The sequence below is a fragment of the Neolamprologus multifasciatus genome, chromosome 5 (genome assembly GCF_963576455.1).
Source record: "Neolamprologus multifasciatus chromosome 5, fNeoMul1.2, whole genome shotgun sequence".
In the NCBI taxonomy this organism is placed as follows: Eukaryota; Metazoa; Chordata; class Actinopteri; order Cichliformes; family Cichlidae; genus Neolamprologus; species Neolamprologus multifasciatus.
In genome coordinates, this window is record NC_140443.1 from 32467553 (window position 1) to 32601789 (window position 134237).

Consider the following 134237-nt stretch of genomic DNA (forward strand, 5'->3'; position numbering starts at 1 on the left):
AAAATTCCCTTTTAACAGGAAACTTCCAGCTAAAGACACGCTGTAGAAAAGAGCCAGAGACTGATAATAACTAATAATAATATGCAGAGTCGTGTATAAAAACCACTGAAAGGTGGAGGGTCCGCCTCCCATCCTACTTTTAAATACCATAGGAACCACAATAATCTGACAGCAACGTGCTCTATTGGGGTGATACGGTACTGATTAATCAAGACCTGCAATGGAAACTTATTATAAATGTGCAAATGCCAGCTGGTGATATAAATCTAAATTAAAGCTGGTAAAAAAAAATCAAGGGGGTGAATTAAGACATAAGTGGATTTCTGTAGCAGCAGTGACAGACTCTGGTATGGGAAAAGCCAGAGCGAAATAAATAAATAAATGATAAAACTGGGACACAGCCATAGTTATCTACCCATCATGGGCAATTAGAAAAAAACAATCTGTGCAATGAGACTGTATGTGGGGAAAAGAAAAAAGAAGAATTTTGACTTAATTGGCTTTCCGTACCAGCAAAGGCGAAACTATTGTGACTTGTAAACAATGTGAAGACATCCTGCAGGTGTTTTGCAGACTAATATAAGGTGATTGTATTCTGTGTGAAGTACCAAGTGATTTTTGAAGTTCAGTGAAAATGTTGAGCATGCTTCTTTGGTTTCAGAAATCCACTAGGTGGCACTAAGAGCACCCAGAAACCCACTGCAGCCCACTTTTACTGCATGTACCGAATGTGGTCACAAGATGGCAATACAGACCAAGGCTGTTTCCATCATATTCACTCCAGCAAGAATCCTTCACTACTCTGGTGTTACAAAAGAAGCCCTTTATTTCACAAGCTGAATTGTAAATGTATGGAAATATTCAAGTAACAGAAGGGGAAAAACAAACCAAACATTTCCTCAAGTTCAAAAAGAAATCCCTCTCCCTTCATTACAGAATCAGAGACAGTGTTTGAATCATACTGAGACATTTATTTATGCATGTATGTTTTTTTTTTCCATTTAGACTGAATGCAAATACAGCAAATACACACCACCAAGCACTAGGGGGATGTAGAGCAAAAGGCAGTGGAGACTTGGAGGTGGAGGTTTTACAGCAGAGCAGTTTGATGGTCTTCACAGAGGGAAAAAACCTCACATCCGTGATCCATACTGTGCTGGTTTTCTAAAGTTAATGGGGCCAAAAACGTTCGGCATCTCGTTGAGGACCAACATTTCATATTCAGAGAGACTCCTTTTCTCGCTGCCTTCAAAGTCATCTTCTTTACAAGACAGTAATTCGCTTTCGAGACAGCTCCTCTTCACCTTGGGTGGAGAGGAGAGGTCGTTCCTCCATCTGCCTCGTGGTGATTAAGAGCACTTTCAGGCGCGCACTGATAATTGCTCCCGCGGCTCTTAACATAAGGCACCCATTCGTGTGACATTTCTATTGCACCGCTGTCCTTCGGGTTCTACTTACTGCCTCGTCCCTCACCTAAAAACACATCTCTGCTCCTGTCAGTTTCTACAAAGTGTACAGGCTAATACACAGAAGTACAGATATTTATATATAAATACAGGTCCTCCATCCTCCAACTCGCCACCTCATTACACAGCTTCTCTCCCGATGCCTACAGTTGTTCATTTCCATCAGTAGTGTGTCCAAACCTACAGCAAAGACAGGCTTTCCCCCCCAGCAGGTTACAGTACATGTGCTGAAAATCATTGCAAGCAAGTGCCTTCTCAACAGTCCAGTGTCATATGACCAGGTAAAATAAAACAGAGCAAAACAGAATATACAAATCATCAGTTTTCTCCTGTTTTCCGCAGACACCACCAACAGCAGGTCAACAGGTTCAAATCAGGGCAAAGGGAGGATTAGATGAAGAGGGCAACAAAGCCATGGTCACAAATGTTGGAAAGATTCCTTCGAATGTCATTTTACAACTCCGTGTTGTTGGTTTTGGTTACGCTTTGATACACACGACAGTTCACAGTTTTCTCCCTTTAGAGGACACAGAATAAGAAGAATGTCTGCTTATTGCAAATCTCACAAGCAGTGCGCGTCACTGCTTCAGGTAACAGTAGCACAAAAAGTTAACAGTGACAGCGGGGACACAGGCTAACACGGGTCGGGCTCCGTTAGAGGGATTTGTATGTTTGATAGCTGATGCATAGTATAGTATTAAAGGTCACCCAGAATCGACGGATATACAATATGAGACAACCAGCACGCTGTGTGGGTGGAGGCCACTTAACGCATGACATACTATACGCTTTGTCTGTGATGCGAAACAGGGAGGAGCTCACTTTGACCACTCCTATAAATACAAACTCATAAACCACAACGTCAAAAAGTTAACCTGAAAACAAAAGAAAAAAATGAGAGAGAAAAAGTACCCTTGTTAATCTTGTGTCTTGAACTCTTCAGGCTGTGTCTGCAAACATGCGCACAATCCAAGAACCAGTCGCTATTTAAAGAGCTGCTATGATCAGTGGTTTTACATAACAAGCTAATCAAAAGAAAAAACTGACTCTGTAGTTTCCTTAGCATGTTAGCCCCTTTCAGCTCACTGTTTTGGTTCACTCTTACACCTTTTTACAGCATAGTTTATGCCGCTTTTAATAAAACCTCCTGCTGCTACCGTCTAAACATGAGCCTGCAGGTAGGCTAGCAAAGTTAGCATAGTGACGAATTTTACAGCAAAACAAAATCCCTGAAGAAAAAAAAGAAAGAAACAAATCATACCAGCACTATAAGAGTGCCGACAGCGATTAAATAATGGAATTGAATTATTAGCTTGGTAGAAAAAGCGCTACAAATAAATGCTAATTCGTGCTAATCTGGCTGTTTGCTTAAATGCTAACAAGTTCATTATCACAGATGTCTAAACATGAAACTAGACAGATAAGACTGTCGTCATGTCGCCATATCATAATTATCAGGGTAAAAAAAATCTTGATAGCAATATTATCTCAATAAGTTAAAAAAAAAGTTTTTGACGATTTAATGATGATAGCAATAATGCTAGTGTTTAAATTTTACCATAGCTGTTAGGTCAGAGTAGTGATTTCTTTTTTTTTGCAAAAAAGAAAGTCAAAGTACAAAGTACGGAGATGACAAAAGTCTAACTATGACTGTACAAATACACAAAAAAGAGCAATTACATGAATATTTATGCTGTTATAATATGTGCATCGCTAACGCTATTAATATTTTTTAAATATCCCAGCTACCGGTTATGCACAGTTATTACGATACTGCTAACGTTGATTTTGTAGTTTGGCCTTGTTATGCTCTTTAAACGTGGCCAACATTAGTAAATCACAGCTGGTGGCTGTGATGTCAACATTGGCATTTTGCAGCCCAACTTTACAATCTGGAAAACCAGCTCTTAGTTTGGAGCCAGTTGATTACAGCTCTGTCAGGGAGAATTTACAGCATGTTCACACATAAAGGCTGAAATGTCCAAAAACACAAGAGTGTCAAACAAACTCTGTTTCCCAATGGAAGTCAGTAAAGCAAGTAAGGAAAAAAGAAGTAAATATATATCACAAATAGAATATTATTTATATTTAAAATTTCCTCTGAAAACCCTAAAACTGTGACCAGCATCTCTTTGTGTTGATGGTGAGCCGACAGCAAAACAATAACAGTGAAGCTGGACGAGGACAGTGATGCTTGTGTGTTGAAGACTGGGACCAGTTCCAGCTGTCCTCTGAACAGTTAGTACAGTCTGTCCACCATTCATTGGCCTCATGTATTTTACACTTTCTCAACGGTCCTCGTTCCCACTTCTCCGGGCTTCCAAAGGCGGACATATTCATGTGTGTATTTTTGTTTTGTTTTCATTCCCCCTGCTATTTTAATTGAATCATGCAGATTATAATCTTCTGATATTATACATATTTCATAAACAAGCAAACACTGAACATAAATTAGATCCTCTATAGATAAAAATGTAAAAAGCTAATAAGACAGCAGTTGATTATACTGAAGGTGGCATGGCTAGGAGATGGCCAACAAGCAAAAAAGGCTGGCTCTTGCCACTTGGCACCTCCCCATCCCTACCCATGCTACCAGCATTTGTCCCCATACTTTCTCCCACCCCTCCTTTTCTCTAATAATAACAGCAGCACGGGGTAGACGTGTGACCCTTAAACACAAACTGTGAGAGGTGACACCTCACTGGTTCAAACGAGCCAAAACATGTTACATTAAATAATATGGAAGAAACGTGTGAAATCTCCCAATCGAAGATTTATCCTCTTTCCACTAGAGGGTGGAAGGCTGGGATCGGCCGGGACGGGACGGGAGGCCGGGTCAGATCAGAGGCCAGTCACAGTTGGTACGTCTAAAGGGAAAGGAGTGGAGGTCTACTGCTTCGTGGAACGCAGTCTGTTGTCGTGTTGGTGTGTACACAGTGGGGTAGAAAGTCCTCTTATCGGGTTGGTGGCATACTGCAGGGCGGGGCCGGAGACACACAGCTGGAGGATCCTCTCCTGTCCCCCGTCTCAGGAGCCACCATGTTCAATCAGGACTGCAACCACATGACAACACATACATAAAAAGATGTTTCGTGCTCGTGAGCATGTATAAATCTGTTTTTCTTCTCTTTCTGCTCATTTTTCTTGTCTTTTTAGTCATTTTGGGGTCTGGCTGCCACTGAGTTGCATTGCTTTGAAGTAATTCTGCACCTTTGCGGCCATTTCTCTTTGTACTCATTTTGCATCCCTCGTTTTATGTCTACACATATTAATTTTACATTTATAGTCATTTTTCTCATTTGTGGTCATTTAGGACCTTGTTGTAGTTGTTTTGCATTTTTTGTGCCATATGTAGTCACTCTACATTAATACACTAATTTTGCATCTTTGTAGGATTCGTCTCTCCTTTTTGTTCATTTAAGATGTCTTTATAATGGTTTTGTATCTTACTACATCCCACAGAGAGCTGAGCCCTTTTTCCACAGAGAACATTTTACAAACTGACTTTTTTGGTTCCAGAACAGCCGATTAGTGTTACTTCAATCAGCTCTGAGTTCAATCACCCTCAGTTCATGTGAGTAGAGAAAGAACACCATTATCAATGGCGCTACAATACCAGGATTCACCATAGCATTTATTAAGTATTTTTATCCAGTCATGGCAGAAATAATCTATGAGTTTGACAGAAAATAATCTACTTTAATGTTCCCCAGCATAACTATTTACAACTTCATCTAATATCAGCCTTCACTGATAGATGATGCCTCCCATCTGTATAGCACAGCCATAAATACCATGAGTTAAATAATAGTATCAAATTTAACAAAACAAAACAAAAAAACAAAAAAAAAACAGGACAGGCAATATTTTAGTAGTTTTCGGAGGATGGGCCATTTTCCATAAGGAATACAGATCATGCTGGAACCGAATAACCCACTATGAAGAGATCCAAACAGACCCAGACAGGATGAACTGGCAAATAACAGCCCAACTGGATGTGGAGCTGATCTGGTTTGAATCTCTAATCCTTATCTGTTTTAGGACTCAGTACTCTGACCTGTTTGCTGAGCCAGAAAAGCTGAGATTCCATCATCTGAGGGTTAACATACTCAGAGGTGATAACAGTGATTCCTAGAAGAGGCAGGAGGTACATTTTCATCTCATTTTAGCTATTTTGCTTTCTTTTTATATCTATTCTAGTTCCATTGGTTTGATAATGTTCTGCATCTTTTGTAGGCATCGGGTTTATTACTCTTTTCTTCTCAATTAATATTTATTGTATAGTTAGATGTTTTGTATCTGTATGTAACATCTTTCTTTCTGTTGGTTGACATTTTGCATCCCTATGTTACTCATGGTTATTATGCACGTCATTTAGCAGTCAATTTATGTCTTTGTATATCTTTTTGTGCATATTTTGCATCCCTTTGTAGTACTTTTGCATTTTTTGGTAGATTTTTCTGCAACAGTAGACGAGCTTTGTCGTCGGCCTGTCTCATTATAGCCATTTTCACTCTTTTTTGTCATTTTGAATCACTTCATATCACTTTATGTGTCTTTCTGTCATCTTTGCATCTTACATTTCTAACTTCCTGCCTCCATTTGTAGTGTTTTGGCGTCTCTTTTTAGTTATTTTAACAGTGCTTTGAATTTTATTCTCTATAGTAATTTGGAACAGTTTTGCATCATTTTGTTTTCATTTCTCCTTTGTAATGTGTGTGCATCTTTGGCAAGTCTAAACCACTTTGTATCTTCTTCATTTGGTCTGAATCTGTAGTTGCATTATTATGTAGGTACTTGGCATTTCTTTAAGGTAATTTTTCATCCTCCTATAGTCCCGTTACATCTTTACAATAATTTTTTAATATATAGTTATTGTCATTTGGCATCCCTCTGTAATCATCTGTTATCTCCTTTGTAGTTATTTTGTATCTCATTTTGATGTCTAGTTGCTTTATTTTCTCTCGGCAGTCATTTCCCAACTGTTTATAATTGTTTTGCATTTCTTTGGATTAGCTTTGCACCTTAGTGGCCCTCTGTACTTGTTCTGTGTTTTGTAATCATTTGGTTATCTTTCCAACAAAAAACCTTGAGTCTAAGCATAGGCTCTGTGCCTGCCAAGTGCTTGAAGTAATCCTTAAAAAGTACAGAGTTCTTGTAACAACAGATATTTACCTCTGCTTTCTGTTGTAGCTCCTCAGTGGGCGACTCTGTTTCCCTGATAACCACTGCTTTTGTCACCAGCATGTCAGGATGCTGCTGCTTTGCCTCTTGGATAGCCATGGCAAGTGCCTGGGGACATAAAAACAATCAACGCGCGTGTCGTAACCCTCTCGTCCGAACGTTGCTTTGCGAGGGTTTCTGTGAACAGTGTCTCTCACCTGATGTTGGTCCACATCATCATCTCCTGTGATTATAATCCTCTTCTCGATCCTGGTCTCCGAGTAGCCTCCTTTCACAGTCTGTTGAATAAAGAAAGAATGAAATTTAATGACACACAAGAAAAAGCAGCAGTGTGTTGTTATTGTAGTCTATTTTATCCATGTCCTCCTTCCAAAAATCTCTCTCCAATTTACACAGATCCATTCAGTTTATTTAGTGTGAGACTTTTTTAACTGTTAAGTGATATGAAACTGGCGTCCTGTTAAAATAAATGTGTCTTTATGCACTAAAAGTCTTGATAACGTGAATCATGTTGTCTAACAGTAATTCAGTCCTAATAGAGCTGCAGGGAATAATGATTTGTATTATTAGTATTCATGTAGAGCCTATCAGAGTCGATCACCTTATCAAAATATATTGTTAACATATTAATTACAGTTTCCTGTTATTAATTAAGAAGTTAAGAAAATAAAATATTTGATCTTCCACTCCAATGCATCTATAAGGACGGGTAACACAGACAAAGATGTGATGGCGCTGATCTAATGCTTCGGCCATCAAACTGTAACCATAGGAACTCATGAAGTGGTACCTTGGTAACTTGTGTCGTGGTTGCTGAGGTAACGTTCTCAGCAGTGATGGTCAGCGGGGACACAACAGACTCTCTCCCCTGGGTGCTGGCTTTTACCTGCAGCACAGTCATTAGAGAGCAGTTATACACAAATAGACGGAGCCAACGGCAAAAACATCCTCGGACACAACGTGTACCCTCTGCCAGCCTTGGGGGATCTCGGCCTCCTGGGATCTAAATCAAAGATCTGAAATCTGTTAACCGTTATCAGAGTGTCTGTGCACCAGATGCCCTGGTCAACAAAACTCTCTTTATCAGCTGTTGATAATAATACAAGCCACTGAAAATGCTGATGTGTGCAGCAACAGTTTGCTTTCTCTGCATTATAAAAAAAAAAACCTTCACTAACAGCTGTTCTTGTAATGATTTCCCATAGAAGTACATTCTTTGTAGCTTTGCGCCTAATAAACCAGCGAGTCTCATCATAGTGGACTGTGCATAACAACAAAAATCAGCTCCACTGTCTTGAATGACAGTTGGCAACAGCAGTCCTTGTTCTGCTCTGCAACGCCGCTGCACCTGCTGCAGGTACTCCAGCAATTAGATTTCCAGAGCAGAACTTAAAGTTGCTAGCTGTAGCCACACCGGTAAGAAAGCACGAGATGGGATGTGTCAGTGGTAACCGATTAGCAACAACTGAACTTTCAAAATAAGAGCCAGAAAATTCGTCACTAGTACACTGATCACATTTTTCACGCCAATGAACAAAAAGATTGCACAATATACTTGCGTGGCTTGTAAAGACAAGGGGACGATGAACACAATATTAGTTCTACTAATGAACTCTAATGTTTTTAGCCAGCTACGGGTATTTCAGTGTCATGTGGTATTTCAGTCAGTTTCTGTCTCAGCTGGACGATGACCACACAGAGTACACACAGCCAGGATGGTGTTAACAAACCAGGGGAGTGGAGGGCACCCCGATTTGAAATATATCTGTGTATGTGTCACGTACTGTCTGTCTCTCTTCATTTACACCTACTATAGAACTTAGCCATCTTTGAAATGTCTGTTTAAACAATTTAGCATGAAGCTTAAACGTAATAATCATAACGTTCGTTTCATGCTGATTGGTCATACAGCCTTGAGTAGTTGTTTTAGTACTTGGTCACATATTTAAAACATCAAGCAAAACTCTAAGTGTCATGGTCCTGGGTTGGTGACCCAGCGCTTTAAGTTTATTATCATTTTTCTAGTTTATTCTGATTTTGTATTTGTTCTTAGGGTTTGAGTTGTGTGTTCCTATCATCCCTACCTGTGCCTCCCTTCTGTGTTCTGTTCGTGTCCCCAGTTGGTTGTGTAAAACAGTCTGTGAGTTTCCTGTTTTACTTTGTAGGTTTGTGTCTCGTTATGTCCATTAGTTCCAGCTGTGTCCCCGCCTGTCTGCCATTTCCTAATTACCTGGTGTGTGTATTTATACTGCGTGCTCCTCGTTGCGTCGCCTGTGTTCATTCTCTGTGTTACCCTGCATACTCCGCATTACTCTGTGAATCCCCTGCGTGCTCTCCCTGCTGTCCTCCCTTCATGTTCAGGTTTGCTACTCTTTGGTTTAGTTTCTCCCAGTTTAGTTCATCCGTAGTTCTGTTTTGCCATCCCCACTTTATGTTTGGTATTCTTAATAAATCACCCTCACATCTGAATAAGTGCTGCATTTGAGTCCTCCTTCCACACATCACACGGCTGCTGCCCCAGTCGTGACACTAAGTCCAGCATTTTCAGGACTTTGACTTGGACAGAAATATAATGAGCATCAAGAAAAAACAGCCGTCACTGCTGGTAGAACGTAAATGTTGGAATCAACAGACTATGTTACAAAAAAAACACGTGAAGATATCTGAATGTGGTCCTGCAAACAGCTGCCTCGTGCAACATTATTCATTTCTACAGTCGTTCAGCAGGATATGAAAGTTCAACGCAAGAAGAGAGGAAATCAGTGGACAAATCGCTAGGGTTTCTCACTGTGAACACACATGCACACACGCACACACACTGTCCCTTTGCTCCTCATCAAAGATACTTACAGGAGAGCCATTTTCTTTGACGGCAGCAGCAGCCTCCTGTGGGCTGACGACTCCATAGTTCTGAAAAAGAGGAAATGGCTCTTATTAACAGTCTTTAATGAGCTTTTTAAATACAATCTGTGCTCGCACAAAGAAGAATTAGTGCATATTTAAAATAGAATAGTGTGGTTTTGTTCTCTGCTAATTGTAGTGGATTTAACATTGCACTTTGAGGAGTTTGATTTTACTTCCTTTTTCATGGAGTTTACATTTCAATTTTTCACATTTAGAACATGAAATTCAGATTTTTCTGATTATCAGTTTGATGTCTCACATGGGTGCAACTTATTTTGGTTGTTTTTAATCACATCGTGAGTCTTCAAAAAAATTTTCAAAAAATTCATGTAAAACACATTCGTACAAAGGTCTGGAGTACTCTTGCTGCAACAACATCTTAATGAAGCATCCAGGATACTTCATTAAGATGTTGTGTTGAAACCCTACTGCCAGTCGAACAACAAATCTTTTTAGTATATAATAGAGCAGTTGTGGGCGACTCCAGGCCTCGAGGGCCGGTGTCTTGCAGGTTTTAGATCTCACCCTGGGTCAACGCACCTGAATCAAATGATTAGTTCATTATGAGGCCTCTGGAGAACTGCAGGACATGTTGAGGAGCTAATTTAGCCATTTAAATCAGCTGTGTTGGTACAAGGACACATCTAAAACCTGCAGGACACTGGCCCTCGAGGCCTGGAGTTGCCCACCCCTGTTATAGAGACAACATATATATGATGAAATGAGGCCGTTCACACAGCGAACATTCTGACACACTACAGCAGGAACATAATGGTCATATTCAAAAACCTGAATTAAGGCTCCTCAGTTAATGACAATGCCAGGGCTGGACCTCCACAACAGACATGTTGGCATGTCAAACAGGACAAGTGGCTATAAACAACATAATGAGCACCGTCACTGAGCTGCTTCATGGTGTCACTGCTGTTTGGACAATTTATTCTAATTAGTTTCATCTGTTTTTCCTGTCGAGTCAAAAAGACCTGCTGTTAATGCTGCCTTACTGTCTTTATTTATTTAAGTCATTAGATACAGTGAAAGCGATCTAAAGCACATCACACGTGTCTGCTGGTGAAGTTCTGCTGTTTATCTCTGCGACGCACTGACTCGTTAAAAAGTCTCACTTTAAAGAAAGTGATGAGGGCTGATTTACTGCTCCATCAAATCCAAGTCAACATGTTTTATCTTTAACCAACAGTGTTTGTGCTGACAGCATCCATTTCATCATGGATATATAAGGTAATATATATAGAAATAAGAACACCAACCCCTGTACTCAAACAGCACATATGGATACAGTAAAGGTAATATAAAAATAGATTTAAGTACAGCAGTGTGCTCAGAAACAAGTATTGCTTTGGCATTTTAGCAAGAATAACTATTTTGTGCAGGACTTTTGTATAAAAGGTGAAGTTTTTCACTTTTCTATGCAAAATCAGATATTTGACGGATTTTATTAAATGTATTAAATGTACACAGTTCACTGGGACTTCAAAGTGAGCTTTTCACGAGCTTTCCCATATGGAAAAGAAATAGTAAAAACATATATGACTTACTCATGAAAGTGGCCACTTTCTCATTACTTTCATATATTTCTTTAGTAAGTATACAAAACATACAAGTTTCATTATATAATTTTTCAAGGGATGTTATATGTGTTTTCACTCTTGTATGCTTTTCATACAAGTTTCATACAAGACAGATAAAAACTTTATAAGATTTATATATATCTTTTCCATATGGGTTAATTCTTCATTCGAGAGCATCTCTTGGTAGAATTGCTAGTGTGTTCAAGATTATTGTCTCACTGAAAGGTCTCGTTCCTTTTTAAGGTCAGCTCAGGTAAATTACAACGTCTTCCAGCAGACATGAATCAGCTAGCAGCTAAATGCTAGCTGCTCAGTCCTTGATGTCACCAAAGTGACAATATTTTCCATCACCATATTTGGATGGCATGAGAAGCAAGCGGTTAAATAAAAACCGAAATTTGATTCATTTATCTAGCAGATTGTTCAAAAAGAACAGCAAACACATTTTTCCCGGGAACCTCCCAGTCGCGTCGAATAATTCTTTGTGCCGCAGAAAGTGCTAGTAACATTCCTCAGAGATTTACACGACAGCATCATCCAGTAGCTGCATGTCCTTGACTTCCTGTTCCGCCACATCGCAAAGGTGTTCCACGGGATTGAGATCATGTGACTGTGGAGGCCATTTGAGTACAACAGACTCATGATGAAGTCATGTTGGTGTGCATGGTGCACTATCCTGCTGGAAGCAGCCATCAGAAGATGTGGACGTGGCCAGCAAAAATACTCTGGTAGCCATCACACCACCAGCAGCAACTATTCATACCAGGCAGGTTGTATCCATGCTTTCGTGTGGTTTACACTCAATTATGACCCTGCCATGCAAATGTTGTAGACCTGCAGACCAGCAACACTCTTTTAGTGTCCAGTTTTAGTGAGCCTTTGGAAAATGTAGTTTCCTGTTCTTAGCCGATTAGCGTGGCGCTTGGTGTGATCTTCTGCTGCTGTAGCCCATCTCCTTCAAGGTTTGATGTGTTGTGCATTCAGAGACACTCTCCTGCATACCTTGCTTTGAAGGATTTTGTGTAGAGAACTGCTGTTTATTGGATAGTTACTCTGTTTTGGACCTTTCCCTGTAAACCCAAAGGATGGTGGTGTAGGAAAATCTAAGCAGATCAATAGTTTCTGAAATACTCAACAACCATGCCACATTCAGAGTCACTTAAATTACTAGACAGTCAAGATGCTAACCTTGTCATATTTGTAGTTGCTGCTACGTGATTGGCTGATTATTTTTATTATTATGCATCAGCAAGCAGTGGAAGAGGTGTACCTATTAAAGTGTGAGTGTATATACACCCTGTTTGTAACAGCAGACTCATAAACCAAGAGTTTACTCAGAAAACAGTCTCCTCTTTGGTGTAATTTACTGGAATGGAAGTATAACCCACCAGCAGGAGGTTTTTTTACGCTTAAATAATTCATTTATATATATTTTAAATCTTTTTATATCCCTAATGAGACTCATGGGCACCCACAATTAACCAATTTCTCTAGATTTTGTCATTATGGCACTTCAGTAGCAGAGAGAACGTCAGATTAGATAAGCTTAGTCACATCAAGGTTTAATAATTGGTACTAAACTGGAATGTGAGATTTACCTTTTGATGGTGTCCTAACTATAGCTTTATATCCAACGTTTTGCATTTGACTGATTTGTTTTTATTCCTTTAAAATGTGAAAAATGACAAGTTTGTTTTTGTGTGTCACTCATTTCCATTATTGTTCTGCTTTAACACTAGGTTTACTAACCTGCGCAAATTTGCAAATTTACAAGTGTGCTCCAAAGCTTCCTTTGCCTGTTAGACGTGGGAATGCTGCAGACCATCAGAGACTGTACGGTACATCAAGCCCGCAGAACAGAGCCGGACTGGAATTTGTCAGTTCATGAACTGATGGCATTCATTTCAATCCTGTTTGTAAGAGCAATCATGTGTCCTGTTGGTGCCATTGTGGATTGCTGGTCAGGAGGATTTCTGGTGTCAGTAATCAAAGAGACAATGCCCCGAGATAGATTCATTTCAATTATGCACCTTCGATTTGATGACAGGGACACGCGGGCAGAACGGGTGAAAACAGACAAATTTGCGGCGATCTCAGACATCTGGACACGCTTCAACGAGAACTGTGCTAAGAGTTTCACTCCAGGAGAACACATGACCATAGATGAACAGCTGTTCCCTACCAAGGTTTGTTGTCCATTCACACAGTATATCGCAACCAAGCCAGACAAATTTGGGATCAAGTTCTGGATGACCACGGATTTGGACACCAAATATGTCTGCAGTGCATCTCCTTACTTGGGAAAGGACCCCAGTCATCAGAAGGGAGAGAGGCTGGCAGAGAACGTGGTCATGAAACTGATGGAGCCGTTTTTGGATGATGGGAGAAACGTCACAACGGACAATTTCTTTACTTCACTGTCACTGTCGCACAGACTGCTGCAGCGCAAAACAACGTTACTGGGCACGGTGAATAAAGTCCGGCGTGAACTTCCTCAACTTGCAAAAGATACTGCAAAGCGAGAGGTATTCTCCACTTCAGTGCTTAGAAGTGGCGGTGTCTCCTTGACAATTTATGCACCTAAAAAAACAAGACTGTGTGTGTTCTAAGTTCCATGCACCAAGACGTGACGATCAGTGACGACAGAAAGAGGAAATCCAACACGATAGCAGACTATAACCACATGAAGGTATGTGAATGTGTGTACAATTTTAAACCAGTGTTTCTGATGTGTGCTATACAGGCCTATAGAAAAAAACATATACTCATGACTCTCTCTCTGCTTTTACAGTGTGGTGTAGACGTGTTGGACCAAATGGCACGGATGTATTCCGTAAGAGCAGCAACATGCAGGTGGCCAGTAGCGGCTTTCTACAATATGCTGGACCTGGCGGCGGTGAATGCCTACATTTTGTACAAGGCATGTACAGGGTGGACAGGCAAAAGAAGATTGTTTCTGAGTCTTCTAGCTCAGCAACTTCGTTGCTGATTCATGCAGCTCAAGGAAATATTAGCACAGAGGCAGGCTGCTGAAGCTGCTGCAGCTGCTGTGCCAGGGACTGTAAAGACAACGCAGTGCCAGGTGCAAGAGAGCTGCAACAGGAATCGCAGCAGGTTTACCTGTGCAACATGTCAGAAATTCACTTGTGCCAAATGCAGGGATGATGGACACTGGGTCTGCAAACGCTGTAAAGTCGGAAATACTTTGAAATAAAAAAGACTTGTGTACCCATATATTGTGAATGTGTGTCTTTTCTATGTAGGTTGTAACACAGAGGTTTTGCCTGCCTTGGATCTGAGTAAACAAATGCCAATGTTGCACAAACACACACACACACACACACACACACACACACACACACACACACAGCAAATCTGCATTTATTTGTCCCACAAGTGGAAAATCTGCATTGTCATTGCAAAAAAGTGGACAGTGCAAGACAAAAGCAGCTAAATAAAAACTGTACAAAGAGCACGGTATAGAAAGTGCACTATACAAACAATCTGGAAACATAAATATGGATACGTGTATATCTATATCTCTAATATATATGTATATATATACATATATATATACATATATATATCTATATATATACACATATATATATATATATATACATATATATATCTATATATATACACATATATATATATATATATACATATATATATCTATATATATACACATATATATATATATATATACATATATATATCTATATATATACACATATATATATCTATATATATACACACATATATATATATACACATATATATATATATATATATATATATATATATATATATATATATATATATATATATATATATATATATATATATACATTTATACATACATACATATATATATATCTATATATATATATATATATATATATATACATATATATACATATATACATATATATATATATATTAGAGATATATAGATATATAGATATATATAGATATATATAGATATAGATGTGTGTGTGTGTGTGTGTATAACTAGACTTTATGCATAATATGTAAGGTGTGGCTATATAAATATATGTACAACTCTGTGTATATGTGTTTATGGGCAGGCATGCAATGTAGTGACAAGGATTGACAAGAACTACCATGGTGTATTGTACGCTGCAAGTAAGGAAGGAAAGTAGCCTTGCAGGGAAGGAAAGACCTGAATCTCTCATGGTTGGGGGTTGGGGGAGGGTGTCTTTGCACAACAAAAGCAGGAGAACAATGGAGCTGAAGACCTGTGAAAATCTCAGCGGGGTGCCAAGAGGTGTTAGGGGCGGGGGGGGAATTTACGCAAATCTGCGCAGGCTAGTAAATCTAGTAGTAGGGACTGCAGCAGGGAAAAAAAGGCTCAGTAATTCTAGTTAAAGAGGCTGCTGGTGTATTTTCATGACTATATGTGATTAATTGTTTGTGAAAGCAAGATAAATTGTCCTACAGTGTGCTGTCGGTGCTTTGCAGAGAGCTGGAACGGAGCAGCTGCTGAGCCTTTGTGCTTTTGTTTAGACCCCAAGCTCAACAAACAAAGCACGTCTCCCTCTGCTGGCTGTGCAGTGTCACTGCTGAGGATCTGTGTCTGCCCAAGAATGACGTCAGTGTGCCTGAGACGCATACATGCACACTCTGTACGGTGGCTTTCTCTGGCATCTTTGAAAATGTGACTCAACGCTGATGTGGCACTTCAAAGGCACCCGCTCTACATCATCGCCTGAGTTCATCCACACTATTAGCTGAATGGCTAAAGAGCCCAGCGATGATTACATTTTAATAAGGCTCCTGTGGGACAGCCAGCCGGCACTCAAATCTCTGCCTCCGGAGATGAATGGGATTCGCACCTGCTTTCATCATCCTCATTAATACACTGTCAATACTTTAATCACTTCATAATGATGCTATTATTCCATCCGTGTCTGGGGAATATGGCCATCATGTCACTGCAGCTCAAAGAAGACGCTTCTTCCTCTAATCAAGCTCTGTACAAATAAGAAATTCTTAATCGCGAGTCACTTTGATGGCGACTGTTGGAGCTGATCCTCATTTCCTCTTTCTGCCAGTCCCGTAGCCCTAATTCTTTAGCACTCACCTATAAGTATTTAAAGTGCTCATCATATTCAACCCAACATTTCCTAAAGAAGTTTAAAAAAAAGTAAATACTTTGTCAATTTGGGAAAACAGATCTTCATCTTGTTGATGAGTTAGAGGAATAGATAGCAAGCCAAGCTCAGTCTAGAGCTTTCAGGCACATCCAAAGCCCAGTATCTAACATGTTGTAGGTTAAAGCTGTGCAAATAAATATGTGTAAAGCCAACAGCACCTTCCGTGCTGACTGGCATGGAGGTTCTTGTAAAAAAAAACAAAAAAAAAAAAACCCTAAAATTGTACATTTTGAAGCAAAGATTTTTACACTTTAGAGGTGCAGGTCGGTGGATTATGCTGCTTTGTACACAGTCAGGACTAACCGTGAGCTAACAGTCTATTGGCTGTGGCTTTGGTGTTGTTTTAGGCCAAAGTCACACTGGCATAATGACTGGCTGGCGATCAATCACAGGGCGCTAGAAATAAGTAAACAGCTGCTGAAATTCACTGTTTAATCGACTTCTGAAGCCCAGTCACATACGCCTAGTGGCTCTCACTGAACCCCAGTAACTTTTATAAAATGAACACCATGTTGTATTAAATAAGGCTTGAAACATTAAACTTACAGGTAGGTTTTCCTGTATACTTACACACACACACACACACAGCATTTTAACACCCATAGAAAATTACCAGTCCAAGTTCTTACTAAGAGGTATAAGAAATTTAATGGTATTGGGTGCAGTTTGCTGAACTCAAAAAGACTTCAGTGTTGACAGATAATCTGGTCCACAAAGAGCGCACAATAATCAAGAATACAAATTTTGATCAAATTGTTTGATCATGTTTAAGTTTTTTAGAATTATACATGACACCTCACACAGACTATAGTGCTGTTGTTTCTAGAGATGGACCGATCCGATATTACGTATCGGTATTGGTCCGATACTGACGTAAATTACTGGATCGGATATCAGAGAGAAATAAAAAAAAATGTAATCCGATCCATTAAATATAAAAAAAGCACCTCACAAAACTTGCGACACGGAGTAACTCGGCTCATAACCGTAGCACTCGGAGCAGTGTACTCACGTGATAGAGCGGCTGTGTGTATTTGTAGCCTCGCTAGCAATCCAGCATTTCATCTCTGAGGAAGTTATCCCAGAGAGAAGTAAAGCAAGTGTGTAAGTTCATCTCTGAATGTTTGTAAAGCATTCCCACGTTAAGCTTAACAACCGATATCTGGAGCGACTGCCTCTTCTTGCTGCTACTTCAATCGTGAAACTGCTTAATGATCAGCTGATCGGCTTTTCTGTCGACTCAGTCTCTTTTGTTTGTTTTTGGCCCACTTCACACCAGAAAGAGGAAACCAGCGGCTGAACAACAGCAGCACGTTTAACCTTGATAAGCTGTTGTTAGAATTTATTTAATATTACTTTCTACACCAGGATCTTTTTCTAAGTAGCTGACGGCTGGTAACTGTGCAGGGGCGGATCTAGCAAAGTTTAGCCAGGGGGGCCGATAGGGCATGAACAGGGAAAAGGGGGCACAAAGACATACTTTTCTTTCTTATTCTCATTTAAAATGTCTAGCTTTTAATAAATAATTATCTGAATCTTACACCCAAAGTTTTAATCTTATGTAAAATATATAGAATATTACTGTATACAGTAACTGTTAAGTCTAATATACCCTAGTAAGCTATACTACGTTTTCCTTTCGGAAGGTACCATCTGTGCAGTCTGCAATTCTGTTGAAGGAAGATGTTGAATCTATTTAATTATTCTTGAAAAATAATTTATTTCTGTGTATTTTTTTTCACACTGCATCAAATTAAAGTTGATTACGTCGATTAAGCATCATGAGGTGGAGGGTGGGGGGTGGTTCCCTATTTATTTTTTGCTGGGAGTTTGCAACCCTATTAGTTAGGTTGCTTAATATTTCGGCTAAGTACTCTTTAAAATACCAGAATAGGGAGGATGGAGCAGGTTTACGTTTATTAGATTGATCAGTATGAACTATGAAATATTTTGGGTGCAGTGTATTTTTTTTATTTTTTTATTTTTTTACATACAGGTATAACAGAATAGCTTTAGTGTTATTGTTTATTTAAACTTGAGTATGAACTTATACAAAATGCAGCAAGATATTAAAAAAACAGTTTTATTGATTAAAAAACACTATATCAGATTCATATCGGTATCGGCAGATATCCAAATTTATGATATCGGTAGCAGACATAAAAAAGTGGTATCGCGCCATCTCTAGTTGTTTCTACTGCTTTTGCGTTCGGTTTACCTGTGGAGAGACATTAACGACGTTGGCGTGGGCTTCTGATCCATTTGTGTGCGTCTCCGTCTTGCTGTCGGCTCTTTTCAGCTTGTGGGCCACGCTCACCGCGCTGGGGTCTTTCCTTGCCACGGGAGGCTGCATCAAACACAAACAGGACAATACAGTCAAAGAGCAGCAAGTGATTTGCTCACAGCAAGTCGCCTGAAGACTTCAGACCCATTCTTGTAAGCAGCATATTAAACAAAAGAAAGCAACCGAGCGATGTTAACTTACAGGAACAAACTGTGAAATGTATTTTTATTAGTCTGGATGACAACTTGCAAGAGGTGCAATAAATTCAAAGAAACACCAACAAAAATAAAATGGGTGAATTACAATTAATACATAAAAATGAGTAGAACAAAACTGAACACAATAAGGAATCAACAAAATTGAAGGAACACATCATGGTCCAAAAATGAATAAAAAATACAGCAGGGGGCTACTGAAGTCCAGCCAGGCAGGGTGAAGCCAGTGGGTGATGATGGCGATGAATACGTATAAATGCGTTCATCTGTCTACCTCATGATGCATTCCCTCCTCAGGAAGCCTCTCCTCTATGGGAGACTTGTCCCGGGAGCCCATTAGACGGGCAGAGTAGAACCTGGAGGTCTCCTCAAAGTCCTCCCGGCCCACCTCTGGCTGTCGCTCCCTCTCTCCCAGTTCGGGCACACCCTTAGAAAAGTCCTCGAGGCCCGAGTGGAGGTCAGTGATGACAGTGAAGTCGACCTCGGCCTCCAGGCTGGACGTGGAGCTGACCGTCATGCTGGAACACTTGCGTTCGATGCCCAGGTGGGTTTCCTTCATGCATGCCACGGTGTCTCGTTCCTGCTCCTCCTCCGAGGCTATGCTCGGCTGAGGCCTCCTCTCCCCAAACTCCTTCTGGTGCAGGTACAGACACAGGATCAAAACTCTGGCATCGCACAGCTACAGTGTTTTGAATGGAGATGGCAAGAAATGGGAATCATCGATGTTATGGAAGCAACTTGCTACTCAAGCTAGCCATTATCCATTAGTTTGCATTCCTGTTGAAGACCCTGAGAGGAAATGTTTTTTTTGCCATTGCATCCTTGACGTTTTGACAATGAATGTAATGAGAGCTGGATCTAACTCCAAAAAAACCAAACCGGCTTCAGACATAGTGGTGTGCATATTCCATCTAGCTACAACTACCAAGCTACCTAATAAACTAGCTACAATAAACAGCTAGCTTACTAACAATAGCAATGCAACAGCTAGTCTTCTGCTAATATAAACACGCAACTTTTCTTGTATCCAAAGCTCTGACAGTCCACTTACAGGCTCACTCTCGTTTTGGTAAAAGTAGCAACTTGCTACTCAAGCTAGCCATTATCCATTAGTTTGCAAAGTCCTGTTGAAGACCCTGAGAGGAAATGTTTTTTTTGCCATTGCATCCTTGACGTTTTGACAATGAATGTGATGAGAGCTGGATCTAACTCCAAAAAAACCAAACCGGCTTCAGACATAGTGGTGTGCATATTCCATCTAGCTACAACTACCTAGCTACCTAATAAACTAGCTACAATAAACAGCTAGCTTACTAACAATAGCAATGCAACAGCTAGTCTTCTGCTAATATAAACACACGACTTTTCTTGTATCCAAAGCTCTGACAGTCCACTTACAGACTCACTCTTGTTTTGGTAAAACTAGCAACTTGAACGTCACATACATTGATAACAGGTAGTAAAAGCTGCAGTCAGGTATGAGACATGCATCGAGGGAGGAAAAGAGAAAAATGGACAGAGACATATGAAGGGTGGGTTCAAATACAAATGAATAACCTTGAAGTCAGCAAATGGCTCTTCATATATAGCAGGAGTAGAGACAGGCTCCTGCAGAGGGAAGCAGAGGAAAGAGCAGAGAGAGGATCTCAGGGTTAGCACAAGCTGGAGTGGAGTGTGGACTGACTGACACAGCAGTGATTGACTGGGGTCTGAAGATATGAGCCCAGTGGGGTTCTGTGCACAAAATATTGCAGCGTAAACCTAAACTGGGATCCTGAAGGGTCCAAATGTAAATACAAAACACAAACACACTAGTAAGTTTGTGCTATTAACTCAAACCCAAGTTTAGGTGAGAAATTCAGCCAGACCCAATTCAAGCCCGCTGGTTCTGACCAGTCAGATCCAGTCAGGTTCAGAATGGATACCAGCACAAATTTCAAGGACTGCTCTACGGTGACAAAAGCAAACAGCAGTAGAAGTTTAGAGGACAGAAAAGCAACAACGATATCTACAGCCATTTGTTGTAGTTAGCAGAGGCAGGGCAAGAAAATCATGCACTTTGTATAACGAGCAGGTTTCTGGTAGTAAGAGCAGCCACTCATCCACTAACTGAGAAAGTGTTGCAATGGTTCACCGTGAATTTGAACACAAATACAGTCAAATGATGTTGTTACATTTCTGATTAAAAAAATTTAAGAAAAAAGGTGCCGTGATGCATTTCAAAACCTGTCAAAATGACTGGGAGAGTGGGTCCACGTGTTTGGAGGAGCACCGTAATATTTTCCCAGGCCCCCCCTCTCCCACTTCAATCAGATCTTAATGTGATTGTCACTCGCCAGTGAGGTCTGTTCGCACACTGAGAGCTACGCAACACCTCTCTCCTCATGTCTGTTTAATCCAATATATGCAAGAGCTTGACTCAGATGAAAAGGTGGGGAATGATGAAAGCTGTCATGTCTATTCACTCCAAATTCCTTTCATTCCGGTGCCAAACACGTGCAAGCTCCCAATGATACCAACAGTGAAATGAAAGCAGCAAATCTGACTGTGTCAGGCACTGAGCTGTGGTGTCTGTCTGCTTGCTGCCTGCTGGGCTTTCACAGTTGGAGGAACTGGTGTGTTTAGAACACCGCTGGGCTTTCAATCCAGGTGAGGGTAAATGGAAATAATGCAACGCATGATTTCTGATTTATTACCACCCATGCGACGGATCCAGCGACAGTTTGTAAATTCTGAGTAGTTTTCTTTTTTTAAGGGTTATCAGTTTGATGTGCTTCCTCAATCTTTTGCGCACAAACCAATTCTATACTCCATTTATCTCTAATTTTGGAAGATATTAGCTCTCTAACAAAGTAATGGATGACAGTACACCCCCACCCTCTCCTTTCACAAATGAGTGATTTAATTTCTAACGTTCCAATGCAATAAATCGCTTATTTTGTATTTCCAGCTTGGAAATGACATGGAGATGAGGATAAGTCATCGGAGCGGCGGTAATATGTGAGTCTGCCGCCCTCTGACAGAGAACAATGTGAGCTGGGAGGAAATTTCAGGTTCAGCAGCTGAAAAAGATGAACCAAAACACCGAAACATGACTTTCTTTTTGCGTGTGTGTGTGTTTAAACTTTCACAGCCAGTGTTGAGCTGTACAGATTTGCCAGACAGTGTGGTGCATGTCAAAAGGCAATGGGAGGGGGGGATAAACTGGACTGCCTTATGGGAAAATGTCCACACTTTTTGACTGCCACAAGACAGAGCAGAGGTACGGCTCCGCCTGCTCTTCATGCAGGCACGAACAAGGCAAGATGGATGAGTGTTTCAAGTCATTGAAAACGGAGAAAAAAGAATAATGGCGTGCTCATGCTGAAGTCTGTCTGAAGCTCATGCTTTGTTTCCAATGACTGAATAGCAGATGCCAAGAGGAGTTACCGAGTGTCTCTTTTTGGCCGCGTCCAGGCTCGGCTCCCTGCTGGCGTTTCTGCTGTTCCGGAGTATTAGCACGGACTCTCTCGCCTTCTGTGTTTTCACCGGCGGCGCTGGAGGGGCCATTTTGGGAAGCCCTGAAACCTTTGAGCTGAACGACTGGCTCTCCGCGAACACTCTACCACACTGAAAGCTGTCGTCTGGATGCTCGATTTTAGCAACGCCCTCCAGATCTGACGCGAACGCTGGATGAAAGTTGGGACCGTCAGTCCAGCTGAGGTCTGAGGATCCCTCCGGAGAGCCAACCGACCACCGGTATTCTCTTCTGATCCCCCGTCTTGGATCGTCCTGTCCCGTACGGTCCCTTTCGTCCTTGGACGTGACGCTCTTCGAACGCTCCGGCTTGAGAGGAACAATCCTGGTTATTTCCGACTGGTAGCTGCTGCCTGACAGTCGGTGGAGAGACGTCCTCTGACCTCTGTCGCCCAAGAAACCCTCAACATCCTCTCCTCCAGAGCTACTGACCTTCCGTTCATGTGTCCTGACCTGTCGTAGTTTAACCTCTGCTAACTCTTTGTTGTCAATGAAGCCTTTCCCTCGCATCTTCAGCACACACTCTCCTTTAGACCCTGAGAATGAGCTCTCATGCTCTATTTTTCCAGGTCCATTCACTGAGCCTAAATCGACATCTGCTGTCCCAACAAGGCTCACCTTTTTCTTTACCTGCTCTGCTCCTTGGGTGGAGACCTCCCTGCTTTCTCCAACTAATTTACCCTCTTGTTTGCCGTCTTTATAGACCCTGATCAGCTGATCCTTTTCTAAACCCTGATCATCTTTCATCGTTGCCACTGGGGGCGACTCGCAATGATTTCCTCTCTTCGGTGCTGTTTCTGAGTTGTTGTCTGAGTCCGAGCCCTCGTCTTCGTCTTCGGTGGAATCACTTCCTCCTTTCCTGTAGACGAGCTCTGTGGGCATTCCCAGGTTTAAGCTCTGGGGTCTCCTCTTTTTTCTCGGTTTAGAAGCCGTGCGCTCCTTCATGTGCCGCGAGCCCGGGGCTGCATCGCTGTTCGCCTCAGGGTCTGAGGCTCGAGCTGGTTTACTTTGAGATTCGTCTTGAAACGAGTCGGCATTCTCAGATAATTGGATCACAAAACGCCGAGGCTCAGAGCATACATCTGCCTCTCTGGACGATTTTGTTGATGGAAACTCATCAATATGGCTTTTCATTTCTTTTCTGTCATACCCTGCTACCTCCTTATGCATCATCTTGCTAACGTCTATCTCTTTTTCCAGACCCTTTTTCTCCCATGAGGAATCAGGTGTGAGAGATTTGTTCTTTTCTTCTGCCTTCCAGTCATGGTCTTGTTGATAAGGTTCTTGTTTTTCAATCAATACCCACTCCTCAGAGCCCTACATGTTGGTATAGATTAAACACAGTTAGACAAGCACAGCTACTGCAAACAATCAAATCTAGACAAGGACTTCAATCCAACAAAAGGGCCCAAAATGTACATATTGAAGTTCTGGTGAACATTGGTATTACCTATTCAATATGCATTTCTTTAAAACGGTAAACAAATCACCACCCGAGCACCATGGGCAGACCTTTGTGCTGAATCGGGTCAGCCGGTCTTGACATTTATTTAACCCAAAAACAGTCATTGAAATTGCGCTGAGTTTAATTTGATTTAGTCTAAATTTAGTCCAAAATGGATCTCCCATTGGGATCACATGTAACCCTGATAGACTCACATCAGACACTGCAAAAACTTGTTGGAAAGATGTAAAGTAATAACAATAATGTTCATTTAAAAAGACAAACTTATCAGATGTTGCAACAAATTGTCTTTCAGGCTGTTGAAAAGCCTCATCTTTTGATATACTCCCACTAAATCTACAAAACATCACATTTATTAGCTGAACAAACGAGTTTAGTCGATTTTTTTATGTTGAACAACAGATTCTGGGCAAATGTAGACTTTTTTTCAAAGGAGTAAAAAAATGGCTGACTGAAGGACTTTGGAGGAATTTAACATAAACAAGGTCGTTTTTAGAAATGTGGCAATAATTTAAAAAATAACTTTATGAAACACAAAACTCTAGTGAGTGTAGCATAAAACACCCGCACCATAGCTTGGGTACAATAGCTTCTAAAGGCTCAGAGCCTTTGCTAAGTCTAAGTCAGACTAGGATAGTTGAATAGGGCAAACAAAGTATCCTCACTGCTTTATATGGCCAGTGAGTCATTACAGACTCTAACAACTCACCATGATAGCATTGGTACTCCACAAAACAAAAGCCCTTCTTTCCTTTTTGAGTGCCACTAGTCAGAGCAGGTGTTGCTGATTGTTACCAGGGCAACATCAGTAAGGGGCTCGAGTCCGACGGGGTTGTTTTTTGTGGCTGTAAATGACTCGGCCTTTATTTTTCTGAAACAGTCAAACTTACAATAGACTAACTGTGAGTAAAATGAAGACACGTCTAACTCTACAGACCAGTCTAATGTTTCTTTGTGGACTGCTCCTCAGTCCTGCTCTGTGTTTTAGGGCACAATGTTTAGGCGCTATTACAGTCCAGACAATATAAAGGACAGATGTAGCAACCGTGATGTCGGTTGGCAAAGTCCAGTTAGGAAGAATGGGGCAGAGCTGACTGCGAAACCGCACGCTCGTTGCCTGTTGACTTGGGCTTGACAGCTAGTTATGCAATGAGCATGCAGTCTCATACTACAGGTACTTTTTTATTTCTAAAGGACCGCAAGTCTTTCTGCAGCTACAACTATCATAATCCAGCAGCCTTCAGATAGAATCCAGCTTTAAGGTGCTCCTGCTTTGGCTTTATGCATATCAATTGTAACAGACATTATTATTGAAAACTACTTTTTTTGTCACACATCATAGCAAAGTCATCTTTTCAGCAAGTTTTTGCTGGGTGGGGAAAGACAGCAGTACATAATAGGAATTGCACTGCACCATGCCAATGCTACAAACAGTAAACTGCTTAGCGAAAGAGAAAGAGTGAGAGATGTGCAACCTCGGGTGAAGTCACCAGAGTCTTCTGGACGAAACCCTCAACAGACAGGCTGTTAACAGGTTCCTTTCCCATTGCCCGGCCCACCGACTGACCGAGACGAGGCAGAACGGAGGGTTTAAAAGAGAGAAGGAAGAACAGCCATTAGAGCAATTCTGTGAGACACAAGTTCAAGCAAAAGGCAGAAAGAATCAGTGTTAACAGGACACAAGTGAGTTGTTCTAGCAGAAACTTTTTAATAAACTTCAAACTAAAATCATGCAGCTCCATGTACCTGACAGCCACCAAATCCACATAAGCAAATGTGGCATTTGCAATGCAAAAAGTTGTTTTTTTTTTATTCTGCAACAACATCAAAGAGCTGAGTTTCACTAAATCTCTTGGAAACAGTAAAGAGCAGCAAGACTTTCCCAGCTTTCGAATGTCACTCAAACAGAAACAACCCCGACCTCTGGAATGAAGCACACAGCAGATTACATTTTCTGCCACAGACAACATTTGACATTCTGTGGCTATAATCTGATTGTGGCAGACAGCAGATGAGAGATTGTCTGAAGGCAACTTGGGCACCAGCAAACACTATCCTATCTGAAGAGGCCAATCTCATCTTTAAAAGCCCTATTACCACAATACCATCAAAGCTTGAGAGATTTTGTGATCTAGCATAAAGAAAACGATCTAACTGTTAGGCAATCAGGGGAGGAAAAAATGGCTGATGATTAGTTCTCGAGTGCCTCGCATTGAGAAAATCTCAAAAACATCTCGGATCTAATCTCATCAAGATGTTTCCTTGTGTGCTACTTGTCAGTCATTTTCAAGCACCTCTGAGATATTTAGAGAATTATCCTGGTATTCCAGAGAAAAGGTAGAAAGCAATTCATTACACGGCTGTCCTAAAATAAACAGGGGATTTGTATGTTTAATACGCCATAATATTGGAGAGGCCTGTTTGAAATGCCTGCAGGGAAAACAAAATCTATCTTCAATAATCACGCTCAATCACTATGTTTTTTTAAGTCATATGACCGTGCAGTATCTCTTTAGGCTAATGAAGCAGTTAAAAACCTGCATAACAAGCACGAGAGCAAGAAGTGGAAAGAGGACACTGGCACACGGGAATATCGATGGCCTTTAATGGAATGTCAAGTTTTAGAGGTCGCTAGATTTGAGATATTGACCATAATGGACCTGAAAGCCCTCCACAGCTCCCCTACCCTCATCCCCCACTCACAGCCTTCTTCTCTGGTGTGCCGGTTGGGGAGGTCGCTGACAGACGCTTCTCGCGGTTCATCAGCTTGCTGTTGGGCTCCCTCAAGGCTCTCTTTAGCTCATTGATGCTGGCCTGGTGCTTCAGCAAGACGTCCTGCGACTTATCCAGAAACTAGAGAAGAGCAGAAGATAGCAGTCCATCAGTCTGTCGTGAACACCGGAGACTTGTATGGCATGTATGAAAACGTTGTGAGGTAATGCTTCATGTACACAGGAGAGGAGGCCACGGGAACTGCTCGCATTTATGCCAGTTAGAGATCACGCTAACATTTTGGTCCTTTGTGCTGGTGTTCACTGACATTTAAGATGCTTATTGAAGCTACAGGCTTCAATAAGTTACGACAGAATTAGCTTTCAAAACACGAATGAGCACAACAATCAAGGCACGCACTGCAAAGAGGATGCAAGACAAAATGAATATGAATAATCAATTAATGCCGTTCGCTAATCAAAACTCAGAAAGCTCTCTTTTTGGAAGATTGGACAGCAGCTATTACAGGAAACAAAACCCATATTCCTTCACCCGCATAAACAATATTCTGCAGTTCACCTGAAGAAACGGCTGTTCAGAGCAGCAACTTATACCGTTTCTAGTGCAGCTTTTTAGTTCCACTAACAGTATAACAGGTAAATATTTATCTGAGAAATGCCCCCTACAGATATAACTGCACCAATCATAACATTATAAACTGTGACAGGTGAAGTGGATAACACTGATTATCTTTTAATCCTGTCACCTGTTAATGGGTGGGATATTTTAGGGAGCAAATTAGCATTTTATCCTTAAAGTTGGTGCTTTAGAAGCAAGAAAAACAGGCAAGGGTCAGGATCTGAGCGAGTTTGATGACGTTTAAACTGTGATGGATACACCACTGCGTGAGAGGATGTCCAAAAGCAGCTATAGTAGGCTGTTCCTGGCCTGCAGAGCTCAGTATCTATCAAAAGTGATGGCGAAACAACAAAGGCGATGGGCGGCTAAGGCTCATCGATGCACGTGGGGTCAAAGGCTGTCAACAGACGAGCTGCTATAGCTCATACTGCTGAAAACGTCCATGCTGGTTCTGATAGGTGTCAGAATACAGCAGCATTTTACAATATGATGTGTTGTTGATGTTTTCAGTGGATGTTACTGCGCTTAAAGTAGAGCTTTGAATGAAGGACTTGGAATACAACCTAAAAATGGAGAACTTGTACCAGCACGTTCACCTCAGCCGAGCATCTGAGTGCTTTTCCCAGAGAAGAATGCACCGATGATGCATTACAGGCACTTAAGGACGGGGAGAAGCTCACGTCTATCTCTGAAAGCAGCGCCAGAGATTTGTTGCTGGATGTTTCAAATACCTTTTAAAATATATAAATAAATCAAATATAAACTGACTGAAAAGATGCGGGCAAACCTCGGTCTATTAAAGGCACACATGACAAGAAGCACAAGAGCCAAAATCCAAGAACCTGTACCTCCTGTTTGTGCCGAGGAGTAGTCTCCTGGTCCAACTGAGAGAGCTGAGGTGGTTGCAGGACAATGGGCGAGCGAGAGAGGGGGGTCAAAGGTGAAGAGTGCGGGGTAAGAGAGTGCAGGAACAAGGTCAGATGCAGACACAAGGCGGTAAGTCGGTGAGAGGACAAGCAGGCAGACAGAAAGCAAAGATTTAGCTATCAGATACACGTGTCATGCCGAGACAGATTCTGAAATGAGAAAATAAAGCCATCCCAGTAAATTTTGAACATTTAATAAAACTATAAGCATTACAGCCATATCTAAATCTTAAGCGAACCTTTACACCTAATTCTGACAATCAGTGTCTTTCAAATGTTTGCTGGGATGCCTAACCGTTCCTTAAAGGCCACCACAGCCTTTGGATCACTTGTTAATGTGGTGCAATGCAGTATAGCTTTTTTTTGTTTGTCAGTGATGACAGCCACAGGTACAGAGACGAAACCCGGTGGGAGATATGCAGAGAGGGCGAGGAACAATTAAACAGACACAGTATTTATAATAAAGACAGCATACAGACAGACAGAGACCAAATCACCAGACACCAAATACCTCCTGTTTACTGTCAACTGGTGACCCGGCCTCCTCCTTCTCGCCAGCAGGAGTTTAAAAATAGAAAAAGCATGTTAGTAAACAGAGGCACGGCTCGGGTCTGCATTTGTCAGCATAATGAGAAAGGGTTAAAAACTGTAAAGCCGTTAGCAGGATTTATGAGCGGTGCAGAGTAAGCATGTAAGCCTGAGTGAAAGGAGAAGAGTTAGTGAATGCTAAATCCAGCAAAGCTGCCACAGCGTTATGCCCCTGCTGGATAAACCTCAGCTGGACTCAGACGCTTGCACTGCACCTCTTTACATCATCGCCTCCCTGCACTTAAGCCAGAGTTGTGGGCAAGGTGACTAAAAGTGTGCGTTTAGCCCTTCTGTCATTGGAAACTCATTAAAGCTCCATCGGGAGGTCTTTATTACCATGATCTCTTTTTTTCTGCTCGGAGTCACGTTGCCGTCGTGGTCTTTGTCCTGCTCCGCCTCCCGGCCCTGCTCGTGCTCCTTCTCCTCTTCGTCCTGTTCCAAACTTGGCTCCAGCTCTGTTTCCTGCTCGTCCCCGGAGGGGCTGTGCAGACGTCGGTGTTCACTGATGCTGCGGTGAGAAAGGCCGTCGTGGTTCTCGCACATGGCTGATACCGGCCGTGAGAACTCTGTTGGTCAGACAGATGAGAAGCGTTGGATATTCTGGGAAGAACACTTAATTTACTTTCTTCCACAGATGATGAGAAAACGCTGTCTTTGGCTTGACTTAGTTTAGCTTCACATGCTGTTCAAAGGTAAAAACAGTGTGATTTACAACACTACTCTTTGAGCAAAATGAAGCTAGCTGTTTCTCCCTGAGAAGCCTTCATGCTGCAGCGCTCACCTCCATCCAAGCTCCGGGAAAGCAGATACCTCTTACTGGTCGACCGCTCGAAGTGAGGAGCAGGCCTGTCTATGAGAGCACTGGCCTGCCTGGTTTGAGCCTGCGTCCTTCCACTGTATCGAAACTTTGAACCCATCACCAAGAATCCCTTAGGAGGAGGCTCAGGAGATACCAGCCTGTGAAACAGACTGTGATTAGCAAGCAATCTGGAGCTCTCAAAGGCAAAATACAGAGATATGTGGATTACTAATAGCTGAATAAATTATTTCAAGTCCAACTTAAATAAATGTGCATCATGTTTTCAGCTTCAAATTCACAGATTCAAGCTTCCCATGGATTTAAATGGTTCCATTTATTTGTTCACAGAAAGATTTATTCACACTTTTCATAAACTCCATCGTTGATCCATATTTGTTGATCTATATTTACCTGTTCTAATGAAACCATTACAATACAACAGGCAGAGTTCTACTATTTTCTTTCCTCTCTCCTCCCAACCGGCCACAGCAGATGGCTGCCAGAGATGTTCTCCTGTTAAAAAGCAGTTCTTTCTTCCCACAGACACCAAGTGTTTGCTTAACTGTTGAATTTTGGAGGTTTTCCCTTTAATATCTCAGGGCCTTACCTTACAATATAAAGTGTCTTGTGGTGACTGTTACTGTAAACTAGCTTGACCTTTAGGGTAAAGCTGACTTCTCCTTTATCACTCTATAATACGTACATGTAGAGCTGGGCGATAGAACGATAACCATATGTATTGCGAAATAACTTTTTCTTGATAGAAAAGTTAAACTATTGCGATAAGCCTCATCTCTCTTGGCCTCTTAAAAAAAAAAGAAGAACAGCCAATCCAAATTAAGTAGCGCAGAGCCGAACCAATCACAGCCGCAGCGTCGCGTCACGTGACTTGTTACGTACAGCACAAGTGCCAAGCTGCACATGTGTATTTGTTTGGGAAGCAGCCAGCCGCCGTGCCGCCCGGGTAACGGAGGAAATGAGTGTGCCGACTAGAGAAAAATCAACCGAGACCGAAGGTTACCGAAGAGAAAACCGATGATGGTTCCAATGCCAGAGAGATTGTCGAACGGAAGAGCCACAGAAGTTCTGTAGTGTGAAGGTATTTCGGCTATTTCAAGTCTGACAAAAAACAGAGTAGCGCGCACTGTAAATTGTGCCGAACGCAAGTCTGGAACTTTGTAACTCTGTAATTGTAACTGCGTGCTATCACATAGAGAGCTGTATCATGCAGTTCATGCATGTGTGACCTCTGTAATGCTAAATCAGTATATTAAGTTTACTAGCAAAGCGACGGTGACCATGGCAGTAGCCCGAGCGACTGTGCCTAATGAAGCTGTAAACGGGGAAGTGTTCGGTTTGTTTTGATGGCCATCGAATGAAAAACCCTCCAACCATGAGAGCGGATCGATTCTTACCGGAAGAAGGTGTGATGCTCGATGCAGACCTTCCACAGCCTCTTGGCAGCTCTGTGGTTGGGGAGCTTAAAACCAATTGTACTTTCAAACTGTTCATACTAGAGGGGAGAGAAAATATGGAGAGACAGAGAAGGTGAGAGCTGAGAACACCGCCAGGTATGTTTACTCTGTTTTGCTGAAGGGCGCATCAATTTGTTGGACGAACATTTAGAGAGGTCCAACATCTCATATCTGAATGATCACTGGAGCCATCAATAAAAACAGTCTTTGCTTTGTGCTTGCAAAAAACTGCTGGCACCAAACGTATGTCAATATATAAGCTACCTTATTATTTACATATATTCTGCAGACTGGACTAGGGCTGCTCGATTATGGCAAAAATGATAATCACGATTATTTTCACTGAAATTGAGATCTCGATTATTAGACGATATTTATTAAACAATAACAATGTTGAATAATGGCTTTAAAGATTGTCAAAAAATTATATAAAATAGTGTGCAAATACTGATAACAGTGCAAATGTTTGCAATATAAAAAATAAATGAAAAATGTAAACATCTATGTTTAGTGAACTTTGCAGTGTTGCTCTGTGGTGCAGCTACGACACCATAGCAAAGTTTACACACTATGTCTACTTGATCCACGTCTGACTCCGCGAACCCATAATGTTTCCACACCACTGAAGGGGTGTTTTTGTACCTCTCTTTTCAACCAACGGCAGTCACTCTCCTCTCCAAATAACTTCCGCTTAGCTTTCCGAGCTTCCCTCTTGTGGTGACGCATGTTCGAAATGCAGAGAGGTGCGCTTGATTTGCCACACAGAGCAGCGCGAGAGTAAAGCACGAGGGAGGGGCTAATAATCGGCTCAGTCATTTTTAATGATCGTTGAAAGCCCAGATCGATTAAAATTCGATTAATTGAGCAGCCCTAGACTGGACAGAAGGCAGCAGGTCAGAGTGAGGAAGGATAGCATGCAGTGTTCAGAGGCTGGGAGCAAATGAGAGGAAAACAACTTCATGGCTCTATATTTACACTCTTTATCCCTCTGTTCTGACTGTGGCTGCAGCTGCAGCAGCTCTGTTAAAAGACTTCTTTCTTTGGCTCTATCACAGGCTCACTGTGCAGCTCTGTCACTTGACTGGGTCTCGCCCAGACAGCCTGACACTTTGAGGCTCAGCATGGAGGATAAGCTGCAGCACAATGGCGAGGGCCAAAATAGAGACCCTTATAATAGAGGCATAAGGCTGTGTTTAGTGTGTGTGTGTTCAGGCTGGTTATTGTTTCCTTTATGACTCCTTCATATATATATATATATATATATATATATATATAGCCTGATTTTAAATATCTTACATGCTGTATATAAAATATGGGCATAACTTAGGTCATATAAGATCATAGTCCATAAACGTGGTCATAACTACGTTTATGGGCTTGGGTTTATGGGCTTGATCTGTAGTTGTCAGCATGTAGATTTGAATAATTCTGGTCATCATTAAAGCTGTATGGAAGTACTAGGGTAGCAGCTGCTACCATCTGAGCATGCCGTGTCAGCCAGATCACCTCCTCGCTCATTAAAACACCAAGATAGTGACACCCAATGGGACTTTACTGACAAATGTGTGCTGCCATTGTGGCCAGGCACGTCCATCTACTAACACCTCAAAAGCTCTCGAATTTAAGTGCTTTATTTCATGCACAACCGCCCTGTAGTGGCCTTATGGGGCGGGTCAGGCAACCAGTAGAGACTATGGAAATGTACAAAACTATACTTCCAGTCCTTGTGTTACTTAAAGCTAGCACAATGGTGGCTGTAGCAAGGAAATTCTTAAAATTGAGGCTCACGTCTCCCTTTGGTTATGCACACATTTGTATGAAGATGTATTGGTCTAAGAGTGCACCAAGATCCTAAAGAACAAGAGCCCCATTTCCTTTGATTGTGATATAAAGAGACTAGTTCAGGCATGTCATACTTATTTTAGATTGTGGGCCACATACAGCCTACTTTGATCTTAAGTGGGCCAAAGAAGTGAATTTCCCTTTTTGTTAGTTTAAAGACATTTTTCATTTGAAAAAGCTGCAAAACTTTGGAAAAAGTTTTTCCAAAGCCCTGGAAAGGGCCTGATTGGAGTCTTTCACCGGGCCAATTCTGGCCCCCGGGCTTTATGTTTGACCCCCTGGTCCTTAACCATAATGCGTACTTCTCCAGGTCTTATCTTGATGTAGAAGTTGCTCCTCTTGTATGAAATCTTAAGGATCTTTGGCCAGGCAAAGCGGTTGATCCTCAGCCTGTCACGGTAAATCAGCAGGCCATTGGCACAGACACCCAGCATTATTTCAATCCCCTCAGAATCCTGCAGCAAACACAGACAGAAATTATTCAGGAGTGCATTCATGACACCTGAAAATCAAAACACGCCAGAATAGCCAACCTTAGCATGATGGAGGTCGACTCCATACATGGACAATTTCTTTGCGTTCTCCAAGAAGTTCATTTCAGCCTCTGCTGGAGTCATCCCCCTGGAATAAGAGCAGAATAATAACAATACTGTTGCAGACTTTCTTAAATAATAGATCCAGGATGGTGTACAGGGGGAGCTGTGTTTGAACATGCTCGATATATTCTCTTCTAAGTTCCTCCCATCAAGTACTTCATTTGGGAGGATGCCAAAAAGCAATGCCACACAATACCTCTCAATGTGAATTGAGAGGTATTGTCACACTGGCAAGATTCACACTGTGTACATTTCGGTGACAGACGGCATCTATCAGCATCTATCACGATGAAGTATTTTTGATGCAACTGAAAACTCATCAGACCCTAAGACACTTGTGGATACACAAAGGTCTGATTTAAACAACAGCGTGTCATGTACTTGTAGTTTCGATGGAGCTCCATCACCCTCTCCTCCAGCTCGCGCGTCTGATTGGGAGCAAAGCGGAAATCGCTGACGTAGTCGGCGCCGTGGTCATCCTGGTCGTAGTCTCCCAGCTCGGCCTGAACGGTGTAGGAGCCCAGGAGGGCGTGAGTGACGAACGAGCACGGCAGCCGACCTGACAGCATGTCATCCCTCAGCTGCAGACACAGGTAGTATCTGTCAGATGAGACGAAAAAGGGGAGGAGAGGAAGGAGTGTTGGCAGTCAAACAAGCCCGAGCCAATGCAAGCTCCAACAAGTATTCAGCCTAGTTAATCCATGGCAGTTAGTAGCATTCCAGGGCTAATCCTTCAAAAGAAGAGAGGGATTTGGGCTGCTCTGACACTGGGGCAAATATGCCATGAGAATTGTTACAATGTGTTTATGTAAACATCCATCAGTGGGAATATATAAAAAAGGAAATTATCTGTACTGCTGACATGTGTTAGCGATTTATCCTTTGAATAATTCTGACGAGCACCTGACAGCACAGCCAGAGGAATTATGACTGGGGGTGTGTGTCAGCACACTACCTGGTAATATCTTCCATGAGCTGGGAGGGGTCAGGAGGGTAGAACTTGACAGCGAAGGCAAAGTGCCACGGAGAGTCTGGTGAGAGATTGTATTGAGAGCAGGAAGCTTAAACACATCCAGTATAACGGGAAAAAGTGTTCATTAGAAGGCAGTTTTGGAGCTCTTCTTAGCAATTTAGCTGACAACTCCAAGTACAATGAGCAACAAAGCTAGTTTTATGTCTCTGCTAATTGAATTTTAAAATATTAATCCACTACAGCTACTTGGAAAAGACACTTACTGCGCATCTGCTTCTTGATCTCCTTGGAGGGGTCCAACCAATTCTGAAAGACAGAAGGCAGAAATCACACAGAGTAGACTGGAAACATGGCTAATGCACACCCCGGTGTCACATTTTACTCTAATTGCCGCATGTGTTCCTTATGAAAGCCTCTCCATATGGTAAACAAAGAGACTGAGCCCTCCCCTGCTGAGGCATTCAGACCCGCACACAGCAGTCGTGTTTTATCACTGCGCCACAAACTCACTGTCAGCCAGTTACCTATGTGATCTCATAACATCAGATTGTTCAGTGAACCAGTTCACCAACAGGGGCACCATTTCAGATTTGGTTGCTGGAGCATTTCATTAGCTGAAGAGTTTGTGTGAATTCACTTGTTACAGCAGCTGTAAATCATGCTGTTTAGACAGATGTCAGCGGGAAGACAGTAACAGTATTTCCCACAAGTACTCTTAGTGTGAAAAAACGATGTATACTGCTGTGAAAAAGTATTTGCTCCTTAGTTCTTGTTTTGGCATATTTGTCACAACGAAATATTTCAATACGTGAAACAAATTTGAACATTAGACAATAATAATGCCAAAATTGCTCCAAGAGTTCATTGGTGACTCATCTTGGAGGTCATAAATGAACAAAAAACAACATCTAAACAACTGCAGGTCACACTCGCCTTGAGGTCAGAGTTCATGATTCAACACTGTGCAAAAATGGGACTGCTGAGTAAACAGAACACAACTGGACAACATCTCACTGATTGTTGGGAAAGTATTCTGTGAACTGCCGAGTAAAAAGGTAAACTTTTGGAAGGTTTGAGTCCCATTACATCTGGCATAACACCAAGAACACCATGCCAGCAGGCAAGCATGGTGATGCTCATGATCTGGGGCTGATTTGCTTCAGGACCTTGTTGAAAACACAAATCCTACTCTCTACTAGACAATCAGGGAGGCGATTATCTGGCCATCAGTTCATGCCCTGAAGCTCAAGAGCAGGACAATGATCCAAAACAGACTCGCAAGACCACCTCTGAATGAGTAAAAAAGCCAAAATTCTTCAATCTGATTGTGATGCTTTGATAAGATCGCAAGAGTGTGGACATAATGTCCTCAAAAGTGGTGTGAAAGACTCACTATCAGTTATTCCAAACACTTGGTTGCATTTGCATGATGAAGATTTTGTTTCCATTTGGGGGTTTGCAATGTTTTCTGAGTTCAATGTCATGTTTTCTTATTTTTTTTCTCAAGGCTTCTGATGACGTCTTTTTCTGACCTTATATCCAGTTACTGCTGTAATTTATGCATTGTTTCCATTATTTAATTCAACCAAAACAACCTCATAGTTGTAATTTTAATACATGATACATACTCTAATCAGAAAAGTCTGAAAAATGTATATTTTTTAAATTTAAAATAAGCAGCTTCTCTCTTTAAGCCAGCTTATCTTCTGACTGGCTGCCCCTGACTTCAGCAGGGTTTGTGCTTCTGTGTGGGGGATCACAGAGGCACAAACCATTTGTCACCTTGTGGTGCACAGGCCTCGGAGTCAAGCGGAAATTTGACTTTAGAGTAAGAGTAGTATTGCTGCTAGCCAGTAAAATTGCTTGTGCAGTTTGTTTGGCCTTGAAATGAAGAAGTTCATCCTTGCGGTGAGAAACCACTTTGTCATTTATAAATAAAGTTTGTAAAAGGTGCCCGGCTTGGCTCAACTTCTAAACTAAGCTCCCCTGACTTCCCTTATTGGGTACATTACTTGTTTGTACCAGTCTCGTCCCCAAATGTCAGGCACGCCCACCTGGCTTAGAGCAGTATGAAGCCTGAGTTTTGTCTCCAAGACAGTCCCACTTAAACATACACTGACCTCCTTATTTGGAACCCTGTCTATGTGCATCCACTGTTGTATAAATGACGTAAAATAAGCTAACACATAGTGTGTCCTTTGTAAACATGAATTTATTGGTTCCTGGTTTATATACTACGATGTCAACAGATCAAAATTGCAGCAACACTTTTATTATAAAGAACAACTGCATTGTTCTTAAGCTAATTTAAGGTTTTTATGCCATAATATACTGAATTTCATATCAACAGCAGATTATTTAACAGCACAAACAGTTAAAGGAATGCAAAATAATCTGAAACGGCTATTTCTGCCAAACATGCAAAAGTGAACCACACCGAGTCTATAGGCATGTTTGCTGGTCGGTAACTTCGTCACAGCCTGCTAGCACACTCCCACTGTCAATGCTCATAAATGCCGCGTCCAAATTCATAGGCTGCATCCTCCTGAGGTCCTCCGAAGGCCGGGTAGACTGGAAGTAAAGTGAAATTGGACAGTCTAGCCTTCAGTTTTGCGTCACCGCTGTCTCGGTGGCGTTTAATAAACTCGGCCGTCTGTTCTAAAATATAACAGGACACTGGCGTAAATTCTCGATCATCTCACACTTCTGTTTAATCCGTTTTCCGTTTGACATTTATTCAGCTGTAATCTCAAATGATGAAAACGATGTGCCGGAGGTTCACTGTTCTCACCGGCTCTGGAGAGCCTTGAACCCCCGGCTAGCTATCAAGCTGATGGGTGTCTCCGAAAACATCGGAGCACTTTTGCAAATATGCGATGTCTTGATAAACCGAGCAGATATTTGACGTTTACACAGCTACATTCTCACCTGAAAATATCTTAAAAAGTTAATTTTGTGACCCAGAAAGATTAATAAGAGTAATATTAAAGCTAAGTAGCTGCTGCTATTGTTGGAAACTGGAATTGGCTGGGCCGCGCTATGAATTCTGGGATATGGCCACGAAGGACACACCCGACTCATCCTTCAAATCTTGGGAAAAGGAGGACGCATTTGTCGGCCGCATTTGTCGGCCGCATTCGGAGGAGTCTACGAATTTGGAAAAAGTTTGTAGACTCAAAGTTTATATTCAGCACATATAACAAGTCTGTCTACAGTGGATGTTGTGGAAGCAAAGTTAAGATGCTGCTCAAGTCATTCATAAGAATCATCTAAACTTAAACCAATCAGCAGTTACCAAGAAGTTTCAGGAGAAATCAAAACTGTGATGCTGACAGCGGAGCTAGAGGAAAGGTCAGTGGACTAGCAAAAATCTAATTAAAGAAAATGAGTTGCAATGGGTGTCTATTGTTATGTAAATTCCACCCTCATGCTTACAGACATAAAAACGGGCGTTTGAGCAATCCACGATGCAGAGAGCTGACAGTGATCTGCACTAACCTGAAAACCACACAGCAGCTGTTTCCTAATGCTGACCGTCGTCTTGACAGCTGGTACTACACGAATCAGAGTGAAACCATGAAGGGTTGTTACACTACACTGCAACTCCGTGGCGTCAACGGGGACAAACTGCAAACTGTATCTCTGACAGTTTGCCTCCTGTGTTACTCCTCTGGTGTTTAATCGTACTGCTAAAGACTAAAGAGCCGCAGCCATTCGATTGTCACCACGAATCCACCTTCGATCAGCTAAGGGTAAAGAGAACTAGTCAGGTGCTGAAAAGCAGGAAAAACTTTTCATCACTGATTCATTATTTCACACTTTGTTTTTCAACTTTACTTTCTAAAGAAATCACATAGAATAAATGTTCTCTTGGAGAGCGGAGATTGAGTTCTTGTTCCCCCAACTGAGACAGGGAAAGGGCATCTGAAATGACATTTAAATTCTCAAGCTTGTTTGGTCGACCAATCAGCACTGACCCCAGACACTAAGCTCACGCTGTGCCCTGATAATGCCGTCTTTGATGAGACCGTCATATTGTGAGGTCCAAGATCATCCCGTGCACCTCGAGTCACAGCATGTGAGCTGACAAACTGTGTACAAGCTAATGACTGGGCCAGAGGATAGATGTTAAAAGGGGCTTGGTCTTGTCCTATCTTTAAAAGACTGGAGGCTCCTCTGTAGCCTGTTGTGCAATCCCATACCTACCCTCTGGGAAGACATCAATGAAAACCCCAGACCCACATCAAACACAGCACTCTCATGTGAGTTGACAGCCAGGACCCATCAGGTCCGTGTTAATTATACGATTATATGATAAGTCTGGTCCGCACACCTTATAACAAAGCAACAACAATCTGTGACTAACATATTCAGACCTTCGTTTCAAAATGTCAAAAAGGTTGGTGTGCTGACTGGAGATTAATGTTCGAGCACATTTATCAGGAAATAATTAAACCTCAGATGATGGAAAAAAGAGTGAAAGAACAAAGTGATTCTGACAAAGTCAAACGAAAGTCAAGTTACACAAAAACAAGTGAGATAATGCCACGAATCTCTCTATGTGAGGCTGTTTCAGCTGTAATAATCAATATTTTTCTAATAACTTGTGAGTTCATGAATAATTTGAAAAGTCCCCTAAGGTACCAAATGATGGACAAGTTAGTAACTATCTAGTGAACATGTCATCCAATTAAACGCTAATTTTGTGTCTGATCTATGCATGTCTTGCTATTTTAAAAGAAAAGCACTGCCTTATTTAGCCAGTGCTCTTTGTTATGGCTACACCACTACAACACATCCAGTCAACATTATTAATACATGTGGTTTCTGATTACTCTTTCCTTTGGGCAACAGAGTCACTCTATTGTCTATGTATGTATGTATTAATAGACCTCTCTGCATTGAATCATATCTGTTATTAACCTCTGTCTCTCTTCCACAGCATGTCTTTATCCTGTCTTCCTTCTCTCACCCCAACCGGTCGCAGCAGATGGCCCCGCCCCTCCCTGAGCCTGGCTCTCCCGGAGGTTTCTTCCTGTTAAAAGGGAGTTTTTCCTTCCCACTGTCGCCAAAGTGCTTGCTCATAGGGGGTCATATGATTGTTGGGTTTTTCTCTGTATCTATGAAGCGCCTTGAGGCGACTTTTGTTGTGATTTGGCGCTATATAAATAAAATTGAATTGAATTGAATTGAATTGAACTCTATGCCAGGGGTGGGCAATTCCAGGCCCCGAGGGCCGGTGTCCTGCAGGTTTTAGATCTCACCTTCGGTCAGCACACCTGAATCACATGATTAGTTCGTTAGCAGGCCTCTGGAGAACTTCAAGACATGTTGAGGAGCTAATTTAGCCATTTAAATCAGCTGTGTTGGTTCAAGGACACATCTAAAACCTGCAGGGACACCGGCCCCCGAGGCCTGGAGTTGCCCACCCCTGCTCTATGCTAACCATCAGTGAAACTTTCTTGCTAGGTGATATGGGTTGCAAAGATGTGGTGCTCTATCTCATACCCTCCATGTGATTGTGTTTGTTACTAGCAGCGTTCATCTGTAGTTTGTATGGAAGGGCCTGTCTCGTCTGCAAACACTCACTAAGTGGTAGTGAAACTGTCAGGAAACAAACCGTGGACGACCACATCAATCTGCTAGCGACCAGAGCAATCACAAGGAGCTTTGTCGTTTAGCACTCACCAATTTCACCCAGTGACACCCAGCAAAAACTAGCCAACTGGTCTGGAATATACATTCTTTCCTTACTGGAGTTACTGATGTTGCCATGAGGTAGCTGATCAGTCTCTAGGCCTGTGTAAATGAATCCTTATATTCATGGTCTTAGTTCGCACTGAACTAATGTACATATTTACTGCTCTAACTCACATTTCGTTTATGTTACATGATCACTAAACGCAGCAATCAGCTACTTGTATCTTTAGCAGCACCACGTGGCAACATCAACGCTTGAAATTCAGCACATCTAGAAATGATTTAATGCCCTTAGACTCCTATGTTAATTGCTAACTATATTTTATAACCCATCCATCTGGATAAAAGGCAACGGCTGCTGTGATTGACAGGTGTTGAGACACCTGCAGCGGTAGCGGTCTGCCATACTTTACCTCTGCTAATTAAACTGACTGAACTGGACCTCTAGACCCTCTTTGTGATGTTCGTGTCTTTTGTTGCATTTTTAACAGAAATATCTCACAGAAAAATGGTCCCGCGTGGTACAGCCTGTCAAGAAGGTTGTGCTTCAGTTCAGCATTTATTAATCTGCTGCTTAGCATTATTTAGCAGATATGTGTGCAGTTTATGAGTGCAGTCTGCTAATCGTTATTTTTAACTGATTACTGCGTACCTAATACATTTCTAAAAACCTAGTCAAACAAATCCATGCATGGTTAGACGACCAACACTCAGAACCTTTCTCCTTTATCTAATTTCAAATAAAAAAAATACTCAATAAGGTAATTTTATTAGCTAATTAGCTTGTGCGACCTAAAAGTTAAAACTTGCCTTTAGCTATTGGCTGAGAAAAAGCAGAAAGTCATCCTGATTACTCTTCACCTTGCCATAGTCATAAATGAAAGAAACAGCAAAGTCACTGAAGTCATTTTGATCTAACTTTTCTTTTTAGCTCTTCAATTTTTTCTCAACTGTGCTCTTAGCTGGGGCCCGTGGAGATTTAACTCAACCCATGAAATTATTCTACCTCCGGAGCAGCTCTACCTCTGAGAAATATTTCTATCACTAAATTTCATATATGCATCTTGCAAAGAGTAGATGAGGCATTTTCATTTCTTCTTCAACTGTACAACTTATTCAAATGTCTTTTGTCCAGGCCCCGACTTTAGCACGGACATTTCCATTTTCCATTCTTCTCTGAATGATGGACAGCGCACCCCAGAGAGTGCCAGCAAAAAACTGGGAGGAATACAGATTGTTTAGCGAGCATTGTTTATGCACTGAGAGGTTACTGTGGTACACAACTCACTGACCTTCTGGCTGTCTGTGTCGGCAAAGGTCAGACCAAAGTAGTCTTTCTCCAGCAAGTTGAGGTGTTCACACACCATGTCCATCAGGGTCTGTCCTTTGGAGTGTTTCTGTAAAGACAAACATACATGACATAAAAGTGTGGAAAAAGGTCGAGAGAGAGAGAGAAACAGCTATATTTTTGACTATCGTACGTGCATACTCTAAGTGCCTTTTACTGTAATAGTTAGCTTTTAATCAGGAAAGAACCGGGTTACTAATACACTATCAGACTTTATTAGGCAGCAGGGCTTTTTAAGGTTCTCTAGACCTAAACACAATTTTAAAACTCATTTGGTGCAGTTATACAGTCAATGCGACATGCTGCAGAATACTAGACTTTGCACTACAGGCAGAGATTTGATACTTACTATTGACAGAACAGTGAATCTTAGTAATATTTCCTGTCACATTAAATAAACACGCTTCTGTGTGCGTGTGTCCACAAACACACAGAAGAAAATATTTTCTGTCACACTACTGAAGGCACAGTCAGCCATATTTGGTAGAGATCTATTTATTCTGGTGTATGCAAACTGCAAGCATGGAGTTCAATAAAAATAAATCTGCAGGAGAAATGTAGAAGATTCTGGATCAAAAACTGCAAAAAAGAATCTTTTATTTTATTTTACATTTATGTTAGTTTATCCCATTAATTCGAACCTCTAAAATGAAGCACTATGTATAAAAATGACATTTTACACAAACATTCTGTAAATCCTTTGAATTATAGTTGAAAGTCTGGACTTCAATCACACGTCTGACTTACAGCTCACTGTGGTGATGCACGGAGGCAAAACTACAAAACATCAAAGACTGTAGGGTGCTGTATACTCTTGCCGAATTTTGTCCATCATAACGATTTTGACATTTTCCTTTGAAATCCACACCACTGCATTCCTAAAATAGTGGAACATCTGACGCAAATCCAAAAATGAAAACCTCAAAACCTCATAAATCAAAAAAAATCAGGAGGTCAGTTAGCAGGATGCAAAGGAATGATGTTGAATGACTGCCAAAAAAAATGCAGACAGTCATGGCGAATTTGCATATAACTGTGTACAAATATCTTTAAACAAGCAGCGCATATTTCACTGGCCCGGGCTGCATATATGGATTATAAAGGGAATATAATATTAGGAGTACAATTTGTGCATGGGCTTATACTCCATAGTAAATATAGAACAAGAAAAACACTTTATAAGTATGCATACACAGTCTTATCCTTTCACAAGGCCTACTTTAAGAAGTGACAAGATTGAGCGAGGAGTTGCCAGGGAAACTGAAGCAGTTTTTTCCTTGTGCTGTCTGTTTCCTTAATATCTCAAGGGTAGAGCTTGAAAAAGTATTTTTCCTTTTCGTCACAATGAGTGAAGGGAGGTTGGTGGAGGAACACTTGGGAAGTGCTTCTAAGCTCTCATCTTGTCAGTCAGCGAGTCCCCGACAGCAGCGCTGTTTATGTACAACGAGAGCGCGCTGCCATCGGAGGCGGCACAAAGAATGAAATAAACAAATTATTGGAGTCTTAATAAGCCGTGACTGAAGTGATCCCGTCTATTTGCGCTCTGCTACGGTGCAATTAAACAGTAAAATTTAAAAAAAAAAAAAAAGACTTCCGTGTTGACACCTCAATAGACGGGGAAATCTTGGATGTCAACTAACCAGCCATTCCACCCAAAATGGCCTCATTCAACACATCAGCATGACCAAGCATGAAGGAAGGGGCTGGGTGAGAGAAGTGTGGTGTGTCCTTCCCTGTTCGAAGGCCGCAGGGAGGCTCGGAGAATTAATTAACTCGTGAGTACCATCTCCTCCAGTGAGAGCGCTCCCAAGGTGCATCCTGCCTCCTCACAGGTTCCTCATGATTACTCCTGGAAGTATGAGGAAGGTTCAAAAACTTCTATCCTAGCAGGAACAAGCCTGTAGCCCGAGACCGTCGGCAAACTAGACTTTTACAAAACGTGTGTAGGTAGACAAATATCCAGAAGTGCACTTACAATACCAAAGCTTTCATGAGCTTCTGTTGAGGTGTGGATAAAACCCCGATGTTTTCACAGTGCTCGGAGAGGTTGGCACCAGAACACCAATGCTGATGGTCTTACTTCACACACTCTTGTAAATGAACAGCCCCCCTCCTCCGTCATCACACCACATACACAACGTTTCACGCACTTGTGCGTTAGTGTCCTGAGGGTTGCTTCACAATAATATTGTTCTTCTATTTTCTCCTTGACTGCACCGGGTCTCCGATCATGTAATAGGTATATAGATTTCTTTACACCCAGTTAGTAGCCTGTGCTGGGGGCTTTTTATTAAAAAATGCAATGAAATCAGATTTTATTGACACCTTTGGGAATTACTCAGTATAACTGGGTAGCCTCATACTATAATTTTGGTCAATATTGTAACCAAATTATTTAATATGATCATGTAACCATGTGATTCTTGAACTTATAGACGCTTTTACAGGAGAGTTCAATATATCAGTGCCAGGTGGCTATAAAGAGAGTTTCAGGCTTTATAATAGTTAATATACATGAAAGTTATTTAAACTCAGTAAACAACAAAATGCGCCTGCCTGTTCTGCAGTTTACTATTTTCATTTGCCTTCAGCATACTACTGGACTGAGCTTAAAGGGACATGCTAACCACTGGCAACCTGAAAATAATTTGTAAACTAAAAACAGTCATAAAAAATTCAGTTTCTGTTCAAAAACACTGCCTGTAAGCATCACTGCCATGTAACCATAAGGTGAACGTTGTCACGGTTCTGGGTCAGTTTGACCCAGTATTTTGAGTTATGTTTTGGTGTTTTTTGCATTTTGGATTCTTTTCTTATTATGATGATAATGATGATTATGACTCTGTTTCAGTTATTCTTGTTTAGGGATTAGTTCGTAGGTTTTGTTCTCATGTTTATTGCAGGTTTAGTTCAGTGTCTAGTCTGTCTCTCAGTGTCGTGTCTGCGTCTTTGTTTAGTGGTGTCTTGTTTCGTGTTTTACTCTGAAGGTTCGTGTTCCTGTCTTATGTCAGTGTTTCTAGCTTTGTTCCCCCTGTCTCATTAGGTCTTATTCCTCCCAGCTGTGTTCCCCTTCTGTCTCTAATTCCTTGATGACTTCCTCAGTGTATTTAAGCCCAGTGTGTCTTTGTGTCAGTGTCGCGTTGTCTGTTAACATTCCTGTCATTCTAGCTACACGTCATAGTTTTTCAGTCTCTGTTCTGGTCATGTTCTCATAGCCTTTCATGTACCAGTCCAGAAGACTGTCCTTTGCTTTTTCATGTCGTGTGCATAGCTCTTAGTTACAGTCTAAATCAGAGTCTTAGTTTTTCTTAGTCTTTAGTTGTTTCCCAGTTTAGGCCCTTTGTTTAGGTCATTGCCATAGTTTATGTTTGGTTCTTTTTGCTTTACTGTTTACCGGCCCTAATAAAGGCTCACTTTAAGTTCAGTAAACATTTTTGCCTCCTTCGTCTGTGTCCGCACCTGGGTCCTCCAAACACCCTCCTCTGCCCTCGCAGACCGTGACAAACGTAAAGAGAACAAATAGGATCTGCTATATCGAGCAATTACTAATGTAAACAAAGAACACGTTCACAGAAACGTCTTTCCACCGTCCTCTTTGCAAAATAAGGAGCGTAAGAATACAGAATTGTAACAAAGGACAGTTTTCTTTGAAATGCGGTGTCTAGATACTTTCTTTGGATCGCATTACAGTAACACTGTGAGGAATCCTGGAGTTATTTCTGAGCAGGGAATGTCCTTAAATATGAAACAAATACATGGTTTTCTTAAATTTGCACAATATTTCTAGTTCGAAACATCCTGTCTAAGAGTGATGGTGAAAAACTAGCTGAAGGCTCGACTACTATAATTCATAATTATCAGATGAGTCTAAAATCTCCCTGAAAAGTCTTCAGTTGATCCAGATAAAACTGAATGGAACTGAACTGAATTAGACTCTTGGTCGCGAGCGCAGTTATTCCTTCTGTGTCCATGTGCTGTGTTGCCGGTGGTTGCTAGGGTTCGGGGGAAGCAGAAAAGTGATGCGATGTGGTGCAACACTTGTGTCTTTGCAGCAATATCTGCTGTAATGCTATTTAGAATCGCTAAAGGGGCAAAAACTGATCTATTGTCGGTTTCCAAAGCATGTTTACAAGATGTTGCAAAAATCTGTTTTACCCCACCCTAGTATATTCTTCACAGTTCAGATTTAAGGTTTTTCCATTAGAAAACAATGGCTGTACAATGGATGGTTATTTTTATTACAGAGATTGTTTTGAATTTCTAGGATTTCATTAGTTTGTTGCTAATGAACAGTTTCTGGATGGAGTTTGCTAATCGAGTGTGTCATCCAAATATAGTCGGTCTTAGCTCCAAAATACATCAAATGAAACTCCAGAAACCAATGGCTACATCCATCTGTTGTAACACTGTGCCCGCTAAGCTTTTGTACACACACGATGGCTCCAGACAGGCTCTTCACTTCCTGATTTTTGATGTACATCCACACAGATTTCTTTTGAGTGGGATAAAAAGTTAAAACGTCACATAGCTTGAAATATTGCTGCCCAGTAATATCTCCACAGTCAAGTAACTGAATATAACGACATCCTTCACATCCTGAAAAGATATTTTAGCCAAAAAAAGATAGGCCTACTCTGCCTTAGGTGCATGCTGCTGCTAGTCATAAAACTCCGTTCAAGTCGACGCCTTGTATTTATCTAAGGAAATAGACTTACATCTATCGCTTCTGTCCTCACTTATGCATGCATTCAGTTTCCCTTCTCAGGAAGCGGCAAATGCCCTGTTTTACTCTGCAGTGTAATGACGACACATCTCTTGTGTGGAATGAAGACTTTAAACTGCATTATTTTTTTTTGTCTCTGTGTGTATTACAGAAATGTGTAACATTTCTTTGAATTCACCCTCTGGCGAGTTCTCAGCATGCCACCCTCGCTTTTATTCTTTTTGCCCCTTTTATCCGCTTTGTGCAACACTAGACAACACACACAACGGCCCACAGAGGGAACCAACAACAAAGGGAAAAACATAATGTTCCCTTTTTCCAACTGTTTGCTCGAAGCACGATAAGCCTAATTCCAGAAAACGTGTAAATGCAAATTGTTTTCCGTCTGGCGTACCTCAGTTTCTCCTTCGAACTCGGAGGAATCCAGCAGGGTCACTTTAAAGGGGGCTGTTTTAAGCCGTTTGGAGCCTTTCTGGGGAGATTTGAGGTTCTTGTTGGGAGACGTCTTTTCAGACATGTCATCGGTTTCTCTGTGTCCATCCATGTGCTTGTTCTGGTCCTTTACATGTAAAAAAAAATACAGAAAATGAAACGACAGATTTAAAAGTCTCAAAAACAGAACAGACACTTGAATCTGTTCAAATGTTTTCACACTTTAAAATGGCAGTTTCACACATACTGCTAGACTAAGTCCAATAATGACAAATACATTATAATATATCTATCTATCTATATATATATATATATATATATATATATATATATATATATATATAGATAGATAGATATCTGCTGTAAATGGGCCTGAGTTTCAGTCATTAAAGTAATCGCTAAACAACAATCTGAAATGAAATACAACCACTTTGCTCAACAAGAAATAAAGTTATGGCAACATGAAAGAATCTTGTGCTGAAATATGACAAAATAAGTGTATGAAAGCTCTGTCCTGAGAAGACAGTCGGGACAAAAACTATTTTTTAAGTGTGAGAGTTGTATTTTGCAAAAATCTGTGTGAGTTATGAGCTTCAGTGCCAAACTGTCAGAAAACACAAATATATTCAATAAAACAACAAAAACAAAAAATCCATAAACACAAATCATTTTTGCAGACACACAAACATAAAACAGCTGAGTTATATTTAGATACATTTCAACATCAGTAGTCAGACCTGCATTATACAGTGGTGGCTATAAAAAGGCCTGTGAGCTGGTGACATTTTCTCACCACACCCACTAAATAGCAACTGCTGCTAGCTAACAAAACCGACAGCCAAAACTTTTCTTCTTCTTTCTTACACTTCTAAGTAGTATATGGCTCGACACGTCATAATGTGTAGTAATGATGTTCACTGGAAAGACTTTAAATCTCGTATACCCCAAATTGCAATATGTCATGTTGGGGTGGCTGTAGCTCAGGTGGTAGAGCAGGTCATCTACTGATCGGAAGGTTGGTGGTTCGATCCCTGGCTTCCCCAGTCTGCATGCCAAATATCCTTGGGCAAGATACTAACCCCAAATTGCTCTCCGATGCATCCATCGGAGTGTGAATGTGTGTGTGAATGTTACTTAGAAAGATGTGCTTGTGCGAATGGGTGTGAATGGGTTAATGTACAAGTTGTGTACAGCGCTTTGAGTGCTCAGAAAGAGTAGAAAAGCGCTATATAAGAACCAGTCCATGAACATTTGTTAAGTTAGCATGACTGCCTGAATAGTTTAATTCATATAAATACATTTATTTCTTGTCCACCATTTTGGACATGTGACAATCTTGGTGACAATCTAGGATTAAGTGAATAAGCCCGACCACACAGGCCTAGAGATGGGTATGAAGTGGCTGGAGGAGGTTGATGGCAGTTCCCGGGAAAATGATTACTGCAGCTCCAGTTACACGGGCCTACAGACTTTCAGTCACCTATTGCAACTGTACAGCAGTCGCTTTGCTCACTAGCACATTGCAACAGTTTGCTTTTTTTTTTTTTTTTTTTTTAACAGCACATTGTGTTTTGTGTCCTGATTGGCTGTAGACCTCCTGTACAGTACAGAATGCGTTCAGCTTGTCAAATTTACATAAATCTTCGTTCGCTAGCAGTGTGACTCTATAGTGCTGTACTGTATGTTTGTCAGTTTTCTCCCCAACAAACACAACAATGTCGATGAAACGTTTTGCACCACCATCTATAATACTGGACTTATTTTTCTACAAAGGTGTTTAAACAAGAGAGAAAAATGTGAAAATGTTCATGCCTGTCTGAGAAAAGTGTATAAAGTGTAGTGAGGGGTTTTACAGCCTTAAAACATCTATAATAATTGTAAAAAAGTTGTCTACTTCGCAGATTTCACCTATCGCAGGTTATTTTCAGAATGTAAGTCCGGCGATAAACGAGGGACCACTGTACTTCCATTCAAACACAGAAATGAGCTAGCAAGCAAAACAATCACGCTGAGATTTTTGGTGCTTCACTTTCTTTATAGTTTCACGCAGCAAGAGCCAGCAACCTCCAGGAACCACTTTCAACCAGTGGAGGAACACACATTTTTCCAAAGCAACTGGTGATTATACGCTATCCAGTATGTGTGTACGGCATTACAAGATACAGGAATAGTCTGGCACAGATTAGTCAAGAAGATTAGATGATGGAGTAGACGTAAACAGTTTAATGAAGAATAAAGACTTTGGTTGTGTAGACAATTATTTTTCAGTTTAGCTTTTACTTAGAACAGCTCCAAACTTACTATATAAAAGCTATTATATCTTGATTTTACTGTGTTTCCACCAACTAGATTTCTGTAGCATTAACAGTAGCCTAGTAGCACTATGAGATCCATGCTCACCTGTTTCGCTATTTTACTGTCAGAGGCTGAGTCCTGCATGTCTGCTGCTTCCCCCTGCTGTCCGGGAGGACTCCTTGTTTGCGTTCTTCACCTCTGACTCGAGGCCTTCCTCTGTCACTTCAGCAAAGTAACACCAACCTGAGAAGAGACAGGAGCATTGCAAATATATAATATCAAGTTTATAATGAAAAATAACGGCGTGCAGGGCTACAATGCTATATCGACGTCATCAATCGTTCCCCTCTTTAAAAAAGAAAAAGAAAAATTTTAGAAAGTGTATAAAGTGTATGTATTCCCAAACCATAATGGCGCCTTCATTATAAATTCTAAAAGCTATGCTTTCTTTGTAAAACACCACTTGCAAAGACATAATTCATGCTGCCGTCAAGGGCATTTACTTTAATTATAAAATCCCTCACTGAGCCAGATAGTGATCATCTGTTTAAGCAAGGCAAGTTCTGACACTCAGGCGACGAATACCAGAAAAAAGTAAATCAGGTTGTGAGCGCTATAGTCAGTATTTGCTTCACATACCAGCTGTTAAAGAGAAAAAAAGGTAACAGTAGGAGATTACTTATGCATCAGCAGCTACGCCTGTAATTCTTCAGTCTGTCTGATTTGAGTGCATATGTGCGCAGAAGTTATTAAACCTAATAGTCCATTGTTCGTCACATAAAGAAAATATTCTACCTAATAAATCTAAAAACGCATAGAGAGCAGCAGATGCTTTGTTTCAGTTATGTAGGTTTATTATGTATCATCAGCGATTGAAGTCAAGTGTTAATTTTCCTGGATATTCGTTGGAGCTTGCTGTCTTTAGTTGCAGGGTATAGGTGTGGGTGGATAGAACAATAACCGCAACTGCAGTCACACAGCAGAGCAGCCAGTTATATCGGTTTGCAGAGGTGTGTACTGTTAGCACGTCTAAACAGAGGCCCAGAAGATAAACACTTAAGACACTTAAGACACTCTCACAGACATCTCTGCACTAGTTAGAAACCACAGAAATGTTGCAGCAGATGCATTGTTGCATTACTATTCTACCAACTTAATGCAACAAGTAAAGGTTCAGTTTATTTAATTGGTTCAGGAATCAGAGCAGTAAGCATCCATTGCAAAACTGGTAGGTTAGCATTTGCATGGATGCATATTTTTGTGTCAGTTTTATTTAACTAGTGACTAAACAAGGTTGTTTTTTTTTAAGTAAAAATCACAATATTTCCTTCTAAACTGTAGTGGAGTAAAGACATAAAAGTGAAACTAAATTAAAATACAACTACATAAAAACTGTAGTCTTATATATCTTATCTTAGATTAGTTTAGCCTGTTTTAGCTTAGATTAGCTTAGCTTGTCTTAGATTATTTTAGGATGTGTTAGTTTATCTACATCAGTGGAGAAGTCTGCGTTAAAGGCTTACTTTACACCTACTTTACAACACACAATACTCGCAAATTAAATGTATACAAAAACAGAAGTAGGTGCAAATTTAGGCTGGAGTTTTCCAGGGTTTATGTGGCATTTCGCCTTGCTTTAGCAACATTTCTGGAGTGGTAATTAGTGAGCTTTAGCCTGTTTCTCTCTTTTTCTAGTCTTTGTGCTCAGTTCAGGAAGAAGCTTTCCAGGCAGATATGAAAGAGGTTTTCCCCTAAAATGCCTGCGTGTTCAGGTTATTGTGTAACAGTCACAATATGTGCGGTAAATAGCCAGTGCTATATGTGGTATGGCACAAACATGCATCAACAAAACAGGCTGTCTCGTATAAAATGACTAATGGAGAGGATACATCAAGGACTTCTGTTTCTGTTTTTCTGAAGAAAACAGACTTCTGTTTTCTGTTTCTGTTCTCTTCTGAAAAGTCTTGTTTCAGCGCTGAGGCTTCATGTTTAATGTCTCGGAAGCCCACGTGGGTTAGATACATTTACGTGCGAGATGCAAAAATAAAAACGACACTGTGTGCACTGCCTAGTCGTCTGTTAAAAGGGAACAGGCAGCTCTGCCTGCCAACAATGGATTTCTCACTGTATGATTGCTGAACATTAGCGGAGAGCAGCGATTTAAGTATGAAGCTTCTGAAGCCGTGAAACATTTTAGTGCAAATGGCCCAGATACACACTAGTTAAAACTTCCTGCTCCTGCTTTTATTTTTGCAATTTACTGAACAATGAAGAAGCTGCTCGTTATTTTTTCAGTCTAGGGGCGAATTAAAACAAAACAAGATGACCCAGGAACACGTTCTTCCTTAACCTTTAATCAAAAGAAGGCAGTGTACATATTGTGTAAGCACAGCAGGAAAAATGCTTGCGTTTTACTGAAGTCCCCTGAGGGCCTGTGCTGTATATAATCCATACTGTATATGACCCTGGAGGTCTCTATGCCCCACAAGCAGCAAATCACATTAAAATAATGCACCTGAGGATTGTAGGCAATCACAGCCAGCATGGGCAGCACAACCGGTTCACACTGGTTCAGAGGAAAAGACAGTCCCCTCCCGACTCCCAACCAGAGGTCTTGACATACACGCACGTGTTTAAAGGAGTGTGAACCCCTCCTCTCACTCCTCCTCCTCCTCCTGGTCTGCAGCTCTATCACAACTGCCCCATTACTTACAATCACAGCAAATTGACAGAAATGAATTCTCCTCCTTGGGGACAAAAGTGAAGCGTGGACTGGTATGTCTGCTCAGGGCCTCATTTCCTCCTCGCTGTCTGATCCAGCTGAGTACTGAGCTATGAGGTGCCAAATCAATTTTCTGTCACTGGCTGGATCGTGGGCATGACTGCCAAGTAAACTTCCCCGAGTGAAGAGGTAAAGCTCAGGTATCGCATTCTGACGGAGGAGGAAGCACAACACCGGCGTCCTCCCCCGGTCCAATTCAGTCAAGCCGAAAATACCGAGCCTCTCCCCTGCGTGCTTTTTCTCATTCTGTCCAAGAGAAACAGAAGCTGACGTGCCTCCCCCACCACCATCACCGTTTAAGATCCATCTGGGCTACATGACACGGTGCATTCATCTACAGCCGTTTCTGTGAATATATCGGTCTCAGTTGTGCTGTGTTCACAGCAACAAATTACCTGAGAGCAGCTCCGCTCTAACAGTGTCTGTTCACGGCTGTGGACGTTTTTCACTCTCACTTCAAACACGTTAGCAAGCCCACAGCCGAGCGTGACACATTTTATAACCGTACTCAGATCGATAGCTGCTGTTGCTTTTGAAGGGATATCTTCGATTCACGCCAGCCGATAATGAGAAAGCCTGTCGAGGACGCGCGTTCAAGCAGGTAACACGTAAGAGGGAATACAAATCACACGATCCGGAGCGGGCTCGGCGCTCGATGGGGTCTCTTATTGAGACATCTCTTGAAATCAGATTAATTACCAAATTAATGCAGATTGATGTCACAGAGCGAGGCAGTCAAGCTCTGCAACGGCATTAATTTCCTGCAACAGACTATTACCCACAACGGCCTCGATCACCGCTCTCACCGAGACCTCTGCGGAGGAGAAGAAAGAATCAGAGAGTGCAGAATGTGCTGCATGCTTCCTTTGTTGTACGCTGGGTGCAGTTTACTGACAAGGTCTGCCTTTGATATCTGCCATCAGTAATAATAATTCATTACAGGGAGCGGCGTATTGTTTCCTCAGAGGGTTATGACACGCTACTTTTCCCTAACAAGTGCAGCCTTTCCCTCGTGTTTCTTCTGCCTCTTTCTCTTCACTCTCATCAGAGCTGAGCTTTCATCTAAGCTAGCCGAGTGGAGGGAAAACGAGGGAGGGAGCACGCACGTCTGTGGAAGACTACTGGCTCGGCTCCGAGATGCAGTTGCCATGGTAACGGCATAGAGCGCCTCTTTTTTTTCTTTCTTTCTTTCTTTCTTTCACGCCCGCTCTCCTCTGTTTCTCCAAAGAGGAGTGACAGAGAAACCGCAAGACCAAGCGAACGAGGAGGGAAAGATGAGAGGCCAAGAGATGAGGCGGCTAGGAAGACGGGCGGATGGGGGTGGAGAGGTTGGGATCGAGGATAAACGGAAAAGAAAAGAAAATTACAAGCTGATGTGGCACCGCAACTCAGAGGAAATGTCAAGCAGCCTTTCCTCTGATTTTGCGTCGGACGAGCTGCGCACAGGGACTGACATTGAGGCTGCAGGCCACCTCCTGCTAACCTCCTTCTCCTACATGCTGAGCAATGAGAACCCTTTGCTCACCACTCTTTGCTAATCCCATTGTACAATCCACCACTCTGGATTGTACAATAGGTGATCTTAATCTCATTTACCATTAGCAATGCTTCAGAGTAATCAAAGAGCACCGGAGAGTAAAAAAAGTGAACAGAATAGCTGCTGCAAAGGGCTATATGCTAGATGTAGGATAAATGCAGCCAAAGTGAAAGAGTCCAAAGAGTCCTACTGTTTGATGATGAAGCAACAGCAGTGATATGTGGTATAAAATGTAGATAAAAGAGATATCTTGGGCTCCTGGTACACGGCGCCTTCGCTCAGCCCTGCTTCAGGGCTGATGTTCAAGTACAGTAAAAACAAGTCGAAGAAGCGACTGCGAAACATTCCAGCAGCAACAGTTCTCTCAATATTTTGCATATCAAAGTTATGCGACTCATATTCATATTCACAATGGGCATCGGCAACACTGCATTGTGGGATTGTTTGCAGTAGCAATGCACACACCCTACACAAGGCATTTAAGTGTGAGTGTTAGAATACAATATGTTGCCAGTGATAATAGCGGGAGTCACTATAAAGTAATTTCTGTGATGTTATACACATTGGAAACAGTCATCTACAATACAGCACAATATCTGTGCACCCGAAGATGAAAAAACTATCAATAAGAGTGCTGCAGAGCATGAATTATATATTTATTCCCCACACTGTGCTGTCGGTGTCTGTGTACTATCACACCAGTTTTACCTGAACGCTGTTTCAAATCAGTTATTTAGCTCTCTGATTTGATTTTTACTCGCGAGTTCATTCATTTCTATTTTCATTTATGAAGTAGCCACTCTAAGTGCAATTAGATGGGAGAGCTGTTTAGAGGCGATCCACGTTTTCGTGAAATTATCAAAATTTGCAGCTAATGTGTTGATAAATTTATACAAATTGAGCCTGGTTCTTCCAGTGTGTAACTCACCCATTTGGATTTTGGTAACTGACAAATGTGGCGACACAGGCAGTTGCTCATAATTGTCTGCTAGGCCACACTCAGCCAATACAAATGTGAACTGTACAACATTGTTATGGTAAAGTCAAGAGACCCAAACTGAAAAAGGCTGTGAAATCCTGCATCTTTCCCCTAGTATGAAACTTTTTAATACTCGCCACACGTTAAACTTTTTTTTTGCAGAGTTGAACGATAAAATGTGGTCCATGCATTTTCTATCCTCACTCTAAGGTCACTGGGCATCTGCTACTGTGCCGGGCAATAGGCTACCTCATCAAGTTGTCAGCAACTCTGGCTCTTCCTCCCAAAAAGCAGGAGTGCTGCTGCTAGCATGTCTCGGCCCCACTGATCTGAGGCGCACAGCTACGTGTCAGAGGCAGTTCATAAAGTCGATCCGACCGAGAAGGAAGAGAGACTCAAGGACGCTGCCCTCACTCGCTCTAATGATATTCTCTTCCTAAACAGCGATGTCGTCGGGGCACCTCTTGTAGCTGGAGTGCCCTCTCATTACTCTGTGAAGTAATCGTGGGTGATCATCAACCGAAGTACAATAACAAGATGAGTCTTCGCCAGACAGACAGCACAACAACAACAATAACAACAGCAGCATGAAGCTCCACATTCCTACAGAGGAAGACAGGCTGTTTTCCTTAGTGCAGCCCTAGCCGGAGTGTCGCTCTCCAGACTAAATATGTGGATCAAGATACGAGCTCACCGAGAGATAAGTATCAGCACACAAAGTTGCAGATAGAGAGCAGAGTTATGGAGAGGGCCAGAAGTTGAGGTCAGTATAAATTGCTGCAGAGACATCCTTCTGTCACAGCGTATCTAATGGGAGATGACCTTTCTGATGCTGGGCCGGAGACTACTGGAGCATGCACGAGGACCTTACCTCTGATGGATCAGTCTCTGTGGGTGACCAGAAGATGCTCGCAGCGGTGGCTACAAATGCAGCGTTTTTTTCCCCCTCCCTTGCACTTCTTCCCTTGTTCTCCACGCTCACAGCTGATATTGTGATAAACAAGCGAACGCAATGCAACTAAAGTGAAACCTAGCAGGCTGAGAGCATGCTAATGAGAGTGTAAAACAGGGAAATGAGGACATGGGCGTGGGAACACATGGGCGGTCGAAGAGGCATCATCACGAACCTCGAGGGCAGGAAGACACATGGTGGCAAGACGAAGCTTGTCGGCTCGTCGGTGTGCTGTCAAAGCTGTGCAAAATCCTAACTCACTGATCGGTGCTTCTTAAAGGGCAGAGGCCTTTAATGCTGCGTCTTTTTTAGATATTTCCTTGGGTCTCCTGAGAGTGTCAGACAATAATAGCCAAAGTCGCTTCCAAAAGAAGTCCTCCAGCAATGTTTGTTTCTTCACACTGCCCACTTTGTGTGTGAATATCTGTTATTTCCCGGCTAAAGCTCATAAATGTAAATAACTTAAATTTATCAGGTAATAGCAAAAGAGAAAAAGTGCAGTTTGTTCCACTTTTGTCCCAACAGATGCATAAAACATGTACAAGCGGCAATTAAATGCAGCCATTTTAGATGTGAGGCTATGTGCTTCTGTTGTTGTGTGAAAAAGAAAAGGCGCTGTCACATTGTCAAAGGCCATATGTGTAATTGTCTCCACAGGAAGCCTCCAATGTGCTACAGTTAATGAGAGACTGTCACAATGGTTGCACTTCCCAAACCAGATTCTCAACCACTGTAATCTCTGAACAGGAAAATTATTTCCTATTGCTTAGAATCACAATTGCAGCTGTTGGGTTTGTTTGGCTCTTGGAGAAGTGCTGATGACAGCAAACAGCAAACAAGTCCGTGCAGTTCAGAGAGTCACTTTGAAGGAATCTATGCTCACTAGCATTTTTACTGTTTAATGTTGCAGGGTTAAAGGAAACTAGGGCACAAACGAGGGTAAACATTGTTAAGATGCTGACAGCATTAACACATCACTTGTTAGCTTTGTAGTTTACACTGGCATGCGTCAGTTTTTAAGTTCAAGCCTGTAACACAAGGTACCTGCGCAACCTTCTCACTCGAAACTCAAACAAGCTGCTGTTTGTGCTCCGCGGTTTCGCGATCACGCTGTCAACAAATCCACGTCTCTGCTAACAATTTCAAACTGCTCTCGTTTGATGACCCAAACGGCTTCAAATTTTGCCTCCACACAGCACACAAACTTGGTCGATCTTTTTGCTTTTCCCTTTGAAGAAATGCACAAACACACGTCCTCCCACACGCCGGCGTTCTCTCACTTTCTCTTTGATTTGCCCTTTCTGTGTTAAATCTGCTAATTTATTTTTCTACGTATGTATTCAACTCATGTTTATATGGCTTTTCATTCCTTTTTACATGCTTACAGTTATTCTTGCCTCTGCATCTTTTACAGTAACTTGCCATAATATATTTGTATGTAGAAAATCGATTTTTTTTGTGTGTGTGCAATCAGCCTGACAGGAGACGATGACTGCAGAAGCATTTGTTGACAACACTGGCCTCAATTTAAAGCCCTTTCAGAGATCCACCTAGATGTGATGAGAATTTCATGTTGGGTTCGTGTCTGAATAACGACTGATTTATTTCTTTTTAAAAAAAAGCAATCTTAAAAGTCACAGAAACCTTTAAATGAGAAAAAAGAATTCAGTAAAATTTCAATAGCAGTTGTGGCAATGCACAAATAATGCTGATTCACTGAGTGACCGAACTCTCCATGTGTCTGGTGCTGCTGTAGCTTTATAGAAATTGTTTTTTTAGCCAATTAGGGCAGCAAACAAGCTGTCAACAAGATACTAAAGGTGCTCTAAAGGTGATGTGGGTAGCTGCTTCCATGTCAACATGCGGTTCAGTATGTCATCCTGTATGTTGGTTCAGTTGATGTTAAAGGTGTGCCTAGGTTCAGTATGTCATCCTTTTACCTCTGTTTTGTTCTACCACTTCGGTGGCTAACTTCTCCATTTTGCTAACTAGCAAGCAGCTTGTTAACTTGTAAAATTACAACATTACTGACTTTATTTAAAAATTTCCTACAGAGAAAAGTAACAACTTGGTACTCAAAAACAAACAACTGCAGTTAGCATGTTCATGTTGCTAATATTATCTTATATAACCCTATGGGCAGATTTTTTTCAGGCCTGAAATACTTTAAAATTCTTCATTCATTCAACATGACTGCACACCAGTGAACAAAGCAAGGTCCATAAAGACATGGATTGAGTAGTTTGGTGTAGAAGAACTTGACTGGCCTGCACAGACTCCTGACTTAAACCCAACAGAACGCATTTTGGATGAATTAGAGCGGAGACTGTGAGCCAGGCCTTCTCGTCCAACATAAATGCTTGACCTCACAAATGCACCTCTGGAATAAATGCATTCCTAAACCTTGTGGAAAACCTTGCCGGAAGAGTTGAAGCTGTTATAGCTGGAAACCCTATGGATTAAGAATAGGATGTAAGCCCTATTTATATGTGTGCGAAGGCAATTCAGTTCAATTTTTTATGCAGCGCCAAATCACAACAATAGTTGTCTCAAGGCGCTTTATATAGTAAGGTAGACCCTACAATGATACATACAGAGAAAAACCCAACAATCATATGACCCCCTATGAGCAGCACTTGGCGACAGTGGGAAGGAAAAACTCCCTTCGAACCGGTGGAAACCTCCGGCAGAACCAGGCTCAGGGAGGGGCGGGGCCATCTGCTGTGACCGGTTGGAGAGAGAGAAGGAAGACAGGATAAAGACATGCTGTGGAAGGCATGGCAGAGAAAATAGTGTATATACAAAGTAAACTTTTTAGTGCAAAGAAAATCTGTGTTTATCTAGGAAAACACCAGGTCAAGGCATGAAGGTTTTATTGTTTGTGGTGTGTAAAATGTTACAGATAAATTACCAAATGTTTCAACTAAGACGTACTGGTGTCAAGTTGAAGATACTGGCATTGGTTCTCTACCATTGTCTGTTTTGGTAAGATAAGTGGTATTTGTTGACTTTAACGATGCTTTTTCTCACAGAAAACAGCCGTTTATGGAGGCTGGAAATGAATGAGGACTGGTTAGTTAACCAGTGAAGTAGAGCATTACAAGGTCAAACCAGAATAGCGAAAAATGAATATTTCAGCAGGGTTTGCCACTATACTTTAACATTAGTGTCATTTGGGAAACGGTTGCCAAAGTGCAGCTTAATTTAATGCCACAGCATTCAGTTCAGACTTGGTATCATTATTTCCTGAAACATGTTTTTCAGTTTATCTCAAACTCATGCCATTTCTCTGAGAGTAATGTTTTAATAAAGCCATTTATTTAATGGACAAGAACTGAGCGTCTGGAAGATAACGGCAGAAAAATGAAACCAGTAATTCTACATATTCTTTATCTGAAAAGGGCTAAAGGAAAATGTTTCAGTTCTATCTGTCCTCGATAAAGAGAATCCACATAACAATGATGATTTTTTAATTTAAAGTATTAGTGAGACGTTACAAAAAGCTCTCCTTAGATATTTCAGCCTATAACAGTGAGATAAATAAGTCTGTTGTGAAATCCATCCCTTCCAACCAGGAAGTTGTGAGTCGTGCCTCATGATCCTGTTATAAGCACCGATACAATACCCGCCTTTGTTTCCTGTAGTGTTAGCCCGACTGGCACAAGGCTCAGATTAGTTTTCTTTTTTAATGGAAAACTGATCTGCAGACAGGGTTTCTTTAAAACCCGAGCACCCAGTGAAGAGGAGTGTGTCTCAGCACAGTCCGTTTTTAATGTAAAAAAAAGGGCGCGCTTTCATCTTTTGTGGCCCTTTCTTCATGAATTTTTGATGTATCCAAAGTCAATCCGAGTCCCCGCTTATTCTCAATCAAAAATACGACTTACACGTTCAGGAGGATTTCAGCGCTATGCCACACAAACGTGACAACGAAGCCTTGTGTCAGCTGGCATATATTATGCTAATGGTCACGCTCAAGTGCATATTGCAAATGCATGTCCTTGTAAGAGAGTTCATCGGAAAGAGCAGCACTCTGTTGGAATAACTCCAGAGAACACAACACAGCCAAGACTCGGTTATCTGGATACTAAGGACACAACTAGCTGCCTCCTAACACTGAGCTGCCATTTACACACAGCAGTGCCCTCCAAGATGATTTTTCCAATTTCCTTTCACCCTTACAAGTCATAGCAAATGCCATAAATCAACAGGAAACGCCGGGTGTCAGGAACCCTTAACAGCATGACTCATCTCTTCACAGGTCGCCTTGAGTTATAGTCCCAATCTTTTTTTTTTACTGTATCTGAACTGTACTCAGGGGATCAACATGGATCAGCCAGCAGCACACAGGAGGAATTGTTGGGATTCCCCTTTGGGAGGATGCCTGGAGCTAATTTTTTTTACAATCTCATTACATTTGTGATCAGAATTCCTGGAATTTGCAGGGACTACTCCACATGCAAGGACACTAAACTGCTGAATTCGCTTCATGCCGACCTTTCTAAAATGAATGAAATACTACAAGACGCAGTGATTCACAGCATCGAGGAAACTATTTCACCTTTGTTGCATTAAAGAGAAAGATTAAAGCTGCTATTTTCATCTCCAGAACACTTCTACGTAGAACGTCCATGAATGTTAATGGAAACGTAAAAACCTCATCAGAACAACACTGCACTGTGGTCCACCGGGAACAATTCAGAAGACTTAAGAGGTTTGCTGGCCTCTGTGCTATTTTGGCACAAATGGACCCTCCTCCTAGCCCTCAGTGGCACCGCTCTCTGCCAGCTGAATGCATCCTCCTGCTGCCGCTGCTGCTGCCCGGCTAGCTCCGGCAGCCCTCAGTTACTGCTGGCTAATGGACTGCTTACAGTGCGAGGGGGAGAGGGGGCAGAGCGGCTGTGGGGCATTGGATCAACATGGTGCAGGTGCAGACCATCACCACACAAAGAAGGCTGTAGTGCACGACTTGTGCACGTTTGTGAGTGTTTGTTTGTTTGCCTTCATCCCCAGTCCTTCTATGCACACACACACACACGCTGGGCATGAGCTTTTCCATCATTCGAGATGAGTGGCACACACTCCAAAATGTTTTGGATACAGGCCAATTCACATTTTCCATGCCAGGGAAAATGTGAATTGGCAGAGGTCGTAGCTGTCTCAAGCTCCTCCACATGGATGCAAAATGCCGCAGGAGAGGACACACGGGGAGAGAGGGGGAGCAAGACGACGTGTGCAGCACACATGTAGCCAATCGCTTAAGCCAGTGGTGTAAAGGTGACCGTGCTTGTGCCTGCTTTTGCAATGAAGGCCCCTCAGGTTTGTTACGACCTCCCCGAGACGCTGAGAAACAAAGAACTGTTATTTTTTTTAAATGTTCTCGCTTATTTTTCCATCATTTCTTTCTTCTTTTTGTTCTTTCATTGGCATTTTTTAATTATACTCACAATGTGTGCATTTTTTGTCTGTTTAATCTCGGTCTTTCTATTCGTGGTCTAACGTTCTGCTATTGCTCTGCTGTCATTAAAGAGGCTATATAAATCAGTTATTATTATCCCCAACAGTTTCACAAAACACTATGGCAACAGAGACTGCAGCATCACCCACCGTCCCCATCATGGCCCATTTCAAGCTTGGTCCCTAGCGCCCGACGGAGAAGGTGGCCCCATGCCACACCATATGTTATTCTATGTGGCGGCGTGCAGCACTCTGCGGGAGAGCTGAGCTGTTAAAGCAAGAATCCTGTCCACTGGACTAATTAACGTCTCTGTGATCTGGGAGGTTTAACACAAGACACCCTTCACCCAGCATTACCTTTGCCAGGGCCTTTCAGCCGAGCAATACGCAACTATCTTTACACGTAGAGCAGATGGCGGCTCATGATCTTGACTGTAGATGAAGGAGGCATGTTAGAGTAACATTTTATCACTCTGTCTCTCTCTCTGTCTCTCGTTCTGGCTCTCCCCGGTGCCCTTTGTGATCTGATAGGCCTGGAATAATAAGCAGTTAGCGCGTTATCCGCTAGCAGCTCCGTTGCAGCGTGGAGATAAAGCCGCACAGATCTCAGCAGGTGTGACCCCGCAGCACAGCCTGGTAATAACAGTGGAAGCTTTCACAGTGACACGTAATTATCATAAGAGAGGAGCTTTTAAAAAAAAGAATCATCAAAAGAAATTAGCTTCAGCGTGTTTAATGTTGACATTAAGGTGGTGCTGATAAAGCGCTCACTGTGTTACCAAAACACACATAGATACAGTAAAGGATATGAATTTTAGTTCACATGGCTTCTATTATGAATTAAGCCAAGACAAAAATCTGTTCGGCGGAAAGCAGAGCGCACAATCTTTTTCTTTTCCTTTTTTATGTCGTTATTACAGGTGAAAATTAAATGAATCAATCTGTTAGACTTGATTATTAATCTGAATTTAAACGGCAACATTTGGACAACAAACTCTGCAGATGGGCCAGATGTACATAAGAGCCTTTTGCACATCTTCCAGGTACAGATGTGACACATTTGATGAGGTGATTTTTCACAGAAATCAAAATGTCAGCACACAAAAGATACGACCGGAGAGTCACGCTCAATCAGTCGAGTAAAAATACGGATTAAGAAACAATGTACCAAAAACAATATCAAAACAGTTTATAAAAGCAAGCAAACAGGAGACGGGGAGTTGCGGCAGGTGTTGATTAAAACGAAGCTTGAGCACGATGCTCAGCGAACTGTGAGGCTATGACTGCACTCTGAAGATAAGAACTTTGCAGCGTGCACTGAGCTACATTTAGTCAAGCATCAGTCGGATCAACAGCATCTCCACCCTCCACCTGCTCGACTGGGTTCCCAGCTGTGGTGGTTCTTATGCTGATATCCTCTCGTCTGAAAATATTTTTACATTATTTATTACCAGCCTTTTTCTCCAATAGCCATTGATTGTATCTGCAAGTAGCAATTTCCTCTTTAGAAATGTATTATTGTTGGGCATGGATGGAAAATGAGTCAACAATTACCGATTTGATGGTAATAGTAAAAATAAAAAAATAACAATAATAAACTTTATATTTTAAGCTATACATGAATCAACCTTTAACAGGACTACATAAACTACATAAAGATACATGCTAGCAATCAAATCCATCAAATTTATGAGAGAACATTCAGTTTTACTTACTAAACCTAAAAATCAGAATGTGAATGAAGAAGGACTTTTGTGTTTCAAGTAAACAAAACCACGTCATGGTTTTGTTGGAAAGAGGGATCAAATGCCAGACGCAGAGATAAGCAAAGTAAACAATAAAAAGTGAGACTTTATCCAAGAGCAAACAAAAAAACAACAACCACAAAGTCCAATGGTTGAAAGCAAGGCAAAAAAGGAGCATGAGGAGGACAAGGGAGACAAACAGACTGTCTGATAGGGAAAGGTACCAACCGCCACACAGGTGGAAACAGAAGCAAAACGTAAAACCATAAGAAGACACATGAGAACACTAACCTCTGAAATAAAACAGAAAGTAAACTGCTGTCTGAACTATCTGTGCTATTCTTACTGATGTTTTCACACCCACAGTTTTATCTGTGTGGGCCTTATGCTGACCACCCAAGCTAGCTAGCTTAACAGTGGAGCAGCTAGCTCAACAGCTGCAAGCTAATTTATGTTAAACGCTTAATTCCTACATATTAACATTAAGTTATTAAACAAATTAGTTTTACAGACTAAATGTAACAAAAAAACAGACAATTGTTAAGCCTTAACTTCTTCACACTTCCAGGTCACCAGTTTGCCATACTGACTTAAGGTCACAGTCACAGCGGTCGTGTCCAAATTCATGGGCTGCATCCTCCTGAGGACCCGGCCTTCGCGGTCTATGTGGGCCGGGTCCTCAGAAGGTCGGGTAGGCCGGAAGTAAACGGCTGGGGAAATTGGACGGTCTAGCCTTCTGATTTGCGTCACCGCTATCTCGGTGGAGTTTAATAAACTCAGCCATCTGCTCCTTGCTATCTAAAATATAACAGGACACTGGCCTAAATTCTCGACCGTCTCATACTTCTGTTTAATCAGTTTTCTGTTTGATGTTTATTCAGCTGTGTGAAAATCCCAGAGGAACCCACCTGGGGGATTAATAAAGTTTTATTTGATCTAATCTAATCTAAAAAACTCTGTCTCTCTTCCACAGCATGTCTTTTGTCCTGTCTTCCTTCTCTCACCCCAACCGGTCGCAGCAGATGGCCCCGCCCCTCCCTGAGCCTGGTTCTGCTGGAGGTTTCTTCCTGTTAAAAGGGAGTTTTTCCTTCCCACTGTTGCCAAAGTGCTTGCTCATAGGGGGTCATATGATTGTTTGGTTTTTCTCTGTGTCTATGAAGCGCCTTGAGGCGACTTTTGTTGTGATTTGGCGCTATATAAATAAAATTGAACTGAATTGAATTGACTTTAATCTCAGCCAAACCGATTGACTCACGAACAAATAAAACACTGAAAAAAGCCCAACAATAACATTTTTAGGTTGTCTAAGTGACTTATATATTACGTTTAACCTGAGTAGCGAAAGTCCCGGTGAAAATGATGTACCGGGAGTTGTGCCGTGCTCGGCGGCTTCAGTGACCCTCGAGCTCCCAACTAGCTATCGAGCTGGTGGGTAGCAGACGTCTCCGAAAACGTCGAAGCACTTTTGCAAATATGCAATATCTTGATAAACAGAGCAGATATTTGATGTTTACACAGCTACTTTCTATATGCTAAAAGTTTATTTTGTGACCCAGAAAGATTAGTAAGAGTAATTTTAAAACGTAGTAGCGGCCGCCATTGTTGGAAACTGGAGTTTGGCTGGGCCACGCTATGAATTCTGGGATATGGTGGGCCACGAAGGACACACCCGACCCATCCTTCAAATTCGGGGAAAAGGAGGACGCATTTGTCGGCTAGTCTACGAATGTGGACAGCCTCCGGCGCGTCGCTGTGACGTAATCGGTCTACAAATGCGGCCTCAGGAGGATGCAGCCCATGAATTTGGACACGACCAGTGTTTTAGCCACATGCTAAACAGACACATTTTCTGAAATTAGAAGGTGTTACATTTCAGTCTCTTACATTTTGGCGTTAATTTTGCTCTCTGGCTCTCTTCATGCTTTAAGTGGGAGATGAACTCCCCCATCTCTCTGTATCACCCACTGTGTCTACACAGAAGTAGCAAGAGCTACACCTACACACTCCGCATGTGCCTTCCGTTTGCCTTATAGTCTGCAGCGCTGCATTAATTGAATGCAAATGCAAGAGCACTAAACTGCCCCCCAGCAGGCTGGATGTAACCCTCTGCAACATACTGCTGCTTCTTAATATTAAAAGTGCTCATGCAGTTGAAACAAGGGTGTGAAGTAGCCACAGGAAATGTAAGGCCATCCACCCTTGCTCATACAAAGTGGGGGGTGTGGTGATTTGGACCCACAAGGACCAGTCCAACACAAAAAGACTGCCTACCATACAAGCTCACACCCACTCCTATGGCCAATTCCCAACATTTAGAATAATGGGGGTTGTTTTTGGCCCGTGGGAGGAAACTGCCTGTGAGACGACAGTACCTTCATCTGGATCACTTGTAAGTTGCAATGACTATTAGCTGACGTTGTCATTTTAAAACCATGCGGAGGTTGGTTGCACTGTATGCAGACACACCAGTTTCTCCTCTGCCCTATTTATGACACAGTGGTGGCTTAAGGAGTGCCTGATGTGGCGTGTTACCGTGGTAACCTGGGGGCAATGCCAAATCAACCTGACCTCACATATGTCTGTAAGACCTCTGTGTTTACTCCTGTAAGAACAGCTATAAAATACAAAACTGGCCTGCAGAGAGAGAGCTGTATTATAACATAATGGGGAATTTCTCCCTACATCTGTCTGCGTGTTAGAGGTACATTTTTGATCTGTGCCTCTTGAAAAAAAGATATACTATTACACAAGGGAAACTATTTTGGAAGCACATGGAATTAAAAGGGAAGTTTAACCAGTGTTCTATGCAAATTATGCATGCATTTGAGTAAAAGGATATAGCATGGTGAGCTTAAAACCGATGCAAAGTAAAGCATAAGTTATTATGCACTGCCTGCAAACTGCAAATCCCAGTGAAACATGAAGCAGCTGCCCATCCAATCATCTGCAGAGCCGCCCATATCGGTAAAGAGAAGCAGAATATGAATTCTTCAGTGCCATATGGTTTTTCACTAATGATGCATACAACTGAATTCGTCCCAGTAAGAACCAGCAGTTGCGGCGACATCCCTGCGCGCACGGGTGTCGCTCTTGTGTTTGTTTGCTCTCTGTGGTATGAGATTTGCCACCACACACTCTTCGCCACCATCGATCTGTCCTCCTCAAAGTGTCCTCTGCTGCTTGGCCTTAGAAAGTGACAAACAGAGCAGGTTTTGGGCTGCCTGCAGCCCTGTTCAACATCTGTGGCACAATCTGCCAGCAGGCGGGGAGCGCGGGTGGAGGGGAGACTTTATATCACAAGGTTAACATAAACAGTGAAGTCAGAGGACAGGAGACACAAGCCAGGGGCAGTTTGATGCAGCAGTATCACTTTTTTATATGACAAGTGTTAAATGATCTGTGGGAGATTGTTTTATGTTAAATTACGTTTTAAGGTGCATTTTCACACCAAACGATGAAACACTATACTCATTTCCAGCTGCATCGTTTTATTCTAGGACTAAAGCATGAGCCACAGTTTGATATGGTCCACCTCAAATCAACTTGCTGTTTTACTTCTTCACCCCCCTTTAAGCCAGCTTTCTTTCAATAGGCTACATGTCATAAACTGACTGTTTGAAAAAAAAGTGGGAAGGGCTTCAGTTCTCACAAAATGTCTTTAAGTCTGACGTCATTAGCCGTGTCTGGCCACAAACTCCGCTGCAGGTCCCAAAGTCAAACGATCACTGTGGCATCACTCAGAGTTAAATAACTGTCTAAATTCTTTCATGTGTCATAAAATGATCAGTGTGGCTGCTCTACCAAGTGTAACAATTAAGTTTAACATCCAGGGATCCATGAGAAACAGGATTTATGAAATTTAACAGAGTTAGAAGTTAGCAGAAAGTTAGCTCGCTAGTTTCCATCTAAATATAATATACCGTGTTCAGACTGAAGGATTTCTAAAACAAATTAAAACATTCAGCTCTGCTATAACTTCCAACATAAATGAAGACAGGAAAGTAAACAGCAGTTTGTAGGGTTACTGAAGTTGGGCTAGCTGGTTTATAACGATGCGCTACGTGGTGGCTAGCGATACAGCTATGTTAGCATAACATAAACACAGTAAAGCTGGAGGATGAACGCCAACTTTTTTCCACTCGATAAAAGTTGATGTGAGGCTTCCTGATGGTTAGGGATAAATGCAATCGCTTGGCAGAATGCTGTAAACGGATCAAACGTCAGTCAGGAAAACAACTGAGATAATCCATCCAAAATACAAGGTTAGTCATTAATATACTGCTGCATGGGCTGGGCTGTAGTTACATAGTAAGGTTTTAAAAGCTGAGCTTTAAAATGAATAGTGGTAATAAAAACCGAGAGAGGCCAAAAGTGACTTTTTTAGGGACTTGTTGAGATTAAATAGAACAAGATACAAAGCAATAAAACATGTTAAAAACACAACAGCTTTAATAAACGCAGTCGCTTAGAGCAGGGTTCATAAGTCACTTAAAGACCGAATATAAAAGCAGTAAGGGGGGAAAAAACTTCTATCTGAAGCTAGAGGTTTCAGCTGAACTGAAAATTTCAAACTTTAAACATGTTTATTATGAGCATCCATCATTGGAACAATAAGAAGGTAAAACCAGAATAGATCTTGGAAACCATGTGAAGTCTAAGTGATCATCGATAACCGTAACCCTACCTTGTTCTCCTCGTTTCTATAGCATAGGGTCAGGGGTTACGGTTGAGGTCACAAATGATGATGATTTGGATCTCTGGGGGTTAAATGAAGGTCATCAATGTGAACAAATGTCAAAAGTGTGGCAAAATGTGGTTGACATGTGTTATTTTGAGATAGGTTAGATTAACTGTATCATTTCCAAGACAACAACAGTGTGTGTTCAGTCATGTGGCGCTTGGCTGCTGAGCTTGCATTAAGTGACACTGACAAAACTGACGAAAAACATGAGAAATGGAACATCCTAATTTATGGAGAAGCAGCAAAGAAGCTTGGCATCTTTGCTTGATTTCACTCTTGGCTAATGGACTGTTGGCTTGATGAACGAGTCAATGAATTAATCAATTGTCATTCAGCTGATCTTCTGCTGCTGCTGCAGGAAAACAGCGGATATGGTTCTGTTTTTGTTTCACGGCTGACTGACCAGTGCATTTTGGAATTTTCTCAGCACCGACTCTGAGGTGCAAAACAATGGGCATTGTATAGAAGGGCAGCCAGGGGACTGTTCCACATCTCATTAAAATGCTTCCTCGCATCTCTTTTTACTCGAAAACCTAAATTAAAGGTGAGATTGGCTAAAAAAAGCAAAACAAAACCCATTTTCTTCTGCGAATATGCAGCATGGTTGTCAAAGAAAAGAAGGCTGAGGCTGTTTTGTTTTCAGCCTTTTTTGATTTCTTAGTAAACCCACTATCACCACACCAAGGCTTCTACTGACTTGATCTATTTTAATCAAGATGAGAAAGCTGGAGTCCTATTTAGCTGTGAGTGCCCAAATCAGGACTCAAATAAAGTCTAAAATACTTGAGGAGACCTCATTAGAAGCAGTTTATTTAAATCAAGACAAACAGAAATTAAGGCTTTGTTTTGTCACCTTTTAAAGAGGGATTTCTGTATGAGAGGGTCTTATGTATCGAGCCTGCTGGCACACAAATCACTCCCTTAACAGTTTTCCCCCTGCATGTTAAAATGGTATTCATCACAATGGTGCAAAATGGTTTCAGTAGGAGAGACGTGTGGCTCAAAGAGGGCATCAGGGATGGGAGGAGGCACAACGGTGCAGTCGCTGGGACAGTGAAGAAGTGTTCCACCCTTTCCTATTAAAACACGAGCTTCTTCTTTTTTAGATTTAAGATTTTTGCTTGCCTGCAAAAGGTTTACCGTCGCTGTGACCTCGCAATACGATCAACTGCACTCAAGCACCGCAGCACACACGGAAAAAAGCTTATACGGAATATAATATACCAGTGAAGAATATCAAAACACGATAGGGACTCTAGCGTTAAATGAGCTGGATCAAAACACGGCATTTGCCAATGCCAACAAATATTTTTTTCCATGTTTATTGAGTTTTAAATCTAACCTTTAATACTGAATTCAAAAAGAGTTCTCGAAACATATTCAAAATAGTTCACACACCAATTTCACCCCTGCAAACGCGCACCACCATGCCCAAATTCAATTGAGGAATCAATGAAACTTAACAGTTCGGATGGCATTTGAATCTCATTTGGTTCTGCTTCAAGCCAGACGTATCCATGAATTAAATTGTCACTGCTGCAGCGAGAGAGGCATCCCCGAACAAGCTGGAGACATTTAGCAAGAGGAGCGAGCCTTCTTTTATTGACTCCTATGATGTACACGGTTAGACGTCCCCACAGATAACGCTCCAGCCTGACAAGTTAAGACGGAATGGGCAGAGTTTCCCCTAATTCACATACCAATCCCTTTATGAATGAATTCAGAGTCGCCTTAAGGCTCGTTCCTGCATTCGCCACAGTGACAGGCCCGGCTCATACTTTTGCCACAGTGCCAGCCAGCCTCTTTCCAAATAATCGTGTCCTGTTTAGAACCATATTTCACTCCGCTTGTTATTACACATACGCTTTAGTACTCTATTGTTGTGCGCTCTACAGTCTCGGGAGAGAGATCAACAACATTCCAAGTGTAAAGCCACAGGGAGAAAAAGCCCCCTGACGCATTAATGCTATGTGAGGTTACTCCTGAATACAGCTGGAGTTCAAAATGCAGACTCCTCCATGCCTGCATGGGCGCGCATTCCTACCAAGAAATTACACACGGGGGAATCACAAACAGACGCACACACGCACCGTGGAATACACACACAGCTCGTGCTCTGAGGCTAAAGCAACTTAAATGCGACTTTGTTCACTTGAGGGGAAAAGACACAAACAAACATAAGCGTCCGCCCACACACTTTGACTGACACGACCTTGTTACCGCAGATTACACATTAAGGCAAAGACACGAATGCTCAGCTAATCTTTGCTATCCTCCCACTGAGGGCATGGCAGGAACCACTGCAGCACAGGAAGGAGGCTGCATCAGTCCGCATGCGCTAGAAGGGGCAGAGGGGTGCATTTCTTGTCAAGCAGCAAGCAACCATGCTTTCCCTCGTGTACTGCGATGGCAATAACAAACATGGTGTATAAAAAAGACTCAGCACATTACAAAAATAACATGCTGGAATTTTAACCTGCAATTATTTCATAAACTGAACATTAACCTTCATGAGCATAATCTCTGACTGGTTTCGGTATGAAATGAACCACCTAAAACATAATTTCTTTTATCACAGCAGCACTCAAAGCAAAGTCAACCCTAAGTGGATAGTAGCTCTAACTTGTTTTCACTGGAAAAATATTGCTGATAGCTCACATCATGTAATATAATACACAGCCTTTATTGTATTAGTGTTCACTTTGCACAAGCTGTTTGAAATGTATACTCAACTGCTACAAGCTAGCTGTGTGAAACGATATGCAATAAGCTAACGGATCAGCTGGTCTTTTAAAACACCAGAGTCTCTCTTGTCTTTTCTAACAACACAGTAATGGTGCTTCTTTCTCAGTTGAGCCACGTACATTTGAGAGGCAATTAGACAATAACTAAAGCAGGAGTTTGATAGTTACTCAGATAGTCACAATAATTTGCTACAGCTAACTAGCTTCAGATGTTTTAAGCTAATGCTAAAAAAAGAGCAATCATTCAGCGGGGCTCATTAAACAGTTATTTTGACCAATTACGAGATAAGCATTATTTATCAGGATTACTCAATGAATTTTTGACATTTTTAAAATTAATTTATCTTTGTAGAGAAAAATGTTATTCATCTCCATTAAGCAAAACAGAAACGTATTCATTACACCTGTATGTACTAGACAGGCATGTGAGCTCCCTCTCTATTTCCCCTGTGACAGCGTAGGCTTGTCACTTTGGAAAAATAATTGCACAAGGTGATAAGATATCAATTGTCCACCATGTCGACTATTTTCCTAAAGTCTTAGTCACTCACTGTGTTTAACCAAATGTTTGGTCCAATGGAATAAGACTGTGTTGGTGATTTCAGTGAGTCTTTGTGAGCTGGATGGATGTGCTGTACAGGCTTGCTGAGTTGACAGTGGATCAGCAACACTGTTTTTCTTAGCCTTTGTTCATTAATTACACTGCAATCTAATTAACTGTAATTAAACTGCAGTGTAATTGCAGTCATGAACTTATTCAACCGCAGAATAAGTCAGCTGCGTTGCATTCATTGCCAGTGATTTCTTCTTGCTTAACATCATTTGGACTAAATCTAAAGTAAGTCCAGCCAACATATCATGATCCACTTCAAGGGACGAGCACTTCGCCTGCTGCTGTATCCACATATATGACATTTGACTCGTGTCTGCTGTCTGTTGTATGTCACTGCAGTCGTGAATAATTACATATCTGAAAACATGACTTTACATAATACTGCTGTGCTTGACTTTTATGCATGAAAATGTTAGCTTACAAAGAAAAAATCAGATCAAGGGTTGCAAGCAAGCAAATGCTATAACATACAACAGCAACATGAACAGAACGGCAAATCAGGAATTCGAGACAGTGAATCAAAAGCGAGGTTTATATAGAACAACGGTAATCAGGAGATAATGAGGTAATTGCACCACATTAGAGACCTGACACACACTCCCAAAGCACACACACATCTCTGCTGCAGCTCTGTAGAACATCTAAAACACACAAATCTGTGCTGAACTCACATTCGGTTCAATTAGGGTGACCTGAAGGTCGGTCCTAGCTCAGCGCTCGGCCTCTAATTCAGCACAAACTGTTCCCTCAGCCTAAATCTGGGCTTGACAGCACTGCGTATGTGTGCAACAGTTTGTGTGTTTCACCAAGATCTTCTCCTGCACTGTTTGTCACCTCAGAGACCCTCACAGATCGATAGCAGAAGGCATTGCACATAATCTCCTGTTTAATATGCCTGTCCTGAGCCTGGAGTATAATTGGAACCTTTAGTAAAAACCTGCCAGTTATAAAATCTATCAGTCTGTGCTAAACAAGACCTGACCTGGAACCAGAGCGGATGAATAATTGAAGAAGAGGCACGCTACCCATGATTCTCCTCCATCGTCAAAAGCTCTGAGTTAACTACAGGAAAACTTGGCAAAGTTGTCATGTCACACAAACTCTCGATGTTTAAATCCCTTTTCTAAAATGCTCCACATTCATACTGATGCTTGGCTCTGTTTATGAGGAGCTATCAGAGGAAACTCAGATCAGGAGCTTCTTTGCTGGTTATGATTCCCCCCTTACTTTTCCCATGTGCAACCGGATGAATAATGCATGCTTCTACTTAAAGCCAACTTCTATGTCGTCCTTAAGACATGAAGAGCCGCCCCGTGACACCTCCAAAGAGCGTTAGACGCAGAAAGTCGGCTAATGCTGGAAGAAGGCTCTTTTTGCACTCTTTTGACTCAGCCTTCATCAAAAGATAAAGAGTGTGTTCAGATAAAGCTACAGTCTACTGAAATTCTGATTAATTACTCTAAAAACACTCATACTACAGCATCGTGCTCGGAGAAGGAGAAAGTCAAGTGCAAAGGTGCTACTTTGGCCTAAGGGTAATCCAGCATATAATCCATAGTAAACATAATTGGCTGATAATAAGATAAGATAAGAAACCAGCTGCACCTCAAGCATGAGCGCAGAGGTATTAATAATGGGATTTTTTTCATCATACATAATATTCAGTACATACAAGGTATTTATCTAAGTATATCCCCCAATTTCTCAACTTGGCAACATCTACAGTACAAAATATTCTTATAAATTTAATGCATTTTTCCAACTGATTGGATTTTTTTATGCCACCTAAAGTGTACAGAGGGATTAAAATATTTCCTGTTTGTACCTGAACAGTTTTATGTAATTAACACCGATAAAGGGTAGTAGTTTTCTCACGTTTCTATAATAAATGCAGTAAATGTTTAGAGTTACTGACGAAGTAAATACTGTCAGTGAAAATGTGAAAACCACCCATGTAAGTACTAATAATTACTGTTACTAAGGCTACGTCTACACTAATCTGGATAAATCTGAAAAAGGGGTTTTCATCTAAAAACGCTCCACGTCCACACTATTGTTTTCAATCGTTTTCATCCACACTGAAAACGCTACGTTGCTGTATTGCGCATACGTGAAACGTAAGACGATTTGACCTGCGTCATTTCTGTCTGCCGTTTATTTACTTTGCGGCTCTTTGAAACGTTGTTGGGGAAAAGTGCCGAGTTTTATCTGAAGCATGTGCAAACTGATATTAATCTTTCAATAGGGCTGTCAAAATTGAGAGCAAACAAAACAACTGCTGTACAATGCAGTCCGCCATCTGGTCACATGACTGCATTATATGACTAAAATGCATCGTTGTTTTCGAAAGACTTTCGCTGTCCACGCTGCGACGCGAAAACTGTGTTTTCAAATGTATCTACTTTGGAGAGCGTTTTCAAAAAGCTCAATTTTCCTTGATGAAAAATGCCGTCTCAGTGTGGCCCGAAGGCCATAACGGAGAGAAAAAGATGTGTTTTCAAACGAAAACTTATTAGTGTGGACATGGCCCAAGATATTCCACAGCACTTTTTCAGGTGGTCACATAATCAGCTGTGAAGGGGGAAATCACACAAAGATGATGATGACACCTACAAGCAATGCATGCAAAAAAATAAAAATGATGCATGATATTCTGAGTGAAATGCACCTAAAATATATTAAGTCAAAGATTTACTTATTCAAATAAGTAATCATTAAAAATTAGGAAAATAGACTCAATACATCCCAATAAAATTTGATTTAAGTTAAAATTTTACACTGTACCTGTGTAACTAAACTTCATGGGAATTTTACATGTAATCAAATTACTTTAAGTCAGCATTTTGGGCAAAAATATATTTTTGAGTGTGGAGCTGAAAGTACATTTTCATTGGCCATCACACAAACACTGTGCTATCAGTAGTTTTGGAATTGTGCTGGTGCAAAGAAAGTAATCCTTATAACTGACGCACGTTAAAAGCTGTTTGCAAACGTTTTTCCTTCGTCTAAATATCAGGTTAGGGTTCATCACTGATGCTGACTTAGACCTCAGAGCATCCAAAGAAGTGTACATGCAGAGCCTAATCTGAAATAATTGTGCTTTTTAAAGCACAATTATTTTTTAAAGCACGGCAGGCATCATCATCTCTCACCCTCAGGTTAATGCTGAATGCTTTTCCACAAAAATGAACCCAAAACCAACTTTGACTTGTACCCTTCTGAATTTAGAGTTAAGTGGAAGGTTCTCATTAATATTGGATGACTCGGTGTAAAGTAGTACACTGAAGTTCGTGTTTTGCCCATACAGTACTTTTCTGACAGCGTGATTAAAAATGTTTCAAAAAAAGCACAATCGGAGTAAAGGGTGCTTCCTGTATAAGCACATGAATGCTGGTTTAGTCTGTGACCTTGCAGAGGATTCACTGCTTAGTACTCATCACTATCTGCCAACTGGATACAACAGCGGAAGCATCGAGGACAAAAGCGGACTGTATGTCACCTGAACATACAGCAGTAGAAGTCATACAGTGAGAAGAGGCAGCAGCGGGCCACAACAAAAACACCTTTCAGTTCTCTCCTCCTTCCTTTCATGGGGTGGCTGGCAGGCCTTGAAATAAGAGAGGCCGAATGTGCTGACCCAGCACTCTGTAAGTAAATGGCTATCTGTCCTATCAGCCTTGTTCGTGGAGGGACCAAATGTAGTGGACACTCTCACTCACAGTCACATACTTCTGTGCACACGAAACAATGTTCAGTGGTGGGTCCTTGAGTTGTGAACCGTTGAGTCCAGCTGAGAGAAAAAAAGAATACAACAACTTAAGTGGACATTTTTTCTGCCTCACCACGCTTAATCTAGAGACCTTTCTCCAGGCAGCGTCTGCCAATGTGACTGAAAAATAGGATTCAAAGCTGCATGACTGGGATATAAATTAGGGGTGGAGTAATAATGTTGGCTACTGTTATTATTTCAAAACATAGACCTATCAAATTAGTTAATAATACTCCTTAATGTATTAATGTTATGTATAATATACTCAAATATGTATGTGCAAAAGCCTGTCTGACATTAGCTGTTGGATTTGCCAAAATATCTGTACCAGCATTCTTAATGGTCGATAACTGGAAATTTAAAAAGTAAAGAAAGCGAGAGAAACACCCTTCAGCTGTGTTATGACTGTTGAGGGTAAACAGTCTGTCCAACAGAGGTTAACTATGCAACTCTGCAGCACTTGGGTTTGGAATGACGCATAAACAGAAACCAGCTGCTGGGCAGAAGGTAAACAAGTAAAAAAAATAACGAACAAATAAAAAAGTACATAGAACTTGTGTTAAGGATATCTGTTTATGTTCTGTGTGTCTGAAAGAGAAAAAATATGAGTATCAACCTTAAAAATCCCATATCAGCCAATCTCTAATATGTGCTGTTCCTTTACTAACAAATTTCAAAAGCAGTTTACATTGTTACAGTTTTACTGGTCTAGAAAATTTTCTATTATATCGATACGAGAACGTAAGTAAATACAGAATTCTAGTTAAGCAATAACCAGAATTTAAATGCTCTTTTGTTAACTGAATGCCCAATGCAAGATTGGCTTCAGGCTTCATCTTTAATCAGAAATGAGTGCACTGCAAAGCAAAGCTTTAATTCAAAGTCACTTCTCAATACATCACGATAAATATGTGTAGACATGTATGGTTAAAGAAGATGTCAGTCGGGCTCTACGCTGAGCAGTGCAATGTCAAGTGTAAAAGAGACAAGGAGCTGAAAACATGAAATCAATAACTGTCCACCACATGTTGGACTAAATTCCAGTTCACAAGTAATTTAACTGGCAAGACAGAAAACCATAGGAAAGGTTAAATGACAGGGGCATCTATCATCCACTCACATATTCAATTATTCATTCCCTCGTTAGCGCAAATGTTAACAACCCTGAATGAATTCTGAAGCAAAAACACAGAAGTACCAGTAATTTACTCTTTAGAACGACAGCAAACACGTTTGTCAAACGACGGTGTTTCATATTTTAATAATAATTTAATGTTATGTTACTTTTTTTAACCCTTAAAAGTTTTATGTTGTTTATATTTTATAAATATAATATAATATATTTATATTATCTTTTTATATTTATGTATATGGCTCTCAGGTACTGCATGAAGTAGTACAGTACTGTAGCATTTATCTTTTGTTTGTTAGCTAACAAGATCACCTATTTACACATTATTCAAAAACATCATTCCTCCTTTTTTTCCATATTTGTGGCGAGCTCACAAATGGTAATTATCTGAAAAGTCCAATATTCTTACTGCTTTCTGCAGCCACTTCAGAAATTTGTTTGTGTGTTGGCTGCTAAAAGCTTTATTGTGCCTAGCAGCTAGCCGCTAACATTGCTAACTCTGCTAAGCACTTGCTGAGAGTGAACACAAATAAGGTTTTTGCAGACTGTAAAACCAAAACACACTGTGGAGACCTGGGCAGTGCTTTTTGATAGGCTTGCCAATGTAAGCCACTTTATCCACTTTACACATTAAAAATGCACCAATTTTTCCAAGTGCGTATGTTTGCCCTTCTATAGCGCTAAAGCTAATGCCTGTGCCAGTGTTTTCTTATTCTTTTGTGGCATCACAGAAAACTGTCTTGTCGATCTAACAGTCATTGCTGTTAGTGGAGTCAGAATGATGTTATTACATCTCCTTGCATCATTCTTATTATCTATCTGCTGTAATAATTGTCAGATTTAGAAACACTAAGATTAAATGCATTAGCCTGGCAGCACCACGGTAAAGCGGTAAATTATTAGAGCTGCCTGGGTTAACATTTCAGGCATGCTCCTGTGTGGAATTGGCATGAAATTGATGTTTATTTGTGGGTGTCCTCTGGCTGGCCTGGTTTCCTCCCACACAAAAAGTCATACATGTCCTATATTAAAAATATCTTGCCATCGCTGTTGGCTTGGGCACTAAATTAGAGTCAATCGCCTGCCAGTAAAGAACGCCTGTATTTGCTCATAAGAATTGAGAATGGCTCAAATCCAGACAGATTCATCCTTGGGGTCAAAACTTTTTTCTAGCTGACAGAAAAAATCAGTCACACACCCTCAGCGCACTCACTGCGATAAACAGCTCTGACACATGAAGGATGGCACCGTGGACAATCTGATGCAGTTTTAGATGTTGACGACAATTTTGCACACCCGCTGAAGAGGTATTGTAATAACCTTGAGAAGACGGCTAAATTGAGATTCTATCAAATAAGTATGACGGATGAGTCAGTGGCACAAGCCTGTGATTGATGCGGTATGATAAAAAGCCTCTTCAAATCTAACATTAATCTGTGCTCTGCTTCCTACGTTCGACTTTGGCTGAAGACTGCTCAGATGAGTAAACAAAAGAGATGGCTAATAACCTGTCACCCTCTTTAATCAATGCTCCCTGCAAGTCTGGTCAAGATACTCACATAAGACCAATACAAGAGTCGTGGAAGTTTGGAGCTTTGACTAAAGAGGCATGATGGCCAGAGAGGGTATGAAGTGGGGGGAAAAGGAGAGGGTGGATGAATGCTGAGACAAAAAGCTGGATGGAATATTCTCAAAACAAATCAAGTGCAACTTGTTCCCTTTTTAATCACAGTCATTTGGATAGTAACTTTAATTTAAGGACTAAATTGACTTTTCAGGAGTCTTTTTTTTATTAAGAAGTCTGTCATATTCATGGCTGGACATTGACACCAAATTTATTAAAAGTTGATTCTTGATGATTCAGTTCACCGCTCGTGCTGCATAAACAGCTTCAGCTGAGGGACCAGAACCCATTTCCTCTTCCACAAGCGAGCTGGCCTCTTCTGCTTTCATTTGAATATCAAAAAATGTGTAAATTACAGGCCAAATTGCAAAAGCCCTTACTGCAAACAAAATTGGGAACTGAAATGGGTGTCCAAGGGAAAACTGTCAAGGACCGAGTATTATGATATTGTATGGACTGCCACATCAAAGACGAAACTCATTTACTTCTACAAAAACGAGACGGCACAGAACCTGAGAGTCTGCTCACTAGTTCATCAACCCAACATCTGCATTAGGACAGACTGACAAATATGGTCTTTGCAGTTTTTATATAATGGAAAAATACCAGTTCTGGGGGTATTTTCCTACATTCATACTGACGTTTGTGAGTTTATTTTGCAACAAGCCGCAGGTTTCAAAAGATGCAACTTTTACTTGGAAGGCAAACTATGTTTTCTTTGCCTGCTTGATGCTCATTTCAGTTTCAGGATGAATTATACTGAACGCCTTTGCCTAAACCTACAATGACACAGGCAATTTTCAGGCAGTTTTTGCACTGTTTAGACAGCATGGCCTGTTAAAGAAGCTACTGACATACAGAGTGTATGTATACTTAGCATAAATGTGACAAAAACGGGCTTTTCTCATTGTACAATTGACAATTACAATAAGCTATATTTCACTACACACACACTAGAAACTGAATTATTAGACAACACTATAATAATAAAAAGGAATTAATTAGAGAAGGTAGAGAATTGCTGCGATGTATACTGTCCTCACCTTTGCCCTTATTTTGTTTTCCTTTAATTTTTTTTGATCCACATCAAATCTCTTAGGTCGTAGCCGGTTGGCTCGGTTTAAGGTTTAAAACTCTTTATCTCTTCTGAAAATTCAATGAAAAGAAATGAACACAAAATTCACTTCTGGAGTCGAAGTTCTTAAAAAACTGAGCAATCGCTGTCGAGCTGTTCTGCAAATCAACTTGAAATAATACTTCCATGAACATGACTGACTAAGCCCTCCATAGCAACCATAGCAAGTTTTAAAGATCTGCATTACTTGATTTTCAGTGGTCCCTTGCAGGTGTGACAGCCAGTGGGCCGGCGTTCTTGTTGCCTGTGTCTTTCAGGTATGTGGTAGGTGGAGCTGACCCAATTATAGACAGAGCACACCCGAGAAGGCCAGTCCCAGTATATAAAACCACCTTGACTGAACCTCTCTTCATCTGGGGCTCATTGTGCTCCTGTGTGCTCCACACATGTGTACTGTTTCACAGCGTTACAGCTTTGCTGATGCTCATTTCAGAGAGACATGAACAGCACATCTGCACATTCCAGTGCAGAAGATTGACACGACAGATCACCCCTTGTTTTACTCTGCTATGTGCAAACCCTGATTTTGTTACCTGACTGGACTCTTGCGCTACTGAGCTTTTGCTACTGTTATCTGTGTCACTGATCCTTCTACCCCATGTTCTCAATATGTGGCACACCCAAAATGTGTGGTTTCACCTTTGTTATTGTGGCACGATTCCTGGGGCCCGTAACATATGTATAAATGGCACTCATTTCTCCGTTCCTTGTAGTCTCCTGTACAAAAAGTAAACTTCTAGATGGCTTTGGTGCAGCTTACCTTCTCAGACCCACTCTTTGAGCAGGTAAGCCAACCATATAATGCAATACTATCATAACAAACCGTAAGAAATAGCACTACATGCAATACAAACTCTTTTCACTGTAAGCCAAGAAAAGTTAAAAACTATGCTACATCCTTATTATAACAAGCAAACAGATCCACCTACCACATATATTATCAGTGTTGGGGAGTAACGGAATACATGTACCGCCGTTACGTATTTAAAATACAAAATATGAGTAACTGTATTCCGTTACAGTTACCGTTTAAAAAGGTGGTATTTATAATACAGTTACTTTGTTGAAATAAATGGATTACACAGCGGTACTTCCCTGTTTCATATTGTGGCGGGTCAGGACTGTCTGGGTTTTGTTTGACAGCTACGTTCTGTTGTTCCAGGCGGCAGCGTTACGGTTGCCATGGTGACACTCTCTCTCTGCATGTTTCCTGGGTGAGAGAGGCCTTTTTGTTGTTGTTGTGCTAAGCTAATAGGCAGAATGCTACAGGTATAGCTCTAAAGAATGTAGCATCATAGGCAGTGTAGTCCGTGCTGCAGGGAGAATGGACTGCCATACCCGTTATGTGTCTGTGAGCGAGGGAGGGAGAAAAAGGAAAAGTACGAGCTGTCATCGAGCAAAAACGGGAGCTGGAAGCATGTAAATATAATAATAACCACTGCAGCCAAGAAGAGCGCCTGACGAGCCCAGTTGTAAGTAAGCTATTAAGACTCGACTGTACACCGTGTTCGTGTTTTCCTCTGAAACAATAAGTCCCGTTGGAGCAGCCTTTCAAGGCCTCTCTCTGTCTCTCGCTAGCAAAGTTGACCCAGACAACAAAGTAAAGCTAGTTTTCAGCTACGAGCCCGACACAGAACCCACCGTATTAGCCAGAGGTCCCTTTACTACGGTTCGGAGCCGCGGACCTTCAGTAACAGTAATAAATCACAGCAATAGTACATTCATGTAGTTGTAAACAGCATGATAATATATTAAGTAATCCAAAGTATTCAGAATACGTTACTCTCATTGAGTAACGTAACGGAATACGTTACAGAATACATTTTGGGGCATGTATTCTGTAATCTGTAATGGAATACATTTTAAAAGTAACCTTCCCAACACTGGATATTATACACAGCTGTCAGGCATTGAGCCACCTTCTTATATAATAACTCCTTTATTTGCTCCTTTTCCCTTTAGGAAGACTAACTGTTTGTTTATTGAGACAGCAGTGCCTTAATGTCAGTATCTCCATATGCTTTACACTCCTAGTAGGTGTGATGCTTTAAAGTGGATGTGGCAAGATAATATGAGCTACATATTGAATGAAGTGTTGGGGGCACTCACAGTCAGTCAAGGTCTGTCAAGTCCAGTTTCACTCAACTTTCATTTATTTTACAAACCTGCCAGAGACGGCATATTGCCAGAGAGAAGTGCGGGTATGAGGAGGATTCTTGGTCCAAAGAATCAAAGCTGATTTAGGAGATATGAAAAACGTGCTAATCTTGTCCTCCTGACATCGTAGCTCAGTTGTTAAATAATGTGAAGCCCTAGCAACTCAAATATTTTCTATTTTACATTCAAGTTATTTCCAGAACTGAAAAGCTTTCACAGCCCATTACTCGCTTTTGGGTTTCAGAAAATGAATTTTAAATCAATTATATATTCTTTCAATTTGCATCATTATCAATCTGAAAGAGAGGCAGTTCAAGTTCTCCAAAAACTGGGAAAGAAAAACAATTTTGGGGAGCAATAATCTTTGCCGGCACATTCTTGCAGCCACACACACACGGAGAGAGACTTGAAGATATAATTATTTGAATTAGATGAATGGCTCATCCTTAATTTTGCACTGAACACCGCTCAAAGGCAGGAGCAGAGCAGATCAGCGCTAATCGAATGCTGCAATTTCCTTCTATCACCAATCATCTGATGACAACATTTAATGTGCTGCAGCCATGTACTCTCCATCTCCAGACATTAAATATTCATACAAACACAACAAAGCTGCGGTGGACAGGGGTTGTTGAAAAATGGATAATCACCCTCAACCGTGAAATATGAAAAATCTGAAAGTATAATAAGTGTAAATTATGAATGTGGGCATGACGAGCAACGATAAGGGAATAAATGATGTACATGGGCCAACACGCAAAGAGGTGGATGCCCCGCTGAGCTCATTCATCTTCCGCGTTCCATCTGAAAACAGTCCATGGCGCTGTGACCAGAGGAAAGCTGCTTTGATCCAAGTGAAATGCCGCATCGCCCATCCAGATCAGACTGGAGCCATTTAATTTGTTGTTCAAATTCTCAGTGACATAATGTTGCCATCTTGAACGGGGCCACGACTGGCCAAAGGCCACACAGATGCATCGGCACAAAGCCCGTTGGGTCTTTCAACAGCAAAGAGATTCCATTTGCTTTCAAATGACCACACAGAGCCAAAACTCACAGGAATCAACCCTGGATCAGCATTAGACGGGGTGGTATGGCTGAGTGGAACGTTTAATATTTCACAGCTCGTTTCTGACACTTTGTGTGTGGCTTCTTGCATGTTAATTGTGGAAAAGGCGCACTGGGCTAAAAGGTTAGACTGGCTGATGGGTGAGGCACAATCTGCATGCATAGCCAATATTAAGGTGGGGTTAGAGTGGGCTATATCTGCGCCGAGAATTATCAGGATTACAACAGCTCGAACGTAGCCACACCTAGAAATGTCCAAATCTTTAAGAAAATCCTATCTGACTTCCTGCATTAGGCAATTTCCAGTTAATGCAGTCCAATAGCACTGCCAACTTTAAATCTCAATATCAATTGTATTTCTGTAAACATAGTTATCTCATCGTGTGTGTTTGAACGTGTTTTTCTTTTCTGAAAGACAAAGATCGGTTAACCTGTAAAGCCTAAACCATGAAAGAGTTGACGGAAAATTCTAATTTCTTTTTAAACTGGAGTTTTTATTGAACCTTCTGGCAAAATAATAAAAAATAGGTTGTAAAAAGTCTAGTGTGTTGTTCTTCAGCAGAAAAAAAATGATGTAGAGGTCTCTAAAACTCACAAAAACTCATGAATCAAATATGATACATTTGGCGTTACAGGATTAAGAAAAGCCTTTATGTTGATAGTTGGAACATATCTTTAAAAGGATAAGAGGTTTGAATCCAGAAGTGAGGTAGCTATCGGCACGGGTGGTCTCAGCTCATCCAAATGTCACTGTTGCACCCAATCAAAATAAAAAGTACAGCAAATGGAAACATGGGGATACTCTCCTAACTCCTGCTTCTGATCCGGTGGGCAGCCTACAGCCAGCCTTTGAAGTCAGCTGCTGCTCTCGTCTTCTTTTCGCTGTGTTCATGAGTCTTTGACGGTACACTATAAACTCTGATGGCTCAGACTGCACACACATCGTCTTCCTGCTTCTGAAGCATAATATACCAACAAAAAAAAAGAAGAAAAAGTAAGCTTAGAGAGAAGCGATGCCAGCATCTAGCCTCAATTTGGTAAAGTGTACTCTCCTTACCCCAAGGCTACAGCTATGCCTACATCCCGTTTGCCCACCTATTATTTATACAACACTGCTCATGGAACTTGTTAGACTCAATTTAGCAAAGAAAATTCCTTGTGAACTCAAAAACTTGTGCAAAAACTGCAACTTTCACAACATCAGCTGAACAGGAGAGAAAATGTTCGACTCCACCTTCCACCGTCCGTGCTGTGAGCAGCGTCCTCGGCTGGAGCACCAGCGGTTTCTCCTCAGTCTCAGGACTTCAGCATGAACGTGTTAAGCTGAGACAAATCATATCAGCCGGCCCAACCTTCGAGCATGGTCCCAGGCACTGACTGTGTAATACTGTGCTGTTGTTCAAATAAATGCTTAAAACTTGCATTGAATGCAATGACGTGTAGATCAAATTTGCTTGTGACTTTAAAAGAAATTCTTCAGAACACAAGAAATAGGTCATCTTATCAGTGTAACTATCTCGGCTGGGGGAAAATGAAAAGGTTGGTCAACAACAGGCAGAGATATGAACAGTTTACTAGCGGTAAAGGAGCTGGTATGATAGAGCACAGTAACAGGGCAGGCTCTATTAACCTCTGACACCAGGGCATGAAAAAATGAAAAAAGAGCAGCCAACAGGGTTAGAGAACATGGCGTGGGTGAGTTGGTGTGAGTTGAAGAAAAGTAAAAGTATACGATCACTGTAATCGGACTGAATGTCCCGGTTGAGTCAACTTGCTGCTCATTCTCTGAATTAGCGCATCTATTCCCACTGCAGCATGATAACTGGACATGAATATGAATGAGTTACACAAACACAGATCTTTGTCAGACTTCCTGATAAAAATCCGTCGCCTCTCTGTTGCTACATTTTTCCTGATGCTTCAAGAGTCGAATTAAATACGAGCACTTCGAGCCAAGAAAGATTTCTTCAATGAAAGAAAAAAAATGGCACTTGAGACATGAAATATTCAAAATGTTGATGTAATAAATATGAATTATGAATCGAGTTTTCAGGCAGAGCGCTGAGGGATCAAGTGATGACACAAAGCAACACAGAAGAGTGAATGATGATGGCCCTGCCCTGCTATAACCACCCATGTACATTTGTTATTGTGCATGTGGCTGCAACCATAGCGAGGGTGTATCGATCGCTCTGAAATGTCGTCCAGACAGCACTCTGCCTTTTTTCCCCTTGTTTTGGATACTTGTTTATCTTTTTAAACATTCTAATAGCAACACAGAAAATCTGAGCTAAAACTATGTGGAACAGCAACAACACCGTCTGGAGATTAGACCAGGGGTGGGCAATCTCAGTCCCCGAGGGCCGGTGTCCCTGCAGGTTTTAGATCTCACCTTGGGTCAACACACCTGAATCACAGGATTAGTTCATTATCAGGCCTCTGGAGAACTTCAGGACATGTTGAGGAGCTAATTTAGCCATTTAAATCTGCTGTGTTGGTTCGAGGACACATCTAAAACCTGCAGGGACACCGGCCCTCGAGGACTGAGATTGCGTGCTCCTGGATTAGACCCTTATTAACACTTAACTATATACAGCCCCATATATTTGATGAAGACATATGTCTCACTAATCACATATTGTAAAACTTTAACCAAAAATGAAAATACAACTGGCCTGCTGTGCTGTACACCCAGACTGATATATGAGTTTAGCAATATGAGCACTAGGTGATGAAACTGGCATCTGCATGAAGAATCTAGTGCAAGAATTTAGCTTCGTAACACCCAAAGGTGTGTGTGAGTGTGTATTCACACAAGACCTAGTGCTAGCTGTAGAAAAAGCTTGACAGTAGTTCTTGCTGCCAAGGGTGGCACAAGAACTACTTTAGGGGACAACTAGGTTTAGATCATCTTTTTTCCCTTAAGAAATTAAATTATTATTTTAAAACTCCATCGTATTTACTTGGGTTATCTTTGATAATCAATTTGCCCTGCTAGCGCAGAGCATTATCATTCCCAACACGTAACATAGCGACGATTTGTCACGCCCCCAGGCGTCTCATAGTAATGCAAAAAGTACCCTTCCACGTCCCCAAGAAACACTCTGCGTTATATTGAATCCCATATAATCCCACACACTTGGAGCAGAGGCTCCAGCCATACATTCCAGCCCTAACCCTAACCTTAATCTTAACCATAACCAAAGTGTTTTCCAAAGTGATTCAGGATCAGAATGTGAGACACATTTATAGATTCATTCCAACCAGATCTCGCGCCTCCAAACACGTCACATTCGTCGGTATGTTACACGTTGGGATGAGAACGTGTTTTCTAGCGGCTATCTGTGAAGCTCAGGTCCTCTATCAGAGACCTGGGAGCTTGAGGGTCCTGCGCTGTATCTTCTGGACAGAGATCTTGGATGTTGTTCCCGGGATCTGCCGGAGCCACTTGCCTAGTCAGTCCCCCGAGTGCTCATATTAGCACCTGCACCACTGTTTCCTTTACCCTCCACATCTTCTCAAGCTCCTCTCTCAGCCGTTGGTATTTCTCCAGCTTCATGTTTTCCTTCTTCCTGATGCTGCTATTGCTTTGTATAGCTACATGTATCACTACAGCCATCTTCCTCTGCTTGTCCGGTTGGTTAGCCATCATCAGTTAGTCAGCCTGTATGTAGAGATCCCACAGGATCTCAGTTCAGTCATTCTCAACCATGCCAGTATCTGTGTCCCATTTTGACATCCGGACTTCCAAGCCAAACTTGGCATAGATGTTCCTGTATACTATGCCAGCCACTTGGTTATGGCGTTCCATATATAAGTGCAGGTTGTTCAAGAAAATATTTTACGGCCCTCCTTTCACACTGCAGAGACAAATACGGTCTAATTCTGTTGGAAACGACACAATATGATCCTTTTTTACACGGTGGTGTGACATTTAAATTGCTTAATAGTCCGTTAAGCACATTGCTGAAAAGTTAATGAGCAGTAACCTCATCTCATTTTTTTGACTTCCAAATTGTAATTCATTGTAACTGTAATTTTATTTATTTGTACTTAATCATAAGCAATCATAATTAATGGCAATTAATCAAAATGCTGCAGCTGGACAGAGCACGATGAACTATTTCCTCATTTATGCTAATATAATCCAACTTGCTCTTAGTTATGCATTCATGTTTGAGAGGATACTAAACGAGGACACAACTAGGGGTGGGGGAAAAAATCGATACTGTGTAGTATCGTGATGTTTTGTTTGCTAATAATGTATCGATACAGGGACAGCAGAAATCGATATTCTGTTACAAATTTTTTCGTGGACTGGAACATGCTCTGACTTCAGAGCATGTTGATCCTTTTTCTGAGCAAGAATCCTGACATTCCTTCACTGTCCAAATGTGTTTAACGTTTTTTTGGCAGCAATAAACATGACAGTTTACTTATTTTAATTTAAGACATGTTTTATTTTAATTAAGTTTAAAACTTTTTTATTTAATGTAAAAATATATTTTGTTTTAATTTACATACAAATTCTTCAGTTGCTGAAGGGGCTGCATAGTTTTCATAAACTGCATAGTTCAGAATAGCTATAATTGTACCAGATGGTTGCGTTCAGTTAAGTTGGACTAGACTGTAATACAAACCGTTCAGTTTGTCAACAATAAAACTGAAATGAGAGAAAGACTGAGTGTGAGACTTTGATATTAGATAAAATAAATATTGATAAAGTTTACCTTTATGTACAGAATCTGAATATTGCAAAATATTTTAAAAATTCGTGCGTTAAGTATTGTGATAATATCGTATCGAGGGATGTGATTCCCACCTCTAGACACAACGCCCCATACTTTTATAGGTGGAAGAAACTACGGCTCTTCGGTGGAAAAGGTTTTGCACATGTGTGTAGTTGGTGTAGTAATAAGCTGAGGAAGATTGCTGTGCTTTCCACATTTATGATGTTTCTGCCATACCTCTCCCATTAGGGGTGAAGAAACTTGATATACAAGTGTAAAAATACATTTTGTAGATAAATTGATCATATTTTTCTGCATTTCTTCAGAGGTGTGAGTGATAGTCCAAGCTTGTTGTCACACTAATTCTACGGTTTGGGAAACTAATCTACTTCTGCTGGTGAGTGATGACTGGCTTCTTGAGAAAAGCTCCTGAAACTACAGGCTACAGGCTTGAAAACTAATCAGTGACACTGACAGACAGCTAGTGGATCAAATCAGGATGCTGTCAACTCGCTGTTAACAAGGAAAGTAGAATTAACTTGACTAATGGTTAGCAGTAGTTCTCCAGACACAGAATAAGCCCTATCAAGCAGCTCCCAAAATGAACAGTAAGTGACCAGAAGCACTGACTTATCAGCCTTAAATGCTGTCCAAATCGCTAGACAAACATTAGCCTGGGCTGCTCTGTCAAAGCTGAAAGAAGCTGTTAATAAGAGGTGTCAGATTAAATTAAACCCTCGATTTACGTCGTTTGCTGCTGTTTCCCGATCAGCTCCGAGGAGTTTCATTCTGAGTAAAGCCTGCCCTGTGGGGGAGAGTAATTTTATATTTTGGAGGAAAAAAAGTCACGCCTGATTTGTTCCCATTGTAAACAAGTAAGGGACTAAATATGTGGATATGCTGGTAAAAAGCAACACCGCCTGTTACCAAGGAACAAAAAAACACATATAATTCTAGCAATGTTGTGACGGTGCACTGCTTCACTCCCACATCTGTTATGCAACATGCAAACCACAGTGAGCACTCAGTTCAGAGAAATAAATTGGAGCAAAGACAATAACCTGGCGATATCTCTGGTTTTTATTCCTCTACACTAACAATTTCCACCGCTTCCTCTTTTTCCTCTTCTCTTCTTATCTTTTTCCACATTTGCAAGCAAGTGGAAGTTCGAATAAAACACCTGCCAGCCTTAACAAAAACAGAGAAGAAACAAATCTTATCTGAAAAACACTGATGCTCCTTTCCTGTGTCAAACTTAGTCTGGAGGATTAAGGAACCATTTAGTCTTAGAATGAAGCACTGAAATGTTTCTCTCTCTGCAGCTGAAATCAATTCCAAAATAATCAACAAATATTAACAAAAATAAAATTCCCCACTCGCCCCTGTGGGCGGTCTATCCTTCAAGCTCGGGGCTTCTACCAGAGGCCTGGGAGCTTGAGGGTCCTGCGCAGTATCTTAGCTGTTCCCAGGACTGCGCTCTTCTGGACAGAGATCTCCGATGTTGTTCCCGGGATCTGCTGGAGCCACTCGCCTAGCTTGGGAGTCACCGCACCTAGTGCTCCGATTACCACAGGGACCACCGTCACCTTCACCCTCCACATCCTCTCGAGCTCTTCTCTGAGCCCTTGGTATTTCTCCAGCTTCTCGTGTTCCTTCTTCCTGATGTTGGTGTCATTTGGAACCGTTACATCGATCGCTACGGCCGTCCACCATTATGTTGTCCATCTGTATCTGGAAGTCCCACAAGATCTTAGCTCGGTCATTCTCCACCACCCTTGGAGGCGTCTCCCATTTTGACCTCAGACTTCCAGGTTACACTCGGCACAGATGTTCCTGTACACTATGCCGGTTACTTGGTTATGGCGTTCCATGTATGCCCTGCCAGCTAGCATCTTGCACCCTGATGTTTTGTATCTGGATTGTCTCTGGGGCATCTTTACACATCCTATATATTTTTTTTTTTCCTTCTCTATTTTCCTTCACACATAATATTCATTCGTACTAACAGCATCTCAGTCAGTGCCAATCCCCTGCTGCTACACTGACAATCTGTAACAAAATCCGCTAGGACTATATTGTATTCCTGTCCGTTACGAGAACTACGTACTTTGTGGTTGTCAAGTCGATAAATGTGTTTATATAGCAAAATTCAACACAACAGTTATTGACCAAAGTGCTGCACATCATCATCATCATCATTTAACAAATAATGCACTACCAATAAAAGTAATAATGTAAAAAATGTTTTAAAAGTGAAACAAAAAATACACCGGGGAAAATGACACAGAGAGTGAAATGGAAACTGAAAAGGCCAATGAGGGCTCTGAATGCTGATAGCAAAGGTAGATAACCTAATGTGAAGAGTGAAGGAATTCCAGAGGTTTGGAACTGAGGATGCCTGGAATTTTTTTCATAGGACTGAAAATAGGAATACAATGCTGGATAGAGCAGAGCAAGCCCATACATGTGATCAACAACATTTTCAAATCGATCCTATACTTCATAAAGAGTCAGTGTAATGATTTAAGTACAGGCAAACTATGATCATGCTTCCCTGCACCATTCAGCATTTTGAATCAACTGTAAGTGTAATATTAGTGCTTTGCTCAGTCCAACATTTAACAAATTGCAGTAAGTTAATAAAAGCATGAATGACGTTTCCAAGGTTGTTAACAGACAAAAACCTGAAAGGCTGTAGTCACTGATTTGATCTGTAAGTCAAATTTTTAAAAAGGAATCAAAAAAAAAACCCATTGATACTCTCTACTTTACCTGAGGTTTAAAATGTAAAAAATAAGATCTGAGTTTTGCTACAATTAACTGTCTGAACTGAATCACTAAAGCTTCATTTTTGTTTCGATACATGTAAAGGATATATTGTGAGAGCCAAGTTTTAACCTCAGCTGAACAACAGTTTAACAACCTGCCTGAGAAGCTGGTGTCTGGTTTAAGTGGCAGGTAGCATAAAAGTTGTAAGCAGCGCAACGTTTTTTGAATATAGTCCAAAATGATAGTTTATACAGTGAAAACAAAACTGGACCCAGAATTAAACCTTGAGGTACACCGCAGGTTAAGGAGAAGGTGCTGTTAGGAGAGTAGATGTGAATGCTGACAAAAAGGAGCCATGAGTAAGGTAAGACTTGAACCAAATAATGGCAGAAATACAATTACATCACTCAAGGCTGATTTGTGCTCTACTGTACTAAATAAACCAGTGACATCCAGAAGTATGAGGACAAGAGAGTCAATGACTCACGCAAGGTCTTTGAAAATTCTTAAAAGAGTTGATCCTGTGCTGTGATGAAATTTAAAACCAGACTGAAAAATCTCAAAAATATTGTTTTTATATAGGAAAGACTGCAGCTGCAGGGAAACATTTTGTCCAGTACTTTAGAAAGAAAGATCTGGGTAAAATATGATGGCTCTATAAGGTCAAAATGTGTTGTCCTTATGAGAGGACTGTTGCATGTTGAGAGAGTAGGCTGGCACTGTCCCTGTCACTAAACAAGTATTTATAATTGTTCAAATTGATGGCCCTCTTATGTAGACACCTGTTAAAACAGATGAAAGGAAAACTTATCTGATTTATGCGTAATAGTTGTTGACTTATAAATTATATTACTTAGGACTGAAAGTGAGACAGGCCCAGAGTGGTCCAGTACAGGATGGATCATTATTGCAAAAAGTGGCCTTAAGTCTAAGAGGTGAGATCTTATCAAAAAAACAATTTTAGGGAAGGTGTCATACAGTGCAGGATAGATAAAGCAGGGGGCAGAGGGTTAAGCACAGAACTAACTGTACTGTGGAGGATTACGTAAGATTACTTAAGACTGTAAAACTATTTAAAAACAGCATTTTTACTTTCTTATCTTACATTTCTAAATAGAGTTAGTTATCAGTACTGATATCAGCTGGCAAAACAAACCTTTCAAAGGAGTGGGAGGTATGGTTTAATTGATTAATTTTACCCTTTTTAATTTAAAGCCATGAAATCAAATCCCTGTGCAGTGTTAGTCTGTTAGGAAATGACATGCTACATATTCCCTGTGGAACTGTGCATCATTAGGTAATCTAAAGAGAGAGTCATTAGAACTTGAAAAATATATTTTCTAACGTAAACAAACACAATGTGGTTTGTGCTTTTCAGCAAAACTGGCATCTCTCTTTGCCATGAGCCGAGCATTCATCTTAACTTTATTCTATCTAATACAATCTTACGCTATCCAGAAAGACAGTTCATTGATTTGTATACTATACTATACTTTCTTTAAATATACAATTCCAAAAAGGGTATGTATGTATATACATATACGTGTATATATATACATACATATATATATATACACGTATATATATATATATATATATATATATATATATATATATATATATATATATATACGTGTATATATATATATATATATACACGTATATATATATATATATATATATATATATATATATATATATATATATATATACACAGGTATATATATATATATATATATATATATATATATATATATATATATATATATATACATATACATATACATACATATACACACACACATACATACACATATATACACACATATATATATATACATATATATGTGTGTGCATATATATATATATATGTCCCCCCCTAAATTGTATTCCCCATCACTTTTAGAAAATGATTTAAGAATATTGTTGGAAAGTGGGTTGTTTATTCTTTTATACTTGATTTTTGTGGTACAAAAATGAACCACATTAGTGAATTTGAATATTTTTGATTTTAACAATAGTGAATTTGTATGATCAATAAACAGCATTATAGATGATCATTATGTCCCATTTTTTACACTGTGGACAATGATGACTTCTAAGTACTGCCACAAATACTAATACTGTATTTAACAAGCTTAACAAGTCCTGAAAATGATTGTTCAATCAATCCCATCAGTCTATCAGCAAGAAACACCTGCAGGGATGATACTGTGCCATGGTCACCAGTTTGAGCACTGCCTCCCCCATGTGCACTGTTCGGGTTGTTAACCTTGTCCAGCCCAGGTGCTACGGGAGCTTTCCCCTCTGTTCACGTTTACACTGAGCAGTGACCATTTCAGTGGAGGGCCACAAGATCAGCAGGGACTGAAAAAGGAATTTCACCCAGAAAAAGCGAGAACCAGTGGGCATACATCCAGTCCCCAGCTCAACTCTACTGTTTGTATAGAGCCATTCATCTCCTTATTAGGATCAGTCTTAAGGCTGAAAGGAAACTACAGGACTCCTCTGTGTTATTGGTGTCAGTGTCAGAAGGTTTGTAAAGATGCTGAACAAAGCGCACAGTGCTATTTGTTTAAGTATAGACAGGGACAGGCACAGAGATACAGGCACACATTTTAGGCTTGTCTTTAAAACTTTTTAGGCAGAATCATCCTTTTGCTAAAGACTGCTACTTTGCAGACAATCGAGTGTGGTTTGCTAAATGGCAGCTGAAAGCCAACACCAATCGTCTTAATCTGTACACCGGAGTTTTTGGCAGGGCTGTGTGTGTTGTTGGCATAGAAGTGCCTGGTGAGATTGCAGCATGAAAACTGCTACCAAAGGGACATTGAACATAGCATCAATTATAAACGAGCCTCTCATTACCGCTGCCAACATAAAAACAACAGAGGGAAAATAAATCGATGGATGACAAAGAATCCATGAATGATCAGTACGTGCAGAGTCAAACGCATTATGCCAGCAAAAAAAAAACAACAACAACAAAAAGCTCTGAAACTGTGGAAGAATAAAAGAAAAGCCTCCAGTTATATAAAAAACACTTTCTGACTATCACAGAGGGAGCTGCTGATGCCAAAACAGTGAGAGGTTTCCATTACTGAGGAACAGCCTTACAACTTTATGAGTGCAGGTGGGGGAGAGAAGTGAGAGTGCTGTGCGGGGAGAGATAACGATACAAATGCATGAGTGATCAAAAGCCAACGCACAGCAGTTTCAAGCAGGAGTGGACCACCCTAAAATACAACAACATTTCATTTCCTTTACAAAACGCTGCTGTTGAACAGAATGACAAGGAGTAGTTGCTGTACTCTGAGTTTGGCACCGACGGGCACGGATAACTGCTGCAGAGATGGGCCCACTACAGACTGGAGCGCCCGCTGATTATAAATCAACAACAATATTAAAGAAGTGCGAGCCATACTAGCACACCAAGGAACAAGACAGGAAACTACATTAAAGAACAAGCACTCAAGTCAGCAATGTTGGACAGGCAGAAGTAATAGAAGAAGTTTACAGTTACCTCACTAAGAGCTAAAACTTCAAAGCTAGAAATTAGCTTAACTAGGTAATTAATTAAGCTAACCCTGAGCTTAAAGAATCTTTAGGTAAAAATTGACTTGTTCCTGTACGACACCAGTGTAAATAAGTTATACTGTAATGATGAGACTGAATGGAGACATCAGTTTCGTGTTTCTTTACTCAAACCAAAAGTAAAAAATGTAGCATGTAAGTATACGCAGGAATATAATTTTCGTGAATTTTTCACAAAAAATGACAACAGGCTCAAGATAAAGAAAAAGTATATTCATGTCATTCAACAAACCTATTAGAACTTTTATCATTTTAGCTTAGTGTGACAGTCATTAGTGCACATTGCTGATATTTACGGTCACACTACCTCCTCGTTTCTTGTAGCCAAAAATGTAGGTTTCCTGACAAGTATAAGATTGAACACAATGAGAGAAAGCATGTCAGCCCTCAATTTCAATTCAATTTTTATTTATATACTGCCAAATCACAACAACAGTTACCATAAAGCATTTATACTGTAAGGTAAAGATTCTAAAATAATCAGATGATCCCATGTGAGCAAAACACTTGGCGAAAGTGGGAAGGAAAAACTCCCTTTTAACACAGTGACACCTCGCTAGGCTCATCGAGGGGCGGCTTTGTGCCGCACCCAGATAAACGGCAGTTTGTGATGAAGTAAAAAATCAAACGTGACAAAGAAGAACTCCCGGTGCAGCACAGGTGAAATAGCTTTGCTGTTAGCATTTTTCCATGCTATGCTAACTCTCCTCCTCCAGTACTGCTGCCCGTTAGACAACAATACCCCATCCAGCTTTTTTTATTTTTGTTTCATTCACATCAGTGCATGTAATTTTATTCATGTTCAACTATACGATTACCTTGTTATGAATAAAATATTAAAGGCATTACAGAATATTATTATATAGGTATTGTCTAAGTTCTCTGTTGGTTACATAACAATCTAGAATAGAGTTCAGACTAAACATCTGGACTGAATTAATCAACAACTGCATTACAAAGTAATCTCAGAATACAAAGAGAAGGTAAAGCAGTCATAAAATGAACACTGTGACTCATAAATCCTCACAGTATGTGCAGAAACGTGTTTCACCTGTAAAAACAAAAGGTGGGTGGAAGATAAAGCAAAAGCTCAAAGTAAGCACTGCCAACACTTAAGGTGAATGTATCCACTTTTTCAGCACAGTTGTGCAAGTAGCCACTTGATCCTCTTTGAAACAATTCCTACCTGTAAAGGTGTGCGTGAAAACAGTCATAAGGAAAACGTCCTTTTCTGTACGTCGTTCAACAGCAAATTAATATCATATCTTATTCTTTTGTGGAAAAAGTAGCAACACGCTTGACCCCCCTTTAACAGAAAAAGCTAAAATTTTTTCATAACCTGTAACTTTTTTCCATGTATAATTCTATCAGTTCACAGATGTTTAAGGGTTTTACTGTATGTCTCCACCCAATGATCAATTCTAATCAGGGCTTTGAGCCTTTCCATTAGCTTCCATTTCTTCTTTTAGAGCCACTCCTCGACGGGTTAGTGCGGTCTGGATCGTCTTCCTGTTGAAAGGTCTAAGCACTTTCTCATCGCATCTCGCTCCCAGTGTTTGACTGGGCCGCTCCCACCTCCATGTTTCACAGTTATCATGATTTCCTTCTCCTGGAAAGCTATATTTCCTCTGTGCAAACACGGTCTATTATTACTGTGGTCAAACAACTCTATATTTTGAGATTTCTTTCATTTGAACAGCTATGACTGCTGGCTCGCCACACAGATCAAATCTGAGCAGTCGTTTACACTTTGATACCAACTGCTGCAAGAGTTACATGTAGATCCGGGCATGTTTTAGGGCTTTTGGAGATTTCTTTTTGTGTCTTTTGCTGTAGCTACTGGTCTTTTTGCCTTTTTATGTATTTAAGTGACTAAAAAATGTGTGTCAACTTTTTTGTGCAATTTTTTTTCAAAGAGATCAAAATCCTTGCCTGTTTAAATGTGTCAGGAAAGCAGTAGACAGACCATATGAAGTGCCTGCATGTCTCAGTGTAGGCTGGTGTTTACTCTTGCTTTAAAAAAAATCAAAACTCTTAATGGATTTGCTCTGAAGATCTGCACAACTTCTGTACCTACTAGGAGTCTGCTACATCCGTCAGTGCAGCTTCACAGTACAGTCAATACAAACTGCACTTATCTATTCATTTATTCCCACTGCATGCCACAAGGCAGTCATACTTAAGCTGACAGTCACAAAACTCACTGTGATGGATTCTCTATCATAACTACATTTTAAGTCTAAAAGCCGATCATTTTATTACGTGCATAAGTTACTGTTACTGATGGCTGCGTGGAGGATGTGACTCGTGCATTAAGTAATTTAAAATATGGTTTGTAGCAAACTGACAAAAATAATGTAAAATATAGTATGACTGATGGCCAAACAATTTAATCATACGGTCCATTTAGAGTTGTTTTATAGCTTTCCGTTTTATCACAAAGTCTTCCTTTGCAGATGAAAGTATAGAAATAAATTTCAAGTAGTCTGAGTCCTTCAGTGCCTTTAGTTTCATGTTTAATAGCTCAAAGTTCTGATTGAAAGTTCAAGAAGAAATAATAAAAAGGAAAACCTCACCATCTGACCGTATGATTGTCACATTCTGGGCTGTTTAGCCTTTTAGCATCCAGCAGGCTCCTGGTAGGTAGGTTACTACTTGTGGGTTAGATTGTGCTGATTCAGTCACAGACTAAGTCAGTAAAGTTACACAGTCTATTCATTCAATGGTATCAATTCCTTCATCCTCTAAGAGCTGCCTGCATGTTCTTGCAATAGGCTGGGCATTGTCGTGCACCAGAAGGAACCCAGGACCAGTGTAAATTCTGACCTAATGGCAGTCAGGGTGCCATCGCCTAGACCGTAGACTTCTCTCTGTCCGTCCTTTGAAAAGGTCTCCCCTGACCATCACTGACCCAACACCACACCGGTCATGCTAAATGATGTTACAGGCAGCATAACGTTCTCCACGGCTCCTTTCACGTCTGCCGTCTGCTAACTGATCAGATCAATATCACAGAAAGTTAACTAACTTGATGACAGGCTCTGATTAACATGAAATGAAATCCTTTCATTTTATTTAAGCAGTGCATTTGGCCAATAGCCAATTCAGATACTAATATTTTTGTTACATATTTATCATTCATGCCAAAAAACAGTTTTAGCTTGTCATGATACCGTTTCTAAACATTTAGCCAGTTTACAATTGACGTGAGAGGTTAAACGGGACTAACATGAGCCAATACCAATAATTTGGCATGATTAATCACACGACACAGCTACCGAATGGACTCTACAAAAAGTCCATTAGGTAAAAAAGGATTTGTGACAGAAGAAAATATGTGAAGCTGAAGAGGTTTCTCGTTTGTGATATAAAAAAAAAGATGACGTCATGAATAGGATTTGATGTAAGAGTAAGTACACAGCTTGCATGCTTTGCCACAGATTTTCTCTGTGTGTACAGCGCAGTACAGTTGATCCTTCACGAAGCTCCAAACGCAGCAACACAAACAAGTCGGTGCAACAAACGTATGAACAACTGAGAAAAACACACACAAGTGTGTCACGTGTTTCCGCAGCATAAACTGAGAAGTGTAAACACACACTCTGTAACCAAGCATGACTGTACACAGTGCAGAGTAATGACTGTGCGTGGATTTGCCTTCCGACCTGTCCGACCAGTTTAAAAGCCACACAATGGGCCCGAAGGCAGTGGGAGTCGTATGTGCGCCTACTGTACTCCTCCACAGACCACTGCAACAAACAGCAGCAGCAAGACCCTCAATAAACATATTTTCCAGCACGGAGGACCACTGGGTGATATCCAGCAAGAAGACAGCCAAACACAGCCTGCCTGCAGACAACGCCCACCTACTTCACTAGGCATTTGGTTCACAATCCTCTTCAGTTAAATTACCAGTGAAATATAATGTAGAGATCACAGTGTACCTACTGTCCTTAGCTGAGCTGTGTATCTCGTTAACCACGCAGCAGCAGCAACATTTTAATCACTGAGCACTTGGGCCAAGTGCAGCCTTACTTTACCTGCAACGTGCAACTTAATCTTGCCCGAAAATTATTTTATGCAAATTGCCTCATCTGTATTTTGCTAAGCAGCAGTAAGCAGGCTATTGTTGTGATTCTTTTTTTACTTTTTGCAACCCTAATCTCGCCTAATCCTCTTTTTAGGTCTTGATTTATGAATTTATTAACAGTTTGCACAGAGATCGACCTTGGCACCGACTATTTTTTCCTCGTTTTACCGGATTTTTACGCGGAAAACTCAGACGATCCCGCTCAGCAATCACAGGGAGAAATGAACAAAGATCAACAGCGGCATTAGCCTTCCTCCACAACTGTTGAATGCAACAGCTCTAATTAGGTGAAGCGGCCAAAAGGAAACAATAGCTGCTGGAAGAGGCCAAAATAGCTGGATAAAAGTATTTCCACAGCAGACCTCAGCGAAGGCGGAATAATCAACCTGAAAAGAAGCAGCTGCTGTTCACCGCCCCGCATGAACCAACTTTACCTGTAAAATATATTTTTCCTTTACTGTGGGGAGGCAAGAAAAAGGAGCATTATGGGATATCGTGAGCCAGATCAAAGCCAGACAACAACATGATGAGTCTCATCCTTCAGAGGCAGGGGATTTGTTCGAGGGAGGCGGCAGCGAAGAGGGATCGAGGGAGACGAGCGCGGGTATGCAAAGGAGGAAAAGGAGCAAAAAGAAGGACAACCTGCTGAGTCACTGTAATCATGAGGCTGAGGCGAGCTGAGCCACAGCTGCTCCCCCCCCCCCCCCCCCCCCCCCCTTTAGAAGGACAAAGTGATGCTTCTCATCGCCGGGGAGGGAGGACACATGTGACCGAAGGTGGGAAACAGAAGAGCGACATAAAACTGTCTTACAGCATGAAATAGCTCCTCCTCTATTCTCACATCTGAGGGCAACAGAATGATGCAACTGGAAGAAGGAAATAAATCGCTAGAAGCTGTAGAAAGCTAAAAAACGCTGGCTGGATCAGACAGACAGCAGCAGGATATAACTGGCTTAAAATGAGACCTATGACATAAAGACGGGGGACGACCAAATAAGTGTCGACATTGCTGCTGGCAACCCCGAGACAGACTGTGAAACAATGATGTTCCAGTCTGAACCCTAATAATATTCTGACAGGACTGCAATCTGCTGAGGCTTAATTCGATCCCCATTAAAAAAACAAATCACGCAACCACTGCAATTATGTTGTCAGACTCAGTGGCAGTAATGTTGTGTTATCCTCTTTTGTTTTTTTTTCCCCAAATCAAGCTGACAAAGGAGTGTGTAAAACAGGAAAAGATTCCCTCTCTGTGCATATTGGCTAAACAAACACAAATCTGCAGAGTGCTGCAGCTACTGCTGTACCTCTAAAATTACAGCTGTATCAGCCCACAATCAGTAACACAGCACTACTCATCTCTTATCAGGTATCAGGCATTAGACACACGGTGTGTAGGCTATGCTCGATTTGCATGTGAAAGTAGTCAGCATTCTAGTCAGCATAGGCTTGAGATTGGACAAAAATGACAGCCTCCCAGTAGCAAAGCCAAAGTATCTTGATTGTGCCCCTTGTGGCTGGTTGTATTATAGGTCATAAATACCTCTCTCTATTTAGCCGAGGAGACATAAGAAAATAAATCCCCAAACATGATCTCTTACATATCAGATTCACGTTATTATAGATCTCTCCTTGGATTTTTTTAGCTTTTTTTCTTTCATCTGTCTGAAAGAACAACACTATAGAGTCACTAGTAGACAGTTGTGTGCTCTTATTTTGAAAGTTCAACCACTACTAACCATTTACCTATTCAGGTGGTCCTTGATATCCTTCTCCTGTCTGATAACCCGTGGACGTGAGAATGCTAGACGTCGCTCTGACCTGGAGATCAGCTGTGAGCTGCATGGCCACTCACTCAATCTAGAAGGTGGGGAATGGCTTAATGTGCCACTATGGTGCACTCGCTGAGAGGCAGCTGCAGTCCACGACCTTGGAGTTGGAGTACAGAGACTCACTGAAGAGGAAGATGGCATTACTGATTCAATGTTTGTCACATACTATTTCCCATTTAACATTGTTGCTCGAAAGCACATTTCAACCAATAATTTGTAGCTTGCACGTGAGCTCCTGCCAGACTACTTTCTCCACAATAGAATCCAAATCAAAAACACTGCAAATTAACGGCTTCTCATTATATACTTCATGTCAAATTTTACTTTGCATCAATTATTTGATATTATAAAGCATCTGATGTTGTCATGACTAACAGCAGTGATTGACAGCTGCTCTGAACTAAGTAGTTACAAAGTAACTGTCAGACCAACGTTCAAAAATTGTGCAGGAGAACATCAAACTCCACTTGATAAAACTCTGAGGGATACGTGGCATTTTCACCATTCTTAATCTTCAAGAGAACTATCGCCCAACTGATTTATGGGGTGTTATCATCTGATTAAAGCTATTTGCTGATCTGGGTGACTGATAAATGAAAATGTAAAACGCAAAGAAGAAACTGAAGAAACACCCTTCAACCATGTTCTGAGTGTTGACATTGCATATTTTGTCCACCAGTGGGCACTCTCTGTTCCCTACAAACAACAACGAGCTGATCCGAGCACAGTAAATGTGCGTAAATTAGTAAATAAATAACTACACAAAATAAATGCTAGGAAAATGTGTTTTGATGTTTGTGTGTAAAAGAAAAATAACATCGCTAACCATCGATATCGCTCTTGAAACACTGTCATCATGGTTCTATATAGAACATCTTACACATCCTCTGATGATGGAATTTGCATCACTTGAACCCTTGCAGACTCACTGATAGGAAGCACCACTAGCATGAAGCTATCTGACGTACTCCATGTCTGAAAACGTAGGAGAGTTAGCACCGCTTTCCATTTGCTGCTTCTGGTTTGAATATTTTGTTTTCATCAACTTTATTATTTTGGAATAATGAATCACAACAGCAATGCTTTTACATTTCAATCTCAGCTTATTTGCTTTTACTTGTGGGTGCAGCAAATCTTTTCATAATGAGAAAGGCACAAATGAGGACTGAGACGACTCTTTGTGCAGCTTCTTTTTTTTTTTTTTTAAATAATGACAGTCATGCTTGTGGTAAAGCGTGGCTCAAAGAGTTGGCAGTTCGTCCTGTAACTGGAAGGTTGCCGGTTCGAGCCCCGGCTCAGACAGTCTCGGTCGTTGCGTCCTTGGGCAAGACACTTCACCCGTTGCCTACTGGTGGTGGTCAGAGGGGCCGGTGGTGCCAGTGTCCGGCAGCCTCGCCTCTGTCAGTGCGCCCCAGGGTGGCTGTGGTTACAACGTAGCTTGCCATCGCTAGTGTGTGAATGTGTGCGTGAATGTGTGGATGACTGGATGTGTAAAGCACTTTGGGGTCCTTAGGGACTAGTAAAGCGCTATACAAATACAGGCCATTTACCATTTTACCATTTACTTCACCTACCGCCTACTGGTGTTGGCCAGAGGGGCTGCCATATCGCGCCATCGCCATCAGCGAGGCTGACTGATTGCCCCTGTCAGTCTGTCCCAGGGCAGTTGTGGCTACAGCTGTAGCTGCCTCCACCAGTGTGTGAATGTGAGAGTGAATGAATAGTGGAATTGTAAAGCGCTTTGAGGGCCCTGAAAAGTGCTATATAAATGCAATCCGTTATTATTATTATTATTATTATTAAATGATAACTAATGATCAGATCCGTAATCTATGAACACACAAACTTTTGTCTTCCACATCACGTCTTGCGCATGCATACATTGTGCGCCCTTGTGGGGGAAATGCCATTTGAATGCAGCCCCACTATTGGTGAAAGCAACTACACAGAGAAGCATCTACAGAATGCAAACACTGAACAGCTCAAAGAATCACAGCCACAAATATCGATGCTGTTACACTGAAAGTTGATGCATCCATGCTTGTGAAGATTATAACACTGAAGGTTAGAGAAGGAGGCATTTAGATGAGACGGGTAGGGTCGGGATCAGGATAGTCTACACAAACACAGAAGTGCAAATACATTTCTGTGTGCGTGTGTGTGTCTGGGATTGGTCCCTGGAGTTCAGCAGGCAGGAAGAGACGTGACCACACTGGCCAAGCTACAAAAACACGACGGGTCAAAAAACATTTAGCTAGGCCAACAGCAATGACAGCCAGAGTGCAGGACACACACGCACGCACACAGACCCACACAGACCCACACAGCCTTGGTGCCTTGTTTATTAATGTTTGTAACATCAGGGTGACCCCGCATAATTATGCAGCCTTCCATGTTCCTGTACCAAATGCTAAAGGACATGCAAACTAAAACACAGCTGAAGGAAGATGGCTACGTTAAAATATTCCTCCTCTGTGGCTCTGAGAAGCAAGTAACTGCCCTCTTTTTCCAACAGAGACCTAACACTGAAATAAGAAATGGCTGAGTTCATCCGCAAGTGCCTCCAAAGAGACACAGAGGAGAGGAGGGCTGCTTCGGATGCCTCATACAAACTCATTTGAATTGCAAATGTTGTTAGGCAGCATGCTGGGCTGTGAAATCCCAGCAGTACCCTCGAGCATCACGCACAAACACCGACGTGTGCACATCAGTAGCGAAACTTTGTGTGTACACTACAGTGAAAAAGACAAGCCACAGAGAATCGTTGAGTTAGGAGCACTTTCCCATGTCTGAACTTCGTATGATCGCAATTTGATGCAAAAATAATGATGAGGTAGCAGTGCAGAAACTGGTGCTGAGATGATGAGGTAATGGCTCCCCTGCAGGTAGGAGGCGTGGGGGTGGGGGTGTTTGGTGAAGGAAAAGAAGAAGAAGAAGCATCAGGTGATGCTCGGAGGGAGGCTGGCTGGCAGGCTGATTAGGCAAGGCTGACACAGCAGGAGCAGGAGTGTGTCCGATGTTAACGACATAGATGCGGTGTGACAGCAGGCCTGCCAGCTGAGGCTGACGGTGCATGTGCGGCCTGAAGAAATGCGTTGACAAAGTGCCATAAGCACACCTGTATGGGGGCAGGGAGCAGGCCAGAACGCTGCAGAGGGGACTGTCTGACTTGCACAAATTTAAGGATGACAAAATCAATAGGAAGAGGTTATAAACATTTGGAAATGTCCCTTTGCATCAGCTGTTAACAACTCAATCGGCATGAAACATCAAAGCTATCAAATGTCATTGGGAAAGCCATGCAAATGCTGAAAGATTCCTACTAAAGCATCCTGAAGGCAAGTCCTTCCAACTCTCCAACCAAGTCCACATAACTAGTGAAAGCCAGAGGGCAGGGGGGCGAAGGGGAGGTCACTTCCATAATGTGACCTGCCTCAGTGTTCACCTCTGTGGCCAAATTGCCTTCACAGTTTTCACTGAAGTCACTGTTTCAGGCCACAGCACTGACAGAATCACTCACTGTGGGTTTTACACCATGAAATGCACTGTACACCCCCTCCACTTTGTTTTGGAAGCTAAATATAACTGCTTTGTGTGGGCAAACCAGAGGTGTTGATGGGAGGCAACATTGTGCAAGTAACTCCTCTGTGTGTGTGTGTGTGTGTGTGTGTGTGTGTGTGTGCATTTGTCAGGGTGGCTGTTGCATAAGTGCTGATGGGTGCATTTGAGAACGGACAGACTTAAACAAGAGAAGATCCGTTTGCCCTGACAGGCTGAGACACAAACACAGAAGGCGATTTTGTTCTTAAAGCAGCAACTTTCAACTTCAGGATGAAAACATCACGTATATATAAGAGAGAGAGGGAGGGAGGGGCTGCCTGGCTGCAGGCTTGCAGCTCTGATACCAGCGGGCGCAAACAACTCGCTCCTGCCCCTGCTCCAGTCCCACAATGTTATTCATCCCTCGGCAGAGGACGGCGCAGGCAAGCGGGCATAGTCCGTGCGCTTTCTACAATGATCGCTTCTACGCGAAGTAGCTGCAGCTTGGATAAAAGCCCCCGTCCCCTCCCGCCCCACTGCAGCACAAAAAGACCGTAACAAGAAGCCGTGATCATACAATTACGTGTGGAAAAGGAAGGAAGCAGCAAAGCGCGACATTCAAATAAAAACCAACAGTGTGCTAATTTAAAAAAAAAAGATGAAGATAGTCAACATACCCTCCTGTCAGACAGACATCCAGGGGAGGACCATGGATGGTGCGGGCCGGGGGAGTTCGGTCCTGCTCCTGCCGTCGCTTCGTGTTTATTTCCCGGTTTAAGGGAAAGGTGGCGCGTGTGTCTGTGTGTTTATGTGTGTGTGTGTATGTGTGTGTTGGAGTTTTGCCGGTGAAAGGCGTAATGAGAGAGGGAGGTGGAGGAGAGAGAAAGAGGGAGGGACGCTGTCAGATGCAGGGAGGCAGGCAGGAGGAGGGAGGAAGACACGCTCGGGCACATAGCCTGTACTGTCCGCGTGCTGAGGGGGAAGTGCGCAAAAGAAAGGAAAAAAAGGGGAAAAAACCCCGCTGGTGTCAATCCAGCAAGAACATTTTAAGCCCCTCTCTGTCAACAAGTGATCACATCTGAATAAAAAAGCAGGGGAAATGGGGCAGCGAGGTGACACCATCTCTTATTGTTTCCACTGCTGTTACGTTCACGTACCCCTGTGTGCCATGACAGTGTGACACATAAACACTTTTAAATGTGTTTCCTTTTGTTTTTCTTTTTTTTAGACAGCTTCTCGTGCAATCAAATATATACTTTGTCTTATAATAAGCCAATATAATAAACCCTAACTGCGCGAGGAGCTGCTCTTATTTCTTGTAGTGTCGTCAGGATGAGGATGGCACAATCCCCTCTCTGATTTCATCACCAAGTCAACAGCTAACAGCACACAGCCTATTGACTCCCTCACTTTTTGCATACAGAGATGATGGGATTTATTGGCCCAAAGGGCAGGGCATCCTTATTCATCCCCCTCTTGTAAATAAAAATAATGGGAGCGTGTCCATGAAAAGCAATAATACGGAGGTATCAGTTCCCTATTGTGCTTGCTAAATTAACAAGGTAGGCTATTATTTTGAGAGCCCGAGTTAGATATAATTAATCACTGATGAGATATTGCTGAGGCTGTTTTGATTAATCCTTTCCTGTTCTCAGAAAGCCAGGGCTGCAGTGCTGCAATATGCTGGGAAAGCTTGCAGACAGTGTAAGATTGTCATGAGACTCTATACACTATATTTACTTTCAGGGTTACTAGCAAGGCAAACTCCTAAAAACTCTTACAGTCAGATAATCTAGTGCCAAGGTTGCAGTTTGTTTGGCAGGAGGTCGCTGTTCCTATCCCAGTAGGACATTTGTGTTTTTCACCTTTTGAGTTTTCCCATTCGCTGCTCGGGTTTAGGCTCCAAAAACAAAATGGTTAGACTGTTGATCTGAAAACTGCCAAGTTTGCTCTTGGTGCTAATTGGTTATATTTTTGCACTTAAAATGCAAGGCTTGGGTTAAAACATGCACGTTCAAACAATAAACATGCTTACTGACACATCAAGAGCAGGAGTAACAGTTCCCTCTCGCTAACTCGGAGCATCAGGGCACAGACGTGAAGGGAAACCTCATGCTTTGACAAAACAGCTCTAAACGATGCACTGGAGAAGAGTCCAGCTCGGACATGACAGTCTCATTAAAAAGCTGGTCAGTATCAAAGAACATGTATCCTAAATCATTTACCATAAATGTGTTTTTTTCTGTAAAAACCTCATGCCTGCATTACTCTCAACACAACTTAACCACCAACGGCTCCATCTGGGATTTCTGTGTGTTATGGAGCTAATGAAGTCTTGAGCTGCTAGCCTCAAGCAGAGCAGAGGAACAGATTAAGCTCATTCGAACTCCAAAACCCAGATTTTTTTTTATTTTTATTTTATTTCATTAGCACAAACTGAGTCGAGACATCTCTTGCAACTATATGTCAGTCTGTGTAGTCTGTGTGTACCACTTCCCAACACCTGTAAAGACTTTGATGTGTAATTTTAGTTTGGGCTGCATATTAAAATGAATCCACTGCCTTACATTGGAATATGTTTTGGACCTGTGAGCTAAATCTAAATTTAAGACCTGTTTTTTCTTTGCACATGACTTTATTCACCTGTTTAATGCAGTGTTTTACCATTTCTGGGCTTTGTTTCCAGCAGCAGCAGTGCATTTCAGAGGTTTAAAGTCATTCCACATGCTACAATTAATTTGTGCTCCCAGTACGGTTCTACTTCACGTAGTGGGAATGGTTTGTCACCAGTCTTATTGCATATTCAGTCAAATTCTAATGTTTGAAAGTATTGAGCGTGGCTATTTAGTAACAGGTTACTGTGATTACACACTTATTATCTTTAGAACTTGACTGCAGGTGCCCTTATGAGCATCCACTCACTGGCCGCTTAATTAAGTACCCTTTTTTAACCCACTAATGCAAATATCTAATCAGCCAATTACATGGCAACAATTCAAGACATCCAGGCATGCTGGATTTCAACCTGAGCATCAAAAATGAGGGAAGAAAGGTGAACGCGGCATGGTTGTTAGTGATAGATGGACTGGGCAGAGTATTTCAGAAGCTGCTGATCTAGTGGAATTTTTCTGCACAACCATCTCTGGGGTTGTGTCTGAAACAGAAAAAAGATCCAGTGAGCAGCAGTTCTCTGGAAGAAAATGCCTCGACGGTGCCAGTTGTCAGAGGAGAATGGCCAGACTGCTTCGAGCTGATAGGAAGGCAACCGTAGCTCAAAAATAACAACTCAATACAACCGAGCTATGAAGAAGACGACGTCTGAATGCGCAACGCTCCCAACTTTGAAGCATGGGAGCACACCGGGGGCCAGTCCTGTCAGCTAAGAACAGGAAACTGAAGCTATAATTTGCATGGCCTCGTCAGAAAAACAGAAAACTGGAAAAATGTTCCTTGGTCCGATGGGTCCTAAATATGAGGCAGTATTTGAACGGTTGGGTAGAAATTTGGCGCATACACCATGAAAGCATTGATCCATCTGATAGAGCACCTTTGGGATTTTGTGGAATGAATGATTCACATCATGGATGTGCAGCCAACAAATCTGCAGCAACCGTGCGATGCTATCATGTCAATATGAGCCAAAGCCTCCGAGGAATGTTTCCAACACTGTGATCTATGAATGCACTTCTAAATGGAAACAGGGGCGTCCAGCCTGGTAGTAGCAAGGTGTACCTAAAGTAACAGGTGGGTGCTAATGGCTATTTGCTAAAATTTGTGTTGATCTTGACAGTTTTTTACCAGTAGCACCACAGCTACTTCATAACACAAAACAAAGCCAGAAGCACTTCAATATTTTATTGAAATAAAGTTAGACATAATTGGTAAATGTTACCTAATCCCTGCTGTAGTACAGCTAAAAATCACTGCAATGTTTTGGTATCTTCACAACCTAGAAAGTGATGTAATAGGTAATGTAAGATGCTATGTTTGCCATTCTGTAATAATTTAAAATGTTTTCTAAGATACTGATCGATAGATTGAACCACTTCATGTACAAAATGTGTACATGTAGTGCTGTGTAGTATCAAAGGGGTTTAGAAGCTTGTTTTTGTTCTGATGCACGCAACCGGGGGGGCAACGCTCAGTCCTTGTTCGTACTTATCCAGTGTATGTATGTTTCTCCATTTTTTATTCAGCTTTCTCCTCTTCGTTTGTAACCCGTCTGTAAATTGATCGTCTTTTCCCAAAGTTGCATCATTAAGACATTTCCACTGAGAGAACTGAATAGTAGATGAGACAGCCTAAAAGTCAGTGAGAGATAAAAGTGTTGCACTTTGAAAACAAGCATGTGTTCTGTGTGAAAGTATTCTGAGGCTGAGAGTGGTTCAAGTGGCTGTGTTCCTCCCTTACTCCAGTTCAAGCCGGCCAGATCTGCATGCACGATGCGCCGAGCCATAAGTCAAAAATGAAATTACTATAAGTGTTTAGCTATTGATCCTTGTCGCTCGCCTCTCCTTAACACACACAGGATTGTTTAAATTGCGGGTGGACAGATCAATCCGAACTACTTCAAAGGCAGCCTGTTTAATAATGAAGCATCTATCTCCTCTGCAGTGGGAAACATAATGGCTCTTCAGAAGAGAGTGAAGTGAGACGATGGCCTCAGAGGAAAGTGGCACAGACACGGGGATGGACATAGCACACCAGTAATGCATATTCATAGACAATCAGGATGTTAATAAGTTGATCCCGGGCTCCAGTCCCTTGCTTAGAATTGAATTATCCAAACTGGCTGAGTAAGCACAGAAACATGAGTCAGAGCTGCCGGTTGAGGTTCAACCATCACCTTAATGTTCCCTTTGAAACATGAGGTAGCAATTATTCTTTGTAATGATGATCATAATGATCTGCTTTTCATTAACATCTTTATGAGAAACTCTGAAATTGTGGAAAAAGCTGCCAGAATATTTTTTCTAAAATATTATTTTTAGGGCTATGTTAGCAGTCGTGTATTTTAATTCCACATTTCTTCCAAGACTAATTTAAAGTCATTAGGAGCAGAAGATTGTCTCAGTTCACCTTGTGCGTATTTGTTTTTTAAATGTACTTTTTATAAATCGGTGGCGGTGCTGGAAATTGTTTGCCTGCTTAAATTGCCCCCCTGTGATGAAAAGGGTTTTAAGCTCAGTTCAATTATTCTAACATGCTGTGAGGAAACTAAACGGCAATTCTGGTGAGAACTGGTGCAAATTATTTGTTCCTCTGGCTCATCCATCTCACATTACCTAGATCAGTATTATTGCTGCCTACTGCAATCACCTTTTTGGATTCTACCAAAGGATTCCCCAAAATTGGGAAACCAAACTTGTGAGAGGCCAACAGCATATTTAAGTCTTAAAGAGCTGAAATTTGATTTCTGCTCTGTCCTGGCTGCATGTCTAATAGCATCCTGAACCCCCTGCCCCCGCACACCTTTTGGTCTCATAAAAGAGGTGTCTGTATCGTAAATTTCCGAAACCGAAGATGCAGCACTCACTTTACTTCACGCTGTGCTGAGGTGAGAGAGATCTGTTTCCCCCACTCGCTTGGAAATGATGAAACCACTGAAAGCGGCAGAAATTGAGTTCCATTGTGCAGGCGCAGACCTATTGCTGCATCCAAATGATGCTTTAGTTTAAACTAGCTCGGTTTACGACACCAAGCAGGATCTGTTTGGCCCCAAGCAAACATCTACTTGGCAGGATAGCACATGCACTGCGGACAAGAAAAACAGCTGAAACGACACAAACGGCAGTTACACGTCCACCGTGTTATTCCACCTTTAAACCAGCTCATCATAGTGCCAAGTCAGCGTAGGCCAGAATTTCCCAAAATCTGAGCTGATAGATAATCTATGAGAGGTCCAACAGACAAGCTTTTAGGATTCTTATTGGAATCTGCTGTTAGCTGCAGGCTGCTAATCAAAGACAAGCCGAATACTTAATGTGAAGCAAGGATGCTGCGTGGTTTCTGGCATCTGCTGCTTCCAGTGATGTTTTTAACAGCAAAGAGCATCATATTTATTTCATTAAGTGCTTCTCCTTTCCCACTGGCAAAGTTTCTTATCAAAGCACGCACTGTATGGAAGGCAGGGAGACACAGGTAGGTAGTCCACTGCACGATTAACACAAAGAGACAGATGCTCGAGCCCATACTGAGCCAGAGCTCCAACCAAACTTAAAAGAGTCCCTGAAATACACTGTCTTCAAATTAACTTCAAAGGGCTGTCAGACCAAAAGAGCATAAATAATAGGAAGAGTGTTCGCTGGCCAAATGGATAACTTTAATTAAATATTCATTGTTACTCATCACCATCAGGCTGGGGTCTTTCTGTGTGGAGTTTGTATGTTCTCCCCGTGTTTGCACTGGTTCCCTCCGGGTACTCCGGCTTCCTCCCACTGTCCAAAGACATGCAGCTTGTGGGGATAGGTTCATTGGATAATCCAAATTGCCACTAGGTGTGAATGTGCGAGTGAAAGTGAGTGGGAATGGTTGTCTGTCTCTGTGTGTTGGCCCTGCGACAGACTGGCGACCTGTCCAGGGTGTACCCCGCCTCTCGCCCTATGACAGCTGGGATAGGCTCCAGCGCCCCGCGACCCTGAAAAGGATAAGCGGAAGCGAATGGATGGATGGATGGATGTTACTCATGTCACAGACGTGGTAATAGGTAGCGATCTCTGAGCCCTCTGAGGTAGAAGTCATAGGTGTTAACCCCTTACCCTCATCCTGTTTTTTGTAAGACGTTTAGTTTACGAAGGACAACCAACATGCATTTTTTAAAAATATATTTACAGATTATTTACAGATATAATTACCCATTTGACCCTTTTGTTAAAATCATTCTGTTAACCCTCTGAGGTCTAAATCATTATACGTGCTAACCCTAACTCGCAGCACCAAGCATTGCATTGAAAAGCTTTGCAATATCAAACTCAAACAAATACAAATACCAAATCCCAAACCCAATCTGTTGGGTTATTTTAAAATATGACACTGAATGTTATTCATGCCATTTCTGTATATATTATTTTAAATAGTTTAACAGTGTCATTATCACATCATAGAACAACTAAAAGGCTCCTGTGTAGTAAGATGTGTCCACAACATAGACAATGAGCATGGTTAGTTTGTTGTCGTCAGCCTCTTTTTTAGCGTGGGACTTGTTTGCATCAAACTGTCAATGATATCCACATGACTGCACTGATACAAAAATATATATATAGTCTGTAGTCCGCACCTTCAAATGTGGTTGATACGGAGACGAGGATCCGTCCTGCCACTAGGTCAACTTAAATCAGTCGTGATTTGGACGTGCCGAGGTGTCTGACTCCAGAACTCCAGAGGGTTAAGATGTTATGAAAAAATATTACTGAAAATTTAATCTGTTTGAAATAAAAACTAACAAAAAGGCAGTGCAGTTTAAATAATGAACACAGGATTAAAATCATCAGGTTAAAACAGGAAACAAACAGTCGACTCCTTTAAAGTCTGATTTCTGATCTGTCAACCCATCCATCTACCTTGACCTCATGTAGAGTTCTCATCTCAGCTCATCTGCTCTATTCAAAACTACTATGAATTCTGTTACAGTAAAATGTTAGCATAGTCTATAATGAGCTAGTTACACAGCCTATTGATTATGATTTTGCTGAGTGCAGTTTGTACAGTTTAAAGGTCAAATGAAATTTGGTGAAGGAACCAAAGTAACTGGCTGCTGCTGCTAGCATCAGCTAAGTAGCCTATTTCTTATCAGTCAGTCGACTGTGACTATTGCTAAGAAACACTGACTGACAACATTTAGTAACATTTTAAGCCATTAACTGATGTCCATTGGTTAGATGTCTAAAACACATGTTTAGAATGAAAGCCAGTACAAAGCTATACATGGTTATAATAGCTAACCATGGTACATGCTAATACCCATTAGCATGTACCATGGTTAGCTATCATGGATAAAACTGAATGAATTGCTGACCTTGGCTAAAACTGAGTTAGCTTTAGTTTTAGTAGATGTCAGCTCATCCCTAGCAGTAGTTTCCACTGTGGTTATATGTACTAATATAAACACATATCTAAAACAATAAGACAATGTGGAGTAGAACATTGCTGGCTAAGAGCTAGTTAGCAATTTTCTAAAACTAGCTAACACATCAGTTTCTGCATATGATCACCGGACAGATTCGGGTTTTACTTACTCTCATGTAGCACAAAATCTGTCAGGCTAACTATAGGTCACTTTAGGTTAAACAATAAATGATTTTCTTCAATATTAAATTATCGGGAAAAATCTATAAATTATTTGATAATTCCATCATGCGTCTTCGGAGCATTTTAGATGTTCTGGGCTATATCGTACCTTCATCTACCTCATCCATTAACAAATGTCATTCTAAATTATTTTTGCGCAGTGTATGGACTTTATGTTCATGTTGAACATTTATAGTTGCAATAATTTCAAAAATATGTTTTATTTATCCAATAGTGAAGTGAAGCCATCTTAAATCTTCTAAATAATTATTTAAAACTTCTATTTTATAAAATATTCTCTCCTCAGTCTGTCTGCTGCCTGTCTGCTGATAACGCTCAACAAAAGAGTAATAAATAATTCTAAAATTATTTACACGTTTCCATTTTTTTCTTTGAGCAATTCATCACCAGCTCACTTCAGGAAAATTGTAATAGCTGTTTTAGCAGATGTCCACATAGGCCAGGAACGAAATCTGGGTCCTTCATGCTCTGTTCTTCCCACTGAGCTTCTACCATATATTAACTTTGTCTGAACTATAGTTGTGCAACAATGCCCATAAACATGCTGTGTTTTGCACAGCGCCTGGGAAAATATCCCACTTTATCTATTATGCTCACTGTTACCAGTTAAGCCCATCTGTTTATGTAAACCAGTCACATCCCGAACAATTTTCCTCCCCGTGCGACAAAGTCTGGCATTAAATGATAAAGTGGCCCCGTCCAAGTGATTTACAGTGTTTTTGAAGAGACTCAGAGGAGACCTGCAGCATCCTGTCTCTTCTCGGTCTGATCCTTTTTCCTCACCGTCCTCCCCTGCTATCTGTTGGCTATTTCCTTCTTTTCATTTGTTCCACCACCACATGACCTTTTTCTCTGTGCAGCCGTGTGTTGTCTCTAAAGCAGAAACATTTAAAAGGTTAAATTTCAAGTGCAATTTGTCAGACGAAAATAGATCAAATACAAACAAGCAATTAATGTCACTGTGTGTGAATAAATTGTTTTTGTCGGGAGGTGCTCGTACAGCTTTGCAGTTTTTGAATATCTGCTCGTATTTCAGCGTCTGTAAATTAATGTCTAATTAACATGGTTTGTCTAAACTAGTCACTGCGGCACTGCAGGTCTCCATCTTAATTCAGTTACTCAACAACACTGAGGCGATCTGGTGCTGATCTGCAGTTTTATGGATGAAACTGTCTCTTTGGGTTTTTTTCTACTACTATCTGTGCTGCATCGAGGGTCAGACGGGAACCCGCCTGTCATGCTCCACCATGCATGTGCATCTGGACAGCCCTGATGATTGCAGATGGCAGCACAGCTCCTTTGCAGCTGCACAGGAAACCTACCATGACATCCTGTATCTTCCTTCACCTCTGTTCATCAAAACAACAACAATTGACATACAATGCAGATCATTGTGCATCTATGCCACTGCTGACTGAAGGTTTAACAGATTCAGGTTCAGGCTGCTGGTGCTGTAATGGTGTGGGGGTATTTTCTTGGCACATCACAGCCTACTTGAATATTACTGCTGTCCCTCTATGACCACATTGTGCACATCTTCTGAAATAGTTTCTTGAACATGACAATACTCAAATGATTTCCACAGTCCCCAGATACCAACAGAGCGCTTTTAGGACTTGGTGGAACAGGTGTGATGCATCATGGATGTGGAGCCAACAAATGTACAGCAACTCAGTGATGCTGTCATGTATGGAGCAAAATCTCTGAGGAATATTTCAAGAACTTTGTTGAATCTGTGCTATGAAGAATTAAGGCCGTCTAGAAGGGTCTATGTCAGTGTTAAGGTGAATAATGACAGAGTAGTGCCTTATCCCAGTGGGAGTTGGAAAAACCTTTAGATTGCACAAGAAGATAATGTGGCACATTAGGCTTCATACACAACTTGCTGCATTTACTGATCCATAGTCATATTGGAATTTTAAGAAGAAAAGAAGAGGAAAAAAACATTAATAGAAATGAGTTCCCTGAATTTTGTCCTTTATTTTAAAAGCAACTCATCTATAATTAACATGATTAGCCATTCTGGCTATTTCTATTCAGAATCTGATGTTCACTCACTATGTTCTGACATTTCTTCAGCAGACAGCTGTGAAACCTATTAATGCATAATTATTATCATTACACAATTTCATATTAGCTAACTGCTACGTGGGGTAAGTAATGATGCAAGTTAGCCTCCACTTTGCATAAATTGAAGGCTATTAAGATTACAAAATATTAATATTTAATATTAAAAAAATATAATTTAGCTCCTGTTTTACATTTGAAATTAAAGTGGTAAGTCTAAAAAAATATAAATATGAGTTTTAGAATTGCTTATTTCACACTGTTGAATATAGTCTGTCACTGTAGTTTGTAGGTTTGTAGGCAAGAGCAAATGTAATGTTTAATGTTAATGACAATAAAATGTGTACTCACAGTATAGAAATGTATCGTATTTGTATACACATGAACGGCTCCTTGTGAGCCAGTCCAGAGAGATGAGGATAATATAAACTGTGTGGCTAATGGATAAAAAATAAGTGGTCTGATAATTTGGTTATTGGTAAAAACCTAAAATGCATATCCATATCCAGTAAGTCCACACACACACACACACACACACGCACGCACGCATGCACGCACGCATGCACGCACGCACGCACGCACGCACGCACAAGAGAGAATCATGGTTGAATTAGTGTTGCGCACAGCTTAAACGAACTGCACAGCCTTCTAAGTGCTTCTTCTCTCTCTATTTGCTCCCACAGAGACTGACTCAGTGCTAATGTTGTATGTAATATATGTCATAATTATCATCAGATTTAAAGTTTATTCATAACTTTCTCATTTGACTCACAGTATGAAGGAAGTGAAGGCATTTCATTATGTAAAAACTAATTTTATTCTCTTCACTGTTTTTACTCTTATAAATCTGTTCTGCTGACAATATGATGAGCCTGACATTAAGCATTTCTTATCTGTTTTCAAACATTCTGTCAAATTAAAATCTTACTATGGTGAACCTATTAGGAACTATTTATAAAATTCAGTGGCTTCTGGCGAGAGCTGTTTGTTTGTACCAGCTTGAAAAAACAATTTTAATGCTGTAACGCTGGTCATTCATGGGATTCATGGGGACTGCGTCTCTTTTAGATCTTCCTCGTTGGCTTCATTGTTCAGCTCTGGAAAACGCCCGTTGGGTCAAAGCAGTTCTATTTTAGAAAAGAAAAAGGGTTCAGCCTAGTTAGCCAGTGCAACAGCCACCGTTTCAAAGATGCTACTTTAAGTTTCAGGATTTTCAGTCAACAAAAGACATTCACGTATACTAGACTACCTTTGTCATGCACCACAAATGTTGAAGCCATCAAAAGATGCAAAAAAGCCACAAAACCCAATGATAGTGATAGCGACTATAGCAAGGAAACAACTGTAAAGCTCTTTTTTTGTAAGCATTTTTTAAAGGGAAACATTACCAAAGTGCTCATAAGTAAATCATTCATTGTCAGTTTCAGCTTGTTGATACAAGAGTAATCCGTTTCACTCATTATGGGAAAGAAGCTCGCAAGATTTGGTTAAAGAATACCGCCAATGTTAACATAAAGGGGAACAAAGGAGCTAGCAATGTTGGTGCTTGACCTCTTATGATAAAAACCATAACTAATCTGTCTTTATGGAAATCATTATTTTTGTTTTGTCTTGTTTGTCTGTTGCTTGTGAGAACCTAAAACAGCTGGTTAGTTTATTAGTTATACCTTAGCCCTGCTCTTGAAGGCTGTTTCTCCTAGTAACCATCAAAAGATGCGTACACTGTGGTCATAAAGTGATGGGCATGGTCAGCAACACTTTGTGTGGAAGTTTGTGGCATTTTACAGTTTCCACAGTTTTCAATTGGTACTGAGGTGTGTTGTGCATTCAGAGACACTCTTCTGCATACCTTAGTTGTAACAAGTGGTTTGTTGACTCTTACTGTTGTCTTCCCATCACCTTGAAGCAGTCTGCCCGTCTCCCCTGACGTCATATTTGGCCCAGATAACTGTCGCCTACTTATTGTAGGTAAATCCTAAAAGGCTGTTTCTGTTCATCTAGACGTTTTTCAGTGGAAGAAATGTGCTGTTTGTAAGGTTGGGGAAACCTGCAGTCAGCCAAGACTGAAGAAACGTTTCTCCCACTGAAAACGTTACGCTACGTCCAGATGAACAATCAACCTTTTGGGAGTCAAACCAACCAAATTCTAATTCACTTAAATCATCTTTCGTCCTAAAACTAATGCTCAGTTCTTCAGCAGGTCTGCTTGACCATGTCTTCATGCACAATTGCTTTGAGTTGCTACCATGTGACTGGCTGATTAGATATTTGCAATAATGAGCATTTGATCAGGCATACCTAATAAAGTGGCCAGTCAACGTACAATAATGTAGTTTATGGGTTTGGGGCTGGTTTAAAGTTTGTCTCAAACATGTGATCAAGTCCATTTGGATTCTTTGTTTTTTCAGTGGAATAGACATAAAAAGCCAGTGTTGCCATGGAGAAGTTGGATGTGGTCTCCCCATAACCATGTTTGTGTTTGTTTTGTCACCAGCTAGGAAAAATTAAGTTGGTGCGTTTCTTTTTTAAGAAAAATAATTCCGCCCCATTGCACAACAACAGGAGATAAATAGGGTGTAGCAGAGAGTCTAATATCTAAAATCACACATGCCTTACAGGGAAATAAAGAGGCCTTAATGTGTGTGCTATTGAGCATGAAGCCCTGTGGTCACAAGAAAGCCCCTGCTCTGCCTCACATTCTGTGAAAGCTCAAAACAGATTTTAGAGATCAGTGAACTTTCAAATATGTGCTAAACGGATGAAACAACTGTAAAAACCCCAGATATTAAATTATGTCTCCCACCCACCTCCTCCTGCTTCGCTGGGCCTTTGCAGCCTGTGCAGAAAAACAGTCAAGCACAAGTTAAATGCCATTGTCATACGCGGTCATGGATAATTTTTGAAAGGAGTGGGCACGGTTTGCAAGGTTACGAGTGCAACGTTAAGCTTATGAGTCACTAACTTTCTAACTTGTGTTTTACGGACATCTTTCGAAGATATGCGACGTTGCATTGCAGAAGCAGATGTAATTAAAGTGCGGTTCTTTTCTGAAAAATTTACAGAGCTCAGTGTTTTGGCCATAGACGGAGGTCTAACAGCGTATGGAGCAGAGTGCATGGATGGGTGCCCGGGTCCCGCAGCTGCATGGCGCTGGGGCACAGACAGCCCTTCTCTCTGGGACACATTGCTCTTTTTATGCTCAACACACTGAACCATTGATTTGAGGATCCCTCGTCTCCGCTGCATCAGCACAACTCAGGTCATCATAGAGTGCAGCGGAGCTCACAGAACACAATATCTGATTTCTGACAAACATTCATTTGCTTACAAGCCCCCGCCAAGGCACGAGCAGTTGGGGAAGTGAAAGTTTATCATGATGTTCCTGTAACCTCCAAGATGTTATCAACACTGTGGAATGTATTTTTTAGCAACCGCAGAAATTCCAACAATATGACTAAACTTGAGGTACACGTGACATGTTATCACACAGAATGTGAAATATTTCATGAATTGTGCTAAATGCAACTATTTTGATTGTCTTACTACCAAAATATTAATAAGATTAAGCTGACAACACCCACAGTGTGCTCAGACAACAACAAAAAGTTAATTCAAATGATTCAAGACTGTCATACCATCATAAGACAGCACCTGTTACACATGGCATCATCTTCTGGTGGTCACAGAAATTATAACAAGAGCAAAAGATGGCAAAAATATAAATTCAATGTAGAGAGGAGCTCCAGGTGGCTAAATGGGTCGACGCAACACTGTTTTTTCTGGGGGGCTATTTATTTCAGGCCTCTCACCTTAAAATACAAGAGTAGAAGAAGATGACTGGGGAGAGGCAGGTCTGGGCTTAGGCTGCTACCCCTGCGTTAGCTCTACTGAACTTTTTTTGTTGCCTTTTTTCAATAAGTTCTTTTGAATTTACGGCAAACAACTTTTTAAATCCATCTCACAGATGTTCAAAAGGTATTTAAGGGTTTGAAGGACACCTTGAGGCACCACTTTGCCAACATATGGCTTTGGGTGAGCTGGAGCCTATCCCAGCAGCAGCTGGAGAGAGTGAGGCCGGTCACCAGTCCCTCACACAAAGAAACAAACATCCATGCGCACCTACTGCACTTTCAAAATCACCAGTTAACCTAACATACATGTCTCTGGACTGCACATCGATGCCCCAGATGAGCTCAAACCTACAGCAACTGTCTTAAGCACTGTACCTTCACATTGTACATAATGGAACAACCTCACCTAATTTAAAGGTTTACAAACTAGAGAAATTGTAGAAGATACCTGAAAATCTTTAGCCTTACGATAAAGCTGTTCTTTATGCGTGGGTGGTAAAAAAATCATTTATGGTTGCTTTGATTTAACTCATAAAGTGGGAGTAGTCCAGGTTCTTTCTATTAGTTTCCTGAAGTTTCTCTCATTTTTCTTTGTGTCTTTGTATATTTGTGAATCGGAGCAGCACGGCATTGGAATAAGCATTTTTTTGCAAAACAAAAAACAGGAAAACAAAAACATTTCCAGCTCATGCTGTTGTGTCTTCACTTTCATTCATGCTCCAGGGCTAAGATGAGTCTGTGTATCAACTACTTGCATCCATTTTGCATGTAATCACTCAATCTGAGTGATTCAGACTATACTTCGGTTTAATACTCCCGGAGGTAGCATTATACCAAATCCTGCATAAGAGCCTCCAGATGAATGCTGTCGCAACTTCAACCTCAATTGTCTCAGTTTAATACAGAAAAACTAATAGCTTCTGAAAGCTGTGGTAGATATTACAATTCCATTAAGAATAGTGGCTTAAGCAACACTGATTACATGAAAAAAACATGAGTTTACTTGGATCATGCATACTTGTTACTGCTTTGCTGATGTAAATAATTATTTATAAACTGGCTGTGTTGGATGTGTGAGCAGACTGGGTGTATAATGCAAAATAAAACTATAAATCTTCTCAAATCTTTTTGTTTTTTGACATTTCTTCTGTAAGTGTTGCTTTAAGTATCAGAAGCAGCAGTCAGCGGACTGTACAAAGTACACTCTAGTGCATATATTTTCAAATCTCTCATAATATCACACACAGATAATTGAGCTCTTTCGGTTAAATGACAACATAATCGGATTGCAAATTAAAGCTGAGAGTGATTTATAGCAGCTTTCCACATTAATAGATCTTTGCAAGTGTTTGTAGGCGTTTAGCTGTATAAGCAAAAAAAGTCCATGGCAAACTATCAAATGTGAAAGTTTGTGAGTTCTCCACAGTTCTCTGAGTTCTCTATTGTAAACTGTTTCCGATTTAAAAAAAAAATCAATCCACCCCCCATCAGTCTCGCTTTCTTTATGTCTCTCTGTGTGTGTTCAGCTATCATTCTGCTGGCCCAGCGAATACTGATTGATATTCACTGCACTTTTCCCCTGGCTGATACGCTGACCAGTTTACAACCTCGGCGGGAGGAAGCCTGTCAATACGAGGCCGAACCTCTTTTATGATTCTGCATAGCAGCTTTTCTAATTCTGTGACTGCAGTGCCCTTCAATGATATCTGTGCGTTTTAGAATTAGCAAGCCTCGGGTTTAGACTATAAACCACTGAGACATCAGTTTGGACTCACACTGAGATTTACTCACATCCAGTTTATTCTGAAGAGCACCCATTGACACAGACAGGAACCGTATCGATATTTCATGCTAATGTGCCAGGATTACAGTAAGTGTTAAAATATTAAGTGACCTACGTGGTGTGATGGCAGATACTAGAGAGCTGCATGCTTTTTAAATATAGAAACCGTGTGTGTGTGTGTGTGTGTGTGTGCGTGCATTCAAGGATTCTCCACCAAATAATGTAAAAGCATCGGCTTTGTGTTTGCAGCCAGTCGTGTACAGAAACATGTATTCGTGGACTGGCTGACATGACAATGTGCAAGACAGCATAAAGTGCCTTGTTTGACCTCTACTGTGTGGAGGTTTTTTTGTTGTTGTCCTTTAGAGAAAGGTTACTGGTTACTGGTGTTTGCTGATTAGCTAAGACTAGTATGCTAGTCTTAGCTAATCTTAGCATTCACTTGCAGCTCTAAGAAACAACATGGCGGAGGCCAAAAGGCTGATGTTAAAAGGTCCTACATCCTGTAAAGAGTCCATTCTTTGATTTATTATCAAAAATAATGCCACCCATCAAGGATCAATCATGAAATTTTACTTATAAACACAGATCTGAAAAGTGAAGCCAATAAGGAAGTGCCTAAAACTTGCAGTATTTCCAGCAGGGGGTGAATCCTGTTACTGTAAAAATAAGTCTGTTTGCATAGAAGTCTACACAAAAATGTCCCAACTGCCCACTTCACCCATGACCTCAGTTAACCCTGATGGGTTTACGGTCTCAGTTGCTACCTTAAAGCCTTACAGATGCTCATTTTGTGAGTGAAATAAATTTACATGTTGCTAACATGGTAGCCTTAGCAGTAGTAGTATTAGCCTTGTTTACATCGTCAGATCCATGTGTCTTGCTTTATACAACATGCCTCAGTCAACCATGTTCATGTGCTGCATTGAGAGGAATCTGGGGTTAAGTATCTTACTTAATACTTTGCCATGCAGACTGGACCGGGCTGGGATCGAGTAAATGACCTGCTCTCCTTCCTGAGCTACAGCCACCCTTACAATAGAGATTGTGAGAGTCAAAATAATCAATTTGTGCCTTGGAAAACCAATAGGTGATTACAATGGTTGCATCAATCTTCACATACAGCCTGTGGATGCTATGCTGTAAATGCCTTATCATAAATTACAAAGATGGGCACACATCGCTCAATATTATACTTGCTTAACATTAATTTGTTGTCATTTACTGTCAGCGTGTTACCATATCAGTGTTAGTGTTGTTTGACTCGATAGCACGGCTGCTTGGCATCATTTTGACAGGGTACATTGGTAACATCAGGGCAAAATCACAGGGAAATGTTCTGGCATCTGTAAAGTCAGTGACAGGAAATCTTTGATATAAACAGGAAATTAACATTAGAAAGATGAAATACCAATCCAGTATGTCTCATCCACAGCACAGCAGTGTGCAGACGTGCTGCTCAGAGAGAGACAGATTCACTCACGTTAAAGCTGTCCCTTTATGATTTTCTTTTTTTGGTTTGAAGCCATCAAAGACCTGGGTGGTAATCACAAGCATGCTGTGTGCATTTTACTGACGCCCCACTGCATAATTCCAGAATACAGTTCAAATTAATTTAAAGTGCCATTTGGAGTCATTAACATAAAAGGCTACCAAAGGAGACACAGCAAAACTGTTTCATTTACCCATTTCCCATTGTTTAGCTCCAACCAGCCACCCGTGACTCATTAAACACTGGAATTCAATGAAACCATACACTATATCGAAATGTGTCTTGCGCTGATGTAGTATCAGCCCCCATAAGTTACTAAATGTTGTTATTCTGTGTGATTTCATGTTAACGTGTGGTTATTGTCTCCTTTTTGCAAATGAGCGGCAGAGCGTCCTTGACGCTTTTGCGTCCTCAAGGAAAGAGTAGTGAGTTTGCCCAGAGTTCAACCATGGGGCACTTAGGCCATCTGCCAGAGCATTTCCAGTGTTTAATGCCCTAGATTTATTATTTTTTAAGATGCATGACTTCAAGAGAACATTTAAAAGTGGAAAAGAAAAAGAAGAGTAAAATACAGGCATGGTGAAAAGAATCACAGCCTTGTTAAATTCTAAGGTTTTATGCATCAGGACATAATAAAAGCTAATCTGGTCCTTAGTGATTCTTAGAATTGGGTAAATATAACCCCGGGTTAACAACAATACATTACATATTAGCCCGTTTGATTATTTATTTAACAAAGGCTAATCCAAAATGCAGAACTGTGTGTGAGAAACTAAGAACACCCTTCCTGCCTTCGTAAATATTAAGAGGATAAGTAGCAGCCAGGTGCTGATTATCAAATGCATTTGATTAATTAGTCATCAGAAAGTGTGAGCGCTGTTTAAAAGCAGACGTTTGTACTGAGTGTTGGCCTGGAGCATTCAGGTGTTTGTTAACACAATGCAAAGAGAGGAATACATCAGCGGTGATCTTAAAGGGGCAACTGCTATTGGCCATCAGTCTGAGAGGGGTTATAAGTCCATTTCCAAACAATATGAAATCTGCTACTCTGAGAAATATTATTTACATGAAAAACAGCGCCTTAGCTTTTTGCTGTGTGGTATGTCATGTGTTCTTGTTGTTGTATGTCTGAGGTTGTTTTTAGGGGCTAAATAATTTTTGATTTTAGCTTATAGAGGGTGTCTTTTGTTTTACCATGACTCTAATTTTTAAGGGAATGTTTCCTCTTCTAGAATCTTCCTAAAACATTCACAGATGATTTGGCAGCTCACTGCATCAGAAACTTCAAAGGTCCACATATTCTGTCTCTGCACCACATCGCTGTACACTGGCTTATTTATTTGAATATATTGATTTCTGGGAAGCAAGAAAAAAAATGTTTAAATCCTATTTCAAGGTTGGCAATTTTAAGTCTCCTGTTTGTATACATCAATATTGTAGCTGAGGAAGCAAGCAAACAAATTAGTAAGTAGATTTGCATCCAGTTTCTGCCTAAACATAGAACTGTACAGAAGATTCATCACTCTGTGATAAAATAATAACATTTTTCTGAGTTCAGCAGAAAACAGGTTGAAGATTTGATGAGTTTTTATCACATCTCCAACCTGCACTTTGGAAACAGTGATTCATATTTTATAATAAATCAATAAATCTTGGGTTTGGTTTATCCAATGTAGAAAAGAATCATCATGATCTTTATTCTTTTCTTCTTATCTTCTTTATGAAGCCACTGTGATCAAAACAGAGTAAACTGATAAGGCATTATGAACTAAAAGTGCATAGTTCATTGCCATAAACTGATGACATAATAATTCATTTGGATGAGTGTTTTTCCCATTTCTGTCATGATTACAAGTGCAGGACTCACTCTGAAGGAAAAGTCAAAAGGCGGTTTATTCACAAAGGTGTCACCAGGTGGGATACGTACATACATATATGCAGTGCTGAGGGGAGGAAACGGGGTCCAAGGCTGCTGGGAGAAGGTCCAAAGGAGGGGAGGTCAAAACTGCTCTTCACACACTCAGTGACTCACGTCAATCCACACAGTAATCCAGTCCAAATTCCCTCTCACTCACGCTTATCCACACAGTGTCCACAGGGAAGGAAAACAGGCCAAGTTCCAGGGAATCTATACACAAAGAGAGGTTCATGTTAGCAAGGAGCAAAAATACTGGTGTGTGCAAATGTATTCAGCTACAGCCCTTTCCCCCCTGTACTCCTAGCAACATGGCAACATATTTTCATTGTTTAACAAATGAGCTTGGAAAGGTAGCCTGCCACTGTTTCTGTCTAGTTGCTGGACGAATTTTGTCAGCTTATATCTGGGAGTTTTAGACTAACTTAACACTTTAATAATTAATAATCTCTATTTGCATTAGAATTGGCCAGGACTGGTCACATGTCCTGATTAGCTCTCACGTTAATGTTGTCATTTTATTATTAGCTATTACTTGCTAGCCACTGCATTAACGATTATGCATCAACCAGCCAGGTTCGAATTTATTTGAACTATTAAATACTTTAATGCTGTTGAAACAGGAGCTTTAGTGGGGTGTTCGTCTTTACGATGACTTGCTAAGTTTGGTGCGTTTATGTGTTCATCTGCTAGCGAGAGAGCTGTATGATGCGTGTCTGCAAAAGTATCTGATTCAATAATAATATCTGGTATCAACACATATCTGATTATCAGCCCTACACAGTAAAAATGCTGTTTACAATAGCTACAGTTCTTTAATTAAAAAACAATCAGCGTCACATTTTCAGAATTTTTGTAACAAAGGACACAGTTGCATCATTTCTGGACCGCTTGTCCAGCTTAGGCTACGTTCACACTGCAGGTCTTAATGCTCAATTCCGATTTTTTGATTAAATCCGATTTTTTTTTGTCTGCTCGTTCACACTACAGATAAAATGTGACAGCAAACGCGCTCTAGTGTGAACGCTCAAAGCGGCCCGCATGCGCAAAAGAAGACGTCACACACAACGCGCTCTGTTTAGACCCAGACCAAACAGTATTGTTTGACAGATGGCCCTTAATATAAAGACTTCGGACTTCACGTTTCCCAATTTTTGCTTTAAGTTATTTTGTTATTTACATAATAATGTAAATAACCTAATAATGATCCTTATTGCTGTTTTAGAGGAGCGGTGCTTCAAAGGATAGTTGCAGATTTCTGTCAGAATCTGCAGATTATACAGTACAAATAAAATGTTCACGTTTCTCCAACGCTGTCTTCCCAGCAGTTTCACTGGATGGCCAGGAAGCGTTCGCGATGTCTTATTGGGCGCTGATAATTGGCGTCTGTCTTGTGTCAGTGACGTAAAAGACGGATTTAATGCGACATGACCGTTCAAACAGCAGTCGCTTTCTGAGACATCAGATATGTATCGGATTCAGTACCACATACGAAAGTGACCCAGATCGGATTTGAAAATATCGGATTTGTGCCGTTCACACTGTCATACCATGATCGGATATGGGTCGCATTGGGTCAAAAAAATCAGATTTGATGCGCTTTCGCCTGCAGTGTGAACGTAGCCTTAGTGATGGGCACAACAGTGAGTGAGCTGTTTTTGTCTTTTAGAGCATTATTAATAGAAAATATTAGAATAATATTATAGCTCGATGTAAGCAGTACAGCCAAACTTGTTTTGCAACCACTGGGGTCATTTAAAAGAATGTAAGAATGATCTCATTGGCTTCACTTCTCAGACCTGAAAGCTCTGTCCTTTATTTTTATACAGTCTATGTTCCCAAGCCTCTAAGCGGATGTGCTGGGAGGAAAAGTTTGCTTGCTGTGAGTCTCAGTTAATCTGCACTCATATAGAGTCAGGTTTTTGCAACACATTTCTTGTGTAATTATCCTGTGTCATAGTGATCAAAGCGTCATGGCTGAAAAAACTTCCGAATAGCTCCCAGCTGCTCTTTCCGTGATGTTTAACCATCATCACAGCTACGTTCCAAACCTTTAGCCTAAACTAACCCTAATTCTAACTGACCTCACAGCCCGTTGGGCCGGTTTCAGTCACTGTGCAAAGGTGCTGTTTATAAGGTTGGGGAAACCTGCAGTCAGCTGAGACTGAAGAAGTCACTTGGATGAGTGACAAAACGTTTCTCCCTGAAAACGCTACGTCCAGATGAACAAAATCAACCTTTTGGGAATTCTATCTTACCCTTTAAGCTTTCTGATGGTCTAAAACACAAAACTGTGTTTGCTTTCCTGTGACACATAACCTCAGTCACTCACTCATTTAATTTTAGTCATTTGAGAAAGCTGCAACCCACAATCCACCCATTCTGCACAGCCACATTTTAAACAGGCCCAGTCCCACACATACACTCATCCAGTCTGTCCTTGTTGCTGCAATCTTTCCAAAACAGTAACACTATGATTGCCTGCATGTGATTTGTTTTTCAGGAGTCATCTGTAGCTCTGGCTACAAACACATGGCTAGAGCTACAGATGGTTACACTTTCTTTAGATGGACAATGCACAACTCTAATAGTCTATATAAAAGTCTATTTCATCAGGATGGCCCATATTCCAAACTTATTTTCCCCCCAGTCAACATTTGTATCCGTCAATCTAGACAAACAGGCCCAAGCCAATTATGATAAGCTGAGCAAGGACAAAATATCCTATTAATTCTAAATGCTGTTGCTTTCCATACAAATTAGCTGAGAACCATCCACCCACAACATACAGATTTTATTTCCATCTCCACTCTGACTGAGCTATAATCCCGCTTAGAGTTTTCTTTGATTCACCTCAGGCAACTTTGCTGTTATTTTTTTATATATACAGCTCTGAAAAGTGTATCATCAATCCTAAGAAATTAGTTGTTCTGAGTTGGACTGCAAATGTCAGTGTGGGGGGAAAAAGTATCACTGAAGCTTGAGAGAAAAAGATCTTTGTTTCCAGAAGAGTCAGGAGGCTCCGAGGACCATAACAGTGAAATATTAGAGGGGGATTTCTCATCAGATCCTAGAAAAGCCTGAAGCAGTTGTGACTTTAACAGTATGGTGACAAAGGTGGTACGTTCAGCCGAGCCAAGCAGTGCAGAAGAATGTCTAAACTGGTGCTGCCATTCAAGCGGATTTGCCCTGGATGTATATCTCATGTGCCGTGCTGCCTTTACTCTGAAGGGGGCAGAAGTGCTGCTCCAAGTTCAGAGCAAAACGCCAGCTGACCAAGATGATTCACATCTGGCATTAAAAAGGAAATGTTAAATGTGATTAAGAAGATATTTTTACAAGAAAAAAAAAAGCATTTATTACAAATAATGTCATAAAACTGTTATAAAATACAGTTTTAAAACAGTCAGGTCAGGTGAAGATGCCGTCAGTGAAAATCAGTGACTGGACGAGTCAACTGTGACTTGCAGTCACTCCACGGTTCTTCATAGCTGTGCAGGCTGACAAGCCAAGTTAAACTCACTGCTGAAGACAAAAAGGAACAGGCTCTCTGTTGCAGGTCTGAGTGTGGACAGCCTGCAGGCAGGAGCAAAGCAAGCTGAACCCTGCGTGAACTCCTCCATGAACCACTCTTTTACCTCCTCTGTACTGAGCTGCAGAGCATTTTTCGCCGTGTGTTTCATCTTCCCCCAACGTGAGTGCTTTAGCTGCTCGTTTAGTGCCCGCAGACATTAGGCTGTGAAAAGCTATGTGTCCAAATGGCCCCAACAACTAAGAGGGCTTTCAGACCCAATGTCTGACTGAATAAACCGACCTGCTGTCTGCTCTCACCCTGCACTAAAAACCTTCAGCGTGGAGTCTTATGAGCCAGACACACAGACTCACACAGCTCATCTTGTTCCATAGTCGGATAACATGAGAGTGGATGAATAATAAACGCACGCCTCGTCTATTTGCATCACCTCAGCTGTTGTTTTACATATCAGACCAACAAATTCAAATTCACTTTAATAAAAGCATGCTTCTTTCCAATATTATCTTCATATAAGGAATGTGTTTAACATCTTATTGTTTACATGCAGTGTTTTAGTGTGTTTATTGATGCAAATTGATGATTAGCAAATCTACATCTTCAATACAGGATGCAATGAAGCAAGGGGATGCTTTCTAAAACAGCCCTGGAGTCATCAGACAGCTGTCCTAGCTTTGTTTCCTAACAAGACCTACATTCTACCTGTGTCTCAGGAAACCAGGGATCCCTCACCCTGGAAAGCAGTAGCATTTGAAGGGGTTTACAGGAAATGTTGGCCATTTCTGCACAAATGTGAGGTAAAAAAAAAAAAAAAAGTATTGCAAACCTATTCAGGAACAGCTGAAACATACCAAAAAGAAACGTTTTCCACTCTCAGATTATGTAATATGGAATCCTTTTCCTCATTACATACCAAACCATGTATATTTTTGTTTAAATGACTGCTCTTTTTCTACTTTTCGGACTTCTATGACAATCAAATAAGGTCAAATACAGAAAATTCTAAAAGGCTCACAAATCTATAGTGAATAACAGCCATGTTTACACTTTGGTGTTCCAGACAGATAAAACATGCTGGCAATAAGATGTTAACTATTTCAGAAGTGCTTATAAAGTTGCAGTTGTTGACACTGGATGTAGATATGAGATAAGATGATTTAACCTCTCGCTAAGCTAATCTGAAGTAACCATCTCCTTGTTTTATTGTCTCTTATAGCACACGAGGGTCTATAAGAATCAGGAATAGTGCTGAAATTCGGACTGGTTTTATTAGATGAAAAAAGAAAATCAAAATCTTAAACAGATAGGCAGAAGAAAAACATGAGATACAGCAAAAATGCCCAGAAAACTGTCCAACAAGTTGGGCCGTCTACTAAAAACAAAGTTTTGATGATGTTCTGAAAGTGAAAAATGTGTATATTCCACTTTCAGTCCATATTCAGCTCTACCAGAAGTACAGCATCCAGGTATCTGTAGAGGACTTTGTACAGCAGCATATGATACTATATAAATACTAGAGATGGCACGATACCACTTTTTTATGTCCGATACCGATACCGATATCATAAATTTGGATATCTGCCGATACCGATATGAATCCGATATAGTGTGTTTTTTAATCAATAAAACGTTTTTTTAATATCTTGCTGCATTTTGTATAAGTTTATACTCAAGTTTAAATAAATAACTAAAGCTATTCTGTTATACCTGTATGTAAAAAATACACTGCACTATATTTCATAGTTCAGCAACACTGATCAATCTAATAAACTTAAACCTGCTCCATCCTCCCTATTCTGGTATTTTAAAGAGTACTTAGCACAAATATTAAGCAACCTAACTAATAGGGTTGCAAACTCCCAGCAAAAAGCAAACAAACCACCCTCCACCTCATGATGCTTAATTGATGTAATCAAATTTAATTTGATGCAGGGGGGAAAATGCACAGAAATAAATTATTTTTCAAGAATAATTAAATAGATTCAACATCTTTCTTCAACAGAATTGCAGACTGCACAGATGGCATCTTCCCAAAGGAAAAAGTACTATAGCTTACTAGGGTATATTAGACTTAACAGTTACTATATACAGTAATGGACTTCTATATATTTTACATCAGATTAAAACTTTGGGTGTAAGATTCAGATAATTATTTATTAAAAGCTCGACATTTTAAATGAGAATAAGAAAGAAAAGTATGTCTTTGTGCCCCCTTTTGCCTGTTCATGCCCTATTGGCCCCCCTGGCTACACTTTGCTAGATCCGCCCCTGCACAGTTACGTCAGCTGTAGAAAAAGATCCTGGTGTAGAAATAATATTAAATAAATTCTAACAACAGCTGATCAAGCTTAATAGTGCTGCTGTTGTTCAGCCGCTGGTTTCCTGTTTTTGGTGAGAAGTGGGCCAAAAACTAAGAAGAGAGACGGACTCGCAACAGAAAAGCCGATCAGCTGATCATTGATCTGTTTCACGATTGAAGTAGCAGCAGGAGAGAGAGAGAGAGAGAGAGAGAGAGGCAGTCGCTCCATATATCTGTTGTTAAGCTTAACGTGGGAATGCTTTACAAACATTCAGAGATGAACTTACACACTTGCTTTACTTCTCTCTGGGAAAACTTCCTTGGACATGAAATGCTGGTTTGCTAGCAAGGCTACAAATACACACAGCGGCTCTATCACGTGATGCACACTGCTGCAACGTGCTACGGTTATGAGACGAGTTACGCCTTGTAGCAAGTTTTGTGAGATGCTTTTTTGATATTTAATGGATCGGATTACATTTTTTATTTCTCGCCGATATCCGATCCAGTAATTTGGGTCAGTATCGGACCGATACCGATACGTAATATCGGATCGGTCCATCTCTAATAAATACACCTTTGGACTCAAAGTAGGTTCTCAGACTCCTCAATTTGAGAAACCAGTGTTTGGTTATTTAGTACGTTTTTCTAACGTACCGTTGTCATCACGTTAGAAAAACATTTTTGTGTTATCAGAGATACAACTGCATTCAGCCGTAGCAAATTTTCAGCACTTTTGGTAGTTTACAACTTCATTTTGAAAAAACACAACACTGTCAAAATTCACTATGCAAGTATGTATCCAGTGGAGTGGTGAACTAATTGAAAGTGTACTTAAAGTATCCAAATTGAGACACGCTGTGAGGAGAAGCTCTGAGTGATGGGAAAGGGGTGGGATTAAAGGCTTTGCACACACCCGCAGGTGTTCCAGTCACACCCTAACAGGTTTAACTAAGACAGGGAACTGAGGCGGACGCCAGTCAGGCGCAGTCTCTGCGTGCCTACACAGAGATGTCAAATCAGCAACGGCAAGGAGAAGCACTTATGTGGGCTTACCTCTGGGTGCTGTGCAGGCATCACTCACTCGGTTTGAGTCACCGAGCAGGTTTAAATAATAAGAGCCTCAGCAACAGTTGCTACAGGCGTTCAGCCAGCATTCAATCAACTTACCCATTAATCTTTCATCCAGTAATTAGGCTAATTCATGTCACAAAAACTAAAGAGAATTACTGAGTTTGACAGAAACATTTTGTCTACTTTTCATCCTCCACGAAACAAAAGACCTTTTTGTCCACGTGCCAGTGTTGATTCGTCACACACTGCAACACTGAAAGGGCTTTTTTCTCTCTTTTTTTTTTGGACAAGGACAACAGAGCATGAAGTGTGTGATCTCTTAAATCCCCAAGCAAGACCTCGAGGCACCCCTGCTGGCTGCAAATTAACCTACTTCATACCAGGCTCCGAATGCAGCGTGCGTGATAGTGTGTAACTAAAAGCTCGTCGCAGCTTGTTTTTCATGTGTTTGCTTTCATTGAGCCGCAGACTGGACCTGGAGTGTTGCAATTACATTAGATGTTGTGTAATTAGCTTGATTAATAGAGGCAGCCACATGGGTAATCACGGAAGCAGTTCTCCAAATGTGAAGACTGGGTTTATCCATAAACAACATGTAAACACTGTAAATGTTAATGTTATTAAATCACAATCCTGAGAACCACATATAAAGTAATGTGTATGTTATACATACTTGTGACCACAAGATGTCACTCCAGTTCAGGAAGTCTCAGCAACAGCAGTGTCAGCGTGTCCTGAAATAGCAAGCCTGTCCTGTCAGCCTCTCCTTGAAAACATGCATGACTGTGCTTGTGATTGCAATGTTTATGGGCTTTTCTATTAGCTGCTGCCTTTGAGGGTCACCACAGCAGATAATCTGCCTCCATTTCACTCTATACCTAACATCCGTCACACCAACCCATCTACATGTCACACTCATGAATCCCTACTCTGGCCCTCCAATTTCCTCCTGCCTGGCAGCTCTATAGTCACCATCATTGGTTCAGTACATCCACTGTCCTTCTGCACATGTCCAGACCACTCAGCCTGAGCTGTCCCTCTAATATAATAATTTCTGGTCACTCCCAGTGAAACCTCCAGATCCACCTCCTGTCTCTTTGTCAGCGCTGCTGTCTCCAAACCACACATCATAGCAGCTCTCACTACAACACGTTCTCACTCCCAAAGCGTAACATTTCACGCTAGGTGACAAATCGTCATATATTACGTTTTCGGCTACCCACCACGTTCCTAAATGACGACCTCAGAAAAATGAGGAAATATGAGAACCGTATGGACTCAATCTACACATGTTCGCTCTTTTTCTTCAAATCGCTTAGAAACACGCTATTTAACATCATTAAAGTCCTGGATAAGCTCAGGAAAAAGGTTATGGTTAGGGCTAGGGATACGGTTAGGTTTAGGGCTGGAATACAGGGCTGGGACGTCTATTGACTATGTGCACGTTAGCATATGCTACTTCCGGTGCGGAAACTCCTGTGGGGAGCTTTGTTTCCGGTGTCCTATTCGCGCCTGGTTTACGGTCCAAAACAAGTTAAGCAAATGAATGAATCAAGCGGCGATTTACATTTCTATAGATGTCTTGGGCATTTACCCAATATGTCTGTAAATAATGTTCATCAACTTGTTGATATTTTCCCCCCGCGCCTCAGGGCAAAAGAGAAAAGTGATTCAAATGTTATATTTCTCAGCTGTCCCTCGTTTATCGCGGGTGTTATGTTCTAAAAATAACCAGTGATAGGTGAAATCAATTAGCCAATTTTATTTTTTGACGGTGCAAAACGTGTCGTGGACATTGTGGACATACAGCACTTCAGAGTCACACTGCTAGCGATCGATGCAGAGATTCTGTATTGTACAGGAGAGACGTCACGGAGGAGATCGTCTGCAGCGATCAGGACGCAGGACAATGTGATGTAAAAAAATAAGCATGCAAACTTGCACGAAAAAATCTCACAGCCAGGTGAAAGGTGAACCGCGTTATTAGCAAGGGACTGCTGTAATTTTTAAGGTAAGTCACAACATACCCTTCGTAAATACTAATGTATAGAAACCGTTACCAGCAATCATTCATTTTTTGTGTGGCTTTTTTTTCACGGTTTGTTAACATGCTGTGTAGGTGTGTACTTGACTAGCTGATATCGACATAATGGGGGAAACACCTGGTTTGACTATTGTTCACCTGTAGTTTGAATGCTGAACATTTGCCTGTTTAAATCATAAGACCAGTCACTATACAGAGATGTGCTTCTGAATGTGGACGATGTGTCTTCTGCTGCAGTGATGCAGTTCTGCTTGTGTTGAGTGATGTAAACAACTGATCGATCTAAACTCTTTAAACGTCAAAATTGATCATTAGATTTTTTATGACACAACAGTGGTGAGTGTTCCCACCTTCTCCTCTTTGTGACTTAACGCGATCTTTCCGTTTTCGAGTTTTGGACATGATTTTGGAGTATATCTTCGCAGTAGCGATTGACCGCAAAGTAAAGCTACCGGAAATGTACAACCCCACATCCGGTCTCAAACCAGGAAGTTAGCATTTTCTCGTGCACAGGGTCAATTACCGCGGGAGCGTCATTGCACTGGATTTCGGCCATAACCCGCCGCGTACCATAACAACGCCGAAGGTCTCCTTTCGCGTTCCTCAGGAACGCCCCGGGACGTGACAAAACGTCGGCATGTTACGCCTCGGGAGTGAGAACGGGCTGCAACATCTTGTAAACCTTCACCTTCACTCTTCTCGCTACCCTTCTGTAACAAATCACCCTTGACACTCCTCTCCCACCCTCTTCACCCTGCCTGCACTCTCTTCTGTCTGTTGCTTTGGACGGTCGATCCCAGGTATTTAAATTCACCTGTCTTCACTGCCACTGCTTCTTCAGGCAATATGTTTTCAATCATCTTGCTATTTCAGAAGAGTACTTGCCACAGCGAGAAGGTCCTGAGTGCAAGTTAAGTGCTAACTTTAACTGTCCGTAGGTGTGACTGGTTGTCTGTCTTTAAGCCCTTTCACAAACTGGCAACCTGTCTCCCACCATATGGCAAAAGGGAGAGGTTCCAGCTTCCTGTGACCCTGAGTTGAAGGATGGATGGATTTGATTAGCTCCATATTTCTTGAGTGCATCAGTCTTCTGTTACCTTACACCTGTTTTGAGAACTTCAAAGCACTCTGAATTACACCACACCTGTATGAAGGGATGTTCTACACTGACTGTCCAATGGCCTCTCAGAAAAGGAGAAACATTGTATCAGGGTCAGTTTAGGAATTTAGGAAAATCAAGATGAAGCAAAGTTTTGAATCCATTTTAAAGACATCATGCTGCTAATGAAAATGTGTTATTTGTTTTTATCTCAGAGATTATCTAGTAGCTCATGTTGAACATAGCGGAACAACTCCACATTACTTTTCTGTTTTTACAGTGAGGTTTCACTTTAGCTTCAGTCTATCCTGATGTTTTGAGTCTAAAAAGTCTTAAAAGCCACTGAGTGGTACTTACACTAAACATCAAACAGTAGAAAGAAACAGTTGTGTGTCTAGCTTGTGAACGTAGTGCATTTAGCAGATAAAGAGACAAATATTTCCTCAGGAAGTTGGTAGGGAGCAAAAATCGAGCTAAAAGAGAACTGCTGGATGTGTTGTTGTGGCAAACCCTTTGGGAGCGTTTGCCACAACAACAACTTAAAGGTGTGTAAAACAAGTTTCTGCTGCCACCAAGTGGACAAAAGCAGTTACTAGAAGTTTGATTTTTTTTGTCACCTCACCTTTGAGTTCAGGAATAACAGTGAAATTCTGCAGACAAACCAGTGACAGGAGCAATTTCTGCAGAGCAGCTGTGACTGTGCCAAAAGCATTTAGAGCAGTTAAACTGTCTCCTGTAGTAATAACGAGTTGTTTCACTACAGTCATAAAAACTGATGTTTTTTTATGCTAGCAGTGCTACTAATCTAAGCTGTTTGCTTGAACCCCTCTAAAGGGTCACATACACAGAGTTTCATTGAGGGTTTGTGGTTTTAACTGTAGTCTGTTGCATATTGAGCAACCGTGTGTTACATCCCGTCTAGCGGCCGATGTTATGCAAAAAAGTGACTTCCAATGTTTTTGTGTAATAATTATGTGTAACGTCTTTGATAAATTGGTAAATATATTACATTAAGTGGTTATATATAAATTTATGATAGGAATGTTGTTTATAAAAATGACTTAATATGATTTGTTGAGATATGTCTGATGCATATTTTACAGATTATAGGCCCGCCCTTTATAAAGGAGGAAACAGGGGAAATCACTTTTTAGCACAACCACAAGACATGGCATGAAAACAAAAGCATTCACTTCCCCGAGAAGCCACTGAGAAGAGGGGGAAAAAGTGTTGTATTTATTATTCAGCAGATTCACAAATTCAGAAGTAGAGAATCCTCAGGGTGAGCCAAAGTCAGAACAACCAACAAACAGAGCTGTGCATCAATACCAGATCAGATGACCTCCCTGAAAATAACAAACCAAAAAACATGGGCTTGCCTCCCTGATCCGTGAAAACAGTTACAGAAAACAAAAGGCAGAACAGAGCTGCTTACTTGTTCTCTCTTGCTAGACACAGAACAACTACAAGTCTCAATTATCTCTGCTGTGGCTGATCAAAGAGAAGCAAATGAGCCATGTTGGTTCCATATATAGGGGTGGTCCTCAGGTTGGAGCTGGTCCTCTGTAAGCTGTAGTGTTGCCACACTAATTATAGCCGCTCCATTTAAATGCAGATGTCTTCACAAAACAATACACGAGAAACACAATATGGGTCTAACACAGAGCTTGCCCAGTAATTTAGATCTGAATTAAATTCATATTCATTATCTAATCATCCAGGTATTTGCTGATGACATAAAGTTTCAGGTTGGAATGAAGGAAATGTTTTTGTCTACAAGCAGCTGTTTAAAATCAATTCAATTCAGTTTTATTTATACAGGGCCAAATCACAAATCACAGTCACCTCTAGGCGCTTTATATTGTAAGCTAGAACTTACAATAGTGCATACAGAGAAAACCCCCAAAATCATATGACCCCCTGTGAGCAAGCGCTTTGGCGACAGTGGGAAGGAAAAACTCCCTTTTAACAGGAAAAAACCTCCTGCAGAACCAGGCTCAGGGAGGGGCGGCCGTCTGCTATCCAGCTGTAGGTGGTGAACTTTAAGAAAAATGACAACAATTCCTTCAGAATGTGAGTCACATGACCAAAGTTCTTCATATGACTGTATTTCCTACCACCTCTTTACTTCGTGTGTTGCAGCTGTAGGCACTGTAGGAGGAATGCTGTAAACTAATAATCCACCCAACATACTTTTTCTCCTGTCAGCACAATAATTAGATTCTCTCAGACTTTAACCCCGCTGCCATTTTTTACCTCTTCATGCTGCCTCAGATTTCTCACTGTGTAAAAGTTCAGTACTGTTCAGATTGTAAGCGATGTCCACGTTGCTTTGATGCTCCATAAAACAGCAGTAAACACTGAATAACATACGAATCATCGTGTCTAATACTAGCTGCTGGTTTGTGTGGACCATAACAGGTCTGACTGGATGCCACCTTGCTTTTTTGTACCTCCACCAATCAGCAGCAAGCAGAGTGTTTTCTTCCCACTGTAAAGGTTTTACACAATTGTGTCAGTTTTCAGTGAAAGGCTTCCTGTTTTCAGACAATAACTGCAGTTACTGACCAGCTGCTGTGTGATGACTTTGTATTTGAAACATAAACAGCAATTCAAAAAGCAGGAAGCAATTTCAGTGTTTTTTAAATCACAAAGAAAATATTGATGCACATCATGACCAAACAATATGATATAGTAAACTTTGACGCTCATTACATGATCAAGTTTTTGTTTTTTGTTGTGATGTTGTCACGCTGGATTTTCACTGAGGAACCATTTCCTGGTCTCTTCTTCTGTTTTTTTTTTTAGAAAGTTGAAATGTGCATTTACAGTAAAAGTACAGTAAAAACACATGTGGTTATCTACTCAGAGCAGCAGTTTGAAGAGTATTTTTTGATAGCATGGAGAGTTAAAAGGTTATGGCAGTCACAATAAGC

General features: G+C 41.1%; 1 protein-coding gene across 14 annotated transcripts; it reads right to left on the minus strand.

The window, feature by feature from the left end:
• Positions 1-950: 950 nt before the first annotated feature.
• LOC146519120 (band 4.1-like protein 1) lies at positions 951-102774 on the minus strand. 14 transcript variants are annotated; one of them, XM_085160233.1, is made up of 25 exons: positions 102516-102774; positions 48957-49094; positions 46519-46683; positions 41346-41450; positions 34617-34659; positions 34336-34411; positions 33762-33980; positions 33318-33405; positions 33087-33239; positions 30883-30980; positions 29450-29625; positions 29005-29234; positions 28592-28627; positions 28003-28047; positions 26507-26656; positions 25279-25365; positions 22252-23655; positions 20380-20430; positions 19097-19456; positions 18542-18670; positions 9501-9560; positions 7441-7536; positions 6848-6928; positions 6642-6758; positions 951-4519 (listed from the first exon to the last, which is right to left on the minus strand). In XM_085160233.1, exons 2-25 carry the CDS (start codon positions 48993-48995, stop codon positions 4514-4516), a joined length of 4014 nt encoding a protein of 1337 aa, XP_085016359.1. In that variant the 5' UTR covers positions 48996-49094; positions 102516-102774; the 3' UTR covers positions 951-4513. The 14 variants fall into 14 exon arrangements, with proteins under 14 accessions (XP_085016359.1, XP_085016360.1, XP_085016357.1 ...); XM_085160234.1 differs by having other exon boundaries at positions 19097-19453; positions 28592-28630; XM_085160231.1 differs by having other exon boundaries at positions 28592-28630.
• Positions 102775-134237: the final 31463 nt, after the last annotated feature.

Bases quoted from the DNA above. Each gene is read 5' to 3' on its own strand.
- LOC146519120 (XM_085160231.1), bottom strand. From the start codon at position 48,995: ATGCAGGACTCAGCCTCTGACAGTAAAATAGCGAAACAG. The intron at 34,412-34,616 runs GTAAGTGTCTTT...ATCTCTCACCAG, and splicing joins GATCAAGAAGCAGATGCGCA to ACTCTCCGTGGCACTTTGCC. The intron at 6,759-6,847 runs GTGAGAGACACT...TTATGTCCCCAG, and splicing joins ATGATGTGGACCAACATCAG to GCACTTGCCATGGCTATCCA.